This window comes from Lithobates pipiens, unplaced genomic scaffold (genome assembly GCF_037356315.1).
Source record: "Lithobates pipiens isolate NorthernLeopardFrog02 unplaced genomic scaffold, aLitPip1_a1.2 Scaffold_7, whole genome shotgun sequence".
NCBI classification, from domain to species: domain Eukaryota; kingdom Metazoa; phylum Chordata; class Amphibia; order Anura; family Ranidae; genus Lithobates; species Lithobates pipiens.
In genome coordinates this window covers 2,335,925-2,480,103 of record NW_027507892.1, presented here as the reverse complement: position 1 = coordinate 2,480,103, position 144,179 = coordinate 2,335,925, and the positions used below count along the sequence as shown (strand labels likewise).

The window sequence follows — 144,179 nt, the reverse complement described above, 5'->3', positions numbered from 1 at the left end:
CCTCTCCAATGTTTAGCGTAGGGGACAATACCCCAAAATTTTAAATGTTTGGGGTCTCTGTTATGGTGGATGGCAAAGTGTTTGGAAACGTTATGTTTATCGTATCCCTTCTGGATGTTCTGTATATGCTCCTTGAGTCTGGTCTTTAAAGGTCTTTTAGTGCGGCCCACATATTGTAGGCCGCAACTACACTCAAGGACATAGACAGCTCCTACTGTGTTACAGCAAATAAAATCTTTAATTTTGTGTGTATTGCCAGTGCTAGTGGATTGAAATTGGAAGACTTTATTCGGTGTACTGGCACGTACACACGCAACGCACCTTTTACAGGGGTAGAATCCTTTCCCCGTGAAAAACGTGAAGTTGTTCACGGGGGGGTCGGGTATGCTTTTTACTAGAGTATCTCTAAGACTGGGGGCACGTCTATAGATGAATATAGGTTTAGGTGGTAATACCTCATGGAAATCTTTATCATTCAAAAGAATGTGCCAGTGTCTTTTAATTATTTTTTCAACACTTTTATATTGATTGTTATAGTCGAGAACTAAGGCTCCTTCTTTAAACTTATTATTGACTATTCCGTTCGGCTGTATATCTTTATCCTTAAGGAGGTCTCGACGATCCATTCTTTCTACTTCAACTATTTTTTCTTGGATTAGATTCATACCATATCCTTTCTCGTGAAATCTGTCTCCTATTGAGCTTGCTTGCTCGAGAAAGGTTTCCTTTTTGCTGCAGTTTCTCCGCAGTCGCATAAATTGACCCTTAGGAATATTAAAGAGCCAGTTTTGATGATGGCAACTAGTTAGTGGGAGGTAACTATTTTTATCTACGCTCTTGAAATGTGTTTTAGTATTCAATTTTCCATCTTCTTGTATGATTACCAGATCCAGAAAGACAATCTCCTTGTCATCGGTATTCCATGTTAATGTGATGTTCTTGTCATTCACATTCAATCTCTGTTGGAACTGGTTAAGGCTAGTCCGACATCCTTTCCACAGAATTATGATATCGTCAATATATCGCCTGTACAATATTAATTCTTTGGGAGCGTCTAAAAAAACGGCTTCATCCTCCCACTTAGCCATGAATAATCCAGCAACGCTAGGAGCAAATTTGGCCCCCATTGCCACACCCGTTGTTTGGTGGTAAAAAGAACGGTTAAACCAGAAGTAATTGTTTTTTAAACAAAAATCGAGACACTTGACTAAAAATTTCCTTTGTGAACAAACTAGTTGAGAGTACTCCCTCAAACCCCACTTGACGGCCTCACACGCCTCATGATGAGGTATAATGGTATATAATGAGGTAACGTCGGCTGTTGCGAGGATAAACGGCCCTTCGAATGTAAGCTCTTCCAGAATCTGTAAAATATGTTTGGTATCTCGCAGATAAGCTTTTGTTTTCTGCACTGTCGGCTGTAAGAAATTATCTATATAGGATCCTATCCTTGAAGAGAGTGAATCTATACCGTTCACTATCGGCCTCGGAGGTGGGTTGGTTTTTTCCTTATGGATTTTTGGAAGATAATAAATAATAGGCGTCCTTACTGACTCTGGTATAAGGAATTGAGCTTCTTTTTTGTTTAGGATCGATTTCTTTAAACCTAAATGTACTATCAATTCCAATTCTTTTCTTCCTCTGAAGACCGGATTTTTTGGTAATAATCGATAGGTTTCCTTATCATTTAATAATTTACTCATATTATCGTTATATTGGGTCTTGGACAATATCACAATACCCCCTCCTTTGTCCGCTGGGCGGACCACTATATCTTTGCGCTCCTTTAGGCGCTTAATTCCACATTTCATGTAATTCGGTTCACTTTGTTTTTTAGTATCTAAATTTCTTAAATCTTCCGTAACAATTTTTTTAAAAACGTCAACAAATTTATTATTGTTAATTTGAGGATTAAAAACTGATTTGTTGCGTAAAGTGCTATGTATAATGCCATTGGGCACGGGAATGTGAGTGCTCCTGGGGTTATTCATAAAATATTTCTTCATGTTCAAACCTCTTATGTATTTCTGGATATTTACGTATGTCTGGAATTTGTCTAAATTCTTTTTGGGGGCAAACTTCAGACCTTTATCCAGTACGGCTGTTTCTTCTGTAGTAAGAGGGATGCCACTCAGGTTAAACACTCCCTCTCCTTTTATTCTCTTTTTCGCTTGTTGTCGCGCTCCCGCTCTTCTGCCTCTCTTCTTTTTGGACTTTGTTCTCTTTCTCTCTGTACATCTCTCCCCCTTGGAGGATGATGATCCTGGCCTCTTCCTAAAAAAGCTCTATTTTCATAAGGGTCAGGATAATAGGTCTGGTAATACTGTTCATCCCTTTCATCTTCTCGGTAGTCTCTAAGTGGTGCGTACTGATTATAAATAGGGACTGAATACTGGTCGTATGGGCGTTGGTAATTTTGCGGTGGTCCCCAGTCCTCTCTTTCTCTACGATTATACTCATGATACGGAGCAGGATTCCTTGCATACGGAGGATAATGGGGGCCACGTGGTTGTTCATATGGGGGATGTTGCCGATAATCCCCATGGTTCCCCTTCTTATTATGCGTTTTCTTCCAGTGTGGTTTTTTCCAGCCCTTTTTCGGTGTATGTGAATTTTGTGAGGGCCTTCTATCTGGGTATTGTGGTGTTGCTTGTTTTAGATAATTGTGTCCTCCATTCGGTTTATTTGACCTTGGGGACTCATTCCTTATTTGTCCACTCGTGGAGGGTAATATATGTGACACTGCGGCGTGGTTAGTTAAAGGTGCAGTAGTCTCCATTCGTACAGGTCTCTCAGGTGTTGAATAAGCTGAAATGGGATCTAAACGTCCCAATTGGCTCTGCCATCTGAAGACCTGCTCATTTTTAAAATCACCCATATCTCTAGTATATTTTTTACTCTTCCTAGTTTGGACTTCCTTATCTTTTTTGATTAGGTCTTTATTTAGCTGTGTAGTCAGCGTAAGAAACTCCGCAGACTCTTTGTGTATCTCCAAATCGCTTTTAATCTGTTCAATATTACGTTCTACTATTTTAATTTTCCTCTGTTTTCTTTTTATTAAAAAATTTAATAGTTCTATTCCCTTTTCATTAAAGAAACTGAACCATTCATCTAATGACTCTTGGTCCATCAGGCCATCATTTGGTGGGACATCCCACCTCAACCGTCTTGGAACTAAACCATCTTTCAGGTATTGTTCAAAGGTGGTGATGTCCCACCATAGGCTCACCCTTTTTTCCATGTTATATCTGAGTTTTTTTATAAGATGTTCTACATTGTTATTCTTATTTTTGCTCTCTATATTAGTGGCATTAAATACCTCCTCCAAATTGATTTGTCTTTTTTCTAAAAAAGAAAAAACCTCCATATTTGCAGCAGAAGTAAAATGGTTTAAAATGGGAAATGTATATTTGTAAGCTTCCGCGCTCTATGTAAAATGGGGGGAGGTAAAAACAAAAAGCAGCAGCAATCACTATGTGAGTGGACTCTCAATATGTAAAAATTTAAAAAAGGGGGGTGTGTGCGCTTGCTTATTAAACCCCAGAATAAGAGAAAAAAGGCAATCTTATAAACACAATCTTATAAAATGGCCAAGTGTAAATCAATGTGAGAATATGTGGAACATCAAAAGTGGTCAATAAAAAAGTGGGTCAACTCAAACAATTAAAAATTGCGGGTATGTGCAAGAACTAATTAAGATTACTACGTACAAAAAGAGTGCATAAAACCTGTGCATATAATACTCGAAACAAATCAGTGAATCACAGCAGTAAAAAAATAAAATAAAATGCAATATGATGTAAACCATATATGTGAAGCACAATCGTGTCAGTGCATCAAACTAAAGTGTCCCAAATAGCATACAATATAAACATGCCACTAAAGATTAAAAAATCGCAGCACAGAAAAGCATCAATCGGATTAAAGTGCAAAGTGCCAAACGTGAAACGATCCTCTGGTGGTGATCCGTGCCAGTGGTTGTGCTATCACTAGGTAATTACCTCCCTGCTGCGGGATTAGGCAGCGAAACAGACACACAGGGCAATCAGGAAACAGAGGATGATCCAGGTGATGGCTGTGCAATGGAGTCTTGGAGATGACACAAATATATCCAGTTTCCTTGTGTATGGTCACCAGGCTCAAAAGGATAAACCGAGAGATACCGCCATAGTGTAGTATTTTCAAAGACAATTTTATTAAAGATAAAAATATCTACTCACAGGGGGATGGACATATAAAGCACAGCAGACCGCCGAGCAACTAGCCCGGATGTAAACGTCACTTCCGGCTCCTACGCGTTACGTCAACAATAGGACTTCAACTGGGATAGCAAGATGGTGACAGGAAGTGATTTTTAAGAGCTCTGGGCGGAGAACTTCCGCCCATAGTTCATATGGTGTTAATGAGTATCAGGGCTGATGTGTATATGGGCGGACAAATAGGAGCGGGTGGGCGTGTCAAGACAACGTTCGCCTCACCCTATCATGTATCATGCTAAGGGAAACAGGGAAATTGCATAAGGGGACGGACCAATCAGGGTGGGTATACTCCTCACTTGGTCGAGCTCACACCGCAAATGCTGTGTACAGCATGTCAGACACTTGCATAAAGACAAAAAAGGACGAAAAAAGACGGCGGAGCAGGGGGAAAAGACAATATATGTCTGTAAAACTATATGGCCGTCAACCCGAAACAGATACTATTATGTCTGAACCGCAATACTGTAAAAATCATTTATTAGAAAGTAGTTTCACAAAAGCTAGACTAAAATTCAGCTGGGGAATATTATGTAGATGTATAGAACTGGATAAACTGCCGATGGCCATATTGTTGTAGCCTAAATTGCAAAGAGGCAGATAGATAAGCATATCCTTATAATGAGCCAGTAATATGGCACTCGGTGAACTAGTCTCTACAAATACAAATGGAATAATAGGTAAATAAAAACGGCCATAAAAAATAATCTTAAAATTGATAACCATAAAATATCCTGCACCAAGGATAAAAAATGGAAATAAAATAAACTAAAAATAGAACAGGGCAGACCATAAAGGGGGAGAGAAACAAATGTCAAATGGTATAATAAAACGTTTAAAAATATCTTAAAAAGGTTATAAAAAAACGGTTATGTTTAAAATATCATTAAAATATTTCAAACCACAGTATAAGGGGCAGGACCCAGAAATGACGTATACATTACACAAAATAGCAGATAAAATGTTACGTTGTTCACAATAAAACAATCAATTACCGAAATGTGGAAAAAGCCTAGTATGGTCAGTTCACAATAAATAATAGATACTAAAAAACGTCTACCAAAATTAAAAATCGCTAATAAAGCAGTTTAAATCAAATTCAACGTTTAATCCCCTGGGGGTGAAAGTGTCTAAAGAAAAAATCCACTTAGACTCAATTTGACTTAGAGTCCTCACTTTATGTCCCCCTCTCCAATGTTTAGCGTAGGGGACAATACCCCAAAATTTTAAATGTTTGGGGTCTCTGTTATGGTGGATGGCAAAGTGTTTGGAAACGTTATGTTTATCGTATCCCTTCTGGATGTTCTGTATATGCTCCTTGAGTCTGGTCTTTAAAGGTCTTTTAGTGCGGCCCACATATTGTAGGCCGCAACTACACTCAAGGACATAGACAGCTCCTACTGTGTTACAGCAAATAAAATCTTTAATTTTGTGTGTATTGCCAGTGCTAGTGGATTGAAATTGGAAGCTCTTAAAAATCACTTCCTGTCACCATCTTGCTATCCCAGTTGAAGTCCTATTGTTGACGTAACGCGTAGGAGCCGGAAGTGACGTTTACATCCGGGCTAGTTGCTCGGCGGTCTGCTGTGCTTTATATGTCCATCCCCCTGTGAGTAGATATTTTTATCTTTAATAAAATTGTCTTTGAAAATACTACACTATGGCGGTATCTCTCGGTTTATCCTTTTGAGCCTGGTGACCATACACAAGGAAACTGGATATATTTGTGTCATCTCCAAGACTCCATTGCACAGCCATCACCTGGATCATCCTCTGTTTCCTGATTGCCCTGTGTGTCTGTTTCGCTGCCTAATCCCGCAGCAGGGAGGTAATTACCTAGTGATAGCACAACCACTGGCACGGATCACCACCAGAGGATCGTTTCACGTTTGGCACTTTGCACTTTAATCCGATTGATGCTTTTCTGTGCTGCGATTTTTTAATCTTTAGTGGCATGTTTATATTGTATGCTATTTGGGACACTTTAGTTTGATGCACTGACACGATTGTGCTTCACATATATGGTTTACATCATATTGCATTTTATTTTATTTTTTTACTGCTGTGATTCACTGATTTGTTTCGAGTATTATATGCACAGGTTTTATGCACTCTTTTTGTACGTAGTAATCTTAATTAGTTCTTGCACATACCCGCAATTTTTAATTGTTTGAGTTGACCCACTTTTTTATTGACCACTTTTGATGTTCCACATATTCTCACATTGATTTACACTTGGCCATTTTATAAGATTGTGTTTATAAGATTGCCTTTTTTCTCTTATTCTGGGGTTTAATAAGCAAGCGCACACACCCCCCTTTTTTAAATTTTTACATATTGAGAGTCCACTCACATAGTGATTGCTGCTGCTTTTTGTTTTTACCTCCCCCCATTTTACATAGAGCGCGGAAGCTTACAAATATACATTTCCCATTTTAAACCATTTTACTTCTGCTGCAAATATGGAGGTTTTTTCTTTTTTAGAAAAAAGACAAATCAATTTGGAGGAGGTATTTAATGCCACTAATATAGAGAGCAAAAATAAGAATAACAATGTAGAACATCTTATAAAAAAACTCAGATATAACATGGAAAAAAGGGTGAGCCTATGGTGGGACATCACCACCTTTGAACAATACCTGAAAGATGGTTTAGTTCCAAGACGGTTGAGGTGGGATGTCCCACCAAATGATGGCCTGATGGACCAAGAGTCATTAGATGAATGGTTCAGTTTCTTTAATGAAAAGGGAATAGAACTATTAAATTTTTTAATAAAAAGAAAACAGAGGAAAATTAAAATAGTAGAACGTAATATTGAACAGATTAAAAGCGATTTGGAGATACACAAAGAGTCTGCGGAGTTTCTTACGCTGACTACACAGCTAAATAAAGACCTAATCAAAAAAGATAAGGAAGTCCAAACTAGGAAGAGTAAAAAATATACTAGAGATATGGGTGATTTTAAAAATGAGCAGGTCTTCAGATGGCAGAGCCAATTGGGACGTTTAGATCCCATTTCAGCTTATTCAACACCTGAGAGACCTGTACGAATGGAGACTACTGCACCTTTAACTAACCACGCCGCAGTGTCACATATATTACCCTCCACGAGTGGACAAATAAGGAATGAGTCCCCAAGGTCAAATAAACCGAATGGAGGACACAATTATCTAAAACAAGCAACACCACAATACCCAGATAGAAGGCCCTCACAAAATTCACATACACCGAAAAAGGGCTGGAAAAAACCACACTGGAAGAAAACGCATAATAAGAAGGGGAACCATGGGGATTATCGGCAACATCCCCCATATGAACAACCACGTGGCCCCCATTATCCTCCGTATGCAAGGAATCCTGCTCCGTATCATGAGTATAATCGTAGAGAAAGAGAGGACTGGGGACCACCGCAAAATTACCAACGCCCATACGACCAGTATTCAGTCCCTATTTATAATCAGTACGCACCACTTAGAGACTACCGAGAAGATGAAAGGGATGAACAGTATTACCAGACCTATTATCCTGACCCTTATGAAAATAGAGCTTTTTTAGGAAGAGGCCAGGATCATCATCCTCCAAGGGGGAGAGATGTACAGAGAGAAAGAGAACAAAGTCCAAAAAGAAGAGAGGCAGAAGAGCGGGAGCGCGACAACAAGCGAAAAAGAGAATAAAAGGAGAGGGAGTGTTTAACCTGAGTGGCATCCCTCTTACTACAGAAGAAACAGCCGTACTGGATAAAGGTCTGAAGTTTGCCCCCAAAAAGAATTTAGACAAATTCCAGACATACGTAAATATCCAGAAATACATAAGAGGTTTGAACATGAAGAAATATTTTATGAATAACCCCAGGAGCACTCACATTCCCGTGCCCAATGGCATTATACATAGCACTTTACGCAACAAATCAGTTTTTAATCCTCAAATTAACAATAATAAATTTGTTGACGTTTTTAAAAAAATTGTTACGGAAGATTTAAGAAATTTAGATACTAAAAAACAAAGTGAACCGAATTACATGAAATGTGGAATTAAGCGCCTAAAGGAGCGCAAAGATATAGTGGTCCGCCCAGCGGACAAAGGAGGGGGTATTGTGATATTGTCCAAGACCCAATATAACGATAATATGAGTAAATTATTAAATGATAAGGAAACCTATCGATTATTACCAAAAAATCCGGTCTTCAGAGGAAGAAAAGAATTGGAATTGATAGTACATTTAGGTTTAAAGAAATCGATCCTAAACAAAAAAGAAGCTCAATTCCTTATACCAGAGTCAGTAAGGACGCCTATTATTTATTATCTTCCAAAAATCCATAAGGACAAAACCAACCCACCTCCGAGGCCGATAGTGAACGGTATAGATTCACTCTCTTCAAGGATAGGATCCTATATAGATAATTTCTTACAGCCGACAGTGCAGAAAACAAAAGCTTATCTGCGAGATACCAAACATATTTTACAGATTCTGGAAGAGCTTACATTCGAAGGGCCGTTTATCCTCGCAACAGCCGACGTTACCTCATTATATACCATTATACCTCATCATGAGGCGTGTGAGGCCGTCAAGTGGGGTTTGAGGGAGTACTCTCAACTAGTTTGTTCACAAAGGAAATTTTTAGTCAAGTGTCTCGATTTTTGTTTAAAAAACAATTACTTCTGGTTTAACCGTTCTTTTTACCACCAAACAACGGGTGTGGCAATGGGGGCCAAATTTGCTCCTAGCGTTGCTGGATTATTCATGGCTAAGTGGGAGGATTAAGCCGTTTTTTTAGACGCTCCCAAAGAATTAATATTGTACAGGCGATATATTGACGATATCATAATTCTGTGGAAAGGATGTCGGACTAGCCTTAACCAGTTCCAACAGAGATTGAATGTGAATGACAAGAACATCACATTAACATGGAATACCGATGACAAGGAGATTGTCTTTCTGGATCTGGTAATCATACAAGAAGATGGAAAATTGAATACTAAAACACATTTCAAGAGCGTAGATAAAAATAGTTACCTCCCACTAACTAGTTGCCATCATCAAAACTGGCTCTTTAATATTCCTAAGGGTCAATTTATGCGACTGCGGAGAAACTGCAGCAAAAAGGAAACCTTTCTCGAGCAAGCAAGCTCAATAGGAGACAGATTTCACGAGAAAGGATATGGTATGAATCTAATCCAAGAAAAAATAGTTGAAGTAGAAAGAATGGATCGTCGAGACCTCCTTAAGGATAAAGATATACAGCCGAACGGAATAGTCAATAATAAGTTTAAAGAAGGAGCCTTAGTTCTCGACTATAACAATCAATATAAAAGTGTTGAAAAAATAATTAAAAGACACTGGCACATTCTTTTGAATGATAAAGATTTCCATGAGGTATTACCACCTAAACCTATATTCATCTATAGACGTGCCCCCAGTCTTAGAGATACTCTAGTAAAAAGCATACCCGACCCCCCCGTGAACAACTTCACGTTTTTCACGGGGAAAGGATTCTACCCCTGTAAAAGGTGCGTTGCGTGTGTACGTGCCAGTACACCGAATAAAGTCTTCCAATTTCAATCCACTAGCACTGGCAATACACACAAAATTAAAGATTTTATTTGCTGTAACACAGTAGGAGCTGTCTATGTCCTTGAGTGTAGTTGCGGCCTACAATATGTGGGCCGCACTAAAAGACCTTTAAAGACCAGACTCAAGGAGCATATACAGAACATCCAGAAGGGATACGATAAACATAACGTTTCCAAACACTTTGCCATCCACCATAACAGAGACCCCAAACATTTAAAATTTTGGGGTATTGTCCCCTACGCTAAACATTGGAGAGGGGGACATAAAGTGAGGACTCTAAGTCAAATTGAGTCTAAGTGGATTTTTTCTTTAGACACTTTCACCCCCAGGGGATTAAACGTTGAATTTGATTTAAACTGCTTTATTAGCGATTTTTAATTTTGGTAGACGTTTTTTAGTATCTATTATTTATTGTGAACTGACCATACTAGGCTTTTTCCACATTTCGGTAATTGATTGTTTTATTGTGAACAACGTAACATTTTATCTGCTATTTTGTGTAATGTATACGTCATTTCTGGGTCCTGCCCCTTATACTGTGGTTTGAAATATTTTAATGATATTTTAAACATAACCGTTTTTTTATAACCTTTTTAAGATATTTTTAAACGTTTTATTATACCATTTGACATTTGTTTCTCTCCCCCTTTATGGTCTGCCCTGTTCTATTTTTAGTTTATTTTATTTCCATTTTTTATCCTTGGTGCAGGATATTTTATGGTTATCAATTTTAAGATTATTTTTTATGGCCGTTTTTTATTTACCTATTATTCCATTTGTATTTGTAGAGACTAGTTCACCGAGTGCCATATTACTGGCTCATTATAAGGATATGCTTATCTATCTGCCTCTTTGCAATTTAGGCTACAACAATATGGCCATCGGCAGTTTATCCAGTTCTATACATCTACATAATATTCCCCAGCTGAATTTTAGTCTAGCTTTTGTGAAACTACTTTCTAATAAATGATTTTTACAGTATTGCGGTTCAGACATAATAGTATCTGTTTCGGGTTGACGGCCATATAGTTTTACAGACATATATTGTCTTTTCCCCCTGCTCCGCCGTCTTTTTTCGTCCTTTTTTGTCTTTATGCAAGTGTCTGACATGCTGTACACAGCATTTGCGGTGTGAGCTCGACCAAGTGAGGAGTATACCCACCCTGATTGGTCCGTCCCCTTATGCAATTTCCCTGTTTCCCTTAGCATGATACATGATAGGGTGAGGCGAACGTTGTCTTGACACGCCCACCCGCTCCTATTTGTCCGCCCATATACACATCAGCCCTGATACTCATTAACACCATATGAACTATGGGCGGAAGTTCTCCGCCCAGAGCTCTTAAAAATCACTTCCTGTCACCATCTTGCTATCCCAGTTGAAGTCCTATTGTTGACGTAACGCGTAGGAGCCGGAAGTGACGTTTACATCCGGGCTAGTTGCTCGGCGGTCTGCTGTGCTTTATATGTCCATCCCCCTGTGAGTAGATATTTTTATCTTTAATAAAATTGTCTTTGAAAATACTACACTATGGCGGTATCTCTCGGTTTATCCTTTTGAGCCTGGTGACCATACACAAGGAAACTGGATATATTTGTGTCATCTCCAAGACTCCATTGCACAGCCATCACCTGGATCATCCTCTGTTTCCTGATTGCCCTGTGTGTCTGTTTCGCTGCCTAATCCCGCAGCAGGGAGGTAATTACCTAGTGATAGCACAACCACTGGCACGGATCACCACCAGAGGATCGTTTCACGTTTGGCACTTTGCACTTTAATCCGATTGATGCTTTTCTGTGCTGCGATTTTTTAATCTTTAGTGGCATGTTTATATTGTATGCTATTTGGGACACTTTAGTTTGATGCACTGACACGATTGTGCTTCACATATATGGTTTACATCATATTGCATTTTATTTTATTTTTTTACTGCTGTGATTCACTGATTTGTTTCGAGTATTATATGCACAGGTTTTATGCACTCTTTTTGTACGTAGTAATCTTAATTAGTTCTTGCACATACCCGCAATTTTTAATTGTTTGAGTTGACCCACTTTTTTATTGACCACTTTTGATGTTCCACATATTCTCACATTGATTTACACTTGGCCATTTTATAAGATTGTGTTTATAAGATTGCCTTTTTTCTCTTATTCTGGGGTTTAATAAGCAAGCGCAAACACCCCCCTTTTTTAAATTTTTACATATTGAGAGTCCACTCACATAGTGATTGCTGCTGCTTTTTGTTTTTACCTCCCCCCATTTTACATAGAGCGCGGAAGCTTACAAATATACAGGTTTGCCTGACAACTTCTGTCTTTCATGAATCTATGCTGTCTGTTGCTTAAAATATTTTTTTCCTGCAAGAACTCATCTATGTGGTCTTTTATTAATCCCTCCAGTATCTTCCCAACTATAGAAGTTAAACTAACAGGTCTATAATTACTTGGTAAAGACTTTGTTCCCTTTTTAAATATAGGAACCACATTGGCCCTGTGCCAATCCAGTGGTACTATTCCGGTCATTAATGAGTCCCTAAAAATGAGATACAATGGCTTTGAAATAACAGAGCTCAATTCTTTTAGGATCCGTGGGCGGATGCCATCAGGTCCAGGTGCTTTATCCACCTTTTATTCTGTCCAAATATTTCTGGACCATATCACTTTTGAGCCATTGTGGATTTGGGGCTGCGTCACTACCACCCCCATTATGGACATGAGCTCCCCCATGCTCCTTTGTATAACACAGAGCTGAAGAAAGTATTTAATAAGTTAGCCTTCTCTTTGTCCCCAGTCACCCACTCCAGATTATTTTGCAGAGGGCCTACATGCTCAGACTTAACCTTTTTACTATTAATATATTTGAAGAATTTTTTGGGGTTTGTCCTACTATCTTTTGCAATCTGTCTTTCATTCCTTGTGATAAAGGGTATACCCTTGAATGTTTTCCAGCCAATCATGAGAGCTGTTGAACCAGGTCTCTGAAATTTCCACAAAATCCAAATCCTCCTTGTACAATAGTACCTCTAGTTCACCCATCTTGTCCGTTAATTAAAATGATTCTTGTGCCACAGACTCTACTTCCTCCATAAGGCTGGGTTCACACTGAAGCGATGCGGGAACGCCGCGAATCCGCGGCGGGTTCCTGCATCGCATGCCTCCCGCCGGCAGTTCACCTGACACCCCCAGATCAGTTCGCATATCGCAGTGCGATCTGCAAACTCGGACAGGAATCGGATAGCATGGTGTGAACACCCATGCGATCCTATTCTGCTGCGGACCAAAAAAAGGGTCCTGTGCAAGTTTGGAGCAGGTGCGATGCGAATTCAGCCATACTATCTGTATGGCTGAACTCGCATCGCACAGAGATCGGATGTGATTTGCACTGCAGTGCGGTGCAAATCACATCCGGGTCTCCTAGCCGCAGCAGTGTGAACCCAGCCTAATACCCCAATAGGGATCCCGTTAAAAATCTTTGGATTCCGTGCCCTGATCAGGAAGGAAGGCCGTCCCAGAACACCTACAAAGGCCCAAAGATGACAGCTCAATTACAACACCTTCTAGGCACCATGGATATGGGAAACAAGGGGGATGGCAGGGAGCACAATTCCTCCATGGTGGTGATGTTCCACACCACCAAAAGGGAGTCCATCTCACATGCCCTTGAGGCACAGGCCTTTGGAATATCGCGCAAATGTTACCCGACACATAGGAGAGGATTTACGACACCTGGAGCATTCAGAATCTGGTGCAGCTGTGCATGGTAGCCAATCAGCTTCTAACTTCACCTTGTTCAATTAAGCTTTGACAATAAAACCTGGAAGCCAATTCGTTTCTGTGCAGAGCTGCACCAGATTTTGAACTCTCCAGGTTCAGTAAATCAACCCTATAATCTCATTCAGAAGGTCTGGAACAAGACCAGGTACCTTCAGAAGGTGACAGGGTATACGGAATTTAGTCCCATATGGAAATAGCTAAGCTACAGCGTGACGCTAGGTGGAGGGCATACGGCGTAACGCTCCTTAAACAAATATTCCATAATGGGGTCCTCCTGACATTTGCTGCTTTGCAGGATACGTTTAATATACCACCCTTTATGAACTTTTACTATATGCAGTTGCAACATGCAGTTAAGGCACAAGGTAGATACACGGAATGGCACCAATCTCCCACTCCATTATTTGGTCTCATTAGGGAGGCCATCTCATCCAAAGGCTTTATCTCACAGAGTTATGCCATGTTTTTGCATTCTTTCCTGAAGCGTCGCCCCCTGAGAGTGATGGAACGCTGGGAACAGGATGTTACATTTTCTCTGTAATTCACCGACCGGCACAGCTCCTCCCTGTAACTACCTGGGTTGAATAGCCTGCCCTTAGGAGAAACTAGGCAAACTAGGCCCCGTGCTATCAACCCTCCTCCTGCTGCTAGCAGCTTCAGTACGTCAACAGGCAGTATAACATAGAAAAAAGGAGGGGTGGGTGTTGTGTTGGTCGGTGAATTACAGAGAAAAGGATTTTACGGTGAGTACAAAAAAAATCCTATTTTCTCTTATATTCACTGACCGACACAGCTCCTCTCTGTAACTACATGGGACGTCCCCAAGCAGTGCCAAACGAGGGGTGGGAAAAAACAGCATTAAAAACTTCATCCACCATGGCAAGTGGGAACTAGTGAAACTAAACCCACAAAACAACAGCAGTGTGGAAACTCCGCCACAAAACCGGGCATCCTCAACAGGAGTGATCCCCCCAGACCGCAACCATGCAGAAGTAATGTAACAGTGCAATAACAAAACAGTACTGTGTTTTTATCGAAAAACCAGGGAAAAAACTCAATAGCAACTACACGGCCGCCTGCAAAACTTTGCGGCCAAAACCAGCATCAGCCGATGCACTGACGTCTACCTTGTAAAACTTTGTAAACGTATGGACAGACGACCAGGTCACCGCCTTACACACCTGAGCGATAGACGCTTGGTGTCGGAAGGCCCAAGACATTCCGATTGCTCTTGTAGAGTGGGCCGTGACTGGAAAGGGAGGCACTTGCCCCTTCAAGGCGTAGGCTTGGACTACAATCTGTCTGATCCACCTGGAAATGGTGGCCGACGAGACCGCCATACCCTTCTTAGGACCAGCCACCGAAACAAACAGAGTCTGACTTCCGTAAGGAAGCTGTGACAGACAAGTACGCCTTCAGAGCCCTAACCACATCGAGAGCGCGAAGGGCCACCTCTTTGGGGTGCTTCGGCTTAGGACACAACGATGGTAATACAATGTCCTCATTGATATGAAATGCCGAGACCACTTTCGGTAGAAAGGACGGTTGCGGACGCAACACCACCTTATCCCTGTGGATGACCAGATAAGGCGACTTGCAGGACAAGGCGCCAGTTCCGAAAACCCTCCTGGCTGATGTGATGGCCACTAGAAAGACCACCTTCTGTGAAAGGGTCAACGGAGGAATCTCCCTGATATTCTCAAACGGCGGCTTCTGAAGCGCCGACAACACCAGGTTCAAATCCCACGGAGGACGCACCAGAGGGACTACATGGCGCACCCCCTGAACAAAAGTACTCACTAGTGAGTGAGACGCTAGGGGTCGCTGAAAAAAGACAGCCAAAGCTGAAATTTGCCCCTTAATGGTGCTCAACGCCAACCTCTGGTCTACACCTTGCTGTAGAAACAGCAGGATCCTGGATATAGAGAAGGAGTGCGGATGCCACCCTTTCTCCTCACACATGGAGATATAGGCCTTCCAAGTACGATGGTATATCTTCCTGGAAGAAGATTTCCGCGCTCTCAGCATAGTCGGAATCACCGAGTCCGACAGACCCCGGTTCCTCAATACCTGGCTTTCAACAGCCAGGCCGTTAAAGCCAGCGATGGTAAAGCAGGGTGAAAGATTGGACCTTGAGATAGGAGGTCCTCTCGCAACGGCAGCCGCCAGGGAGCGTCTGCCACCAGGCGCCCCATGTCTGCGTACCAGGCCCGCTGAGGCCAATCTGGGGCAATCAGGATTACCGGAATCCCCTCGGCTTCCACTCTGCGAAGCAGACGTGGAAACAGTTTGAGCGGAGGAAAGGCGTAGATCAGCTGGTACTGATCCCACGGAGCCTCTGACGCGTCTGTCCACGGATCTCTTGTCCTGGACACGAATCTCGGGACCTTCCGATTGAGCCGGGAGGCCAATAGATCCACATCTGGTGTGCCCCATTTCAGGCACAGCAACCTGAATACCTCCGGATGCAATGCCCATTCTCCTGGGTCCATCATCTGTCGACTCAGATAGTCCACCTGCCAATTTTCCACCCCCGGGATGTAAATGGCTGACTGGGCCGGAACGTGTCTCTCTGCCCACCAAAGTATGTGAGCGACCTCCCGAGTAGCGGCGGAGCTTCTTGTTCCCCCTTGGTGATTTATGTATGCCACAGCCGTGGCGTTGTCTGACTGTATCCTGGTCGGACGCCCTTGAAGACACGTCCACCACGTGTGGAGGCACAGCCTGATCACTCTCAATTCGAGCAGATTGATCGGCAACTTAGATTCTTCCATTTTCCAGAGGCCCTGGGCCGACTGAACCCCCATAACTCCACCCCAGCCGGGCAGACTGGCGTCCGTAGTGACCACCGTCCATTTTAGAGGAAGGAACGATTTTCCGGCCGGAATCACTGGGGACCTCAACCACCAGATCAGGGAGTCCCTCACTGGCTGGCTCACCTGGATCTGCCGATCCAGGGACAACGGAGATTTGTCCCATTTTGTCAAGTCCTTCTGCAGGACTCTGGTGTGGAACTGGGTATAAGGTACTGCCTCGAGAGAGGCTACCATGAGCCCCAGCACTCGCATGCAAAAGCGGAGTGATGACCACTTGCGGTTCATTAGTAGTTTATTAGTAGTTTGACCGCAGATCTGAGAGTCTGCAATTTGTCTGAGGGGAGAAAGACCCTCGCTTCCCTGGAATCCAATAGTAAACCCAGGTACTCCAGACACTGGGTCGGCACAACCACCGACTTCTTTAGGTTCAACAGCTACCCAAATTATTGCAGAGTCTGCATGGTGATCGCCACATCATCCTCTAATTCTGAGGCTGAAGAAGATCTCAGGACGAGATCAGTAACCCACGATCGCGATCCCGTGTTGTCGCAGCAACGCCAATACTGGAGCCAGTACTTTGGTAAAGACTCGGGGGGCTGATGCCAGGCTAAAGGGAACAGCCACAAACTGGTAATGGGCTTCCCGACTGCCAACCGCAGAAATTTTTGACGCCGAAAGCATATGGGTATGTGCAGGTACGCATCCTGGATGTCCAAAGACGCCAGGGAGTCCCCTTGATGGAGTGCAGCGACTACTGAGCGAACTGATTCCATTCTGAACCTCTGCACTTTTACTAAGTGATTGAGGGCTCTTATGTCCAAGATTGGACGTACCCCTTCCTTCTCGGGAACCACAAACAGATTTGAGTAGAACCCCTGGAAGCGTTCCGAGTCCGGAACTGGTACAATCACCCCGATTCAGCAAGTCCCTTACTGCCCCTAGCAGGGCCTCCTGGCGAACCGGGGATGTGGGTATGCTGGAGGGGAAGAATCTGTTTGGTGGCCAAGAGAGAAACTATCTTGTAACCTGCGGAAATCAGATCGCAGACCCATTGGTCTGATAACCGGGAGGTCCGACGGGCTGCAAACTCCCGAAGACGAGCCCCCACCCGAGACACGGGTGGGGCAAACCTTCATGCGGTAGCACTTTTCTTCTTAGGCTTGCGGTTCCAGGCACACTTCTGACCGTCTGTGGACGTCCTGTCGGGCTGGGGTCGTTTTGCCGAAGCACCGGGCAGACGAAAAAGCCGCTTGTGAGCGGCGTGGCTCCTTAGCCTTCCTGGCCTGTGAGAGTAGTGTACTATTACCACCCGTGGCGTTTTTAATAATGTCATCAGAGGCTCCAAAGAGCCGTTCGCCAAGGAAGGGAAGATCCGTCAGGGCTTTCTTGGATGGCTGGTCAGCAGACCAGCATTTCAGCCAAATAAGGTGCTTCAGCACCACGGCTGACACTGAGGCCCTGGATAGCAGAGGGAGAGTATCCAGGGCCGCGTCACAAACGTACTTAAGGCCATGCACTAGTTGGTCTGCTAGCTCCACGCAGACAGGGGAGGCATGCTGCTCTCCCAATTCGCGGTGCAAAAGTTTTGCCCACTCAGTGTCTGCAACACCAGTGCGGATGCCAGTACCGGTCGCACGGCTGACCCCACAACCGTATACAAGGAACGAGCCACTGCTTCGGCCTTCCTGTCTGTGAGATCCTTGAATGCAGGAGTCCCCTCAACCGGAATCGTGGTTACTTTATTTAACCTAGATACTGGGGAGTCCACGACAGGAGAAGCCGACCACTTTTTGAGAAGGCTTTCCTCAAAGGGGTAAAGCACCGCCAAGTTTTTGGGAACCGAAAAGGTCCGTTGCGGGCGACCCCCTTCCCTGTAGATGAATTTGTCAAGATAAGTCAAATACGGAAACACCTTAGGTGAACGTGCTGGCTTGTGGGACCCAAAAGGGACCGGTACATCAGCAGAGGAATCCGCTGGCTCCTGAATCTTCAGGGTATCACGCACAGCTGTGATAAGTGCTCCAACAAGCACCTTGTCGCGCCTGGACCCGGACGGGGAATCATCCTCACTGTCCGAACGGTCCTGGTCAGCCACGTCTGATAGATCAGAGCAGGAGTCTCCAGCCGCAGCAAGGCCCCAAGTCTGCATCAGAGCTCCCCCCAGAGGACAGGGGGGGCAGCGGCCTCTTACGTGCAACTTTCCTGCCACGTGCCGCCTCTATCTTAGCAACATAGGAGTCAAGGAACGCCATCAGGGTGTCCATGCGCACCGCACTAACAGCAGGTGACCCGGTTGCTATAGCCTGGATTTCGGGGGAAGAAACACCAGTTTCTGAAGCCATGCTGACCCTATCCTGTCTGGTGGAGGGGGGTACTTAGCGCTAGACTCACCACCCTGGGGTGTTCTGTGAATGCCCACAATAGTGCCTGTAGTCCCTAGGAGGTTCCCAGATACAGAGAGGAGAAAAAACTGTCAGCAGCAGCAGCTCTAACATCGATGCAACGATCTGCAGAACAGCTTCAGCGTTCAGCACAGAGCCATCCAGTGTCCCACACACAGTGGATACAGGAAGTAACAAGAGAAAGCACATGTCATGCTGTCACAAGAGGCCAGCGGTGAAGAAAGCATTCAAGCTTTCACAAAATGGCTGCCAATGTAATCAATAGGAATCCTAAGGAAAATGGCTGCTGAAGCTCCCCAGGGGATTCTATAGTTTTCCCAAATCCAAGATGGCCACCGGAAAGGCGCCATGCGGTGAAGAGAGCAAGAATAAAAACGAGCTGCCTGCTGGCAGACAGACAACCTCCACAAAAACAGCTTTTTTGGGACCCCCAGACCTGGACCAGGACTGAACAGCAACCACACAGAGCCCCCACAGGTGAGAAACAGTGACCCCATACACACACATACACCGCCCGCAGCGCATGCAGACATCCCCCTCAGAGGGGGAAGGGAGGGGTGATAAGGACTTGGGAGAGAAGATAAGGAGGTGAGGTGGCCCCCCGAATCAACCCCCCAGGGAATGCCCAGCTGCTCCCCCCACCGAAGCAGGAAGAGCCGTACTTACCAGTCCTGAAGAGCTGGGAGACATTCCATCACAGACCTACACCTGCGCAGTTACAGGGTAGCTGTTGGCCTCGGTATACTGTGATCCAGACATCAGTAGCCCGGTCATATGTATACCCCCGAGCATTGAAGCTCACTGACCACCTCTGGAGCATGAGGTATGTTGTGGCCTGCCGAGCCGTAGCTGTGGCCTGCTCACGCTCAATGGCCGGACTGGGGAGACTACAAAGATATCATTAACCAGCCTGTCACCCAGCCGGCAGTAGATAGAAGATCTCAGGATCTCATCTTGCGCAAAAAGCAGCAAACCTGCAGTAAAAACATGGACCAAGAGGCCCGCAGGGTTTCCTAGGTCATTTTCCTTGCTAGGCAAAATAAAAACTGAAGCTGCTAGCAGGAGGAGGGCTGATAGCACGGGGCCCGTTCCTCTGAGGCGGAATTAAAGTTATGTGTATTGTGTAACAATTTTGCATAGTTTCTCCTAATGGCAGGCTATACAACCCATGTAGTTACAGAGAGGAGCTGTGTTGGTCGGTGAATATAAGAGAAACTTGTATATCAACATAGGGGTAATTTGTGTAAGTTTGAGAGGCTGTGGGCACCGTGGTTGGAAAGGCAACTTAGGCTCAATGTGGGCTAAAGAGATTCCTCTCTGCAGGGCATTCGGATGGTATGCTGGAGATGTGACAGTCATGTTCAGGTGATTGGTGCAACTACTAAGGATGTTATTTTCATAATCGATTAGTTGGCCAATTATTGTTTTGATTAATTGGATAAAATAATAAAAAAAAAAATCATTTATTTAAAGTAATAATGAAAATTATGGGGCACTATTCCTCCCAGGAACACCAATGGCGGGGCACTATTTCTCCCGGAAACACCAACGATTGGGTAATATTCCTCCCAGGAACACAGATGGGGCACTATTCCTCCCGGGAACACCAATGATGGGACACTATTCCTCCTGAGAAAACCAACAATGAGGCACTATTCTCCCCCTCCTAGGAACCAATGATTCATCCTGGGCACACCAATAATGGGGCACTATTCCTCCCAGAAACACCAATGATGGGGCACTATTCCTCCTGGGAACACCTATAATGAGGCACTATTCCTCCCGGGAACACCAATGATGGGACACTTTTCCTACTGGGAACACTAATGATGGGACACTATTCCTCCCGGCAACACCAATGATGGGACACTATTCCTCCCGGCAACACCAATGATGGGACACTATTCCTCCCGGCAACACCAATGATGGGACACTATTCCTCCCGGCAACATCAATGATGGGACACTATTCCTCCCGGCAACATCAATGATGGGACACTATTCCTCCCGGCAACATCAATGATGGGACACTATTCCTCCCGGCAACATCAATGATGGGACACTATTCCTCCCGGCAACATCAATGATGGGACACTATTCCTCCCGGCAACATCAATGATGGGACACTATTCCTCCTGGCAACACCAATGATGGGACACTATTCCTCCCGGCAACACCAATGATGGGACACTATTCCTCCCGGCAACACCAATGATGGGACACTATTCTCCCCCTCCCAGGAACACCAATGGTTCACTATTACCCCCCCTCCCCAGTAAAACCAATGATGGGGTACTATTCCACCCCCCCCCCAGAAATACTGGGGCACTTGTCAAAGAAATTATTCATGTACTGTACTACTACTACTGATGAGTATTCTGTATAGCCATAGCTGCTACCTTATATTCACAGTGTGCAGCTCGGCTCTCACGGCTGCTCCTCGCCTCATTCCCTCGAGGCAGCAGCGGGCGGGGCTGAAAATAGCAGGGAGGAGCTGACGTCAGCGAGGAGGAGCGGCGTGGACGCGCCTGGTCGCATACAGTGGCGCCACCACCTTGTACACAGGAGGATTCTAAGGGACCGGCAAGGAGGAAGGTGCGGACCAATTAATCAATAATGAAGATCGTTGACAACGATTTTCATTATCAATTATTAGCAATAATATCGATTAATCATTTCAACCCTTATTATAGCAGAAAGTAAAAAATATTGTTTTGTTTTTTTCAAAATCGCTCTTTTTTGTTTGTAGCGCAATAAAAAAAAAAATGTAAAAACGCAGAGGTGAGCAAATACCACCAAAAGAAAGCTCTATTTGTAGGAGAAAAAAAAGGAATTTGTTGTTTTTCCCCAAACAAAAAATATTGTTTGGGTACAACGTCGCACGGCTGCACAATTGTCCATTAAAGCGACGCAGTGCCATATCGCAAAAAATGGCCTGGTCATTAACCACTTAAGCCCCAGACCATTTGGCTGCCCAAAAACCAGACCACTTTTTGCGATTCGGCACTGCGTCACTTTAGCTGACAATTGCGCGGTCGTGCGACGTGGCTCCCAAACGAAATTGACGTCCTTTTTTTCCCCACAAATAGAGCTTTCTTTTGGTGGTATTTGATCATGATCTGCGGTTTTTATTTTTTGCGCTATAAACAAAAAAAAAAAAGGAGCAACAATTCTGAAAAAAACGCATTATTTTTAACTTTTTGCTATAATAAATATCCCCCAAAAATATATAAAGAAAACATTTTTTTTCCTCAGTTTAGGCCGATACGTATTCTTCTACCTATTTTTGGTTAAAAAAAAAAAACGCAATAAGTGTATATTGATTGGTTTGCATAAAAGTTATAGCGTCTACAAAATAGGGGATAGTTTAATGTCATTTTTATAAAAAAAAAATTTTTTACTAGTAATGGCGGCGATCAGTGATTTTTATCGTGACTGTGACATTATGGCGGACACGTCGGACAATTTTGACACATTTTTGGGACCATTGGCATTAATACAGCGATCAGTGCCATTAAAATTGCATTGATTACTGTAAAAATTTCATTGGCATTGAAGGGGTTAACACTAGGGGGGCAGTGAAGGGGTTCATATGTATCCTGTTTTGTGTTCTAACTGAAGGGGGGAGGGGACTGTGCAGGGAAACTAACAGATCGCTGTCCATACTCTGTATGAACAGACGATCGGTCAGTTCCCTGCTCAGAGAACCGGAAACTGTGTGTTTACACACACAGCTGCCGGTTCTCCGTGTGTGCCCCAAGCGATTGCGGGAGCCCGGCGGCGATAGAGACCGCCAGGCATTGGCGTGGGTGGCGCACGCGTCCGGGCGGCGCGCATGCGCCCCCTAGTGTCCTTTTATGCTACCGACGTAGCATAACGGCGATTTGCGCAGCCGAACCATGCTGCTGCAGTACAACTGCGGCGGCTGGTCAGTATGCAGTTAAGGGGGGCAAATCCTTCCAGTTCTTAACGGTTTCTAGATGTGTGCTCTCCATGATGGGTGGAGAGTAAAATATGCTGATGTGTAATGTTGCCAATGTATGCTGCTGTATTTTCAAAAAATTGTTGAATATAAAAAAAAAAAAAAAAAATCAAAGGGCTAGAAAGAAAATCCTCATGGGGATCGATCAAGTAGGAGACAGAAGTATCGCTTGCTGGAACACCTGTAAAGGGGCTGTCAATGGTGATCTGAGAAGCATGCGATTTCCCTGCAGCCACGCCTTTAAAATGCAGTTTTTGGGGGTTTTTTTGCGGAAACGCAGGCACAGCAGCCCATTCATTTGAATAGGCTGCCGTGCCCACACAAACGTGGATATGTGGACCTAGGCTCAGTGTGTGCGTTTCTACTACACATGATCCCTTATTCCCCATTGTACAGTTTTAGTTCAGCCAAAATGAGAAAACAAGCAAAAGATCCCTCACGTATCAATAGATTTCCAAAACAAATACAGTAGTACTGTGAATCCAAAGCAATATCAAAGCGAGTTTCCCCATAGGGATCAATGGAAACTCAGATAATTTGTTCCAGTGTAACTGTTAGTGTATGCAGTACCCCATCTGGCCAGGGGTGGGGAGGGGGCGCCAGAGACACTCGGAGATGCTCAGGGACACCGTCTGCAAGCATCTCTGAGTGGTCTCCGGCGCCCCCCCCCCCACCTCTGGCCACATGCGGTACTGCACACCCCAGAGGCTTGAAGCCTACTCGTCTTGTGAGACAACGCTCTCAAATAGAGTTATTGCGAAACGCTCATAAACCGCGTTACTCGCAATCCGAGGTTTTCACTGTATAAGCATTCATTAATATAAAACACAACTACAGGATATAGAAAATTATTTATTCCTGTTTATTTCCGCTCTGACAACAGCAAGACCCCATACCAGGGAAGGGGGTGGGCCCTCCGGATGTTGCGGAACTACATGTCCCACGAGGCATTGCAAGACCGGTCCGTTACAATCATGACTTGCAGAGGCATTATGAGACTTGTAGTTCTGATATGATAAAGAAACGAGGCTCAGAGTTTTGCTCAGAATTATGGTTTATTTTAGTGTTTGTAATTCTTACAAATAACATTTCCCTTCACAGAAGAAAATGAACAGAGCACCACATTATTCGAGAAGCTCTTTTTTGCGCTGTAAACAATATCTTTAGAATTTGACCCCGACAACAAAGTCCACAGTCATTTGACGAGCTGTTAAGCCCATCATTTCATTGCATGCGCGGTTTCTGCTGAGCACCCATTACACACAGGCAGGGCCGCTGATAAGCCAGTAAGACTGGCCCTGTTGTACCGGGCCCAGCCACCAGGGGGGGCCCAGGCAATATAAACAGGGATGAAAGAATGCATAGTAACTAATAAAAAAAAAAAAAAAAACGAAAAAAAAAAAAGTGTAGCCCTCCCCTTCTTCAGCCTCACCTTTAACTGTAAACAATGCTGGAGTGGGGCTGAATGGGGGAGAGCCAGGAGGGAGACACAAGGACATATGACTAGAGCTATACAAGTTCTGCAGGTAACAGGATCTGGAGCACAGTTACATGTAACTGGCCGGCTGCAGTGTCTTCCAGATATCTATGTGATCAGCCAGTGTACAGGTTATCGATCAGCCTCCCCTCCCTCTTGTCTTGCTGGTTACTTTTTTTTTATCTGCCTAACCTGACCTGCACATTGTCTGATCACATTGATAAGATTTCTGGAAGACTCTGCAGCAGCTTTTAACCATTTCAGCTTATAATCAACTATTTAGCCAGAGCTCTGTGTGTGCTGCACAGATTGTTTGATATTTTAATTATTTTTTAGAGAAGGATTTACTTCTGAATCAGGCTAGAAGCTTCACAGACCCATTAACTGGTTACTGTCCTCAGTAATCCTGACCAGTTCACTGTTTGGAAGAAAATTTGTATTTTGGAAATTGGATGTGAAGCTGTCTTCTGTCACTTGGTTGTACTTTCAAAGAAAAATCACTGACTTTATTTTGCAGAGGTGGTTTAAATAGAGTGGATCAGCCCTGTGATACTATATACTTGTACACTGGGTTCAGCCATAAACGGAGTCTCTGACCATCTCCTGAATCAATCATGTCTGCGATCCCTAACCATCTCCTGTACTATGTATGCAGTCTCTGATCATCTCCTGTACTATGTATGCAGTCTCTGATCATCTCCTGTACTATGTATGCAGTCTCTGATCATCTCCTGTACTATGTATGCAGTCTCTGATCATCTCCTGTACTATGTATACAGTCTCTGATCATCTCCTGTACTATGTATGCAGTCTCTGATCATCTCCTGTACTATGTATACAGTATCTGATCATCTCCTGTACTATGTATGCAGTCTCTGATCGTCTCCTGTATTATGTCTGCAGTCTCTGATCATCTCCTGTACTATGTATACAGTCTCTGATCATCTCCTGTACTATGTATGCAGTCTCTGATCATCTCCTGTAGTATGTCTGCAGTCTCTGACCATCTCCTGTAGTATGTCTGCAGTCTCTGACCATCTCCTGTACTATGTATGCAGTCTCTGACCATCTCCTGTGGTATGTCTGCAGTCTCTGACCATCTCCTGTGGTATGTATGCAGTCTCTGACCATCTCCTGTAGTATGTCTGCAGTCTCTGATCATCTCCTGTGTTATGTCTGCAGTCTCTGACCATCTCCTGTGGTATGTCTGCAGTCTCTGACCATCTCCTGTGGTATGTCTGCAGTCTCTGACCATCTCCTGTAGTATGTCTGCAGTCTCTGACCATCTCCTGTGGTATGTCTGCAGTCTCTGACCATCTCCTGTAGTATGTCTGCAGTCTCTGATCATCTCCTGTGTTATGTCTGCAGTCTCTGACCATCTCCTGTGGTATGTCTGCAGTCTCTGATCATCTCCCGTAGTATGTCTGCAGTCTCTGACCATCTCCTGTGGAATGTCTGCAGTCCCTGACCATCTCCTGTACTATATCTGCAGTCTCTGACCATCTGGGGAGGGGCGAGGGGTGGGGCTGGAGGAGGGACCAGGGTGGAACTGAAGGGGGCCCCGTCAGGTAGGCTGTACGGGGCCCCATGATTTCTATCAGCGGCCCTGCACACAGGTATGCATGTATAATTAGAAAATAAAAAATAACAAATACTCGCCTTACAGTTTTACCAACCTATTGGAAATGTAAAGTGGTGCCAATGTTTGTCTGCAACTTTAACAAAAAAAGAATGAGAATTTCTCTGGGTTGGGAGCCCCAACAGATTGTGGTGGTTCCCAGATCCCGAGCAACAGTGGGCAGATATCTCATCTCAGCACCTTTCATTTTCCATGATATGTTTTATCAGCCCCCCCCGCACAACTGCACGGGGGGGGTTTGGGGTGGCGAGCCCGTTCAACATCAATAAAAACAATAGGAAAGTACTATCCATTACAATAGTGATTCTAACAACAAACTAATATGAATAAGTCAACAACATGTCCTTGTAAATATTTAAATGAAATAACAAAGTCCATAAAGTCCAGTGTGAGCAGCGAGCTTTAGGCTGGGTTCACACTGCTGCGATGCGGGAACGCTGCGAATCTGCGGCGGGTTCCCGCATCGCATACCTCCCGGAGGCAGTTCACACTGCCCTATGCCAACTGCTGGGGGTGTCAGTGAAACGTTAATGACACCCCCAGATCAGTTTGCATATCGCAGTGCGATCTGCAAACTCGGACAGGAATCGGATCGCATGGTGTGAACACCCATGCGATCAGATTCTGCTGTGGACCAAAAAAAAAGGGTCCTGTGCGAGTTTGTGGCGGGTGCGATGCGAATTCAGCCATACTATCTGTATACTATCTGTATGGCTGAACTCGCATCGCACAGAGATCGGATGTGATTTGCACTGCAGTGCGGTGCGAATCACATCCGGTTCTCGTAGCCGCAGCAGTGTGAATCATGCCTTACTGAAGCATTTAAAAAGTGCTCTGCAGCTCCAGTTTGAAAGTGCCGAATACAAACCCTAATGGGGGAGATGTTTTCCACTTTAACCACTTGCTTACCGGGCACTTAAACCCCCTTCCTGCCCAGGCCAACTTTCAGCTTTCAGCGCGGTCACTCTTTGAGCGACAATTGCACGGTCATACAACACTGTACCCGAGTTACTTTTTTTTCCCGAACAAATAGAGCTTTCTTTTGGTGGTGTTTGATTACCTCTGGGTTTTTTATTTTTTGTTAAAAAAAAAAAATAAATAAAAAAATACAAAACCGTTTTATATTTTGTTATTACATTTTGCAAACTGGTAATTTTTCTCCTTCATTGATGTACGCTGATGAGGCTGCACTGATGAGGTGGCACTGATGGGTGACACTGACGGGAGGCACTGAAGGGCACTAATAGGTGGCACCGATAGGTGGCAGTGATGGGCACTGATGGGTGGAAGTGATCGGCACTGGTGACACTGATAGGCAGCACTACTAGGTGGCACCACCGGTGGGCATTGATAGGTAACACTCGTGGACATTGATAGGTGGCACTGATTACTGGCACTGTTATGCACCGGTAGGCACTAATTCATGGCACTGGAAGGTGGCACTAGTGGGCACAGATGAGATGGCCATGCACCTTCCTCTTTGGGACAGATGTCCCTTGCACAGAAGCCGGTGATTGGCCTTTTTTTCTCCTCAGCAGGTTGGATCAGCTCTGAGGACGGGGGCTTGTCCCCCGAAATGAGTTAGCTTTTCAACCACAGCGTTTTAGACATCTTGACTGTGTGCTTAGGGTCGTTGTCCTGTTGGAAGATGAACCTTCACCCCAGTCTGAGGTCCATCCTGACTAGTCTCCCAGTTCCTGCCACTGAAAAACATCCCCACAGCATGATGCTGCCACCACCATGCTTCACTGTAGGGATGGTATTGGCTAGGTGATGAGCGGTGCCTGGTTTCCATTCAGGCCAAAGAGTTCAATCTTTGTTTCATTAGACCAGAGAACGTTGTTTCTCATGGACTGAGAGTCCTTCAAGTGAATTTTAGCAAACTCCAGGCAGCCCATCATGTGCCTTTTACTGAGGAGTGGCTTCCGTCTGGCCACTCTACCATACAGGCCTGATTGGTGGAGTTCTGCAGAGGTGGTTGTTCTTCTGAAAGGTTCTCCTGTCTCCAGAGAAACTCTGGATCTCTGTCAGAGTGACAGATTCTTAGTCACCTCCCTGACTAAGGCCCTTCTCCCTGCTCTAGGAAGAGTCTTGGTGGTTCCAAACTCCTTCCATTTACAGATGATGGCGGCCATTGTGCTCATTGGGACCTTTATTGCTGCCTAAATGTTTCTGTACCCTTCCTCAGATCTGTACCTCCATACAATCCTGTCTCGGAGGTCTACAGACAATTCCTTGGACTTCATGGCTTGGTTTGTGCTCTGACATGCACTGTTAACTGTGGGACCTTATATAGACAGGTGTGTGCCTTTCAGAACATGTCCAATCAACTAAATTTACCAATCAAGTTGTGGAAACATCTCAAGGATGATCAGTGGAAACAGGAGGCACCTGAGCTCAGTTTTGGGCGTCATGGCAAAGCCTAGGAATACTTATGTACATGGGATTTTTTTTATTTTTAATAAATTTGCAAAGATTTCAAACTTCTTTCACTTTGTCATTATTGGATATTGTTTGTAGAATTTTGAGGAAAAATAATGAATCCATTTTGGAATAAGGCTGTAACATAACAAAATGTGGAAATAGTGAAGCGCTGTGAATACTTTCCGAATGCTCTGTACATGGCCCTTTGCTACCCCAGCAGCTGGCGCTCTCCCCTATGCATCAGCAGTGGACTGTTCCTTGGCGTTCTCATGTCCCATGCAGGGCTATGCAGGCCCGGGGCATGCCGGGTAAGTAAGTAGGTTCCCTTCACAATGCGGGGGGTGGCCTCGCTCCAATAGGAGGGTTCTTCCCTTTCCCTGGAGTTCAACTTTAACCACTTCAGCCCCGGAGGTATTTGCCCCCTTCCTGACCAGAGCACTTTTTGTGAGTTGGCACTGAGTCGCTTTAACGGACAATTGCGCAGTCGTGCGACGCGGCACCCAAACAAAATTGGCGGTTTTTTCCCCCCACAAATAGAGCTTTCTTTTGGTGGTATTTGATCATCTCTGCGGTTTTTATTTTTTGCGCTATAAACAAAAAAAGAGCAACAATTTTGAAAAAAAAAGCGCCAGTTTTACTATAATAAATATCCAAAAAAAAAATTATATATATATATATATATATATATATATATATACACACACATACATATATATATATATATATATATATATATATATATACACACACACACACACACACACACACACACACACACACATACATATATATAAAAAAAAATATTTCTCCGTTTAGGCCGATATGTGTTTTTCTACATATTTTCTGTTAAAAAAAAAAAAAAAAATCACAATAAGCGTATATTGATTGGTTTGCGCAAAAAGTTATAGCGTCTACAAAATAGGGGATAGATTTATGGCATTTTTTTCTTTTTATTACTAGTAATGGCGGTGATCAGCGATTTTTATTGTGACTGCGACATTCTGGCGGACACACCGGACACTTTTGACACAATTTTGGGACCGTTGCCATTTATACAGCAATCGAGGTACGGCATTGAAAGGTACCACGGGACCCTTAAAAATGGAGAAACAGCTGCAAAGCATGCAGGGAATCCAGGAAGTTGTGAAAAGAGGCGGAACTCACAACATGAAAGGAGATTTGTTCAATTAATCTTTGATTGGATTGTCAATTATAACTATTATTACTATAAATCTCTAAATCTTATATCACTAATCATCTCTTAACCTCTTGCTGAGCAGCTGCCATTGTTATTCTGTGGCAGGTTGGCATGGCTGAGCAAACCGCCCTAGGTGTACGTTGGCTGCTTTAAGAGGTATAGGGAGCGCACGTGGCGAGCTGCCGATGCGCGTGGCTGGCAGCCGCAATGCCCACCGGAGACCCGCGATTGCTCTTGAGAGAGGCAGAACGGGGATCTGTCAATGTAAACAGACAAATCCCTGTTCTGTCAGGGAAGACGAGAGAGATCTGCTGTTCCTAGTGATCAGGAACAGCAATCTCTCTCTACTCCCGATCAGTCCACTCCCCCCCCCACAGTTAGAAACACCTCCCTAGGACACACTTAACGCCCTTGATCGCCCCCTAGTGTTAACCCCTTCCCTGCCAGTGACATTCATACAGTAAACAGTGGCTATTTATAGCACCGATTGCTGTAAAAGTCTCAATGGTCCCAAAATAAAAGTGTCCGATCTGTCCGCCACAATGTCGCAGTCCCACTAAAAATTACTTATTACTGCCATTACAAGTAAAAAATAAAAAATAAAAAAAAACGAATAATAAAAATGCCATAAATCTATCCACTATTTTGTAGAAGCTTTGTATAACTTTTGCGCAAACCAATCAATATATGCTTATTGCAATTTTGTTTAATCAAAAATGTGTAGAAGGATACATATCGACCTAAAGGGATGAGACTTTTTTTTTTTGGATATTCATTATAGCAAAAAATATTTTTTTTTTTTCAAAATTGTCGCTCCTTTTTTGGTTTATAACGCAAAAATCTAAAACCGCAGAGGTGATCAAATACCACCAAAAGAAGGCTCAATTGGGGGGCGGGGGACGACGACATACATTTAATTTATGTACAGCGTCGCACGACCGTGCAATTGTCAGTTAAAGCGGCACAGTGCCGCATCTCAAAAAAATGGCCTGGTCATTAAGGGGGCAAATCCTTTTGGGGCGGAAGTGGTTAAGGTGGATTTGCGCGGTTTGGTTTGGAGTATTGAAACCCTTTGGCTTTAACCCTTTAAAGGCGTTTTTCAATGCTGGGGGCAGGGCGGGGTTTTACGATTATGCGATTGCCTGTCACGTCGGTTCACAAGATCGAAAAAAGCTTTCCGTTAGCCGCCAGTAATTGCGCTGGGAGCGGGCAGGGCGTGTGCGCTCTGGTCACAGCTGTCTTTGGAATATTCCAAGGCCCACCCGCCAAGAAGCCGCACATTTAAATGCCATCGGTGCCAAGAGGTTAAAGTGCGGGGGCCAAAACCGAGATTTTAGAAAACAGAGCTGCAGAAGTTATGATTGATATTAACATTTGGACTTTTTTTCCCCCCTAAAAACCACAAAAAAAAAGAAGAAGAAGAACAGACACAACATTAAAAAAGAGAAATTACAAAAATAATACAAAAGAAGAAGATATTCTCCACATTACATACATAAAAGGAAAGCATCTGGGTAGGCGCAGCGACATCATAAGCATTGGTAGATGGATTTCATACAGCACTGTGCCAGCACATGGCAGACTGCGGGGCAAACATCTGGAGGTACTAGTACCGGATCCATACTGGAGTTCTGAATGCTGAGCAAAAAGGTAATAAATGCATGGACAGAAATATAGAAAGGATCGCTGTTGGCAAAAGAGAACCTTATACTATAGGCAGTGGAGTCATGTAATGTAATATTTAAAAAGTATAACCTAAAAAGGGAAAAAAAACTTTTATTTTAGTTTTGGAGAGGGATTTGAACCCCTGTTGGGTTTTTTTTGCTGTCTGTGCCCCCGTTATGGAGATTCACCCTCTCTATTTGTCCTGTGAAAGGAAAAGAAAAACCCAAATTTTGGGTTGTCCCCAGACAAGTAATAGAGGGGAAATCTTCCAATGGGGACACTAGTTCTGGTGACCTGGTGGGGCAATGATTTTTATTAAATTGTTTTTATTTTGGAGGTATTTCCACTATTTCGCACTTCCTATTTTGGCTCTGGGCCAGGACCCCTAATTGGATGCAGATGAGGGGAAAAAAAAAAAAAAAACACCTGACATGGGTTATAACCCCTCCCTACTCCAAAATAGGGGGGGAAAAAAACAAAACAAAACAAAAAAAAAAGTTATGTCTATAGTTCTACTTTACAGGAAAAGTTTAGGGTTTGTAAAAAGACCAAAAAAAAAAGAAAAGAAAAACCTACATCCTCACCTCTATGTTGCAGCATCAGTGTGACACTTCAGCTGGCACTTCTCTCACATTATTCTCACATTAGGTTGGGGGGGGGGGGGGGGCAGTAAAACCCTGTAGTTAAAGTGGAACTTTGCCCATAACTTGATAACAAAATGATGTTCTTTAGCAAGGGACATACATTCTACATTAATAATTATGCTACCAAAATGATTGTGTGCTGTAAATTCCCTCCAGCATCGTTCCCGTTTCTTCTTGCTGGAGGCTGCCATTTTGCTGAAGCTCAGAGCCCCTGAGCAGCAGTAAATCATAAAGCGGAACTAAACCCATCATTTTAAATGGTTTCAAACAACATTTGTATTCCTGGAATGCCAGGATTGTCAACTGTCACCTTTGCTTGTGTCCTCAATAGAGGTCGACCGATATATATCGGCCGGCCAATATATCGGCCGATATTTGGCATTTTTTAATTAATCGGCATCGGCCGATTGTGCTATTAAAAAAGCCGACGGGACTTGCAAAAGACTTCTGTAATAGAAGTCAATGTAAGTTGCCTGAAGACATCAGTGAAGGACTTTCCTCCTCTCTGGGCAGGCTGCCAAGAAAAGATCAAAGAGATACAATGTTCCTTCTTCAATGGACTGAACTCCCTGTGTAGAAGTTCTCAGTTTAACCATTTAAAGACTAAATCTTTTCTGACACTTGTTGCTTACAAGTAAAAATCCAGTATTTTCTGCTAGAAAATCACTCAGAAGCCCCAAAAATTATATATATATATTTTTTAGCAGAGACCCTAGGGAATAAAATAGCGGTTGTTGCAATATTTTATGTGACGCGGTATTTGCGCAGAGGTCTTTCAAACGCAAGTTAGCCCCTTTTTTTTTTTTCGTCCAAAAGTTTTGAGTACCTGTTTTTGTGTATTTAATAGTTTTTTTTTTTTTTTTAATCTAAATTATACATACAAGTGAACTGATTGGAGGTTTGTTTTGTTTAATAAATGTGTAAGAAATTTTCTGCATCACTTATTAAAGTGGTTGTAAACCCTTACAAACCACTTTGACCTACAGGTAAACCTAGATTAAGGCTTACCTGTAGGTCCAAGAAATATCTCCACAAACCTACACGGTTTAGGAGATATTTGCCCGAAGACGGGCACCGCTGTCTACGGCGCATGCGCCGTAGACTGCGGCGCGCAGGCGCACTGAGCGTGGCATCGTCGATGACGAAGATGCCGCGCAATGCCACGTGTCTCGGCTCCCGTGCGCATGCGCGGGAGTGGCGTCATCGCTGCTCCGGCGAATCACAGTGCCGGAGCAGCGAGACCCACGGAGACCCACCGAGAAGATGGACGCTCGGAACTACAGGGGACAGCGGTGACATCGCTGGCTCCTGTGTCAGGTAAGTGACACATAATGGACTACTATGCGATGCAATGCATAGTAGTCCATTATGCTTTACCTTTGCAGGGAATGAAAGAGGAAGTAAACCCATCAGGGTCTTCCTCTTTAAGGCCGCTTTTCACACTGGATCGGGCAGGCATTGACGGTAAAACGCTGCAAGTTTTAGCAGCAATTTACCGTCATTTTAGCCCCGCTATTCGGCTGCTAGCGGGGCAGTGAAGCACTGCTGCAAAATTGCATTGCATGTGCTTCAGCAGTGGTGACCATTCATTTCAATGGGCAGGAGTGGTGGAGGAGCGGTTTACACCGCTCCAAAGATGCTGCTTGCAGGATTTTTTTTTTTTTTTAACGTCCTGCCAGCGCATCTCCTCATTGTGAAAGCACTTGGGCTTTCACACAGACTGCATGGGTGCCGTTTTGAAGGCAATTTACAGGCGCTATTTTTAGCCCAAAATCGCCCTAAAAACACCCCAGTGTGAAAGGTGTCCAACTTAGATTTTATGAGATGAAGGGGGAAAAAAAAAAAAGGAAAAAAAAAATAAAAAAAAATCGGCCTAACATATCGGCCCAAAAAAAATCGGCATCATATATCGGCCATCGGCCGCCACGATTTCTAAATATCGGCATCGGCCAGAGAAAAAACCCATATCAGTCGACCTCTAGTCCTCAACCAAACTGTCAAACTATCAAATGGCTGGGGTCGTAACTGATCACATGTGCAGCATCATGGCAGTTGCAGATCAAACAGAAGCAGCTTCCATGGCTGCAAAGGGTAGGAGGGTTTCAATGCGCTTTAAGGCGGTCAAGTAGATCGGCCTCTACAAATTTGACAGTGCCGAAAAATAGAGAGCAACTGAGCATGTGCAGAGCAGGGTGAGACCGCATATTACTGGATTTTTGACACTTATTTTTAATGTTTTATATAACTATACCTGCAAAACGGCCAGCCCAAAGTCATTTAGCAGGACTTCATTTTCTGACTAAAGTTCCACTTTAAGCCACAACTTTTACCACTCCCCAGCCTCTACCCCCCTCTGGCTGCAGAGGCCGGGGGGATCTACACATGCCATGGCCATGAAGTTTTGCAGCCACAGCAGGAATTATACCTATTATTATACCTATTATAAATATATTCTGTTGCTTTCAGCGGATGTAGCACCCACCAAACGCAATCTATTCAAGTGAATGGGGCAGCTTTGTACGCACCCCACAGCCATGTACAGGTATCAAGGGGTTAAAGCAGGCTGTGAGGAGGCGACACAGATTACTTTTCAGAGAGCAAAGTACGAATGTGAACGAGCCCCAAGAGGGATTACATGACCGCTGATCGTTCAGTTTTTGGCCTAAATGGAATGAAGAGCAGTGACGGTCAGTCACTGCTCTCCAGTGCTCACTGGGGGCACCAGGCTAGAAAAGAGGGCACAACTGGCTCCAACGCCAGTCAGTCACTGCTCTCCAGTCCATACTGGAGTACCAGGCTAGGGAGGGCACAACTGGCTCCAACGCCAGTCAGTCACCGTTTGCCACGCCTTACTGGAGCACCAGGCTAGGGAGGGAACAACTGGCTCCAACACCAGTCACCGCTCTCCACACCTTACTGGAGCACCAGGCTAGGGAGGGCACAACTGGCTCCAACACCAGTCACCGCTCTCCACACCTTACTGGAGCACCAGGCTAGGGAGGGCACAACTGGCTCCAACACCAGTCAGTCACCGTTTGCCACGCCTTACTGGAGCACCAGGCTAGGGAGGGCACAACTGGCTCCAATGCCAGTCAGTCACCGCTCGCCACGCCTTACTGGAGCACCAGGCTAGAGAGGGAACAACTGGTTCCAACGCCAGTCAGTCACCGCTCGCCACGCCTTACTGGAGCACCAGGCTAAGAAGGAAACAACTGGCTCCAATGCCAGTCACCGCTCTCCACACCTTACTGGAGCACCAGACTAGGGAGGGAACAACTGGCTCCAACGCCAGTCAGTCACCGCTCGCCACACCTTACTGAAGCACCAGGCTAAGGAGCAAACAACTGGCTCCAATGCCAGTCACCGCTCTCCACACCTTACTGGAGCACCAGGCTAGGGAGGGCACAACTGGCTCCAACGCCAGTCATTCAGTGCTCTCACCTACTTACTGGAGCACCAGGCTAGGATGAGCACAACTGGCTCCAACGCCAGTCAGTCACCATTCTCCACTCCTTACTGGAGCACCAGGCTAGAGAGGGCACAGCTGACTCTCTGGAAAGGTGAAGCCAGCTTTCAAATCAGGCAGCTGGGTGGATCCTAACAGTATTGTCGGGGTCCTTCTCTGCTCCGGGCAATAGCAAACTATGGGCTAATTCTGGGTCATAGGAGAACAAAAAGTAAGACCCAAAAGAGACGTACAGCCAAGAAAAAGTCTGTCCATATTTCTCTTTTAATCTGATGACAAGTTTCTTGTCCAAAGAGCTTGTTGGTGGTTTTTATGCAGACACCCCTGCCCCTCTGAACAATACTGTGCTTTCTGCTCCGGGGGGGGGGGGGGGGGGCTCCCATCAGGATATAAAGTGACATGAGAAGGGGGCCGAAGAGTCCTGCATCCTGTCCTCCAGCATCCAGAGGTCCGGGCGTATCCTGTAGGGGTGTCTATCCCTCAAAATGGGTACTTGCGTTTACCTGACTCGCCGTGCCATTGGCAGAGTGAAAGGGTTTCTCTGAAGATCTTTCATAGTAGATAATATAAAATACTGGCAAAACAATCCCAATTAAAAGCATGGCTAAAACGGCGTTCCACCATCGGATACCCCAGTCTGCCCCCAGATAGGAGTCTTTCGGTCGGGGTACAGGCGTCACCTGGGGACAGTCAGAGCCATAAGATTCCCCGAGCAGTTCCTGGGTCTGTGAGGCCTCCTCGATGTTCTGGTCTATCTCCTGGAAGTACTGACTTATGTCCCTGTGGTCCTCAGAGCCATTGCCGTCATCACCCGGCGGCTCGGCGACAACGTCGTGAGAATCTGCAGACCTGGAGGTTTGTGCGTCGAGTACCTCGTTATGTTCTGTAAAAATCCCATGCACCTTCACCGGGATTTTAATCGTCTTTACAGCGTACATGTCCTGCTCTGTCAGGAAGTTGTTGACTCTCTTAATGTCTGCGACCTGAAGGAGGAAAAAAAAAAAAACGTAACATGGAAACGTGACAAAAGCATTTGAGACACACCCAGGCAAATACATTTTTTAACCACTTGTTGACCTCTGGAAAGGTTTTACCCTCCTATATGACCAGGGCATGTTTTGCTATTCAGCACTGAGCTACTTTAGGTGGCAACTGCTCTGTCATGCAACACTGAACACAAATTAAATGTATATCACACAAATAGATCTTTCTTTTGGTGGTATTTTATCAAGTTTAACATTTTTTAATAAAGGAAAAAATAGAAAAAAGATTTTATTATAAAACATATCCAATAAAATCACAATTTTTCATACATTTAGGCCAAAATGCATCTTGCTACATGTCCTTCATATAAAAACAGAAATAAAAAAACCCCAATAAGTGTATATTAACCACTTTCCAACCACCAAACTGTAAATGTTACGTCATTACATTGACGCTACATACCGGGGTTATGGCAGCAGTTAGCTACCATAACCTCTGTATTTTCTTTTGTTAGGCGGTCAGGTTTAAGATAAAAGTGATCCCAGTGACAAATTCACGACAGGGTCACTTTTATAGGCGGCGAAAGAGGTGCCCTCTCACCACTTCCCGGTGGTTTCCAAGCTTACCAGAGCCGTGAGGTAAACTCGAAACCGATCCGATGCGGCCAATGGCTAGCAGGAAGCCGAGTAAGGGCAAGATAGCCCCCACTCGGCTCTATGCCCTTGGAGGACCAGAGTGACCTCCGACATCACTTCTGGTTCCTCCTTTTGCTTTTAAAAGGTAAATGAGAGATCTGGGGTCTTTTTGACAGTGTCAGTCTGACATGCCGCATCTCCAATTGTGAAGCTTCTGTCAGAGGATTCTTACCTCGTGATCACCTGTGACCAATCACAGCCGATTACAGCATGAACCAGGAAGTGCTGGTAAACGCCATTCTTTGGTTCGCACTGACAGGGAAAGCCGATCGGAGGCTCTCCCTGGCAGAGGTGGGGTCTGTGCTGATAATCAGCACATTGATTATCAGCACAGCCCCATCAGATGTAATTAAAAGCTGCCAATCCATGCCCAGTCAGTGCTCCATCATAACCCCCTGTCAGTGCCCAATAAAGTGCCAATCAGTACGCACAACTGTGCCAGAGCCCACCACAGTGCCAATCAGTGCCCATCAGTAACACCTGTCGGTAACTAATCAGTACCTGCCCATCAGTGCTGCCTGTCAGTGCCCCTTCAATTCTACATATCAGTGCCGCCTCATCACTGCCCGTCAATGAAGGAGAAAACAAAATTTAATAACCAAAAAGAAAATTTTTTTTTTTTTTGGGCTTCAGTTTGTTTAGCAAAAAATAAAAACCCCAGTGGGGATCAAATACCACCAAAAGAAAACTCTATTTCTGGGAAGAAAATGATAAAAATTTGGTTTGGGTACAGTGTTGCATGATCGCGCAATTGTCATTCAAAACGAGTCAGCGCTGAAAGCTGAAAATTGACCTGGGCAGGAAGGAGCAAAAGTGCCCGGTACTGAAGTGGTTAAACCACCCATGTGATGTATCACTGCGATCGTTCGAGGGAGAGCAATAATTCTAGCACAAGACCTCCTCTGTAACTCTAAACAGGTAACCCGTAAAAGCCTTGCAGCTTCACAGCGCGTTCCCTACTGTGCTGCGCCTTCTGAATGGGGAAGGAGGAGTAGGGGGGGGCGGGGGCTGAACTTCTGAGTGATCTCCTGAGGCAAGATCTCTCAGAAGTGGGGAGGGGTACCTGGCAAAAATAGGTACCCGCCCCCCCCCCCCCGCAAGGCGCCAAATGAAGCACCGTTCGGGGGGGGGGGGGGGTTTAGGGGGGAACAAGACAGATAAGCGGAGCTTCCACTTTTGGGAGGAACTCGTCAGTTTGTCACCACTCCCCATGTGTGCGCAATTTTAAACCATGACATCTTAGGTATCTATTTATTCGGCAGAACATCATCTTTCCCATTATGCAAAAAAAATTGGGCAAACCGTACGTTTTTTAATTTTTTATTAACCACTTCAGCATCAGAAGATTTTACAACCTTAAAGACTAGGCCATTGTTTGCGATATGGCACTGCGTTACTTTGACAATTGCATGATTGTGTGACGCTGTACCCAAATAAAATTAATGTCTTTCATTTCCCCCACAAATAGAGGCTTCTTTTGGTGGTATTTGATCACCTCTGCGGTTTTTATTTTTTTCATTATAAACAAAAAAATGGGTGACAATTTTGAAAAAAAAAAAAAAAACACCAATTTTTTACTTTCTGCTATAATACATATCCAATAAAAACTATTTTAAAAATCAAATATCTTCATCAATTTCAGCCAACATAATGTTCTGCTACATATATTTGGTAAAAAAATCCCAATAAGCGTATATTGATTGGTTTGTGGAAAAGTTATCACATCAACAAACTATGGGATATTTTTATAGCATTTTTCTTTCTTTCTTTATTTTTTTACTAGTAATGGCTGTGATCAGCGATTTTTAGCAGGACTGCGACTGTGCCACCTGACACTTTTTTGGGAGCCAGTGACAATATTACAGTGATCAGTGCTAAAAATATGCACTGTGACTGTACTAATTACACTGGCTGGGAAGGGGATAACATCAGGGGCAATCAAAGGGTTAAATGTGTGCCTAGCTGGTGCTTGCTGTGTGGGAGAGGTTCTCTGACTGGATGAAGACAGAGATCCGTTTTCCTGCCTAGCAGGAACACAAGATCTCTATTTTCTCCCCTGGCAGAACGGCGATCTGCCTTGTTTACATAGGCAGACCGCTGTTCTGCCTCTCTCGGGAAGGATTGCGGGTGGCCGGCGGACATCGGTCCCCCAGACCCACTGATTGGACAGAGGGGGAGCCAATCAGCACGCAATTGCGCCTCTGTTGGCCCGCACGCCCTCCAATGTCTATTGCACAAAATGATGTACAGGTATATCGTTTCACGCAATAGAGCCAACCTGCCACATTACAAGTGCAGTAGGCGGTCGGCAGCTAGTTAAGGTGAAAAAAAAAGCCTCCTGAAATACTTACCCGAGACCCATCTCCAACCACCAATGTGCACAAGAGCAGAGGATCTCTCTACTTATTGGTTTAGACACAGCAATAGGAGCCACTGGTATCTGCTGTAGTCACTCAGAGGAAGTTGGGGGGGGGGGGGGGGGATTTCAGAATTTTGGAAATTCGAAATGTGAAAATTCAAAAATTCGAAATGTGAAAATTCAAAATGTGAAAATTCAAAATGTGAAAATTCAAAATGTGAAAATTCGAAATGTGAAAATTCGAAATGTGAAAATTCGAAATGTGAAAATTCGAAATGTGAAAATTCGAAATTAGGAAATTTGAAAATTCTAAATTTCATAAATGTAAAAATTCTAAAATTTGGAAATGTGAAAATCCAAGAAAAAGAATGAAAATCTGAAAATTCGAAAACCCCGAAAATAATAAACTAATATTAAATTATAGTTTTTGGAATTTCCTTTCAAATTTGGCTGTTAGTGAAGGTAAGGAGTACGAATTTATCTGAAGTTACGAATGATATGAAATATCGAATGCCATATCTAAACAAATTAAACAAAATGATTTAATAATAATAATAAATAACAATAATAATAAAACCTTTTTATTATTTGTTTAGATGCGGAATTCGTTATTTCGGATAATACGCTACTTCAGGTACATTTGTATTCGTTATGTTCACAAACAGCCAAATTTGAAAGGAAATTCCAATACCTATAAATTTAATAGTTATTATTTTGAATTTTACTGATTTTATTTCTTTTCAGATTTTTGAATTTCCAAAAAACCTGAAATTAGGAGTTCGAAAATCCAGAAATCCGAAAATTCTGCAATTTGAAAATCCGCATTTTTGGTTTTCCGAATTTCCGAAAAAAGCAATAAATAAATAAATGTAAAAAAAAAAAAAAAAAAAAAAAAAAAAAAACCGCAGGATGTGATCAAATGCCACCAAAAGAAATCTTTAGTGTGGGGAAAAGAAAAGGTATCTAGATTTTGTTTGGATACAGCGTTGCATGACTGCGCAATTATCTGGTCATAAAGGGGGTGAAACCTTCCAGAGCTCAAGTGGTTAAAACCTTATTGAATCCATCAAATCCCTGTTAATAACACCCAACAGAGTCCAGGCTAAGCCCAGTCATTACCTTGCACCCATACTGCAGCGCCAGCTTGTTCAGGCTGTCCTCCTCTGTGATGGTTCGCTCCAAGAAAACCACATCGCTGGCCTTCTCCCGCAAAGCGCTCCGGCGTTGGAGCTCTCCGCCCCTCGCTCGTAATTCCATAACATCGAGCTCCTCTTCAGACGAGCTGTCCAGATCCGCCGCTCCATTAGTAAAGGTGTAGACATGGGCTCCAAGGGAGGTATGGACTCCGGTGGGCGGGTGGAAGGAATGAGAGGGTCCCTTTAGACGCATTGTCGGAGGGGGCTCTAGGGAAGATAGAAATAAAAACAGCTCTGAATCAATCGATGGGCAATCACGATCACAAGGAAGCAATTCTTAAATATAGAACGCGGCATTCAACACTTCACTAATTGGATAATAACACGCTCCCGCCGAGTCTGCCAGATTCTGGATTAAGGCTCCATTGACTTCACTGATCTATTAGCACGGTCTATTTGCTGTAACTGTCATTATTTTCAGCCATGTGACAGTTATCTCTCCCTACAGGAAATAATGGTCATTATGGAAAATAATTGGGTATAGCGGAGGGAATGTAATCATTATCTCTGGTTTGCAGGCACACAACATTATTAGGAGCTCCCTATTCTCTACAGCGTGAAACTTCTTATCTGCTCTCATTTGTTCCGTTAAATCAACCATTGAAAGAGATTACTGGCAGTTAGAGATGTACCGATACCAGGCATCTGAGTATCAGTCCTCGCCCAAGTGCTCCCAATACGAGGGTTGTCCCAATACCACTTTTTTTGAGAACGAGTACAAGTACCGAGACTTTTTTTCCCAAGTATTCCCCAATACCAATTCTCTTTTTTTATGTCATGTGACAGTTTTCAAAGCACAATACAGATTAGGTGGCACTGATATGCAGCACTGATGGCTGGCACTAATGGATGGGCACCGACTGGTGGCTGCCACTGGCAGGTGGCTGCCACTGCTGGGCGGCACCCACAGGTGGCTGCCACTGCTGGGCGGCACCCACAGGTGGCTGCCACTGCTGGGCGGCACCCACAGGTGGCTGCCACTGCTGGGCGGCACCCACAGGTGGCTGCCACTGCTGGGCGGCACCCACAAGTGGCTGCCACTGCTGGGCGGCACCCACAAGTGGCTGCCACTGCTGGGCGGCACCCACAAGTGGCTGCCACTGCTGGGCGGCACCCACAAGTGGCTGCCACTTATGGGCATTGGGCACTAGAGCTGCAAGAGTCTGGCTAAAATGAGAATCACAATTTTTTTTGCTTAGAAGATAGATCACGATTCTCACGGCGTAACATCATCTTTCACATTAAAACAAAAGAAAAATTGGGCTAGCTTTACTGTTTCGTTTTTTTTTCATTCATTGAAGTGTATTTTTTCCCAAAAAAACTGCGTTTGAATGACCGCTGGGCAAATACAATAAAATATTGCAGCAATTGCCATTTTATTCTCTAGGGTCTCTGCTAAAATATATACAGTGCCTTGCGAAAGTATTCAGCCCCCTATTTATCACCATCAGTCATTTAGGACAACATTGGATCATTCAGAGATCCTCGCTGAACTTCTGGAGTGAGTTTGCTGCACTGAAAGTAAAGGGGGCTGAATAATTTTGCACGCACCACTTTTCAGTTTTTTATTCGTTAAAAAAGTTTCAAAAATCCAATAGATTTCGTTCCACTTCACAATTGTGTCCCACTTGTTGGTGATTCTTCACAAAAAATAAAAATTTTATATCTTTATGTTTGAAGCCTGAAATGTGGCAAAAGGTTGAAAAGTTCAAGGGGGCCGAATACTTTCGCAAGGCACTGTATATAATGTTTGGGGCTCCAAGTAATTTTCTAGCAAAAAATATTGATTTTAACTTAAGAAACAAGTGTCAGAAAAAGATTTAGACTTTAAGGCCCCTTTCACACTGAGGCGTTTTTCATTCCAGTGTGAAAGTATGAAAGCCGGAGAGCGGTGCTAAAAAGTCCTGCTAGCAGCATCTTTGGAGCGGTGAAGGAGCGGTGTATTCACCACTCCTACCCATTGAACTCAATGGGGCAGCGCAGCTATACCACCGGCAAAGCGCAGCTGCAGCGGCACTTTGCGGGGGCCCCGACCGGCACGCGAGCACGCCGCGCTCGCGATGGCAGGGCAGCAAATTTAAAGGGACGTACAGGTACACCCATTTGCCTGCCCGTGCCATTCTGCCGACGCACATCGACGTACGCCAGTCAAGGAACCGGTGTCCTGCCTTAAAGCAGAGTTCCCCCCAAAAGTGGAACTTCTGTTTATCTTATCCCCCCCCCCCCCGGCCACACTTGGCACCTATCTGGGGCGGGGGGAGGAGCGAGTACCTGTTTTTGACAGGTACCCTGTTCCCTACTTCCGTCGGACCTCGCCGCAGAAGACCGCCTTAAGCCGGCCATAGACGGTTCGAATCTCAGTCAGTTTAGCAAGGCATGAATGTACCCAGGTTTAATGATCGATCAACTTGGGTACCACGAACCTGTCAGATTTTACATGCGATTATTGCTAGTGGCTTTAATAGCTGCTAGCAGTGGAGCCGTGTGACGGCTCCACCCCCCCCCCCCCCCCCCAATCCCCCCCCGAAGCATGTAGTAGTCCTGACTGCTGTAACTGGGACTGGAAGCAGACTGACTATCTCAGCTAAGGGAATGATGCAGACAAGGAAGTCAAGCTTTGATTCAATAAGGATTTTAATAAACTTTGTTGCAGATTCCCACCTTTTCTAATTCTGAAGAAATAGCTGTGTCCATGTGGAAAGTGAATCTAATGGGAATGATTTTTTTAAATTATCAATCAGCTGCTGCACTTACAAGGTTCTAATGAAGAAAGTGACAGGGTCTACATCCCTTTAGATGTGATTTGCCTTTGGGAATAGTTAACCAAAAATAAAATTTTTGTTGCAGGGGATGCCCAAAAATCTGACTTGCATCTTAATGCAGACTTCTGGGAAAATCAGTGAGACAATCACACAAGTAGGAAATTACAATTCGGGGGTGTGGCATTCTGTACACCCTCTGTATACAGAACACCTCCAAGTTGTCATATCCCATTTTACAGAAAATTCCAGCGCTGCAGATTGAAAAGGAAAGGTACATTTAAATAACATTCAATGACTACTATAGCGTGTATAATTGTATTTGCATTTTTTTCCCCACGAAAGTGGAGTTACCCTTTAAATAATTCTGGGTGTTGGTGTACATTTCTCCCTTGTCATGACGTCTTCATGTCTGTTGATTGTTCCAGGTGAGAAAACGCAACTTTATCAGTTAGTAATCAGTGAAATGACCTCGTGTAACAGATGTGAACACGTAGTCCGCTTCCTTCAGATGCAAAGTGTTATATAAAAGCGAAGACTGCAGAATCCAGTACTGCCCGAGCCAACATAAAAATACTAGGGATCCACCGATATCAATTTTTCAGGGCCGATACGATATCGATTTTTCGACTACCTTTTCAGGCAAACAGCCAAAATGAGGTGCCGATAGTATAGTATGTACATTACATTTTTACGCAGTCCTTTTGAATATTATAAAAAGGACTGTGTAAAAAAATAAAAAATAAAATATATATATATATATATATATATATATATATATATATATATATATATATATATATATATATATATATATATATAGAATTTTTTTTTTAAATTATTATATAGATATTAATATTTTTTTTAATCACTCATTGCTGTCACAAGGGATGTAAACATCTATTCTGACAGTAATAAGCAGTGGCAGGTACTCTTTATGGAGGGATCGAGAGGGGGGGGGGGGGGGTCTATAAAATCTTCAAAACATCAAGATGCGGCCTGCACGCATCACCCTGGTAAAACCCCCTTAAAGCAATACCGATAAACCATCGCCCCTAGAAAATCCAGAGATGCCAAAAAGCACACCCCCCCCCCCCTTCCCTGCAATAAACTATTGTGCCCATGGCAGCAAAGAAAAGGACAGAACTCCTCCTACAGATCCTGCTCCTCTCTGTGCAGCCGCAGCACCCCCTTGGCACTTTCTGCTTTCCAGCTCCACCCTCAGCAGCACAAGGAAAGGGCACTGTTGTGAAAGAGGGTGGGGGACTCGACTTCTGATGGTGGTGGGGGGGGGGGAGCGCTTGACATCTGATGTAAGAGGAGGGGCACAAGGAAAGGGGGGGTGCACTGTTGTGAAGGAGGGTGGGGGACTCGACTTCTGATGGTGGTGGGGGGGTGCTTGACATCTGATGTAAGAGGAGGAGCACAAGGAAAGGGGGGTGCACTGTTGTGAAGGAGGGTGGGGGACTCGACTTCTGATGGTGGTGGGGGTGGGGGACTCTTGACATCTGATGTAAGAGGAGGAGCACAAGGAAAGGGGGGTGCACTGTTGTGAAGGAGGGTGGGGGACTCGACTTCTGAGGGGGGTGGTGGTGGGGGGGGGGGGCGCTTGACATCTGATGTAAGAGGAGGGGCACAAGGAAAGGGGGGTGCACTGTGATGTAAGGGACTCTTGACTGATGGTGGGGGGGGGGGGAGCACTTGACCTCTGAAGTGAAGGGGGGGTTTGCTCTGAACTTCTGCTTAGAATAAGAATAATGTAATTCTATGCAAGTTGAAAAGGAGGGTCGCACACCACCGGTATTATCCACAAGAAACTTTATCAGATATAATCTCAGCCAGTTCCTGGCAAAAATGTGATCAACGGGTGGCCCTTTTGGCGCCACACTGCCCAATATCCTTTGATTTAAAGATTGAAAGAGCCGGACAGAAAACTGACAACTAAACAGTGCCTGCAGCCAATCAGATGGAGGCACTGTTTGGGTATGCCGACAGGTAGCTGAACCAGCTGACAGAATACAATTACAGCAGCATGAGAGGAGTCCATCCGTGCTATTTAGTGTGGAAGGAGTAATTTTTTTTTTTTTTTTTTATTTCTTTTGTTCAGCCCACAGTCTGAACAAAATAAGTCTTATGTGGTCAACTTTGGGGTGCTAATGGGGTTTGTAGTGGCAACTTTCTGTCCCTCCAATACACCAATCATGTGGTTCATGATATATTTTCTTTACTTACAGCGGGTAAAATAAGTATTGAACACGTCACCATTTTTCTAGGTAAATATATTTCTAAAAGGTGCTATTGACATGAAGTTTCCAGCACATGTCGGTAATAACCCATGCAATCCATACATACAAAAGACACCAAAACAAATAAGTTCAGAAATAAAGTTCTGTGTAATAAAAAGCAATGACACAGGGAAAATGTATTGAACGTGTGAAGAAAGGGAGGTGCAAAAAAAAAAGGCATGGAAAGCCAAGACACCATCTGAAATCTATCAGTAATTAGAAAGCAATTCTGCCCCCCTTGTCAGTGCAAATTAATATCAGCTGGTTCAGTCTCAACTGATGGCCTATAAAAAGGCGTCTCATTACCAAGGCGTCACACAAAGAACATCTCATGATGACCTTCGCAACCGCATTGTTGCAAAACATACTGATGGCATTGTGGAAAATAAAAGGGAAAATTTAGGGCGGGGGGGGGGGAATTGGAACTGTATATGAAACACACCACTCGGGTAGGATGGGACATGCAATATAATATATAGGATATTAATTGGTGACGGCAATGTGTTAATGAACATTAATTATCTATATATTATTCATTTTAGGCTTCCCCAGTTAGCCACTCCTGATGAGTGGATACAAATCCACGAAACGCGTAGAGATTTTATATTTGATGTCATGTCACAGCAACCATGCCTTTACCCTGGGTTTTATTTGGATAAGTCAACAATTATTTAATACAATATGTTCACTGTGCCTGTGACTATTCTGGATGTACTGCTGATATTAATTTTATCACATGATACTTTGTTTACTATGTTATTAATTCTATTATGATATGATGTATTAATCATGATTTACTAATCTGTATCATATTTATTGATTTAACCACTTAAGGACGGCCTCATACCAATGTACGTTGGCAGAATGGCACAGCTGGGCACAATCACATACCTGTACGTGGCTTTTTAAGTGCCCAGCTGTGGGTCGGGAGCGTGCCGCTGGCGGCGCGCTCTCGACCCGGTCCTGTGCTCCGTGACCATGGCCGCGGGACCAGCCGACCCGACCGCCGCTGGTGTCCCTTGATCGGGTCACAGAGCTGAAAAATGAGGAGAAGTCTGTGTAAACAAACCTCTCCCTGTGCTTCCTAGTGTGGCTGTCACCAATTGTCTTTCCTTATAAAAGGGAACAGACGATCAGTGATGACACAAGCAAGGCCACGCCCCCCTTACAATAAAAAAAAAAAAAAACAACGTCATACATAACACCTACACTGCCCCCTAGTGGTCAACTCCTTCACTGCCAGTGTCATTTACAAAGGAATCAGTGCATTTAAATAGCACTGATTGCATTGTATAACATTGTATAAATGACAAGGGTTCCAAAAATGTGTCAAAAATGTCCGATGTGTCCGCATTAATGTTGCATTCACAATAAAAATCGACTTGTGGAGAGGTTTAGAAAGACCTGGAATTAGCAGGTACAAATGTTTGAAAGAAAACAATAAGTAATGCACTCAACCGCCATGTCCTATATGCATGCTCACCACATAAGACTCCATTGCTGAAGAAAAAGCATGGTGAAGCTCATTTAAAGTAGTTGTAAACCCTTACAACACACTTTGACCTACAGGTAAGCCTAGATTAAGACTTACCTGTAGGTCCAAGAAATATCTCCTAAACCTACACAGTTTAGGAGATATTTGCCGAAAGACAGGCACCGCTGTCGACAGCGGCGCGCAGGCGCACTGAGCGCGGCACCATCAACGGCGACTATGCCGCGCAGGAGTGACGTCATCACGGCTTCGCCGAATGACAGCGGCGGAGCGGCGAGACCCACTGAGAAGATGGATGCGCCGGACTACAGGGGACAGCGGTGACTTCGCTGTCTCCTGTGTCAGGTAAGTGACACATAATGGACTACTATGCGATGTGATGCGATGCATAGTAGTCCATTATGCTTTACCTTTGCAGGGAATCAAAGAGGAAGTAAACTGATCAGGGTTTACTTCCTCTTTAAAGTTTGCTGCACAACATTTAGACAACCCTGTGAAATACTGGGAGAATATAGTCTGGTCAGATGAGACCAAAATTTAACTCTTTGGATGCCATAATACACACCATGTTTGGAGGTCACATGGCACATCACCCCAAAAAAACACCCCCCATACCAGCAGTGAGGTTTGGAGGTGGGAACATCATGGTGTGGGGCTGTTTTTCACCATACGGCACCGGCAAAGTTCAGATCATTGAAGGAAGGATGAATGGAAAAATGTACCAAGATATTGATTCTTGATAAAAATCTGCTGCCATCTACCAGGATGATGAAGATGAAACGAGGGCGGACATTTCAGCAAGACAATGATCCCAAACACAAAGCCAAGGAAACTCTCAATTGGTTTCAAAGAAAGAAAATAAAGCTGCTAGAATGGCCCAGCCAATCACCTGACTTGAATCCAATAGCAAATCTATGGAAAGAACTAAAGATCAGAGTTCATAGAAGAGACCCACAGAACCTTCAAGATGTAAAGACGGGTTGTGTGGAAGAATTGGGCCAAAATCACACCTGAGCAACGCATGCGACTCGTTTCTCCATACAGGAGGCGTCTTGAGCTGTCATTACCAACAAAGGATTTCGAACTTATTTGTTCTGGTGTCTTTGTATGTATGGATTGCATGGGTCGTTAACGACATGTGGTGAAAATTCCATCTCAATAGCACCTTTAGAAATACAGTGCCTTGCAAAAGTATTCACCCCCTTGGTGTTTTACCTAATTTTGTTACATTACAGCCTTTAGATCAATTTTTTTTAATCTGAATTATATGTGATGGATGAGAACACAATAGCCTAATTTGAAGTAAAATTAGAAAAATATATACCGGTACATTAAAAACTATTTTTTAGAAATAAAAAACTGATGATTGACATGTTGTTATGAAGCCCATAAAAAGCTCTGGTGCAACCAAGTCACATAATTAGTGAAATGATGTCCACCTGTGTGCAATCCAAGTGTCACATGATCTGTCATTACATATACACACCTTTTCGAAAGGCCCCAGAGGCTGCAACACCTAAGCAAGAGGCACCATTAGCCAAACACTGCCATGAAGACCAAGGAACTCTGCAGACAAGTAAGGGACAATGTTGTTGAGAAGTACAAGTCAGGGTTAGGTTATAAAAATATCCAAATCTTTGATGATCCCTAGGAGCCCCATCAAATCTATCATAACTAAATGGAAAGAACATGGCACAACAGCAAACCTGCCAAGAGACGGCCGCACACCAAAACTCACAGACCGGGCAAGGAGGGCATTAATCAGAGAGGCAGCACAGAGACCTAAGGTATCCCTGGAGGAGCTGCAGAGTTCCACAGCAGAGACTGGAGTATCTGTACATAGGACGACAATAAGCCGTACGCTCCATAGAGTTGGGCTTTATGGCAGAGTGGCCAGAAGAAAGACATTACTTTCAGCAAAAAAACAAAACGGCAAGTTTTGAGTTTGCGAAAAGGCATGTAGGAGACTCCCAAAATGTATGGAGGAAGGTGCTCTGGTCTAATGAGACTAAAATGGAACTTTTTGGCCATCAAAGAAAACACTTTGTCTGGCACAAACCCAACACATCACTCAAAGAACACCATCCCCACTGTGAAACATGGTGGTGGCAGCATCATGCTGTGGGGATGTTTTTTAGCAGTTGGGACTGGGAAACTGGTCAGAGTTGAGGGAAAGGTGGATGGTGCTAAATACAGGGATTTTCTTGAGCAAAACCTGTACCACTCTGTGTGTGATTTGAGGCTAGGACGGAGGTTCACCTTCCAGCAGGACAATGACCCCAAACACACTGCTAAAGCAACACTTGGGTGGTTTAAGGGGAAACATGTAAATGTGTTGGAATGGCCTAGTCCATGGGTGCTCAACTGTGGCCCTCCAGCTGTTTCGAAACTACAAGACCCAATATGCCTCTGCCTTTGGGGGGTCATGCTTGTACCTGTCAACCTTGCAATGCCTCATGGGACTTGTAGTTCCGCAACAACTGGAGGGCCACAGGTTGAGCACCTATGGCCTAGTCAAAGCGCAGACCTCAATCCAATAGAAAATCTCTGGTCAGACATAAAGATTGCTGGTCACAAGCGTAAACCATCCAACTTGAAGGAGCTGGAGCAGTTTTGAAAGAAGGAATGGGCAAAAATCCCAGGGGTAAGATGTGGCAAGACTCAGAGACTTATCCAAAGTGGCTTGGAGCTGCGATAGCCGCAAAAGGCAGCTCTACAAAGTATTGACTTTAGGGGGGTGAATTGACTTTTTCTGTTATTTTGTCCTATTTGTTGTTTGCTTCACAATAAAAAAAAAAAACATCTTCAAAGTTGTGGGCATGTTCTGTAAATTGAATGATGCAAATCCTCAAATAATCCATGTTAGTTCCAGGTTGTGAGGCAACAAAACACGAAAAAAATGCCAAGGGGGTGAATACTTTTGCAAGACACTGTATGTTTTCCTAGAAAAATGGTGACATGTTCAATACATAATTTTACCTGCTGTAGAAATACATTTTGAGACAGCAAAGCACAATGTGGAACATGTATAAGGCTTCATACACACCAGACGCAGATGCAAACTCTGCTGGACACGTTTTTAAAAGCTGAAACCGGCGTTTAGAAACGCCCGTCTTGCCGCGATTTACCGCGTTTGCGTCTAGAAGCTCAAAAAACAGTATTATTAACTATTTCAGCAATTTTGTGAGACCAGAGTGAGTAGCAGCAGCAGTGTACTTGTATTTAGCGTGTCACTTGCTACGGCACCTGCCACAAGTTGTGGATTGTCCACTTGCCACAAGTTGTGGATTGTCCACTTGCCACATCACCTGCCACAAGTTGTGGATTGTCCACTTGCCACGTCACAAGCCACGTCACCTGCCACAAGTTGTGGATTGTCCACTTGCCACGTCACTTACCACGTCACCTGCCACAAGTTGTGGATTGTCCACTTGCCACGTCACTTACCACGTCACCTGCCACAAGTTGTGGATTGTCCACTTGCCACGTCACTTACCACGTCACCTGCCACAAGTTGTGGATTGTCCACTTGCCACATCACCAGCCACAAGTTGTGGATTGTCCACTTGCCACGTCACCTGCCACAAGTTGTGGATTGTCCACTTGCCGCGTCACCTGCCAGGTCACTTGCCACTTCACCTGCCACAAGTTGTGGATTGTCCACTTGCCACGTCACTTGCCACCTGCCATGTCACTTGCCACAAGTTGTGGATTGTCCACTTGCCACGTCACTTGCCATGTCAGCTGCCACAAGTTGTGGATTGTTCACTTGCCACGTCACCTGCCACAAGTTGTGGATTGTCCACTTGCCACGTCACCTGCCAGGTCACCTGCCACAAGTTGTGGATTGTGCACTTGCCACAAGTTGTGGCTTGTCCACTTGCCATGTCACTTGCCACTTCACCTGCCATGTCACTTGCCACAAGTTGTGGATTGTCCACTTGCCACGTCACTTGCCATGTCAGCTGCCACAAGTTGCGGATTGTTCACTTGCCACAAGTTGTGGATTGTCCACTTGCCAGGTCACCTGCCACAAGTTGTGGATTGTGCACTTGCCACGTCACCTGCCACAAGTTGTGGATTGTCCACTTGCCATGTCACTTGCCACTTCACCTGCCATGTCACTTGCCACAAGTTGTGGATTGTCCACTTGCCACGTCACTTGCCACCTGCCATGTCACTTGCCACAAGTTGTGGATTGTCCACTTGCAATTGCTTAAAATATTTTTAATGGTTTTTCATCATTTGCAACAATTTTTGAGATTTTTAATGTAAAAAAAAAAAGGTCACCTTTAAAAACGCTTATAAACTAAAACGTGGCAAAACGCGGTAGCGTTTTGCGTCTGAAACGTGGAAACTTTTGCGTCTGAACCCATTTTTTTGCTTCTGGAAAAATGAGGTTAAATGCAACTGCATAAAAACGGCAAAAAACGAGACTGTGTGCATGGACACCAGGGATAACATTGGATGAGTTCAGGGGCAGTTGAAAAAAGTGTCCAACTGCATCTGAACACGTATTAAACAGCGTCTCCTGTGCATGAAGCCTGAAGGCGACGTCATCATCAGACGATACAAACATTCTAAATATATTTTCTAAATAAAGCAGCATAAACTTTGAAGATTTTATTGTAGTTCTTAAAAAAACATTATTTATAAAAAAAAAAGATTTTGTATTTCCGCAACCCTATCAATAAATCTTTGCTGAATGACAACATAGAAATATATGTAAAGAAAAAAAATGTATGAAAAGAAAAGTTCTTTACTTAGTGGGTGTATCGGTTAGTGTGCTAAAGTGAACAATGGAGAGGTGTTTTTTCACATGCATAGGATGCATTAGGGTGAAAAAAAACACGGAGGGTTTATAACCCCTTTAAAGTCGTAATAAAGTTCACATCTACTTCAAGTGATACTAAAGTCTTTTTTTTTAATTTATTTTTTTATAATAATAAAATGTTATACTTACCTGCTCTATCTAACAGTTTTGCACAGAGCAGCCCAGATCCTCCTCTTCTCTGGCCCCATGGCAGCTCTCTTGTCCCCTCCCTCCTGTAAAGTGCCCCCACAGCAAGCAGCTTGCTATGGGGGCACCCGATCCGAGTCATAGCTCCCGGTATCCATTCAGAGGCCAAGCCACAGGCCGGCACACGCCCCCTTTCTCTCCTGATTGGCTGACCATCTTTGACAGCAGCGGGAGCCAATGGTGCTGCACTGCTGTCTTAGCTGATGAGGAGGGGAGTCCCAGGCAGCTGAGACATTCCTGCAAAAATTGCTGGATCTAGAGATGGACCTCAGGTAAGTATGAGGGCGGCCGCTGCACACAGGTTTTTTTTTTCTCTTACTGCGTAGAATGCATCAAGATCAAAAAAAAAAAAAAAAAAAAACAACCCTTCTGCCTTTACAATCACTTTAAGGATAAGCCTAAAATAATTCTTACCTGTAGGCAGAGTGAATATCTCCTAAATTTACACATTTGTAGTGGACGGTGACGTCACCAACGCATGTGCAGCGTGCTCCTAATACACAGCACACTTGCGTATGTCATGGATTAAGAGCGCTGTTCCGAAATTGTGACTCGCATACACATGCGCAGGAGTGACATCACAGCCTAGCCAATTAACCACTTAAGCCCCGGGGCCAACTTGCAGCCAAAGGACCAGGCCCCTTTTTGCGATTGCGTCGCTTTAACTGACAATTGCGCGGTCGTGCGGCGTGGCTCCCAAACAAAATTGGAGTCCTTTTTTTTCCCACAAATAGAGCTTTTGGTGGTATTTGATTACCTCCGCGGTTTTTATTTTTTGCGCTATAAACAAAAATAGAGCGACGATTTTGAAAAAAATTCAATATTTTTTACTTTGTGTTATAATAAATATCCCCCGAAAATCTATAAAAAAAATTTTTAGGAAATAAAAAATATATAAAAAACATTTTTTTTCCCTCAGTTTAGGCCGATACGTATTCTTCTACATATTTTTGGTAAAAAAATAAAAATAAAAATCGCAATTAGCGATTATTGATTGGTTTGCGCAAAAGTTATATAAAAATTGTTTTTTTTTACTAGTTATGGTGGCGATCAGTGATTTTTATTGTGACTGCAACATTATGGCGGACACATCGGACATTTTTGGGACCATTGCCATTTATACAGCAATCAGTGCTATTTAAATGCACTGATTTCTGTGTAAATGACACTGGCAGTGAAGGAGTTAACCACTAGGGGGCAGTGTAGGGGTTATGTATGACGTGATGTGTTTTTTTTTATTGTAGGGGTGCGTGGCCTGGCATGTGACGTCACTGATCGTCCTTCTCTATAAAAGGGAACAGACAATCGGTGACAGCCACAGTAGGAAGCACGGGGAGAGGTTTGTTTACACAGACCTCTCCTCGTTCTTCAGCTCTGTGACCTGATCGCAGGACACCAGCGGCGATCAAGTCCACTGGTCCCGCGGTCACGGAGCACAGGACTGGGTCGGGAGCGGGCCGCCGGCGGCGCGCTCCCATCCCACGGCTTGGCACTTAAAGAATCACGTGCCGGTACGTGATTGTGCCCAGCCGTGAGATTCTGCCGTATATCGGCGTGAGGCGGTCCTCAAGTGGTTAAGTGGCTGGAGGGTGCAAACCCGAAAGGAAGACCTGCAGCAGTGACAGCGCACCGCTAGGACACATCCACTTTACAGGTAAATCTGTCATAATGTGCTAGTATGCAGTAAATACTGGCACACTATCTGCGGGGGGGGGGCTTTTTTTTGTTTTTTTAAGACTTAACTAAGGGGCAACAATGAGCAGCAAGTAAAAAAGAAATACTTGGAGAGCCAAAAACACAATTTGTTTGCGGACAAGAGATTCACAGTAATTAGATGAGACACAGACACAAACAGGCAGTGCAATGAACGGAAGAGATGCGTTTTCATCACAATATCTATTCCACATTTGTGATGCAACACAGAGGAAATGGAGAGGCATGGATTAGACACAGTGGGGGGGTTATTTACTAAAACTGGTGTGTGCAAAATCTGGTGCAACTCTGCATAGAAACCAATCAGCTTTAAGGTGATACTAAAGTCTTGCTCTTCTGCTCGGGTCCCTCATCTGTGCTCCTGGTCCCTCCCTTCCACTCAGTGCCCCCAGAGCAAGTAAAATGCTCTGGGGGCACCCAAGCCGAGCCGATGCTCTGTGTGTCCATTCAGAAACGGAGCCATAGCCCGGCCCCCGCCTCCTCTCTCTCTCCTCAATGGCTCACCGACTTTGATTGAGCAATGGCGCCCACTGTGTATCTCAGCCAATCAGAAAAGAGAGTCCCGGACAGCATGGAAGCTGATCGCTTCCATGCCACACCGCATTGAGGCAGTAATTGCTGCAAAAGGGGCCCAAACCAAGTACTGAGTACATATGCAGGCCTGTACTTTTCAGAGGTCCGATATTGTTCTATGTACAATCCTTGTTTTTTTGATTGCATATAATTTTCTGAAATTGTGGATTTGGGGTTTTCATGAGCTTTAAGCCGTAATCATCACAATTATGACAAATCATGGCTTGAACTATCTTGCTTTGCATGTAATTAGTCTATCTCATATATTAATTTCATCTTTTAACCACTTACAGACCGGACCATTTTGTTGGTCAAAGACCAGACCACTTTTTGCGATTCGGCACTGCGTCGCTTTAACTGACAATTGCGCGGTCGTGCGACGTGGCTCCCAAACAAAATTGACGTCCTTTTTTTCCCACAAATAGAGCTTTCTTTTGGTGGTATTTGATCACCTCTGCGGTTTTTATTTTTTGCACTATAAACAAAAATAGAGCGACAATTTTGAAAAAAACGCATTCTTTTTTACTTTTTGTTATAATAAATATCCCCCAAAAATATATAAAAAAACATTTTTTTCCCTCAGTTTAGGCCGATACGTATTCTTCTACATATTTTTGGTAAAAAAAAAAATTAAAAAAAAAAAAAAAAAAAAAAATCGCAATAAGCGATTATTGATTGCTTTGCGCAAAAGTTATAGCGTTTACAAAATAGGGATAGTTTTATGGCATTTTTATTAATTTTTTATTAATTTTTTTACTAGTAATGGCAGCGATCAGCGATTTTTATTTTGACTGCGACATTGTGGCGGACACAACAGACATTTTTGACACATTTTTGGGACTATTGTCATTTATACAGTAATCACTGCTATATAAATGCAGTGATTCCTGTGTAAATGACACTGGCAGTGAAGGGGTTAACCAGTGGGTGGCAGTGTAGGGGTTAAGTGTTCCTAGGGGTGTGTTACTAACTGTGGGGGGGTTGGGCTTTAATTTAGTGAACACTGATCTCTGCTCCAATCACATGGAGCAGAGATCAGCGTCACTAGTTGCTAGGCAGAATGGAGAAATGCTGTTTACAACGGCATTTCTTCATTCGGCCGCTCCGTGAGACGATCGCGGGTATGCCCGCGGCGATCGAGTCCGCGGGTCCCACGACCGGACTCACAGGGGTCCCGACCAGCGCGGGAGCGCGCCGCCGCCGGCGCGCCCCCGATGGCGAGGCGGCAAATTTAAAGGGACGTACAGGTACGCCCATTTGGTTAAAGTGGTGTTCCCCACACACAAAAAAAAAAATGGTTAAAATTCCTAAAAAAAAAACATTTTGAAAAAAATTTTTTTTTTTTTAACTCACCTCTAAAAGCTAGGGGGTCCCTCGTAGTCTGCCTCTTTCAGTGCCTGGGCTCCTGACGTCACTTCCCCTCAGCACAGGAAGGACTCAGCTCTGCCCCCTCCCATCAGTCATCTGGGATACGTAACAGGTACTAGATGACTACGTGGCCAATCACGGCGCTCGTGCATGCGCAGTGGGTGCCCAGCTAGTGCCCACAGTTGCAATGCCGGTGCCGCCGAGAGGAGTGGCCAATCACGGCATTGCAACTGTGGGCACTAGCTGGGCACCCACTGCGCATGCACGAGCGCCGTGCAAGAAGCCATGTGGGGGACACAGCAAACATGTGGAAGAAGGTGCTCTGGTCAGATGAGACCAAAATTTTAATTTTGGCCTAAAAGCAAAGCACTATGTGTGGCAGAAAACTAACACTGCACATCACCCTGAACACACCATCCACACCGTGAAACATGGTGGTGGCAGCATCATGTTGTGGGGATGCTTTTCTGTCAGCAGGGACAGGGAAGCTGGTCAGAGTTGATGGGAAGATGGATGGAGCCAAATACAGGACAATCTTAAAAAAAAAAACCTGTTAAGAATATGCAAAAGACTTGAGACTGGGGAGGAGGTTCACCTACCAGCAGGACAACGACCCCAAACACACAGACAGAGCTACAATGGAATGGTTTTGATCAAAGCATATTCATGTGTTAGAATGGCCCAGTCACAGTCCAGACCTAAATCCAATTGAAAATCTGCGGCAAGACTTAAGAATTGCTGTTCACAGACGCTCTCCATCCAATCTGACAGAGCTTGAGATATTTTGCAAAGAAGAAGAATGGGGAGAAATGTCCTCTCTAGATGTGCAAAGCTGGTAGAGACAACCCCAAAAAGACTTGCAGCTGTAATTGCAGCGAAAGACAGTTCTACAAAGTATTGACTCCGGGGGGCGCCATACAAATGCCCCCCACACTTGTCACATATTTGTAACAATTGTTGAAAACCAATTATCATTTTCCTTCCACTTCACAATTATGTGTCACTCTGTGTTGGTCTATCGCATAAAATCCCAATAAAATACATTTACGTTTTTGGTTGCAACGTGACAAAATGTGGAAAATTTCAAGGGGGGGTGAATACTTTTTCAAGGCACTGTACTGAGTAAAAACAACCAAAACATTTGAACGTGAACAGTGCCTTTAAGATTTGTAGTCACCAGACCTGGACTAGAGCTGACTAGTGCTTTAAGCTCACGGGGGGGGGGGGGGGGGGAGGGGTTGAAGGTCGGCCATATTGCTTACTGAAGCTGATGCTACTTCTAGGAACATTTACAAGCAGAGATCAAACAATACTCCAGTGTTTATGTCCTAAAGCTGCTTTGTAAGAGATCTTTGAAGCTGATGGGTGGTGTAACACTTTGGCCTCACTCCAAAACAGCATCATTATCTTTGGAACGAGTGACTATAGAACCGGCACGTGAAACTGGTGATTTATGGGGCCCTCTTGACCCTTCTCTGGGGCCCGCAGTGCCCCCATTACATATAAAAGAAAAGTACTTGTGCTCTCCTTCCAAAGACGTGGCTGACAAAAACACTCCAGTAAGTGTATCACATCCAACTCTAAAACACATCAAATTCTTTTAACCCCCAACTAGTATCTTTAGAACTCGGATATTTACAGATCTCCTCCACCGTACAATTCACGGCATTTTTCTACACCCAGAGAGCCAAAGATGGCATTTACAGCTGGCCATAGAAGTGAATAGTTGTACTGTATGTGGCTGTACTCGGGTAAACAATGAGGTCTTCTTGCATGTGCAGATAGGATAATCCCCAAATGTACAGCCATCCACTTCTATGGTAGGCTGTAGAGCTGCACGATTAATCGTTAAGAATCGAGATAGCAATTCTTTCCCCCCCCCCCCCTCGCGATCTTAACAAAGCATTTTCCCGATTCTATGCTCAAGCGGACAGCTGTCAAAAAATGAATTAAATAAAACAGGTAGTCTGCCAAGTATCACAACATTCCTCAGCTGCTGAACTAACTATAAACATTGTAAGTTTGTTTTGTTCTTTAGATCAAAGGAATAAACTTCTGTCTGTAAATGAGGGAAGTTTAAAGTGGTGTTGCCACCAAAAAATACAAAATTGTTTAAAAATCTTTAAAAAAAATTAAAAGAAAATAATTGGAAAAAAAAAATAAAAAAATGTACTCGCCTCTAAATACCTGTTGCTAGGGGGTCCCTCGTAGTCTGCCTTCTTCCTTGCCCGGGCTGGTGACATCACTTCCCCTCGTGCTGCACAGTCACCTGGGACCTGTCACGTGTCCCAGGTGACTGTGTGGCGTATCACGGTGCCCTGCGCCACTCGCGCATGTGCAGTGGGTGCCCGGCTGTGAAGCCACAGACGGGTGCCCACAGTACGAATGACGGCGCCGCGAGCAGAGCGGGGAACCTGGGACAGGTAAGTGTCCAATTATTAAAAGTCAGCAGCTGCAGTATTTGTAGCTGCTGACTTAATTTTTTTTTTTTTTTTTTTTTTTTTTAGGGGGGCACCCCACTTTAACCACTTAAAGACTAAACCTTTTTCTGACACTTGTTGGTTTCAAATTAAAATCATTATTTTTTGCTAGAAAATTACTTAGAACCCCCAAACATACACACATATTTTTTTTTTTTGCAGAGACCCTAGAGCAAGGGTGTCCAAACTTTTTTTCAAAGAGGGCCAGATTTGATGAAGGGCGTGAAGGCCGACCATTTTGCTTGCTTAAGACCAGACCACTTTTTGTGATTCTGCACTGCGTCGCTTTAACTGACAATTGCGTGGTTGTGCGACATGGCTCCGAAATAAAATTGACGTTCTTTTTTTTTCCACAAATAGAGCTTTCTTTTGGTGGTATTTGATAACCCCTGCAGTTTTTATTTTTTGCACTATAAACAAAAAAAGATCGACAATTTTGGAAAAAAAAAACGCATTATTTTTTACTTTTTGCTATAATATCCCCCAAAAATATATAAAAAAACATTTTTTTTCCTCAGGTTCGGCCGATACGTATTCTTCTACATATTTTTGGTTAAAAAATAAATAAATAAATAAATCGCAATAAGTGATTATTGATTGGTTTGCGCAAAATGTATAGCGTTTACAAAATAGGGGATCGTTTTATGGCATTTTAATTAATAATTTATTTTTTACTAGTAATGGCGGCGATCAGCGATTTTTATTGTGACTGCGACATTATGGCAGACACATCGGACATTTTTGACACATTTTTGGGACCATTGTCATTTATACAGCAATCACTGCTATACAAATGCACCAATTCCTGTGTAAATGACACTGGCAGTGAAGGGGTTAACCAGGGGGTGGCAGTGTAGGGGTTAAGTGTTCCTAGGGATGTGTTACTTACTGTAAGGGGCTGGGCTTTGTGTTAGTGAACACTGATCTCTGCTCCAATCACAGGGAGCAGAGATCAATGTCACTTGTTGCTAGGCAGAATGGGGAGATGCTGTTTACAACGGCATCTCCCCGTTCTCCTTCCCCGTTCTCCTTCCCCGTGAGATGATCCCGGATATCCCTGCGGCGATCGAGTCCGTGGGACCCGCGACTGGACTGATGGGGGTCCCAACCGGCACACACGCCGCCGGCCGCGCGCACGCGATGGTAGGGCGGCAAATTCAACTGGACGTACCTGTACGCCAGTTTGCCTGCCCGTGCCATTCTGCCGACGAACATCGCCGTGCTCCGGTCGGGAAGTGGTTAAACCATTAAAATTAACTGCAAATTAATTAATAAATGCACACTGCCCAACAAGAATTCTCTTGCCCTTGTGGCTGTGTGTGGTGAAGAGCCTAAGGATGAGCCCGGGCGTGTTATTTGAATATACTGTATTTATCGGCGAATAACACGCACCTTCACTTTAAGAGGGAAGCTTCAGCAAAATAAGGGTCAGTGTCCATCTGCAGCCTCACCATTGCCCATCTGCAGCCTCGGAGGGGACAGGGAGGGGGGCGGGACGGGCGCCAACAGATTACATACAGGGGAATCTGCTGTTTACTCGGCAGCCTCTTTAATACAAAGTCCCGCCTCCTATGATAGGCAGAACAGTCATCAAATGCCAGCTCAGGAGACGTGACTTCCGGTTACAGAGGTCACCAAGTAAACAGGAGATTCTCTATTATGTTATCTGACGGCGCTTGTTCCGCCCCCTCCGAGTAACAATAAATACGGTATATATCTTCTGCGCCCCCCCCCCCAGCGAATCCCTGAGCGCTGCTTTGCCGACCGCCTCGTGACGATATACATCAGCAGAAGGGCTCGTACCGGCAAACTAACGTACCTGTACGTGGCCCTTTAAAGCGGGAGTCCTCCGGGACTCCGCGTTTTTTTTTTTTTTTTTAAAAGCCAGCAGCTACAAATACTGCAGCTGCTGACTTTTAAAATAGTGACACTTACCTGTCCAGCGCGCCCGCGATGTCGGCACCCGAAGCCGATCTGTAGATCGTTTCTCGGGTGCTGCCGCCGCCATCTTGGGTATGGGAATCAGGAAATGGAGCCTTTCGGCTTCATTTCCCGGTTCCCTACTGCGCATGCGCGAGCCGCGGTGCGCAATAAGGACGGTCCCCGCTGCCTCTGGGATCTGTGTGTTTTCCCAGCAGGCAGCGGGGCACTTGCAGAAAGGGGCGGGCACTTGCGGAAAGGGGCGTAATCTACGCCCCTTTCCGCAGAGAGCTATCCCGGAAGTGGGTGCATTTACCTGGATTATCCAGGTAACTGCACCCCCCTCCCCCCTGAAAGGTGCCAATTGTGGCGCCGGAGGGGGGGAGGGTTCCGATGAGCGGAAGGTCCATTTTAGGGTGGACCTCCGCTTTAAGAGGCAGCCAGCAGGCACGTGCCCACAGCAAGCTTCGTAAGTCGGGTCGCAGGTCCTGCGGACTCGATCATCGCGGGGATACCCGCGCTCGTCTAACGGAGAGGAAGAACGAGGAGATGCTAAGGTAAACAAGCATCTCCCTAGTGACAGTGTCACTGATCTCTGCTCCCTGTGATTGGGAGCAAAGTTCAGTGACGTGTCACACGTAGCCACGCCCCCCTCCAGTTAGAAGTACTCCCAAGAACACACTTAACCCTTACACTGCCCCCTAGTGGTTAACCCCTTCAATGCCATTTACACAGGAATCGGTGCATTTGTATAGCACTGATTGCTGTATAAATGCCAACGGTCCCAAAAATGTGTCAAAAATGTTCGATGTGTCCGCCATAATGTCACAGTCATGATAAAAAATACAAAAAATACAAAAAAAAAAAAAAATAATACAAAAAAAAAAAAATGATCTCCAATATTGTAAACACTATAACTTTTGCGCAAACGAAACGCTTATTGCGATTTTTTTTTTTAACAAAAATATGTAGAAGAATACGTATCGGCCTAAACTGACATCCTTTTTCTATTACAAGGGATGATTACATTCCTTGTAATAGGAATAAAAGTGAATAAAAAGTGATAAAAAAAAGGACCAGTGTTAAAAAAAAAAAAAAAAAAAAGTAGGAAAGAAAAAAGATAAAATGTAACCACTTGAAGCCCACGCTATAGCAAAAAGACAGCCACAGCGTGGGCTTAAATTGCCGGGAGGGCTTCCACAGACATCCTCCCGTGCACGGTGACGCACTGAGATCACCGATCCCAGCCCTTTTATCACGTGATCAACTGTCAGCCAATGACAGCTTATCATGTGATGTAAACAGAAGCTGGTAATCTGCCTTTTTTTTTTGCACGCTGAAAGCGTGAAGAGAAAAAAAACACATACCAGTGCCCATCAGTACTGCTAAGCAGTGCCCATCAGTGCCACCTACCAGTGCCCATCAGAACTGCTAAGCAGTGTCCATCAGTGGCACCTATCAGTGCCCATCAGTACTGCTAAGCAGTGCCCTTCAGTACCACCTATCAGTGCCCTTCAGTACTGCTAAGCAGTGCCACCTATCAGTGTCCATCAGTGCCCCTCAGTAATGCTAAGTGCCCAGTGCTACCTATCAGTGCCCCAATCAGTGCCGCCAATTAGTGCTGCTTATTAGTGCCACCCATCAGTGTTGCCTAGCAGTGCCACCTACCAGTACCCATCATTGCTGCCTATCCTTCAGTGCCACCTATCAGTGCCCTTCAGTGCTGCTAAGCAGTGCCCACCAGTGCCACCTATTAGTTCCCATCAGTGCTGCCAATCAGTGCTGCCTAGCAGTGCCACTTACCAGTCCCCCATCAGTGCTGCCTAGCAGTGCCACCTATCAGTGCCACCTAGCAGTGCCGCCTAGCAGTGCCACCTATCAGTGCTGCCTAGCAGTGCCACCTATCAGTGCTGCCTAGCAGTGCCACCTATCAGTGCTGCCTAGCAGTGCCACCTATCAGTGCTGCCTAGCAGTGCCACCTATCAGTGCTGCCTAGCAGTGCCACCTATCAGTGCTGCCTAGCAGTGTCACCTACCAGTGGCCAGTGCTGCCTAACAATGCCCTTCAGTGCCACCTATCAGTGCCCTTCAGTACTGCTAAGTAGTGCCCACCAGTGCCACCTATCAGCTCCCATCAGTGCTGCCTAGCAGTGCCACCTACCAGTGCCCTTCAGGGCTGCCTATCAATGCCCTTCAGTGCCACCTATCACTGCTCTTCAGTATGTCTAAGCAGTGCCCACCAGTGCCACATATCAGTGCTGCCTAACAGTGTCACCTATCAGTGCTGCCTATCAATGTCCTTCAGTACTGCTAAGCAGTGCCCACCAGTGCAGCCTATCAGTTCCCATCAGTGCTGCCAATCAGTGCTGCCTAGCAGTGCCACCTACCAGTGCCATCAGGGCTGCCTATCAAAGCCCTTGAGTGCCACCTCATCAGCGAACATCAATGAAGGAAAAAAATTACCTGTTTGCAAAATTTTAGAAACAAACTATGAAAATGTTTTTTCCTTTTTTTCTACATTTTTGGTCTTTTTGTTTGTTAAGCAAAAAATAAACCCCCCTCAGTGGTGATTAAATACCACCAAAAGAAAGCTCTAAATTGTATGAAAAAAAGGATACAAAATGTCACATGGGTAAAGTGTAGCATGACCGCGCAATTGTCATTAAAAGTGTAGAGGGGTGAAAGCTGAGAATTGGCCTGGGCAGGAAGGGGGGGGTACAAGAGCCCGGTACCCTCGTGCTCACACGCAGAAGTGAATGCGTACATAGGTCGCACCCGCATATGTAAACGGCATTCGCACCACACACACGAGGCATCACCGCGAATGTTAAAGCGGGAGCAGCAATCCTAGTGCCAGACCTCCTCTAACTCTTAACTGGCAACCAGTAAACATTCTGAAAACGTCACATATGGAACATTTTTAAGTATCATATACTTAAACTTATAAGTTTGGCGTCATTCCTCGAGTGTGCGCAATTTTATAGCGTGATGTGTTGGGTATCCTTTTACTCGGCGCAACATCATCTTTTATATTATACAAAAAAAATTTGGGTAAATATTGTGTTTTGTTTTTTTAATTCGTGTTTTTCCCCCCAAATTGCGTTCGAAAAACTGCTACACAAATACCGTGTGACAAAAATTGCAACGATCGCCATTTTATTCTCTAGGGTCTCTACTAATAAAAATTCCAGAGTGACTCACACTAAACAAAGCCCGACAGTTACAAGGATAAAAGCAGCCTCAGCCCTGCTCATTGCAGGCGACGCCACTCCCCGATGCGTTTCGTACCATCCAAGGGGCTGAATGTGCTCCCTGACTAGGTCCCATGGGTGGGGCAAAATGCGTCTCGGGGCTTTCCTACTTCAGAAACGCACCTGAATGCATGGCCACGCCACTCAAACGCGTTTCAACCCGCCTACAGGGCTTAGTTATGGAGGTCCTCCATGTCTATGTCCTATAGGTGGTGTGAAATGCGTCTGGTGGCTTCCCTTCTTCAGAAATGCACATGTTCACGCCAACCCAATGCGTTTCACCCCACCTACATGGCTTAGTCATTGAGGTCCTCCATGTCCCATGGGTGGTGTGAAACGCGTCTCGTGGCTTCCCTACTTCAGAAATGCAAATGTTCACGCCACCCCAATGTATTTCATCCTGCCTACAGGGCTTAGTCATGGAGGTCCTCCACGACTACGTCCCATGAATGGGGCAAAACACATCTCGAGGCTTCCCTACATTAGAAACACACATGCCACTCCAATGCGTTTCACCCACCTACAGGGCTTAGTAGGTCCTCCATGTCTGTGTCCCAAGGGTGGTGTGAAACACGTCTCGTGGCTTCCTTACTTCAGAAAACACACATGTCCACGCTACCCCAATGCGTTTCACCCCACCTACAGGGCTTAGTCATGGGAGGTCCTCCATGTCTATGTTGCATGGGTGGTGTAAAACGCATCATGTGGCTTCCCTACTTCAGAAACGCACCTGAATGCACATGTCCACTCCATCCCAATGCATTTCACCCCACCTACAGGGCTTAGTCATGGGAGGTAATCCATGTCTATGTCCCACGGGTGGTGTAAAACGCGTCTTGTGGCTTGCCTACTTCAGAAACACACTTGAATGTACATGTCCAGGCCACCCCAACGTGTTTCAACCCACCTACAGGGCTTAGTTATGGAGGTCCACCATTTCTATGTCCCATGGGAGGTGTGAAACTCGTCTCGTGGCTGCCCTACTTCAGAAACGCACAAGTCCACACTACCCCAACGTGTTTCACCCCACCTACAGGGCTTAGTTACGGGAGGTCCATCCATGTCCCATGGGTGGTGTGAAACGTATCATGTGGATTCCCTACTTCAGAAACGCACCTGAATGCACATGTCCATGCCACCTCAACACGTTTCATCCCGCCTACAGGGCTTAGTTATGGAGGTCCTCCAAGTTTATGTCCCATGGGTGGTGTGAAACACGTTTTGTGGCTTCACTACTTCAGAAAAGCACATGTCCACACTACCCAACGCGTTTCACCCCACCTACAAGGCTTAGTCATAGGAGGTCCCCAATGTTTGTGTCCCATGGGTGGTGTGAAACACGTCTTGTCGCTTCCTTACTTCAGAAAAGCACATGTCCACGCTATCCCAATGCGTTTCACCCCACCTACAGGGCTAAGTTAGGAAGGTCGTCTATTTTTATGTCCCATGGGAGGTGTGAAACTCGTCTCGTGGCTTCCCTACTTCAGAAACGCACCTCTAATATTTGCAGCCCTATGTCCACTTGGATGGCGGGGCTAGCACCTCCACTCACGGCGCAGGCGCTGTTCATCTTCAGAGATTTTCCAAATCTCCTTCCGCTCCGTACTGCGCCTGCGCAGTACGGGGCGGACACTATCCGATGGAGGGATGATATATGGCAGAACACCAGCTCTGGTGTGGTCAGCCCAGTGCCGTGTGGTCAGCCCAGTGCTGGCTCTGGTGTGGTCAGCCCAGTGCTGGCTCTGGTGTGGTCAGACCACACTGATGATGGTAGTTATGGGGGATCTCCATGTACATCCATCTCCTGGTCTTTCCAACCCCCACATTACAGGTGAAGGGTGTACTTACCTCTATCATCCTTCCATAGCCGAGCTCTTCCCTCCTGGTGGTGACACACTCGCCTTCACACACTGACTCTCTGCCTCTCTTCCGTCAGAATTGGTAACGGAAGTGACGTTCTGTCGCTGCCATCTTGCTACTCCCAACACTCCTCCACAGTAACGATACACCGAGAAGGGGGCAAGAGGACATCTTGTTACACCCACCGGATTTTTGCATTTCACTGTTATTTTTAACAGGAAACGCCTCGTATAAGGTGAAATACAGTATATAGAAATCCGATGGACTGTTTAGATGTTGACTTTTAAAAGCAGCGGCAAACCCGCTGATCTCACAGATTTGCTAATGTGACAGAACAGCACCGCTTTTATAATTCAACATGTAGAAAGTCCGATAGATTTCTAAATACTGTATTTCCCCTTATAAGCTCTGTTTCCTGTTAAAAATAACGGTACAATGCAAAACTCAGGTGGGTGTAACAAGATGTCCGCTTGCCCCCTTCTCGGTGTAGCGTTACTGTGGAGGAGTGCGGGTGTAGCAAGAGGGCGGCAACAGAACGTCACTTCCGTTACCAAGTCTGACAGGTCGCCATATCTGATGAAACACCCGCCCTCTACTGCTGTCTAGCGGAAGCGCCTGAGCGACCTCCCGGCACTTCCGCGTTCCTGGCCTCGCTCTCACTACGGTTGTTTCCCAGGTAACACAGGGGTTTAGACTGTAAGAGTTATACAGTGTATATAGTAACAGTCTGTGTAGATGCTAAAGAAGTTAAACCTTTGTGTTAAAGTATAACTGAAGGCAAAACTGTTTCCTCTCTTTTTTGGAAAGAGTAAGGGACGGGTATAACCCCTGTCAGCTTTTTATTTATTATTATTTTTTTTTATTTTTTACAATCTGTGCCCCATAGGGAAGATTTCCATTCACTTCCTGTACCATAGCCAAAACAGGAAGTGAGAGGAAATCCCTCCAAAAATGAGAGCAATGCCTGGTTAAAGTAGCGTCTCCTTTGTAAGATTTCGCCTGTACTCCTCTTCCGGTGACACCCCAAAATTTGTGATTTTCTTTTACTTTCAGAGATAACGGTAAACAGGACAAACAGAGAGGGAGCGAATTTCCCTAACGGGAACACGGGCAACAATGAAAGCTGACGGGTCCTAATCCCTCTCCGCTCCATCCAAAAATACAAATAAAAAGTTTTGCCTTTGGTTAAACTTTAAGCACTTAAAGTGTACGTTCACCTTTAGACCCCTTTTCACACTGGGGGCCATGCTAGTGCTAAAGTGCCGCTCTTTTTAGCAGTGCTTTACCGCTCATTAAGCTGCTGTTCAGCCGATAGCAGGGCGCTTTTATCCCCAAAAGAGGAGTCAAAAACTCCCGCTCTGCGGCGCATTGAAAGAGCTTTTAACCACTTAAGGACCGAGACTCTTTTTTTAGATGTGTTGTTTACAAGTTAAAAACTTTTTTTTTTGCTAGAAAATTACTTAGAACCCCAAAACATTATACATTTTCGTTTTCTAACACCCTAGAGAATAAAATGGCGGTTGTTGCAATACTTTCTGTCACACCGTATTTGCGCAGCGGTCTCACAAGTGCACTTTTTTTTTTTTGGGAAAAAATACACATTTTAAATTAAAAAATAAGACAACAGTAAAGTTAGCCCATTTTTTTGTTTTTAAATTGTGAAAGATAATGTTACGCCGAGTAAATTGATACCCAACATGTCACGCTTCAAAATTGCGCCCGCTCGTGGAATGGCGACAAACTTTTACCCTTAAAAATCTCCATAGGTGACGTTTAAAAAAATTCTACAGGTTGCATGTTTTCAGTTACAGAGGAGGTCTAGGGCTAGAATTATTGCTCTCTCTCTACCGATCGCGGGGATACCTCACATGTGTGGTTTGAACACCGTTTTTGTATGCGGGCTCTACTCACGTATGCGTTCGCTTCTGCACGCAAGCTCGTCGGAATGGGGAGCATTTAAAATTTTTTTTTATTTTACCTTTTTATTTTTTTTTTTTATTTTTTTTTTTTTTTTAGAGAAGTGTAAAAACTGGTGTCACTTTTATTACTATTGCAAGGAATGTAAACATCTCTTGCAATAGAAAAAAGCATGACAGGACCAGATCTCATATTTACACTAAAATGCAATAAAAAATAAAAAAAATTGTCATATAAAAATAATACAAAAAAAAAATGTTCCTTGAAGAGCTATGGGCGGAAATCATATTTAGCGCCGCTACAACAACGGTAAAGCGGCGCTAAATGTAGCGCCGCTTCACAGTCGGCGCCCACAACGCCCCAATCTGAAAGTAGCCTTACACTGGACCCTGTCCCCATCCCCCGCCCTGATCCCGCTGTACCTGGAGTCCGGAAATCATTTGTTTCTGACACATTGGATAGCCGCTTTACCAGTCAGGGGATTTGAAATCCCCCCCCCCCCCCCCCGCGGGGGGGGGGGGGGGGGGTCCATATGATACTCCCTAAAGCTCTATTCACACTAGTGTGACTCCAAAGTCGCATGATTCTGAGTGCAACTTTACAATCTCCGGCACTCAAGAACTTTGCATCATAGTAATGCAGGAACTGTTTCAAAGTTGCTGCAACTTTACACTGGTTATTAAAGGTGTTTTTTTTTTTTTAAATAAACGTTATACATACCTGCTCTGTGTAAGGGTCTTGCACAGAGCAACCCTGATCCTCTTCTTGGGTCCCCCACCTGTGCTTCTGGCCTATTCCCCCCCCCCCTCCCGTTGAGTGCTCCCAGAACAAGCAGCTCATGTATGTGTAGCACTTACCCCCGAAGAAGCTGCTGAATTTTTCTGGGCTTACAGATTACCTCCTCCAGCTCGTACTCATTGTCCTTTTCTAGGGGTTCCCAGCAATGGTGGATGAAGCCGAAACACTAGGCCCCACAGCCAGAGCATAGACGATAGTCTCCTCGGTTGCCACGCCCGTTGCCCAGTCCATATGGTAGGCCCGAGATGATTCAGTAGGCTGCTCCACTTTAAAAGCATAGTCCCCGCACCTCCGACAGCAAGCAAATGGCCGAGCACTAGCAATCAGGCCGTCACATCCTCCACAAAGTATACAGAGGGCCTCAACATCCCTGGCAGTATAAAGTAAGAACCGCCCCTGCGGCAGCAGGTGGATTCTCATGTCCGTCAATACGATGCCGGGCATCCATATACTGGTAGGACCTCTAACAGACGGCATCCTAGGTCCTGGAACAGACGGCACACCAGGGACACGAAACATAATTGCAGTTCAGCAAGCGTGACCAAATCCACTCTCTTCCTGCGACACACTCACGCGGTGCCTCGTGCTGGAAGACGAAACAGGCGTAGACTCCTCCCACTGGTTCCTCCGGTTGCGCAATTTCGGTTTCTGTAGAGCTCCTTCCACCTTGCGCACCACAGTGAAAGTCTTTGCCTTAGTAAAGATGGCGTAGTTCAAAAACGTCACCCTCTGTTCCATTAAAGCAGTGTTTCTCAATTCCAGTCTTCATGGCCCACTAACAGGTCATGTTTTCAGGCTTTCCATTATTTTGCACAGGTGATTTGATCAGTTTCACTGCCTTAGTAATTACCCCAGCTGTTTCATCTGAGGGAAATCCTGAAAACATGACCTGTTAGTGGGCCATGAGGACTGGAATTGAGAAACACTGCATTAAAGTCACATGTAACAAACTCACTTGTATGTCTTTCTCCGTTGCGAGAGGTCCTGGGTTCAAATCCCGGACAAGCCCCCACATGTAGCACTTACCCCCCGAAGGAGCGGCTGAATTTTTCTGGGCTTACCGATTACCTCCTCCAGAAACCGACACTTGAATTCCTTGTTACGATTTTTATTTTGTATAAAACAGTTGAACAAACTCAGTCTCTAAGTTGGGAATATAGGGTATCGGGGTAGAGTTTAGCCCAGGTGCTTGGAACTGTTGACTTCAATAAAAGTCTCTCTCTATGTACACAATCCAGGGAACAGCCGCTTACAACTGGACTCTTTAACTGATGGATAAATCCTTAAGTTTTGGATTTAGCAGCCAACAGGTAATTCTAGCTTTTCAAAGTCTCTCACACAGACTTGGTTGGAAACTTGGAAACTTAGTTACAACTGGAAGGGTAGAAGTAGGAACTTTTCTTACTGTACCAGAATCTTTCAGCCGGTCCAGCGATACCGTAAGAATTGTGGATTCAATCAATGTCTATGGCAGCTCAGCTTCCAGGCTCTTACCAAGCACCCAGTCTTGTGCGTGGCTCTCTTACCGAAGAGTCCTTCCCCTGGTCGCATGTAGAGTTGCTGGGCCTCTCCAAAACCCCTAATGCCCCGTACACACGAGCGGACTTTTCGACATCCAAACTCCGACGGACTGAGTCCGGCGGACTATCCGATCGTGTGTGGGCTGCAACGGACTTTAGCGAAGCTAAAGTCTGACGGACTTTAGAAATGAAGCATGCTTTAAATTTTCCCGACGGAACTCCGCCGGACCCGGTCCCCTTTGAAAAATCCGCTCGTGTGTGTGCTACTCCGACGGACTAAAACCAACGCTAGGGCAGCTATTGGCTACTGTCTATGAACTTCCTACGTCGAATCCAGTCGTACGTCATCACGTTCGACTCCGTCGGAGTTTGGTGTGATGGTGTGTGGTCAAGTCCGTTCGGTCGAAAAGTCCGCCAGAACTCCGTCGGAACTCCAGCGGAACTCCGGCGGAACTCCTTTGGAGGTCTGTCAGACTTAATTCCTCTCGTGTGTACGGGGCATTAGAATCCTCCTTCGAGTTACTGCGCCTTAAACTAGCCAGGTCTGAGGCTCGGAAACGGATGGCTCCGCACCCCAGGCCATGAGGGCCCCTGGGGGCTGGTCAGGAGGACCAGGACTACGGAGTCAGCAACAACTTCTGGACTGGAACCCCGAACCATGTGACTTCGGCACCTTAACCACTTCAGTTCCGGACCAATAAATACCTTAAGGACCAGAGGTCTTTTTGCAATTTCGCACTGCGCTGCTTTAACTGGTAATTGCGCGGTCATGCAATATTGCACCCAAACGAAATTTGCGTCCTTTTCTTCCCACAAATAGAGCTTTCTTTTGATGGTATTTGATTGCCTCTGCGATTTTTTTTTTTTTGCGATATAAATGGAAAAAGAGCGAAAATTTTGAAAAAAAAAGATATTTTCTTCTTTTTGTTATAAGAAAAATCGAATAAACTAAATTTTAGTCATACATTGAGGGCAAAATGTATTCAGCCACATGTCTTTAGTAAAAAAAATGTCAATAAGCATATATTTTTTGGTTTGCGCAAAAGTTATAGCGTCTACAAACTAGAGTACATTTTCTGGAATTTACACAGCTTTTAATTTATGACTGCCGATCTCATTTCTTGAGGTGCTAAAATGGCAGGGCAGTACAAATCCCCCCCCAAATGACCCCATTTTGGAAAGTAGACACCCCAAGGAAATTGCTGATGGGTATGTTGAGCCCATTGAATATTTATTTTTTTTGTCCTAAGGGATTGAATAATGACAAAAAAAAAAAAAAAATTTTTTTTTACAAAAAGTTGTCACTAAATGATATATTGCTCACACATGCCATGGTTATATGTGGAATTGCACCCCAAAATATATTCCGCTACTTCTCCCGAGTATGGGGATACCACATGTGTGGGACTTTTTGGGAGTCTAGTCGCGCACGGCACCCCGAAAACCAATCACCACCTTCAAGATTTCTAAGGGTGCAAATTTTTGATTTAACTCCTCACTACCTATCACAGTTTCGAAGGCCATAAAATGCCAAAATAGCACAAAACCCCCCAAAATGACCCCATTTTGGAAAGTAGACACCCCAAGCTATTTACTGAGAGGCATGTTGAGTCCATGGAATATTTTATATTTTGCCACAAGTTGCGGGAATATTACAAACTTTTTTTTTTTTGCACCAAGTTGTCACTAAATGATATATTGCTCACACATGCTATGGGCATATGTGAAATGACACCCCAAAATACATTCTGCTGCTTCTCCTGAGTACGGGGATACCACATGTGTGGGACTTTTTGGGAGTCTAGTCGCGCACGGCACCCCGAAAACCAATCACCACCTTCAGGATTTCTAAGGGTGCAAATTTTTGATTTAACTCCTCACTACCTATCACAGTTTCGAAGTCCATAAAATGCCAAAATAGCACAAAACCCCCCCAAATGACCCCATTTTGGAAAGTAGACACCCCAAGCTATTTACTGAGCGGCATGTTGAGTCCATGGAATATTTTATATTTTGCCAAAAGTTGCGGGAATATTACAAACTTTTTTTTTTTTGCACAAAGTTGTCACTAAATGATATATTGCTCACACATGCTATGGGCAGAAGTCAAATTACACCCCAAAATAAATTCTGCTGCTTCTCCCGAGTACGGGGATACCACATGTGGGGGACTTTTTGGGAGCCTAGCCACGTACGGGACCCCGAAAACCAAGCACTGCCTTCCGGATTTGAATATAAAATGCTACCAAAAAACCTGTTAGCGATGGCAGGGATCAGGCCTGACTCTGCGATCGCTGCAGTTATGTGTTTAGTGTTTTGTAAGTGACAGTGATCGATCGATACTGCACTTGGGTGGGCTGGGCAGAGGGGCAAAACGCAGGTGCCAGCAGGTATTTGGGCTGATCCCGCTAACAATGCGTTTTTTTGGAACCCTAAACTGCTGGGGACGCTAGTATAGATCTGATCAGATCAGATATTGATCTGTTCAGATTCTATACCACTACGGGAGGTGTATGCTTTGCGTGTGGGTGTTAGCGGTACTGGCACTAACCTAGCGCTGCCTGGGGCGACGCAGACCCTGACCCTAAAACCTAATTGATATCACCCGCCGGGTGATCAGGGGGTTAAACCTTTATTGGGTAATAAATGGTGGGTGCCCTGATGCTATAAAAAACAAACTAACCAGAGTCACCCGTAACACTTATACGGTGATCAGTGGTGAAAGGGTTAACTAGGAGCAATCAGGGGGTTCAAATTTTTATTAGGTAGTATATGGGGGTCCCTGGCGCTATATAAAAACCTGACGGGGAACCTAAATAACTAACTGGCTAACCAGCGTCACCAGTGACACTTATACTGTGATCGCTGGTGAAAGGGGGTGAAAGGGTTAACTAGCAGCAATCAGGGGGTTAAAACCATTATTGGGTAGTATATCGGGGTACCTAGCGCTATAAAAACCTGGCGGTGAACCTAAAAAAATAACTAGCTACCTAGCGACACTAGCGACACTGATGCAGCGTTCAGAAAAATTATCGCTTAGTGACACTGGCAAAAGGGGGTGAAAGGGTTAACTAGCGGAAATCAGGGGGTTAAAACCATTATTGGGTAGTATATCGGGGTACCTAGCGCTATAAAAACCTGGCGGTGAACCTAAAAAAATAACTAGCTACCTAGCGACACATGCAGCGATCAGAAAAATGATCGCTTAGTGACACTGGCAAAAGGGGGTGAAAGGGTTAACTCTAGGGGCAATCAGGGGGTTAAATCTTTATTGGGGGGTGATAGGGGGCTACCCTGGACCTAACACTAACTGTCCTGACAGTTTTTACTGTCACAACTGACACTGAATGCATTGATCAGTAAAGAAATGATCAATGCAATCAGTGACACTGTGACTGGGGGGGGAGGGGGGGCGGGGGGGGATCGGGGGGGGGATCGGGGGGGGGTTTGTGTGCCTGTGTGTACCTACATGTCAGTGTAGTGTTGGTGCACACTTACTTTTACTCTTCTCCTTGTAGTCCGGTCAAAAAGACCGCCCCGAGGAGAATGACATCACTTCCTCCTTCCTGTGTAAACAATACACAGGGGAGGAAGCTTCTCATTGGCCAGGAGCGATCCAGAGGGGGTGGCCGAAAACCAACGGCCATCCCCTCATCACGGAGCGCTCCTGGACCGAATCGGACCGCCGTAACCAGCGGGAGGGGGTCCGATCGGACCCCCCACCCGCTGGAAGGCAATCACGTAGATGTACGTGATTGTGCCTGCCTGTGCCATTGTGCTGACGTACATTGGCAATACGGCGGTCCTCAAGTGGTTAAGTACCCCTTCCTGAATTATGCAGTGAGACATACTCCCACTGATTGGTTCCGAGACAGAGAATGGTACCCAATGTGTCCAACCAGACTGTGTTCTATAGCCTCCCACTGGTGTACAACCCCACCTATGACCAGGCAGAACTTCTATACAGCCCAGCCAAACTGATGCCAAAGTACAATTTAGCACAATTAGCCCCAAAACTCATTACAGTTTTGGGCAAAAAACTAAATTTAACATATAGCGCATACTCGTTGGGAGTACCTGCGCTATATATGCTCCCTCCCAAGCCGCCTGTGTGGGTCTATGGGACATGCAGAGCGTGGCTCGGTCCCACTCCTCCCTCCCTGGCTGTGATTGACAACATATACACACTTATCGACCATTTTATTAGGTACACCTTGCTAGTACCATGTTGGACCCCCTTTTGCCTTCAGAACTGCCTCCATGCTGCGTCGCATAGATCCAACAAGGTGTTGGAAACATTCCTCAGAGATTTTGGTCCATAGTGACATGATAGCATCATGCTACATCCCAAAGGTCCTCTATTGGATTGAGATCTGGTGAGTGTGGAGGCCTCTGGAGTACAGTGACCTCATTGTCCAGTGGTGAGATGATCGGAGCTTTGTGACATGGGGCATTATCCTGCTGGAAGGGGCCATCAGAATATGGGGACACTGTAGTCCTAAAGGGATGGACATGGTCAGCAGCAATACTCAGGTAGGCCGAGGTGTTTAAACGATGCACAATTGGTAATAAAATAGAAAAAATAGAAATAATTACCGCACTAAGTGAGCAATACAAATAAAAAAACAAAAACAGCAGCAGCTCACTATGGGATACACATATAGACAAGTAAAGATAGAAATGGAGCTGCGCTAAAAAATAATAATAAATATATTTACCATAGATTGATAAAACACACGAAAAATGAAAATGCTGTGCATATATGTTGAACTTGCTCCCAACACCACAAAAGATGATCTTAAACATGTGAAATCTTGATATAACTTGTGACAACACCACAAACTCGTGCTCCTCCACCACATAGATTGCGTGTTTACCAGAGGCAAGCTAAAAAGAGCTTGCGGCTATTAACCCCGCCAGGGCCTTGTTCCAAAGAAGTAGCGATGACGGCTCTTATATGCTTGATGTAATGAAGCAGGAACACACAGCAAACAGCCAAGGGGACTCAATTATTCAGTGGTCTCGATGGAGGACCAGAGTCCGGAGGACCAGTGTAAATCGCATTAAAACACTTATTAAAAATAAAAGATTGCACTTACACATAGTAAACTTGCAAAAATTAAAAGAAAGCTGGCCGGCAAACGAACACCCGTCTACTAGGGTACAAAGCGCGATGACGTCAGCACGCCACTCCTCCCAACGCGCGTTTCGTCACACTCTGACATCATCCTGGGGAACGGATCTGATGTATGTTGATAAAGGAGTGCGGCTTGCCAGTACACCGCAGCGCACCTACTCAAGAAACAAGTCCACTACTGGTGACGTCATCCCCTGCAGCCTGCTGTTCCCTGCGCCTCACCTCGAGTTTGTCTTCCGGAGCCAGCATAACCATCTTAACGGCGGACACCTCTCTGACCAGACTGTTTTGACAGAGGAACTACAAGGCCCAGGACTCAGGATCGCCACCGTGACATAACCATGTCTTTTCTTTTATGCCTATCACTTTCTTCTGAAATGTGACTTTGACTAATTTATGTATATTAAAGCTTGTTAAAAACGTCTGCACCCAGAGGCGCCTCTCTCCTTGTTTTTTTTGCAGCTCCCTGGAACATGGTTTCTGTTCTAATATAATGGCAGCCCTGCTTGCGCTGGACATTTAACCCCTTCTCACCATCCGTACATAGACTTAGCCCTTGTACACACGGTCGGAGAATCCGTCGGAATGTGTCCTATCGGACCGCGTGGTCGGATAATCCGACTGTGTGTGGTATGCATCAGACTGATTCCGTCGGACCCAATTTTCCAACATGTTGGAAATGTTTCCCGACCAACTGGGCCGGTCGGACATACTCTGATCATGTGTAGCGAATTTTGATCGGACCAAGTGCCACGCATGCTTAGATCAAATTCCTACATCAAAGCTATTGGCTACTAGTCTGAATGTAGTCCCATCTACGTCATCACGTTCTGAAAGATCGGATTTTTCGACAACTTAGTCCGACCGTGTGTATGCAACAGTTTCGGCCAAAATCCAACTGAGAAAATCCGACGAATTTGGTTGTTGAAATCTCCGACCGTGTGTACAGGGGCTTAGAGTTATATAGACTGTGTATATAAAACAAAATGGATTGACCACAGATCTACGATTGATCGTTTTACAGTTTTATTGCAGATTTTTATTTGTTTTTTTTAATGGTTTTAGTTGTTGCTCCTCCACTTGTTTTATTTGTTTGTTTATATAAGTTACAGCCTGGTGGAGTATGGGGTGTGCCACAGAGTAGTTGTTCATGCATGTCTTCTGTGTCAACAGCTAACCATATGGGGGGGGGGGGGGGGCAACGTGTACCCGTTATTACTTGGACATAGGATGGTTCCTTTGATCAGTGTTTCTCAACTCCAGTCCTCAAGGTGCCCCAACAGGTCATGTTTTCAGGCTCTCCATTATTTTGCACAGGTAATTTGCTCAGTTTCACTGCCTTAGTAATTACCACAGCTGGTTCATTTGAGGGAAATCCTGAAAACATGACCTGTTGGGGCGCCTTGTGGACTGGAGTTGAGAAACACTGCCCTAGGTGATAATAAGTCTAATGCCCTGTACACACGGTCTGACATTCCGACCACAAAATCCGTCTGATTTTTTTCAGACGGATTTTGTCTGAAACTTGTGTTGCCTACACACAGTCGCACAAAGTTGTCGGGAAAATCCGACCATTCTTAACGAGGTGACGTCAAACACGTACGTCGGGACTATAAACGGGCCAGTAGCCAATAGCTTTTGTCTCCTAGTTTATTCTGAGCATGTGTGGCACTTTGTCCGTTGGAATTGTCTACACACGATCGGAATTTATGCGATTGGATTTTGTTGTCGGAAAATTTTAGATCCTGCTCTCAAACTTTGTGCGTCGGAAAATCCGACAGAAAAAGTCCGATAGAGCCCACACACTATCGGATTTTTCGACAACATAATCTGATCGGACCTTTTCCGTCGGAATTTCCGACCGTGTGTACAGGGCATTAGACCTGAAGAATTTCTTCACAATTGGAAGACTGCAGGACCACATCACATGTTTATGCTGCTGCATCCTTTAGGATATCGGTGACTGTTTTTTACCAATGTTTTATCCTGATGGCTAATTGTTTATTTTTCACTTTCAGTGTATATGCAAGACAAATGGGGGATCTGATGAGGTGTAATGTGTGCTTTCTGCAGCCCAGAAGACAAACATCCAGGATTGCTATTACAAACTGTGGCCATGTACTGTGCGACGCCTGCCTACAGAAAGGTAATATAAATGGGAATGGTAAACATAACATAATATACATATGAACATACTGTAATGTAGCACTACCCCCTAGAGGGCCACTAGGTTTTGGGTCCCACTAATCCTGCACAGCCAGGCAACACGTATTTTACAACGTGCATTCATAGGCAGAAAACCAGTGCTTGGGCTTGTTTTTATAATTCATTGGGGGAATATAAACTTGGATGGGGTTAAGGGATGCCCAAACTGAGTTCAGCAACAACTTGGAGGACAACTTCTCTATGTACACTTGCAGAAAAATTGATCCTAGATTGTACTCCCTCCGGAATGTCGGTCCCTGATGGATCAGTAGCAAATATCTTCTTACAGGAGCTCTGTCATGGACCCCCTGTCCTCAACAGGACTATGTCCGCCGTATACGCTTCCTTTGGTACCAGCATGATCCAATACCCCTTAGCCTACCCAGTCACTAGCCGTAACTCAATGTAGGGTGAAAGAAAACATGTACCAACAGATATACACTCAGGGACAATCGCCCCTCTTTGCGTAATGACACAGGGTGGGGTAAACTACATTCAGTAATAAGAGACACGCACAGGTGTATTCAAACTCTCCTGAGTAGACTGTCTTATCAACAGGAAGGGCTGTTGGAGGAATTCCCCACTCCCTCTTCCCTGCCCCCGGTCTACATGCTAGGAACACAAATACATCCCATAATAGGTTGCCCCCAAGACAGACACAAACAATAGAACAATGGGATACAGCCACTTAGCAAACACATAACAACCCCCACCCCACCTCAAAACAATGTAGTAATCTGAAAACTGAAACCTGTCATTTTAGCCAATCAGGTGATGAGTCACAGACCCGAGAACCTGATTGGCGGAGAGGCGGTTCAGTGTTAGGAAAGTGAATATTCATTCGCTTTTCTAACACACCTTGGTGGACTGTGAGCTCCAAGCATGGTGCTCGCAGTTCACCTATTTTGAAGCCTATTAGAGCCAATGGCTCTAATCAGGTGCTTCAAAAACACCCCCCGCTGCTGTAATTCAGGCGTCCGGTGCCTGAATTGGGGGTTGGCAGCGGCGGTTATGGATAGATTCATACAATGCATGAATCTATCCATTGGTCATAGAGGGGGTGGCTGGAGCGAGGGGGCGGTGCCCATGCGCCCTTATGGACGCACCGCTACTGGTCTGAAAGGTGAAACTGTCCATCTTCATACATTTCTTGAAGGATATTGCTCACAAACATTAATGTCCCAAGTGAATGAACCCCTTCCTTTCAACTCAAACCACACAGTGGCTGAGTCCCGTGTGGTTGTACAGTGAATCTGGTTAGGACAGACTCGCCTAGAGTTCTCGGCCACCCTGTGTCCCTAATAGACACAGGGTAACTTACACATAGAAGGGGCTGGGGAAGCTGGACATGGAGTTTCCAGAGCTCCCCAAGGTAAGCTGGGTTACACAAGCCCCCCACTCAAACTCCCGTCACAAGCTCTATGTCCCCCTTAGTAGATAACTATATGCAGGAGCTGTATGTCCCCTTAGTAGATAATAACAAAGTCTTAACTGTATGTAGGAGCTCTATGTCCCCTTAGTAGAGAATAGAAAAGTCTCAACTGTATGTAGGAGCTCTATGTCCCCTAAGTAGAGAATAGAAAAGTCTCAACTGTATGTAGGAGCTCTACGTCCCCTTAGTGAAAAATAGCCAAGTCTCAACTGTATGTAGGAGCTCTATGTCCCCTTAGTGGAAAATGCCAGCGCACTTGGCTTTTATGAGTAAATCCCAGAGCAGGGGGATAAAGGTAAGTTGTGACACTGTCCCTTTTTTGAGGCTAGATAAATATTGCATCCAGCTGTTTTCTCCCTTTGTTGGCTCTGGTAGGTAGAGGTACTCACACTGTTCCTTGAAATCCTGCTGCTTAGCAAAGACTGCTGTTCAGGCCACCCTTCCTCAGCTACTGCCCAGAGGCAGAGCCACCAGCCCCGGGGTCCCTTCCAGGCCTCACAATCCTCAACTCAGAACTCAAACCAGCAACCACCCTGGACTGGCCAGGCTCTTCAATATTTATGGGCACATCTTACCACCATGTCAGGCCTACTGCTTGGGGATTGGTCAAATATCAATATACAGATCCCTGCTTCTGTACCTCCGCCCATTAGCTTCTTAAACTTTCTGGAAACTTCCAGAACCAGGGGGAGGCAACAGAGGCCTGACCTGAGCTTGAACCCTACAGACATGCTCACTTTAGCTTCTTGTGAGACAAACTAAATTTGCTTAAAACCCAAAAATGGAACTTCCTCTTTAAGCACTCCTCGTCCACTTACATGCCACATTTGGCATGTATTTTTTTGGGGGGGAGTGGGGGCTTCATTAGGAGGGGAATTTCCTGTCCCACTTCATCCTTCCACCCAGGGACCGACAAGGCGACTCCTCCTTTCGCCTTAGGTGGCCCCTCCCTCTAGGCGATCTCCTGGGACACGTGACAGGTCCCAGGAGATCGCCTGTCCACTCCGGAGCCGCTAAATGATGGAGTGATCACTTGTAAACAAACCGGCATCACGTCATGACGCCGGTTCCTCCCTCCCCTCTCTGTACCGATCGGTACAGTGAGAGGGGAGAGGGGAAGAGATGGCGGCAGCACTGTGGGCTGGATGTGAAGTGCCCACAGCGCTGCTCAGTGCCAATAGTCTGCAATACTCTGCCCATACTGTGCAATAATCTGCCAATACTCTGCAACACTCTGCCAATACTCGCCAATACTCTGCAATAAATTTTAAAAGAAACAAAGATTTTTTTTTATTTTTTTACCGAATTTTCATTTTTTTATTGATTAATAGCGCAAAAAATGAAAACTCCAGCGGTGATTAACCACTTCCCACCCGGCCAATGCATATATACGGCCGGGTGGGAGCCGTCTACTCCTGATAGGACGTTCAGGAACGTCCTTCGGGAGTAGCGGGATCGCGCGCGCGCGTGCCCGCGCAGCGGCGCAATCCCGATGTGCTCGTGTCACCCGGACACGGCACATCTCAGATCGGCAGGAGGGCTCTGTGATTGGCCCTCCTGATCACATGACGGCCGTGTCCAATCACGGCCGTCATGTGATGTAAACAAACAGCCGGTTGCTAGGCAATCGGCTCTCCTCTCCTCACACGGAAGTCACCGCTGAGGAGAGGAGAGCAGAACGCTGCAGCCGGCTGATGATCAGTGAGTATGGGCTGCTTTTTACAGCTTTTTACTCACTGATCATCAGTGTAGTGTAAACACACAACACGCCACACAGTACAAACACAGTCCCCACATATGTCCCCAAAACATACATGTCCCCAAATAATAAAAACACATGTCCCTAATAATAAAAACATGTCCCCCACATATGTCCCACTAAAATCACATGTCCCAATGATTATCTGCACACATATGTACGTGATCACCTGCACACATATGTACATGATCATTTGCGTACATATGTCCGTGATCACACAAACCAATTATTATACACTTAACGGAATTTTTTTTACCAAAAACATGTAGCAGAATACATTTTGGCTTAAATTTATGACAAAATTTGATTTTATTGGATTTCTTTTCAAATAGAAAAAAGAAAATATTGTTTTTTTTCCAAATTTCCGCTTTTTTTGCGCTTATATCGCAAAAAAAAAAAACGGAGTCGTGAATAAATAACACCAAAATAAAGCTCTATTTGTGCGAACAAAATGATAACAATTTCATTTGGGTACAGTGTAGCATGACCGCGCAATTGTCACTGAAAGCGCTAGAGCGCTAAAAGCTGAAAATTGGGCTGGGAAGGAAGGGGGTGAAAGTGCCCCGTATTGAAGTGGTTAAATACCACCAAAAGAAAGCTCTATTTGTGTGAAAAAAAGGACAAAAATGTAATTTGGGTACAGTGTTGCATGACTGAGTAATTGTCATTCAAAGTGTGAGAGCACCAAAAACTGAAAATTGGTCTGGTTAGGAAGTGTTTAAGTGCCCAGTGGTCAAGTAAGCTACTTACATTTAACCTATTTACACCATGTACACCAAGGGGGTGCTAAAGTAAAATAAACTGTTAGCCCTTGTACACACGGTCGGAGATTCCAACGGAATGTGTCCTATCGGACCGTTTTGTTGGATATTCCGACTGTGTGTGGTCTCCATCGGACTGTTTCCGTCGGAATATCCGACGGACCAACTTTTCCAACATGCCGGTAAAATTTTCCGACATACACCGATCATGTGTAGCCTACTCCGACGGACAAAGTGCCACGCATGCTCAGATCAAATTCCTACACCAAAGCTATTGGCTACTAGCCTGAACGTAGTCCCGTAGTAATGAAATAACATCATCACGTTATGTACAATCGGATTTTCCGACAACTTTTTCCGACCGTGTGTATGCAACAGTTTCGGACAAAATCCGTCGGACAAAATCCAACGGATTTGGTTGTCAGAATGTCCGACCGTGTGTACAGGGGCTTAAAGCATAGGATTCTAAGCTACCATTGGCTAAATAGAAATCAATCCATTCTGTTGATTTCTCTAATTCATGAATGTGCTAAATAAATAACTCAAACACCAATGAACTTGTCAATGTCCCCCCAGTGCCTTTTATTGCTTAGCCACACAAACACTGGGTTTATATCTGTGTTTAAAGATTTCTTTATGAATATACGTGTAATAATAATTTTTTTTATTAACATGTAGGTAAAAAAGAAGAATGTGGTGTGTGCAGATCACATTGCCAAACGATATTTCTATCTAATGAGGTATATCATCATGTGGAATTGTTGTTTTCGGTATATATGGTATGATGGTATTAATACATCACATCTATTACATTTCCCCCCTCTGCATCTGGAGGCACTCAGCATGTATGCTATGTTTTTTTTGTTTTTTTAAAGCGGGAGTCCGCGTTTTTTTTTTTTTTAAAAGCCAGCAGCTACAAATACTGCAGCTGCTGACTTTTAAAATAGTGACACTTACCTGTCCAGCGCGCCCGCGATGTCGGCACCCGAAGCCGATCTCTCGATCGTCTCTCGGGTGCTGCCGCCGCCATCTTGGGTATGGGAATCAGGAAGTGGAGCCTTTCGGCTTCATTTCCCGGTTCCCTACTGCGCATGCGCGAGTCGCGCTGCGCAATTAGAATGGACCCGCTGCTTCTGGGATCTGTGTGTTTCCCAGCAGGCAGCGGGCGACTTTCGGAAAGGGGTGTAATGTACGCAAGTGATGGGAAGTCCGGATCTTTAAAGTGAATCGGTTCATTTCGAACTACTCACTGAAATGAACCGATTCAATGAATCGATTCTTCGGTTCTTCGGTTCACTTGGTGAGTCTACTAACAAGCAAGTGAACCGAAGCTCTGATTCAACCTTCTTAAATGATTAGAATCAGAAGACTGATTCACACAGAAGGTTGGCAGGTCCTGGGGACGTTTACTTTGATTTTGTTCATCGGCGCAGAGCACAATTGTTGTCAATTGACAATTGTTCTATTGTCAGTTTAGCGCAGTGTCATGAATTTTGGTGACACACAAACAGCTGTGTTAGGCTGGGTTCACACTTGTGCGATGCGGGAACCCTGCGATTCCACTACGGATTCCTGCATCGCACCCGACTCGCACGACAGTTCACAACGACATATGCGAACTGCTGGGGAGTGTCATACAATGTTAATGACACCCCCATTTCAGCTCGCATGTCGCACTGCAAAGTGTAAGTTTGGACATGAATCGGATCGCATGGGTGCCATGCAATCTGATTCTGGTGCGGACCAAAAAAAGGGTCCTGTTGCGAGTTTAGTCCGAATGCGATATAATTTCAGCCATACTATCTGTATGGCTGAAATCGCATTGCACTGACATCGCCTGTGATTTGCACTGCAGTGCAAATCGCATGCGATTTTGCACTATGCAGCAGTGTGAACTGGCCCTGAGCCTAGGTTTCCGCAAATTTGATGGATAGCAATGTTAACTGTGAAGTTGCCCCAGAATGCAGTTCACATGCACACAAACCCTGCTTTTCATTTAGGCTCTGTTTCCACTTGTGCAACTTGTCCTGCGACTTGGGACTGCAAAGTTGCATGACAAGAAGTACCCGATTTCCAATGAGTACCATTCATATCTGTGCGACTTCAAGTCACAGCGACTTCAAAGTAGTCCCTGCACTACTTTGGTCCCATTGTAATGTGACTTGAGGTCCATAAACCTCCAGAATACACAGGCATGGCTTCAAGTCGTGGCAGAATCGTGCAACTTTCAGGCTTTTCAGGCTAACGCAGCCTGAAAGTTGCACAATTCTGCCGCAATTTTGATGCAACTTTAAACCAATGCCTGTGTATTCCGGAGGTCTATGGATCTCAAGTTGCATCAAAGTGGGACCAAAGTAGTGCAGGGGCTACTTTGAAGTCGCACAGATACGAATAATACTCATTGGAAATCATAGAGTACAAAGTCGCAGGACAAGTTGCACAAGTGGAAATGGAGCCTAAATGAAAAGTGGGTTTTTGTGCATGTGAACTGCATTCTGATGGGCCAATACATTGCTAGCCATCAGATTTTCCCATAGTCTTTACAGCGCATGCGCAGGAATGATGATCAGATTTTACTACCACTACCATGGGCGAAGTACCCCTGGTAGTAAAATTCAATCATTAAGGCTATTTTCACACTTGTGCGACTTGAAAGTCAAGTGCTTTTGCCATGATTTTTGCCACGACTTGAAGCAATGTCTGTGTAATCTTGAGGTCTCTGCCACAAGTCGCATCAAAGTCGGACAAAAGTAGTACAAAAACTACTTTGAAGTCACACAGATATGAACTGAACTCGTTGGAAATCATGGGGTGTGACTTGTCATGGGACTTTGAAGTCTCAAGTCGCAGGACAAGTCGCACAAGTGTGAAAGGGCCTTAGGCTGTCCGTACCACCTGATCACTGCTGCTACCTCATTGGTTTAGTGTATTGTTTTACTGGTGGTGACTTATGGTTCTTTCAGTGTACTGTGTTCTAAAAACTGATCTGATTCTTTAAGGCCTCTTTCACATGGGACGGATCAGTAATGATCCGCCCCGTGATGATCCGCTCACTCAGCAGGGATCGCTCCGTTGTCCCCGCTGAGCTGGCTGCGGACAGGGCGGTCTCTGCACACTGTGCGGGGACCGCCCTGTCAGCTCTCCGCTCTCCTCTATGGGGATCGGATGAGTACGGACCGTGTGTCCATGTTCATCCGATCCGCTCTGCAGACGGATAGAAAAATAGGATTTTCCTCCGTCTGCAGAATCGGACAGTAGCGGAGGCGGACGAAATTGGGTGTCTGCGGATGTTCATCCGCAGACACCCGCTATCCCATAGGGATGAATGTATACCCGTATTTCATCCGCAAACGGATGGATGAAATACGGACATATCGTCCGCATGTGTGAAAGGGGCCTAACTCGGTAACTTGTACGATTCTTTAACTCGGTAACTTGTACGATTCTTTAACTCGGTGTACTGTGTACTCCTGGCTCTTGTTTTAAGTTTGTATCCAGTTCCTGAGTGTCACTGTGCTTTGAGTCAGCTGATTGGTTGCAGGGAGGGGCGGAGCTCTCTCACTCTAGGATCATATTACCACTGCCAGCTCTGCTGCTCTGCTATCTACTGAGTGCAGAGTGAAATGTTTCAAACGAATCAGTTCACTGAAAAGAATCGATTCAAAAGAACGATTCGTTCATGAACTGGACATCACTAATCTACGCCCCTTTCCGCAGAGAGCTATCCCGGAAGTGGGTGCAGATACCTGTACTGTACAGGTACCTGCACCCCCCTCCCCCCTGAAAGGTGCCAATTGTGGCGCCGGAGGGGGGGAGGGTTCCGATGAGCGGAAGGTCCACTTTAGGGTGGACCTCCGCTTTAATTACTTCTCTTTTGGAGCTTACAAAAAAAGCTAAGTATGGCCAAAGCTTTTTTTGGCCATACTCTTCTTGTGGGTACCAAAAATAGAATTGCGAGGGAGACGTGACTTGCAGTGCATGGAGTAGGACGTGCTGAGGGCTATCTCCGCCAGAACTCCTGCATATTACCCTGAAATCCTCCTGTAGTTACTGCGTATCCACCACTGCACACCGGATTTGCACTCCCCACCTCTTCAGCTGTCCTCCGGTGTCTCTCCTACCTCTCGGAGCCATGGCTAAGCGGGGAAAAGACCTTCTTACAGGGCCCCGACCATGCGGCCCAAGATGGCGTCCGGCTGCGCTGCTCGGCTAAAGAAGAAGCTCAAAACCTATTTTTTAAAGACACTGGGTAAAGATACTCCAGCTCAGCAGATGATCACTCCCACAGGGGTTTCCCAAGACCCTCCCACGGAGCTGGAACATGATCCTGCATGGCTGGGTGACCCTGCTGAGCTCCTCTGGGACACAGTGAGTACCCCTGCTATCCTGGCCTCTGATAGTGATCACAGTGCCCAGGACCCTGAGCCTACATTTAGAGAGATCTTTGCTGCAATCACCTCCTGAAACACTAGTTTATCTAATCGCACTGCTGAGTTTAAAGGAGTGAAAATAGAAGTTGCATTGATCAGGCAAGATATGCAGATGTTAAAGCGGGGTTCCACCCTAAAGTGGAACCTCCGCTGATCGGATCCCTCCCCCCCTCCGGTGTCACAATTGGCACCTTTCAGGGGGGAGGGGGGTGGAGATACCTGTCAAAGACAGGTATTTACACCCACTTCTGGGCATAGACTCCCGTGGGAGTCTACGCCATTTCCTGTCCTGCCGCGCTGTCTGCTGGGACACACACGGGTCCCAGTGACAGCGCGGAGAATTCCTATTGCGCTGCGCTACTCGCGCATGCGCAGTAGGGAACCGGGAAGTGAAGCCGATTCACTTCACTTCCTGATTCCCTCAACTAGAATGGTGGCGGCAGCAGCCGAGAGCCGAGCGATCGATCGGCCTCGGCTGCCGGCATCGCTGGAACCCGGGACAGGTGAGTGTCCATTTATTAAAAGTCAGCAGCTGTAGTATTTATAGCTGCTGGCTTTTAATATATTTTTTTTTTTTTGGTGGAATCCCTCTTTAAGGGATCGCAGGCTTGTGGATACTTTTGGCCGGGAAGTGTTTTCTCCCATGTTTGCAGTTGAGAGGGCACATCGTGTTCCTGGGAGACCTCCGCGCTCCGGGGAACCTCCTTGGCCTTTTCTGTTTAAGCTCCTGAATTTCAAGGATCGTGATGTTATCCTATACCAGGCCAGAATCAAGGGTGAGGCGATGAAAATGGATAATGTCCGGATTTCTTTTTATCCAGATCTCTCTGCTGACCTGTAACGCAGTAGGGCTACATTTACGTATGTCAAGAAAAGATTACGCCGTTACTATGTTTCTTATACAATGCTCTAGCCTGCAAAATTGAGGTTGCTCTATTACTTGTACCCCTTTAAGGCGATAAGTATACCTACAGTTGGTGTATTTAGTACTTCTCCCTACCACATGCAACTGGCAAGACCCTTCGGATCTACAGGATAAAGTGACATAGGGCTCCCCCCCCCCCAACTGCCTGTTCCCATGTAGACATACATGGAGACATGACCCCATCTGTTTTTGTGGACTATGTCAATTTTGTGTTATTTGGCTCCCTGCCCCCTGCTGGGAATTATGTTGGTCTACTTTGGACCCTTGCAAAGTTTTCTGACATGTGTGCCTACTGCATCGTTGAAGTGACTGCCTTCCAATCAGCTACTCTGACTATGTGCTTCCCTAATTCTGCGACTTGCAGAATCCCAAACTTCTTCCCCCTTTCTTTGGAATGCTTACCGATTGCCTGGCCCTCCTTCCTGTACCGTAATGGGGCCTATGACTGGCTCAGAGCAGTATTTTTATTTTATTTTATGCCACTCACTATGGGGCTGCTATGTCTACTGTTTTGTTAAGATATCCCTATGGTGGTTGACTGTAATCTTATCTCGTGGAATTTTTCGTGGCTTGGGTGATGTGGTAAAAACGTCAGGCACTTTTTCCTACACTTAAATCGTATCATGCGGTGGTGTGCCTGCACGAAACGCACCCACTACCTACTCTACACTGAAAAGCTCTGCTTATCAAGTGCATTTTCACTCACACCACATTTTCCAGAGGGTTTAGTATCTTAATCTCTAATGATGTCTCTTTTGATCTAATATATTCTTGGGTGGATGATCAAGGCAGATACATTTTTCTAGTATGTAAGTTAGCTGGCATGCTGAGTATTATAGGCAATCTTTATGTCCCTCCGCCCTTCTCCGCAGATAGCCTCACCTGCTTAGCACAATTTATGGCTCCGTATACTAATATACCCATTTGGGTTTTGGGGGACTTTAATAATTTCCTAGACAAGTTCTCACCACCTGGCAGACCCCACAGAGGTCCTCATTTGCAAAGGTGATTGGTGAGCTTGGCTTGGGAGATGCGTGGGGGACAGATATCCACATAGGAGGTGTTATTCCTGTTATTCTGCCTCACATAGAGCATTGTCACGTATTTACTTTTGTTTATGCAACCCTTTGGCCATGTCTAAAGTTACTCTGATCGAATATGCCCCTTGAAGCATCTCTGACCATTCTCCCCTGCGGGCAACGATTTCCGTCCCGGGTGTCCCTGGGGAGAGATTGTGGAAAGTCAAACCCTTCTGGCTCCAACTGTTCCCTGCCAATGATCCCTAGCCTAGGGCTCTTGCCACCTTTATTAGATGCAATAGGGATACTGCAGCTCCGGGTGTTATTTGGGATGCCCTAAAGGTGCATCTCTGAGGCCTTCTCATAAAACAAATATCAGGTATTAAGTCTAATACTAGGGAATGGGAGACTCTGGTGTCTGCTGAAGCTCGGAAAGCTGAGGAGCACTACATTGCTCAGCCCTCACCAGAATCTGAACGAAGCTGGTTGGCTGCCCAGGCTATATATCAACAAGCTGTTTCCGCTGCTGCAGATAAAAAAACTATTTTTTTCTGCAACAGCGGTACTTCAAGGAGGGTGAAAATACAGGACATCTGCTGGCGATGATAGCTCAGGCACAACGGGCAAAATGCCAGACTCCTACAGGGGCAATTGTACATGGTTTGGATCGGTTGGCATCGGTTTTTGGAGACTATTTTGAAGATATGTACACATCTAAGGTCTCTCCCATGGAGATGGAATTGGCGGACTTTTTAGACCGGTGCCCTCTTCCAGCTCTGTCTGTGAGTGGTCGTAAGACATTAAACGCATCCATTACACTTGTGGAACTCACTGAAGCAGTGGCTTCTATGGCTAACAGTAAATCCCAGGGTGCAGATGGTCTCCTATAGGGATGAGCTTCGTGTTCGAGTCGAACGTACGTTCGACTCGAACATTGGCTGTTCGTGCGTTCGGCGAATTCCGAACGTTTTGGCCGTTCGCGTCAAAATTCGAGTGACGCGCGCGCGGACCACAATGCACTGCGTTGGCGCAGTGCATTGCTGTCCGATGATTGGCCAAGCATGCACTGTGACCCCGCATGCTTGGCCAATCGCAGCGCCGGCAGCGAGGAGAGCCATGATTGGCCACAGGCATCCTGCCTGTGGCCAATCATAGCTCAGACTGTGTAGTGCACGCCCCACACTATATAAGGCCGCCTTTAAGGCGGCCTCCTGTAGTGTGTTACTTTGCATCTGAAGCAGTGGGTGTTCTGTGTACCTTCAACACAGTACACACCAATCGTTTTTGGCTGATTTCCTATCTTGCTGCTGTGTAGTGGTTGTTGTCTGTGCCCTGACTGCAGTATACACCACTATATTCACCTCACCTATATAGCTAGTGATCTAGCTTTAACCACTTAACAACTGCCCATTGCCGATTAACGGCTTCAGGGCGGTTGTTTAACTCAGAGAGGCCGTTAATTAACGGCCTCCCAGAATTCTGCTCTCGCGTGCCCCGAGGTGTGCGCACTCGAGAGCATCCGTGACCGCCGGGTCCTATGGACCCGGCGCATCACGGTAAACGGCCGCTCATAGCAGCCGTTTACCACGTGATTACTCCGTCAAATGACGGAGTGATCACTTGGAAACAAACCGGCGTCATGTTATGACGCCTGTTCCTCCCTCCCCTTTCTGTACCGATCGGTACAGCAGAGGGGAAAGAGATCGGTGTCAGCAGCGATGTGGGCTGCATCTGCAGTGCCCACATCGCTGCTCACCGAATTTAACCCCTCAATTCCCTGCCAATACTCTGCAATACCAGTGCATACTCTGCAGTACCCCGCCATTACTCTGCAGTACCCCGCCATTACTCTGCAGTACCCCGCCATTACTCTGCAGTACCCCGCCATTACTCTGCAGTGCAGTACCCCGCCATTACTCTGCAGTGCAGTACCCCGCCATTACTCTGCAGTGCAGTACCCTGCCATTACTCTGCAGTACCCCGCCATTACTCTGCAGTACCCCGCCATTACTCTGCAGTGCAGTACCCCGCCATTACTCTGCAGTGCAGTACCCCGCCATTACTCTGCAGTGCAGTACCCTGCCATTACTCTGCAGTACCCCGCCATTACTCTGCAGTGCAGTACCCCGCCATTACTCTGCAGTACCCCGCCATTACTCTGCAGTGCAGTACCCCGCCATTACTCTGCAGTGCAGTACCCCGCCATTACTCTGCAGTGCAGTACCCTGCCATTACTCTGCAGTGCAGTACCCTGCCATTACTCTGCAGTGCAGTACCCTGCCATTACTCTGCAGTGCAGTACCCTGCCATTACTCTGCAGTGCAGTACCCTGCCATTACTCTGCAGTGCAGTACCCTGCCATTACTCTGCAGTGCAGTACCCTGCCATTACTCTGCAGTACCCTGCCATTACTCTTCAGTACCCCCCATTACTCTGCAGTAACCCCCATTACTCTGCAGTACCCTGCCATTACTCTGCAGTACCCTGCCATTACTCTGCAGTACCCCCCATTACTCTGCAGTACCCCCCATTACTCTGCAGTACCCCCCATTACTCTGCAGTAACCCCCATTACTCTGCAGTACCCCGCCATTACTCTGCAGTACCCCGCCATTACTCTGCAGTACCCCCCCATTACTCTGCAGTACCCCCCCATTACTCTGCAGTACCCCCCATTACTCTGCAGTACCCCGCATTACTCTGCAGTACCCCCAATACTCTGCAGTACCCTGCTATTACTCTGTAGTACCCCGCCAATACTCTGTAATACCCTGCCATAAATTGCCATACCCAGCCATACTCAGAGATACCCAGCCATACTCGGTGATACCCTGAAGTACCCAGCCATAGACGCCCCCCACCCCTCACCGCCCTCCGGTGCTTCTACCAACTCGCCAGTACGATCAAAGCCAGAATCTTTTTTTTTATTTTTTATTTCAGGCTTCCCAGCCTAGAGGTGAGATGTGGGGTCATATTGACCCCCCAGATTTCACTGTAAAGAGGACCTGTCATCCCATATTCCTATTACAAGGGATGTTTACATTTCTTGTAATAGGAATAAAAGTGATCAAAAATATATTTTTGGGAAAAAAAATGTCAAACTAAAATAAAGTAAAATGAACAATAAAAAAATAAAATAAAAATTAAAGCGCCCATGTCCCCATGTGCTCGCATGTACCACACATGTGAGGTATCGCTGAGAATGTTAGAGCGAGAGCAATAATTCTAGTCCTAGACCTCCTCTGCAACTCAAAACATGTAACCAGTAAAAAAATATTTAAAGCGTCGCCTATGGGGATTTTTTAAGTAGCGACGTTTGGCGCCATTCCACGGGCATGTGCAATTTTGAAGAGTGACATGTTTGATATCTATTTACTCAGCATAACTTCATCTTTCACTTTATGCAAACATTGGGCTAACAAGTGGTTAATAATAGAGCTTGCAGTCAGTAGTGTTAGGAGATAGTGCGTGCTGTCTGCGTGCTCTGTACCCAGTACATACCGCTATAATATAGGGCAGGCCCCTACTTTCAAACATCCAACTTACAAACATCTCCTACTTGCAAACGCAAGGAGACAGCAGCAAGTGAGATGAAAAAAGATGGACGACAAAACAAAATTATACAGGGGTGATAACCCTTCCCTGTTTTCCAAAAAGCTTAAAGATATTTTTTTTGACTGGAGCTACACTTTAAAAATGTACCGGTTGAAAATGACAAACAGATTCAACTTAACACAACAAACCTACACAGTCCCTGTCTTGTTTGCACCGCCTGTATACTGCTGTTCTGAGTATATAGGGCCTGGGGGCCACACGCATTTCCTTTTTTTAATATGGGTACGGGGTTCCCCTTAATATGTGTACAAGACCCAAATAGGCTGGTAATGGGCAGGGAGGGCTACCCATGCCATTTTTCTGAATGATTTTCAACCATATTGCAGGAACCAGATATAACATTAAAACCGCAAGCAGTTTTAAATGGTGTTATTTCCGTTTAATGTCATTTTGTGCAGGGACTGTTCTAAACACGGGAAACACGTGGCATTTCACAGGCATACTACAGACACCCCCCAGGCACCATATTTAAAGGAATATTTCACTTTTTTTTTTTTTCACTTTAATCGTCATTAACCACTTCAGCTCCGGACCAATAAACACCTTAAGGACCAGAGGTCTTTTTGCAATTTCGCACTGCGCTGCTTTAACTGGTAATTGCGCGGTCATGCAATATTGCACCCAAACGAAATTTGCGTCCTTTTCTTCCCACAAATAGAGCTTTCTTTTGATGGTATTTGATTGCCTCTGCGATTTTTTTTTTTTTTTGCGATATAAATGGAAAAATAGCGAAAATTTTGAAAAAAAAAGATATTTTCTTCTTTTTGTTATAAGAAAAATCGAATAAACTAAATTTTAGTCATACATTGAGGGCAAAATTTATTCAGCCACATGTCTTTAGTAAAAAAAATGTCAATAAGCGTATATTTTTTGGTTTGCGCAAAAGTTATAGCGTCTACAAACTAGAGTACATTTTCTGGAATTTACACAGCTTTTAATTTATGACTGCCGATCTCATTTCTTGAGGTGCTAAAATGGCAGGGCAGTACAAATCCCCCCCCAAATGACCCCATTTTGGAAAGTAGACACCCCAAGGAAATTGCTGATGGGTATGTTGAGCCCATTGAATATTTATTTTTTTTGTCCTAAGGGATTGAATAATGACAAAAAAAAAATAAAAAAATTTTTTTTACAAAAAGTTGTCACTAAATGATATATTGCTCACACATGCCATGGTTATATGTGGAATTGCACCCCAAAATATATTCCGCTACTTCTCCCGAGTATGGGGATACCACGTGTGTGGGACTTTTTGGGAGTCTAGTCGCGCACGGCACCCCGAAAACCAGTCACCACCTTCAGGATTTCTAAGGGTGCAAATTTTTGATTTAACTCCTCACTACCTATCACAGTTTCGAAGGCCATAAAATACCAAAATAGCACAAAACCCCCCAAAATGACCCCATTTTGGAAAGTAGACACCCCAAGCTATTTACTGAGAGGCATGTTGAGTCCATGGAATATTTTATATTTTGCCACAAGTTACGGGAATATTACAAACTTTTTTTTTTTTGCACCAAGTTGTCACTAAATGATATATTGCTCACACATGCTATGGGCATATGTGAAATGACACCCCAAAATACATTCTGCTGCTTCTCCCGAGTACGGGGATACCACATGTGTGGGACTTTTTGGGAGTCTAGTCGCGCACGGCACCCCGAAAACCAATCACCACCTTCAGGATTTCTAAGGGTGCAAATTTTTGATTTAACTCCTCACTACCTATCACAGTTTCGAAGGCCATAAAATGCCAAAATAGCACAAAACCCCCCCAAATGACCCCATTTTGGAAAGTAGACACCCCAAGCTATTTACTGAGAGGCATGTTGAGTCCATGGAATATTTTATATTTTGCCAAAAGTTGCGGGAATATTACAAACTTTTTTTTTTTTTGCACAAAGTTGTCACTAAATGATATATTGCTCACACATGCTATGGGCAGAAGTCAAATTACACCCCAAAATAAATTCTGCTGCTTCTCCCGAGTACGGGGATACCACATGTGGGGGACTTTTTGGGAGCCTAGCCACGTACGGGACCCCGAAAACCAAGCACTGCCTTCCGGATTTGAATATAAAATGCTATAAAAAACAAACTAACCAGAGTCACCCGTAACACTTATACGGTGATCAGTGGTGAAAGGGTTAACTAGGGGCAATCAGGGGGTTCAAATTTTTATTAGGTAGTATATGGGGGTCCCTGGCGCTATATAAAAACCTGACGGGGAACCTAAATAACTAACTGGCTAACCAGCGTCACCAGTGACACTTATACTGTGATCGCTGGTGAAAGGGGGTGAAAGGGTTAACTAGCAGCAATCAGGGGGTTAAAACCATTATTGGGTAGTATATCGGGGTACCTAGCGCTATAAAAACCTGGCGGTGAACCTAAAAAAATAACTAGCTACCTAGCGACACTAGCGACACTGATGCAGCGTTCAGAAAAATTATCGCTTAGTGACACTGGCAAAAGGGGGTGAAAGGGTTAACTAGCGGAAATCAGGGGGTTAAACCCATTATTGGGTAGTATATCGGGGTACCTAGCGCTATAAAAACCTGGCGGTGAACCTAAAAAAATAACTAGCTACCTAGCGACTGTAGCGACACTAATGCAGCGATCAGAAAAACGATCGCTTAGTGACACTGGCAAAAAGGGGGTGAAAGGGTTAACTAGCGGCAATCTGGGGGTTAAAACCATTATTGGGTAGTATATCGGGGTACCTAGCGATATAAAAACCTGGCGGTGAACCTAAAAAAATAACTAGCTACCTAGCGACACATGCAGCGATCAGAAAAATGATCGCTTAGTGACACTGGCAAAAGGGGGTGAAAGGGTTAACTAGCGGCAATCAGGGGGTTAAAACCATTATTGGGTAGTATATCGGGGTACCTAGCGCTATAAAAACCTGGCGGTGAACCTAAAAAAATAACTAGCTACCTAGCGACTGTAGCGACACTAATGCAGCGATCAGAAAAACGATCGCTTAGTGACACTGGAAAAAGGGGGTGGAAGGGTTAACTAGCGGCAATCTGGGGGTTAAAACCATTATTGGGTACTATATCGGGGTACCTAGCGATATAAAAACCTGGCGGTGAACCTAAAAAAATAACTAGCTACCTAGCGACACATGCAGCGATCAGAAAAATGATCGCTTAGTGACACTGGCAAAAGGGGGTGAAAGGGTTAACTCTAGGGGCAATCAGGGGGTTAAATCTTTATTGGGGGGTGATAGGGGGCTACCCTGGACCTAACACTAACTGTCCTGACAGTTTTTACTGTCACAACTGACACTGAATGCATTGATCAGTAAAGAAATGATCAATGCAATCAGTGACACTGTGACTGGGGGGGGAGGGGGGGCGGGGGGGGATCGGGGGGCGATCGGGGGGGGGGATCGGGGGGGGTTTGTGTGCCTGTGTGTACCTACATGTCAGTGTAGTGTTGGTGCACACTTACTTTTACTCTTCTCCTCGTAGTCCGGTCAAAAAGACCGCCCCGAGGAGAATGACATCACTTCCTCCTTCCTGTGTAAACAATACACAGGGGAGGAAGCTTCTCATTGGCCAGGAGCGATCCAGAGGGGGTGGCCGAAAACCAACGGCCATCCCCTCATCACGGAGCGCTCCTGGACCGAATCGGACCGCCGTAAACAGCGGGAGGGGGTCCGATCGGACCCCCCACCCGCTGGAAGGCAATCACGTAGATGTACGTGATTGTGCCTGCCTGTGCCATTGTGCTGACGTACAATGGCAATACGGCGGTCCTTAAGTGGTTAAAATCACTGCTCCCGCCAAAACGGTAGTTTTTAAAACTTTTTTTTGCAGTGACCCATGTCCCTTGAGGCAGGAGGCAGGTCGCCAAACCCTTTTTAGCACACTATCTTGCATATTAGCCGTTAAAATTAGCACTTTCCAATTCGAACGTTCGAGTCCCATAGACTTCAATGGGGTTCTAACGTTCGTACCGAACGCGGGGGTCGTTCGCAAGTTCTGGTGCGAACCGAACCGGGGGGTGTTCGGCTCATCCCTAGTCTCCTAAATGAAACTTATAAAAGATATAGTGAACCACTTCTCCCCCTCCTATTAGATACCCTGAATGTTGCAGTTGGATCTGGCAATCTTCCCCAATCCATGCACGAGGCAGTCATAGTGGTCATAGCCAAGCCTGGCAAGGACCCATTGCTGCCCGACTCAAATAGGCCCATTTCACTTATAAATTCAGACATTTAACTATCGACTAGGGGTCTGGCCACCAGACTGGCAGGGGTTGTATCAGGTCTGGTAGCTTTGGACCAGTCTGTTTTTTTTCCCGGCTCGGTCTACTGCCCTCAACATGCGTTGTTTGTTCCTGAATCTCCAGTTACCTGTGGATAACCCTGGAAATAGGGCGGTGTTCTCCCTTGATGCTGCCAAGGCCTTTCACAGTGTTGAGTGGAAATACCTTTGGGCAGTACTGAGAAAATTCAGGGTTGGAAAGACCTTTCTGGCTTGGGTGCAGCTCCTGTATGCAGCTCCCTGTGCTAGAATATGAATTAATGGGATCTTGCCTGGGGGGGTTTCCATTGCACAAAGGCACTAGGCAGGGGTGTCCACTTTTGCCCCTCCTTTTTGCCTTGGCATTGGAACCACTAGCGGCTATGTTCAGAACCTCATCGGACATTGTGGGGTTTCGTCGGGGGGAGAGGGAGGATAAAATCTCCCTCTACACAGATGACACTTTGATATATCTGGGGGATACAGTTGGTTCCTTGGAGGCTGTTATGCTTCTCATAGAGAGATTTGTGCAGTACTCTGGATTTACTATTAATTGGCATTAATTCTCCCTCCTATTGCTAGACCCCTAGATTCTCTCATACCGGACTGGGCGGCTCAGGTGGAAGTAGTTCACTCCTTTCGATATCTGGGTATTGAGGTGACTGGGAACCCTAGAGACTATATCTCATTAAACATGAAACCTATTCTACAAACATTCAAACATAAATGTGCTAGCTGGTGCAAGCTTCCTCTATCAGTTTCAGGAAGGGCAAATCTTATCAAAATGGTGTGGGCGCCGCAGCTATTTTATGTCCTTCATAACGCACCCATTTGGATATCTGGCTATTGGTTTGCTCGTATAGAGTCCCAATATAGAGCATTAATATGGAAGAATGGAGTGGCCTGCATTAAATTAGCTACCTTACAATACCCTAAAGATCAGGGAGGAATGGCTGTCCCGCATTCTTTCACCTATTTCTTGGCTGCACAACTGCAGCACTTTGCAGGGTGGGATTTATCAGTGGTAGCAGACCCCTCCTGGACCTTCTTTATTCACTCCCTTGTGTCCCAGATGGAGATGGGCCTCCCAGGGGGCTCCTCCAGCGTGTCCGACTGTCCACTTGCTCTGGAGACTCTGGAAGGAGTTGAAGAAGCACCTGGGCATTGAGGGCTTCCTGGACTGCACACCCATTTGGGGTAATAGGTCCTACACTGAATTCGAGAAACTGCTAGACCATTCCATCTGAAAAACTGTTGGGACCAAGTAGATGTTGCAGTTGTTTGATGGTGCGGTGGTGAAGTCCTTTCTTCAGTTGAACGGAGTTCCCCTCATTACCATATTTCTATTTTATTAATATTATTTATTATTATTTATTTTATGTATTTATTTATTTATTATTTATTTATTTTATTTACAACTGTGGCATGCCATGAGAATTCAAGGTAGATGCTCTGTCGTGCGCCTTGACAACTTTGACTTTCTTCCCTCTATCTTTGTTACTGTGAGTAAGAAGGGGATTATCTCTCGTATTTATACTTGCCTACTAGCCCATATTAAAGCTCCAGACCTGCTGCCCTGTAGGGAAAAGTGGGAAACTTTGATGTTGACCCTAAAGATGGGGATAGATGGGAACAGATTCTGGCGACTGATCCCCTAGTTTTCTGTCTCTGCGGCTCACAAGCTATCCCACTTGTTTATTCTCCATAGGGTGTATAGGACTCCAATACAATTGTACAAATGGGGAAGGGCAGACCCGCCCCCCCCTTCTTGTGTCTGAGGTTTCGGCTGCATCAGGGTACTCTGATTCCACTTTCTTTTGGAAATTCCCTAAATTAGTACGCTACTGTAATGAGGTCACCGAGACCATTAATAAAGTTTACCACTTACAGTTGCCAGTGGATCCGATTACTTGTCTGTTGGGTGGTCTTGAGGAGGAGCTCTATCCTCCTACCTATGTTGTCTTGATTCGATTGTTTTATCTTGCTAGAAAGTTGATTGCGAGGTTCTGGCTCTCTGCTGGAGTACCCACGTCTGCCCAATGGATACAACAGGTGAATACAATACTTGCTAGGAAAAAAAAATGCATACCAGCACAGAAATGTGGCTGGCAAATTTACCAGAATATGTCAGGAATGGCTGGAGAACCCGTTCAATTAGTTGTCACCAGACTGCTCCAGGTCTAGGTATGAAAGCAAGAGTACGTGGCTCTTGAATTTCCGGTCAGGTATGGAGATACAGATTGGCACTTTACCTAATGTGGATGCTGCTTTGGGAGTCACTTTCCTGTTTGGGACGCCATTCTCTCCTTGCACATTTACGGATGGTACACATGTCAAGGGATGTCTGTTCTCAGATATCCGAGTTATTGTTTGTTCGTTTGTTTAAACATTAGTTACTATATATGATATTACATTTGTTGTGCAACTGGTTTTATTCTACCTCAATGTATCACATTGTACATAATACTTTTAGTACACTATGCCCTTTTATAATTGTATGTACCTTGGCTAACTTTATGCACAGTAAAATATTTCTTTCTGATTAAAAAAAAAAAAAAAAAAAAATAGAATTACTTTTTTACTCCTGTGACCCACAGTCAGCTGATGGGGCAGAGCTGAACCAGGCTCTTAAAGGATCTTGACAATATTGTTGGGGTCTACCCCGTTGCCCGATTGACAGCTGGCTCCACCTTTCAGCACCTGGGCAAGAGCCAGTGCCAGCTGTGCCTGGCCCCTCCCTGGCACTCCAGTGAGCACAGGAGGAGCAAAGCGGAGAGCGGTAACTGACAGTCACTGCTCTCTGATCTGAGAAGACAGAGTACTGAGTAGTCATGTGAACGCTCAGGTCTTAAAGTCGGTGAGGGACAGCTGTAGTATCATATAAATGCTGCAGCATGAAGGTGAGCATGGGTGTTTTTTTTTTTTTTTTTTTTAAAGCCCATATGTCTCCTGTTACTTGACTTTCTGGGTCATCTTTGTCTGTGGTCTTCTCCTGGTGGTGGGTAGTCCTCAATAATGCAAAGAACATAAGGATTTCAGGGGTTCCCCATGCATTATTATACTGTGAACAACGATGGGTGTCTTTCAACTCGGAAGACGAGGGACATCTTGTTATGAAGAAGAGTTACAGCTTTGGACAGATCTGGATTAAGGGCTAATTCATACCACCATCCCTACATTCAGCGTGCTTTTCCACATGCATGCTTACATGTGCTTTGCATTTGAAATGCATTCCATTATATATATATATAAATTTTTTTTTTTTTTTTTTTTTACTTAAAAAGTTTTTTTTAAACCCTTCACCCTGTTTTTTTTTTTTTTTATGTTGCTCTCCCCTGCCTCCTCCCCCTTTCCTATAACAGAATTGCAAACAATATTTTTTCCCCTTAAAGTCTAAGTCCTTGGATTTCGACATCACTCTTCCCAGGAGGAAGCTTGTGGGCTCTCATGCATGCACAGAAACTGCATGGATGTCTGCCAGTGGTGTATCTACACATGCGGGGTCCATCACATGTGCAGACACACCACAGGAGTCTACCAGGTCCCGTTGACCTGGCACAGATCCCTGTGGTGTGTCTGCTACACATGCGCTGGAAAAGTGGAAACTAATTCAAGGTGGCAGCGCCAGAGATGAGGCGCATAGGGAGAACTTTCCCTACAAGCAAGACAATGCTGGATTCCATTGTCTAGTATGTATGTTTTTTTTCGCCTTTACACAGGGACCATTTTTAGCATTTAAAAATATTATTTTTGATAGTAAGAGTAGAGTTTTTCTTTAACCACTTGCCAACCAGCATTGTACCAGTACATTACTGGATTGGAAGGGTGATATCTTGGTCACCGCTGCAACTGCAAGAAGCCACTGGATTACTTTTACAAGTTGCAGAAAGGGGTCCCACCCCCTCCCGCTGCTTTTGTCAGGCTCTCCTATGCAATCAGGGAGTCCGGTAAGAATGCAACCAGCGGCATCCTGTTCCTGGGACACAGTGAGAGGAACTGATGTTGTTCCTCCCAACCAGAAGCAATGAGATTTCATCTATTATTATTATTATTATACAGGATTTATATAGCGCCAACAGTTTGCGCAGAGCTTTACAATGTTAGGGCAGACAGTACAGTTACAATACAGTTCAACACAGGAGGGATCAGAGGGCCCTGCTTTTTAGAGCTTACAATCTAGGAGGGAGGGTCGAGTAAAACAAAAGGGTGAAAACTGAGGGGGATGATCTAATGAAGAAAATTTAAAGTACAGTTGTTAGGTGGAGGCAGGGTAGGCTTCTCTGAAGAGAAACATTTTCAAGGTTCGCCTAAAAGTGGACAGATTTGGAGATAGTCTGACAGATTGCGGTAGGGAATTCCAGAGGATGGGAGAGGCTCGGGAGAAGTCCTGGAGGCGAGCATGGGAGGTGGTGACGAGGGAGCTAGAGAGCAGGAGGTCTTGGGAGGAACAAAGAATCCAAGTAGGTTGGTATTTTGAGATTAGGCTAGGGATGTAGCTGGGGGCAGAGTTGTGGATGGCTTTGTAAGTTATTGTTAGTATTTTGAATTTAAGTTGTTGGGTGAATGGCAGCCAATGGAGGGATCGGCAGAGAGGGGTAGCAGACACTGAGCGGTTTGTAAGGTGGATGAGTCTGGCAGCAGCATTCATGATGGACTGAAGGCTATTTAAAGGTAAGCCAATGAGGAGGAAATTGCAGTATTCGAGGCGAGAGATAACCAGGGAGTGAATCAAGAGCTTTGTGGTTTCATTGGTTAGGAAGGGACGTAGTTTGGAGATGTTGCTGAGGTTGAGGGGGCAAGCTTTGGAAAGGGATTTGATGTGTGGCCAAAAGGAGAGTTCAGAATCCAGGATAACACCTAGCACCCTGGCATGTGGGGATGGGTAGATGGTTGTGCCATTGCAAGAGGGATGTCCCAAAGCTTTTGATAATGCTGCACTTTGATGATAAAACGCGTCAAGCCTGAAGTCACATCCAGCACGGACGTTAAAAACGCGCTGGTCTGCAGACCACGTTATTCAACAGATACCGATAGCTGCATGGGGACATTTTTTTACCAAAGATTTTTATTAAAGCTGTACACACCTTTTAAAGGAGCTATTACTATAAGATGCCTTAGCCGAATAAAGGTTTTTAAAGGATCTTACACTATGAGGAGACCTCTGTTTGTATATTCCATTCCCGCACACCCCGGATTTTGAATGCCACCATAGGAGGCCAACCCATACAGTGGAAGGGTCCAGAGATAATCGTAGAGGGATAGGTTCCCCCCTCAAGAAACCTAAAGCACAGATGACTCTTCTTGCCATACGGCAGAGGAGTCCAACCATCTGGTGGAATTACAATCACCTTTGGAGCACGGAGCACCAAGCACTTTGTCTTGCTATGTTTGCACATATCATCACGAGTCACTTTACCATTTAAATGAAGTCACTATTATTAGATAATAAAGTAACATTAGAGTTATTAATTCATAGCTTGCTACTCAGTCACGATTGTCATTTTGGATATTCACCAGTGTATTTATTGAATAAGTACATAGCTTTCATTAGGTAGATGTGGGGTGGGGTAAGCGCTGTTTAGTTCATGTTAGATATCTATTCACTCGGCATAACATCATCTTTTATATTTTGCCAATCCAGTGGGTGTTATATTGTGTTTTTGTGCATTAAAATTTCACGAAAGTGTATTTGTTCCAAAAAAATTGCATTTGAAGAACCTCTGAGCAACAACCGTGTAACGTAAAAAAAATTGCAACTGTGGTGCACGCGACTTCTCAGTTTCCTGAGCCATTGTAATGGTGCAGGAAGTTTAGGTAATTCTCTTGCAAAGGGCATTTTATTTAGTATTGTATTATCCTTTATTGATAAACCATTAGATATTATCGGAGAGCAGGCTGACATTGTTTAGCTTTTTCTGCATGTATAAATATGTAGAATGGCAATCACTCATTTGGTGTCTAGAGCAGTATTTCTCAAATGGTCTAAAATGGGGTCCCCTCCTTCGCATCAGAGTCCCCAATCAATCTAGGAGCCACCTCATTATCCCCCCCCCTTCACATCAGAGTACTTAGCCCACTCCCTTTCACATTAGAGTTCTCAGTCCCCAACCTTTCACATTCGAGCTCTCAGTCCTCCACCTTTCACATTCGAGCTCTCAGTCCTCCACCTTTCACATTCGAGCTCTCAGTCCTCCACCTTTCACATTCGAGCTCTCAGTCCTCCACCTTTCACATTCGAGCTCTCAGTCCTCCACTTTTCACATTCGAGTTCTCAGTCCTCCACCTTTCACATTCGAGCTCAGAGTTCCCCCACCTTTCACATTCGAGCTCTCAGTCCTCCACCTTTCACATTCAAGCTCTCAGTCCTCCACCTTTCACATTCAAGCTCTCAGTCCTCCACCTTTCACATTCGAGTTTTCAGTCCTCCACCTTTCACATTAACATTCTGAGTCCCCCCTCCCCTTACCCCTTCACATGAATGTTGCCAGTCTGTTCCCCCCCTCCCCCACCTCTTTCACATTAAAGTTCTCAGTCCCCCCTTTAAAATCAGAGTCCTCAGAACCCACTCCCCCCATCATTCACATGTCTCCTACCTTCCAGTCTTCACCACATCACGGGTGTGTCAGCCTGGCAGTGGGTGAAAGGCAAAGGTCTAGACAGAGACAGACTTCCATTCCCCTCTGACAGCTGGGACTGCTTTGAATACCCCCCGGATTAGCGCCTGCACCATCCAAAGGCACGACGCTGTGCAAAATTAGGTTTGAGAAAAACTGGCCTAGGATTTAGTTTTGTAAGCTTGGTTAATGTGCTGCTGCATCCTCTATAAAAATATAACAGAATGGGCATGATGCCTGTTTCCACCTTCACAGACAAACCCGGATATCAAAATGCTTTTTATGGACATTAAGGTGCTTTGCAGCAACTACTCTAAGGAGTTCACACAGGTAAGTTGGATTTCACAAATCTGTTCATATCAGTTATTTAAATATACATAATCTTGGTATCTGAAATCACTGGAATGCATGCCTAAAACGTATCTATAGTCAAAACCTTTTCAGTTTTTATTTTAGTTTTGGATAGATTGGGGAAAGGTTAGAACCCCTGTCTGGATTTACTACTATCCGATGCTCTGTTAATGAGATTTCCCCTCACTTTCTGTTCTTTCTTTTACCAGATGGGAAGTAAAGGAAAATCTGCAACAAGGAAACAGACAATTAGAAGCTGGAAGGGGCTCTAGAATTCCCTTTCTTAAAGCAGAGTTCCGCCTTGGGGAACAAAAAAATTTAAAGTCAGCAGCTACAAATACTGCAGCTGCTGACTTTTACTATATGGACACTTTCCTGTCCAAGAAGCCCGCGATGTCAGCACCCCAGCCGATCTTCGGATCGAATGTCGTGTGCAGCCGCCGCCATTCCATGTAAGGGAACCCGGAAGTGAAGCCTTTTCGGCTTCATGGACGGTTCCCTTCGGCGCTTTCTGATTGGCCCGGCAGCGGAAGAAGAGGGAGGGGGCATTCCGGCAGATTGGGCCACGGCCCGGTTTCCCGGAAGTGGGGAAGGGGACCTGTCAAAAACGGATCCCCATTCCCCCCTCCCCCCTGAAAGGTGCCAAATGTGACACCGGAGGGGGGGGGGATGACAATTAAGCAGAAGTTCCACTTTTGGGTGGAACTCAGTTTTAACATAAAGCCCAACTCCAGGCAAATAAAAAAGTATTGCTGGCAGTGGAGCTGTGCCCGCGCTGCAGAGTTTAATTGCTTGTTAATGCTTAGGGAAACAATGCGGCCCTTTTCAAATGGGTAGACCGATTAGGTCCCCCTGTCAGTTTTTTTAGGCTGACCTGATCAGACCATCCATTGTACCCAATGTAGCGGCGGACACCTGCCAAAAAGCCGATCCTATCTGCTAAAAACAGACAGTTGGGATCCGTTCCCCATCCGTCTAGCACAGGGGTCTCCAAACTATGTCCCCACAGTTGTTCAGGAACTACAATTCCCATCATGCCTAGTCATGTCTGTGAATGTCAGAGTTTTACAATCCCTCATGGGACGTGTAGTTCAGCAACAGCTGGAGGGCCGTGGTTTTGAGATCCCTGCTCTAGCGGATTGGAGCAGATGGCCATTGGGTAAAAACGCACAGGCGGTCCATTTACATCCCAGCAGCCCATAGAAGACAGTGGGCTGTGTCCACTCTGCATAAGCTCATAGTTACGTACTTAGTCTGGTTAAAAAAAAAAGACACAAGCCAATCTAGTTCAACCAATAAAAGGGAAAATAAATATATATATATATATATATATATATATATATATATATATATAATCTCATACAATGCTATATACACAATCCTATACCCACAGTTGATCCAGAGGAAGGCGAAAACCCCAGCAAAGCATGATCCAATTTGCTCCAGCAGGGGAAGAATTCCTTCCTGATCCCCCAAAAGGCAATCGGATAATCCCTGAATCGACTTTACCTATAAATGTCAGTACACAGTTTTATGAAAGAATCCAGGCTTTTTAAAAGCAATCTACTGAGCTGGCCTGAACCACCTCAGAAGGCTCTTACTGTGAAAATGTGGAACAGACTCCCACAAGAGCTGCATAATCTGTCCACTGATCCCATGTGAAAGGGGTCTAAAAGGAGATATACTTAACCGATCCTCCTGGTCCCCGCAGCATCTGCACTCCCGCACTCCACCTGTTTAGGATCCTAATGTCATCAAGACCAGTGCAGGGTCCAAAGCCCTGCACTGTATATGAGGATGCTGAAGTCCCCCGATGGATCATGGGGGTGTGCTGCATGCTGGAGGAGCAGAGGGTCAGGTCGTTATTAACTATTACAGGTTAAAGTGGTTGTAAACCCTTACAAACCACTTTGACCTACAGGTAAGCCTAGATTAAGGCTTACCTGTAGGTCCAAGAAATATCTCCCAAACCTATACGGTTTAGGAGATATTTGCCCGAAGACAGCCACCGCTGTCTACGGCACATGCGCCGTAGACAGCGGCGCGCAGGCACACTGAGCGTGGCATCGTCGATCACGAAGATGCCGCGCAATGCCACGCGTCTCGGCTCCCGTGCGCATGCGCGGGAGTGACGTCATCGCTGCTCCAACGAATCACAGCGCCGGAGCAGCGAGACCCACGGAGACCCACCAAAAAGATGGACGCTCGGAACTACAGTGGACAGCGGTGACTTCGCTGGCTCCTGTGTCAGGTAAGTGACACATAATGGGCTACTATGCGATGCATAGTAGTCCATTATGCTTTGCCTTTGCAGGGATTGAAAGAGGAAGTAAACTCATCAGGGTTTACTTCCTCTTTAATTAGGATACTATTAACCCTTGCAGTGTGAGCACAGCCCCACATAAAAGGATATTATTTTATTTGCTCGGAGTTGGGCTTTAAAAAAAACATTCTGTATTGCTGTTCCAGAACTTCCTTTACTCCCTCTCTGGTAAAAGGTTGTCCCCAGGACAGTGAGTAGGAGAAAATCTGTCGAAGGGCCAGTTCACACCATGTGTCTGCAATAACACACGTAATACTGCAATGCGCATTAAGTGTGCTGGTAAGATGCGTGTGTCAGAAACCATGAATCAGACTGAGACAGAAGTACAGTTAAATCACACTTGATTTATAATAATAATAATAAAAGGTAAACAGAGTAAACTTAGTCAAAACATAGCCAGAGTTCAGGAACCAGAACGGATAGTCAGACAAGCCAAAACGTCAGAGAGCCAGAAGGAATGTCAGCCAAGCAAGTCTTTAACAGGAACACAGGTGAGAATACTGCAGCTGCTGACTTTTATAATAAGGACTCTTACCTGTCCAGGGCACCCACGATGTCGGCACCCGAGGCCGAACCGTCCCTCGTTCCTTGGATGCTATGACTAAGCACCGTGTTTGGTGTGAAACATGTCAACGGCTGTGCAGTTAGTCTGTACATTAGCCTGGATGCTATGATTTTAATCATATTTTTATGCAATAAAGTTGAATACTTTGGAGTGCGGCTATCCAGCTACATTTTTTCATTTTGATTCCTGTTGCAAACAGAGCCGGCACCCTGTGGATTGTTGAGACAGCTGCTTTGGGAAAGGTCATTACTTTGGAGTGGTAATCTTTTTGTATCCTTGGATGCTGCCGCCGCCATCTTCGGTAAGGGAATCAAGAAATGAAGCGTTGCAGCTTCACTTCCCGGGTTCCCTACTGCGCATGTGCGAGTCGCGCTGCTCAATCCGAATGGTCCCTGCTGTCTCTGGGACCTGTGTGTGTCCCAGCGGACAGCGCAGTGGGGCGGGAAGAGGCGTAGACTCCCGTGGGAGTCTATGCCTGGAAGTGGGTGCAAATACCTTTCTTAGACAGGTATCTGCAACCCCCCTCCCCCCTGAAAGGTGCCAAATGTGAGGAGGGGAGGGTTCCAAAAAGCTTTAAGTAGGTAGGACCGATGAGCAGAATCATCACTAGGTGAGTCACTGTGGAGAGATAGGAGCTAGCAATTAGCCGACAGCTGAGCGGCCAGCTCAGAGAAAGAAGGGCTGGGCGCAGCCCTGACAGTGTGTCATGCATTCTAAATGGCACACAATGGATGGCTTGCTCTCAGCTGATGTCACAGAGGCTCCGGGCTATTGAAGAATCCCAACCATATTGTCGGGATCCACCCATCTGTCTGATTGAAAGCTGCCTCTGCCCCCTTGCCCTGGTGGAGCCAGCTGTGCCCACCCCCTCTTCTGCATGGCCTGCTAGTGAGCACTAATCTCCAGTCTGAGCAGACCAGTCACATGATCACTGACTTGAGTATGTATGTTTATTTATTTTTTAATAGCCCCAAACTTCTCCTTTTAAATCTATGAAAAATAATTAAAAAAAAGTATGACATGGGGGTGCTGGAATTTTATCTCTGTATGACAGGGCCTTGGCTAGAAGAATCCTTGCAATATTTGTTTCAGTTTGTAACATAAATATTAATTTGCAGGTATTAGAGTTTCAGGATAGCCATAGACGCAGGTTGCTAGCACATTACAAAGGAAAGGTAAGTCCCAGCACAGGCTGTGTAACAGACAATGTTTACGGTGCTTACTGTCTCTAGCAATGAAATATTAAGCAAACTTAATTATATTTTAGGCTTCTGTAAAGGCAATTTTTCAAGTAACTACTCATTCGCTAAATGCTAAAAATACCAGTCAGTGGGGGTGCTTATAAAGGACAGCTGTTATGAAAAGTTTATTTAGATGTCTGCCTATTGCCCACCATTTTGCTTTGTAACATGCAGAGTGCAGAATTCAGGAGCACTCTACGTACAGAGTGCAGAGTTCAGGAGTGTGCTACATACAAAGTGCAGAGTTCAAATGTGCACTATGTACATAGTGGAGAGTTCAGGGGTATGTTATATACAGAGTGTAGGGTTCAAGTGTGCACTATGTACATAGTGCAGAGTTCAGGGGTGTGTTACATACAGAGTGCAGGGTTCAAGGGTGCATTATATACAGATTGTAGAGTTTAGCTCTCTTCCACCACTCCTTCCCTCTACATCCACATCTCCCATCCACCTCTCCTCAGCTCTGACCTCTGTACACACTCCTTCCCCCACTGCCCTCATTTTCTCCCCCCTCCCATTAAAAGCTCCACCATCCTTCACATATCTTACCATTGCTAGTGTATTAATCTGTACCACCCGGCCAGCTCTATAAACTCCTCGCAAACTGTAGGCGGCACTCTGCAGCAAGATCATCCCGTCTGTGATGGTACTGTACCCAGAGCATCTCCATTTTCCTCGTCACCACCCTCCACTCAGTGGGAGCTGCTGGGAGACAAGCTGTCACTGGTAAATATAAAGGCAACGTTTGTGTTTACAAGTGACAGTGGTGAGCGAGGAGCAGAAGGCCAGAGAGGGGGGTAGCGGAACGGCGCTCCGCCAAGTTTCAGCTAAAAAAAAAAGGCCTGAGAACATGAAAATGTAAATGTATTGGGCCCACCTGTATGCCATTGCCCTTTTTGTTATATGCTTCTAGATTAAAAATGTTGTAATCCTTTTTTTTTTTTCTCCTTTTTGTATCAATATTTTTGGAGAAATTGGGTAAAGTTTTCTGTGTTGTAGAAACAAAGAGCAAAGGAAATGACCAAAGTACATTTAGGTCCATTATAATGTGCCTCATAATGATTTTCTAGTTAATTGACTAGTGATTTTCTTTAGTAAAGCTGACCCTCACCCAGCAAAAGCTCATCCTCTTTCTTCCCCCAGGCTCAAACACATTTTCAGCTTATTTTTCTTTCCAGGGAGCTGGTAACTTTTTTTGACAGGTACCTGCTCCTACTTCCTCAATCCTTGCCTAGGCGAGGACAATGTCCGTTTGACAGGACCACTCTTACTGCACTATCGTGCCTCACATATGTGCAATGGGGAACCAGCTGTGGGACATCAGAAAGCGACAGCCGGCTCCCATATTCAAGCTGGTAGTGCCGAATTACCAATGCCCATCAAAGAATCAACTGGAGTGAAGGACATGGCTGGACTCTCCATGGTGTCATGGTCTGGGATCAGGCTTGGAGGGCAGTGGCTATAGCAGTAAAGGTTCACTCAGTAATCAGCTGGATAAATGCAGAAGCAGATCACCCAAGGCACGGTGTTAACGCACTCCTTGCTCTTCATCAGAGCTCCTGATGGTGGAGATGGGTTTTGCTGCATGCTAACACCAGATCGCTGTCCTCTGGATAGCCTCACCAGGTAGATAGCAAGCAAAGGTCAGGTAGCAGGTAGAGAACAAGCAAGAAGCATAGTCGATGTACAAACCAAAAGGCCTGTAGTGAGTAGTAGCTGGCTGGGAACAGGCGGAAGCATAGTCGATGAATAAGCCAAAGTCAGTAACGAGTAGTAGCTGGCTTAAATGGGGTGGAAGCGTAGTTGATGAACAAGCCAAGGTTGGTAATGAGTAGTAGCTGGCTTGGATAGGGTGGAAGTGTAGCTGTTCAACAAGCCAAGGCCAGTAACAAGTAGTAGCTGACTTGGATTAGGTGGAAGCCTAGTCATCTTAGAAGCCAAAAGTTTGGTAACGAGTAGTAGCTGGCTTGGAACAGGTGGAAATATAGTTGATGAATGAGCAAGGCTGGAAACGAGTAGTAGCTGGCTGGAATCGGGCAGAAGAGTATTCAATGAAAAAGCCAAGGATTGGTATGGAAAGATAAGGACAACAGTAAGCCCTTGTACACACGGTCAGATATTCCGATGGGAAATGTCCGATCGGACCCTGTTGTCGGATAATCCGACAGTGTGTGGGCTCCATCGGACTGTTTCCGTCGGAATATCCGACGGACCAAGTTTTAGAGCTGGGCTATAAAACTTTCCAACAACATGATCCGATCAGACTTTGTCCAATCGTTTGTAGAGAATTCCGATCGGACAAAGTGCCACGCATGCTCAGATCAAATTCCTAGACGAAAGCTATTGGCTACTAGCCTGAACGTAGTCCCGTCGTAACAAAATAACGTCATCACATTCTGAGCGATCAGATTCTCCGACAACTTTGTCCGACCGTGTGTATGCAACACAAGTTTCGGACAAAATCCATCAGACAAAATCCGACGGATTTTGTTGTCGGAATGTCCGACCGTGTGTATGGGGGCTAAGATATAGGTTGGAGAGAGCACGATGGTCTTGCAAATAAGATGTGCAAAGACATTGCCTAAACAGGAAATGGGAGAAGCAAAAAGCTCAAGGTTCAACAGAGTCAAGGTAGAAAGCAGGAATCGCCAAGGCATCAGACTGGGAGGTGGCACAGTAAATAGAGCCACAGCCAGACAACCACATCCCAGGTTTCAGATCTAGATCCTGACCTATGGGCTGATATCTGTTTCCTAAAAGTTGGCAGCTACCATATTTGTAGCTGTTGACCTATTTTTTTATGTATTTTTTACAAACAAGCTGAAGTTTCTAAGTACAGACATACATACAGTAATGCAGACAAATTCCACATACAGATAGGACAATATAGGATTAGCATTGTAGCAAGAGTGTGGAGTCATTTTGAGAAATCCTTGAGGTTTTCAAAGTGGACACAACAGTTAATACTCTACCATAACCCACCATCCGCTGCATGCAACCTGGGCCAGCCTGTTCATGAGGAATTACTGTCTTCCTTTTTCATTGCAAAACATCTAGCCAGCTATTCCCTGGTGATTTACATAAATAGACTTTTTAAAGCATTGTGTGATGCAAACTTTCCTTAATTGAGAGGTAAACTTTGATTTACCAATGGAATTTACCAAAGATTTGGAGCAATGTCCCTCTGTCCCTCATTCCTCCTCATTTGTCTAGGGTTGCCACCTTTTTTTTACGTCAAACCCGAACACTTTAGCTGCGCACGGCAATTTTTTTTTTTTTATAGTATAAACTATACATCTATTTTGCTACTAAATAACATTTCTAATCATATGAAGTTAAGAACAAGAGTCCCCCTTTACATCAGAGTCCACAGAGTTCCCCTTTTACATCTGAACTCACAGAGTTCCCTTTCACTGTAAGGGAGAACTCTGCAGGCTCTGATGTAAGGAGAACTCTGGGGCCTCTGATGTAAGGGAGAACTCTGGGGCCTCTGATGTAAGGGAGAACTCTGCAGGCTCTGCTGTAAGGGAGAACTCTGCAGGCTCTGCTGTAAGGGAGAACTCTGCAGGCTCTGCTGTAAGGGAGAACTCTGCGGACTCTGCTGTAAGGGAGAACTCTGCGGACTCTGATGTAAGGGAGAACTCTGCGGACTCTGATGTAAGGGAGAACTCTGCGGACTCTGCTGTAAGGGAGAACTCTGCGGACTCTGCTGTAAGGGAGAACTCTGCGGACTCTGCTGTAAGGGAGAACTCTGGGGACTCTGCTGTAAGGGAGAACTCTGGGGACTCTGCTGTAAGGGAGAACTCTGGGGACTCTGCTGTAAGGGAGAACTCTGGGGACTCTGCTGTAAGGGAGAACTCTGGGGACTCTGCTGTAAGGGAGAACTCTGGGGACTCTGCTGTAAGGGAGAACTCTGGGGACTCTGCTGTAAGGGAGAACTCTGGGGACTCTGCTGTAAGGGAGAACTCTGGGGACTCTGCTGTAAGGGAGAACTCTGGGGACTCTGCTGTAAGGGAGAACTCTGGGGACTCTGCTGTAAGGGAGAACTCTGGGGACTCTGCTGTAAGGGAGAACTCTGGGGACTCTGCTGTAAGGGAGAACTCTGGGGACTCTGCTGTAAGGGAGAACTCTGGGGACTCTGCTGTAAGGGAGAACTCTGGGGACTCTGCTGTAAGGGAGAACTCTGGGGACTCTGCTGTAAGGGAGAACTCTGGGGACTCTGCTGTAAGGGAGAACTCTGGGGACTCTGCTGTAAGGGAGAACTCTGGGGACTCTGCTGTAAGGGAGAACTCTGGGGACTCTGCTGTAAGGGAGAACTCTGGGGACTCTGCTGTAAGGGAGAACTCTGGGGACTCTGATGTAAGGGAGAACTCTGGGGACTCTGATGTAAGGGAGAACTCTGGGGACTCTGCTGTAAGGGAGAACTCTGGGGACTCTGCTGTAAGGGAGAACTCTGGGGACTCTGCTGTAAGGGAGAACTCTGGGGACTCTGATGTAAGGGAGAACTTTGTGGACTCTGCTGTAAGGGAGAACTCTGGGGACTCTGCTGCAAGGGAGAACTCTGGGGACTCTGCTGTAAGGGAGAACTCTGGGGACTCTGCTGCAAGGGAGAACTCTGGGGACTCTAATGTAAGGGAGGACTCTGACATAAGGGCTGCTCTGGGAACCCTGATTTAAGTGGGAACACTGAGAACTCTGATGTACGGAGAGGACTCTGATATAAGGGGAAAAACTGTGGCATCTGGTGTAAAGGGGAACTGTGATGTTAGGGGTGCTCTGAGAACCCTAATTTACCTTAGTGTACTGGCAGTAAAGAGAAGGGGGGAGACTTCAGTCACAGACAGGGATGGATGGTGAGCTCACTCACCCCTTGGCAGTCAGCACCTCTCATCCAGATGTATCTGAGACTGCTAGACTTCAAATTCCCACCCCCAACTTACTTTCCTTTTCTGAGGCACATCACCGGGGATTGGAGTGTGGGCAGACACAGAGGGGTAGGGGTGGGGGGAAGAGGTGCAGATCGAGCCCTCTCTCCTCTCCCGTCTGCGTGTTTGGAGAGGGGTTGTTAGTGTTGGCTTTGGGCAGTGTGAAAGAGTGTAACAGACACTCTCAGCTTAGACAACTGCAGCCAGCAACCCTGCTGGGAAGCCATAGTCCAGTCTAAATAATGTGTCCGGGTTTCAAGCAGTCTGAAACCCGGACACATGATTCCAAACCTGAACTGTCCGGGTGAATCCTGGACAGGTGGCAACCCTACATTTGTCCCTCATTTTGGTCTGATCTATATAGATGTATATTAAATGCATGTTTTCTCTTTCAAAAAGTGTTTCCGAGTGCTAAACCTTTCATCAAAATTCTAAATTGTTGCATTTTTGTAAATCTTAAAAGCCAATATAAAGGAATAATAGTGGTAAAAAAAAAGCCCTTGTGGTTTTGATCTTTTTTTCAGTTAATTCTCCTTTAAGGGGGTGTGGCAGGGGGCAGGTCCTATGCCTACATACATTTTATTAGTAGGTGTCCCTCATTCCCATCTCACAATGTTGGGAGGTATGTACTGCTGATGAGAAAAGTATTAGCAGTGCTAAAATAATAGCATTTTCCATGTTCTGTGTACTGTGGGTGACCAGATATAGTGAAGACAGGGGCCTGTGTTTAGTAACACTTTAAAGCCTAAAGCCCTGTACACACCATACGAACATGGGAAGTAAAATTTCCTCCGAACGATCTGACGATTTTCGGATCGTTAGTATGGTGCTTTTGAAACCCAATTCAGATTTTTTTTTCGTACGCTAAAAGTTGAATGTGCAAACTATAAAATTTTTGTCGGATGTGAACACAACGTCTGATTTTCGTTGAATTAGTACGGTTTTCGTCCGAAAGAAAGCGTAAGGGCAAGACTACGCATGCCCAGAAACTTAAAAATACATACAAAACTGTTCAACACATTATGTCACTTCTGAAGTTGTATTCTGTCATACGAGGATTTTCGTATGGTGGGTAACCTCTTCACTTTCAGCGTGAGACTAGCATGCAACAAAAAACGGACCACGGTCGTCTGAAAATCTGACTGTGTGTACGAGGCTTAAGTTTAGCCAAAAAATGTTGGCTGCAAATTTAGTTGAATTATTCCATCCATTCCCCCCCCCCCTACCCCCACTGCTGTAATCATCCAGTGCCCAGGGGCGGACTGACCATTCGGCCACTCGGGCACTGCCCGAGGGCCCCGTGCCACTAGGGGGCCCCATTAGGGTTGCCAGCTTCAGTAAAACCAGGGAAAGTATGTAAAAAAGTAGGGACATCTGTCTCTGAAATGTCCCTTACCGACATCCTTTTGATCTAAAAATCCAAAGATTATAGCTTCCCCACCTCTCCAGTACCTTCTCAGCCAATAGAAACATGGCTGTGTATAATGTGTGATTGTATACTGTGTGTGTGTGTTTGTGTATACTGTGTGGCCCCATAATGTCTGATTGCCCAGGGTCCCCATGAGTTGTCAGTCTGCCCCTGTCAATGCCATAGGGGTTAAAGCGGAGGTCCACCCTAAAGTGGACCTTCCGCTCATCGGAACCCTCCCCCCCCCCTCCGGCGCCACAATTTGCACCTTTCAGGGGGGGAGGGGGCTGCAGATACCTGTACAGTACAGGTATCTGCACCCACTTCCGGGATAGCTCTCTGCGGAAAGGGGCGTTTCCGCAAGTGCCCGCCCCTTTCCGCAAGTGCCCCGCTGCCTGCTGGGAAACACACAGATCCCAGAGGCAGCGGGGACCGTCCTTATTGCTCAGCGCGACTCGCGCATGCGCAGTAGGGAACCGGGAAATGAAGCCGAAAGGCTCCATTTCCTGATTCCCATACCCAAGATGGCGGCGGCAGCGCCCGAGAGACAATCTAGAGATCGGCTTCGGGTGCCGACATCGCGGGCGCGCTGGACAGGTAAGTGTCACTATTTTAAAAGTCAGCAGCTGCAGTATTTGTAGCTGCTGGCTTTTAAAAAAAAAAAAAAAAAACGCGGAGTCCCGGCGGACTCCCGCTTTAATAGAGCCTAAGGACTTGTCATGTATACTCATCAAGAGTGCCAACCCTTTACGTCTATTTCCTCTATTTGTAGAAGCTGTACTATAGTTTCCATGAATGAAATGTGATCTGTGAATGGAGGAATTTCTCAATACAACAATAATTCCTTTGTAGGACAAAGCAGCACGCCCAATGTAATGTACAATGTATATTCAGTTTAATGTGTAAATCTGTAAATATTTTTAGAAAGCAAAGTTGGAAGAGACAGTGAAAGAATTGACCCAACAATTACAAAGGTAATTATTTTAACCTGCTCCTCTCAAGAACTAAGCTTAATTTAAAGTTCTGTGCATGGTTACATTAAATTTTTAATTTTTTTAAAGTGATGTTAAAATAAAATTCAAGTATGTGTTCCTGAATTATTATTAAACCCAAAAACATAAAATGTAACTGCTTATCAATCCTAAGATGTGGTGGCTGCTTTTATTTATTTTTTTGGATTTTTTCCACTTAATTTTCACCTGGTGAACCGGCCATTAACACTTTGGTGTCTCCACTCTGGATGGAGGGGTAACAGAGACACCTTTGGACAGCAGCATTGTCAGTCTGGGAGGAGGAGAGTGTTAGATGGACTTGGCTAACAAATTAAAGCTGAACTCCAGCTAACACTTTTTAACCTGTTAAGGACCACCCGGCGCATATATACTGCGTCAGGGCGACCCTCCTATGTGAAATCACACACCTGTACGTGATTTTGTGCATAGGGCCTGGAGTGCGTGCGAGCGCGCCAACCAGCGACACGCTCGTGAGCCAACCAGCGGGTCCAGTGGACGCAATGTCCGCAGGGATTGGCCGATTGTTCTCAGGAGAGGCAAACTGATCTGGGGGTGTCATTAACTTTGTATTGACACCAGCAGCGGTTCGCAGAGGGCAGTGTAAACCACCGGCGATTCAGGTGCCATGCGGGAACCCATACTGGATTCAGAGGGTTTCCCGCATCGCACCAGTGTGAGCCTGAAAGAATGCTGTGGTATCTGCCTCCACCGGCTTGTCTTCTTCCCGTAGTTCATCTTGGTGCCATCTCTTCCCCAGGTAAGCGACGCACGCGAATCCAACCATCCACATGATGTAAAAGAAAACGTAATTCATCAGACCACCTTCTTCCATTGCTCTATATTCCATTTCTGATGCTCACATGCCCATTGTAGGCAATTTTGGCTGTAGACATGGGTCAGCATGTGCACCCTGATGGGTCTGCAACTACACAGCCCCATACACAACAACCTGTAATGCTCTGTGTGTTCTGACCAGGGGCGTTGCTAGGTCTACAAAAGATCTGGAGCTAGAGCCCATAGCAGTGTAGTAAAGAAAGTCATACACTTGGGCGGGCATACACATGTATATAATATACGTACGTAAGTGTGTGTGTATATATATCCCCATAGAGCCCCCACACTTACATCAGGGTCCCCGGAGAGCCCCCCTCCCCTTGGGGACCCCTGCAGAGACTCAAGGCTATCAGCCCCAAATTTGGGGCTATAGCCCCAAAAGCCACCCCCTAGCAACGCCACAGGTTCTCACACCCTTCTATCAGAACCAGCATTAATTTTTTCAGCAATTTGAGCTCCAGTAGTTCTCCTATTGGAAAGGAATACACAGGCCAGCCTCCCCCCCCCCCCCCCCCCCCACTTGCCTCAATGTGCCTTGGTCGCCCATGACCCTGTCACCAGTTCACCGGTTTTCCTTCCTTGGACCACTTTTGCTCAGTCCTGACCACTGCAGACTGGGAATATCCCTCAAGAGCTGCATTTGTAGCGTTGCTCTGACCCTTTTTTATTCTCTAGGGTGTCTGAAAAAAAAAATATATATAGTGTATGGGGGTTCTAAGTAATTTTCTTGCAAAAAATAATTATTTTAACTTGTAAACAACAAGTGTCACAAAGAGGCTTGGTCCTTAAGTAGTTAAATACTTACACTTGCCCATGATTTCAGCTTTCAATACAACAACTTCAGGGACAACATGTTCGCTTGCTGCCTAATATATCCCACACACTTTCAGGTGCTATTGTCACGAGATAATGAGTATAATTCATGTTACCGTTCTGTGGTCATAATGTTATGACTGATGTATTTGTTCCACATTGTCAGCTGCTTCCTTCCTCACCTCCCTATGCTTTACCATCTCCAGTATTTATGAGTACTATGCGTTTAACTTTTATGAGTCCTGTGTCCATTGATTGTAGCTTTTATGTGTAGCGTAATAAAGATGTGAGTAAAGGAACAGCAGCCCCATCTGTATTATGAAAGAATGCAATATATCGGATGTTAGCACCATTGATTGAAATTGCCAGGGGAGATTGGGAATGTCAGGTTTACTAGTACAATTCCAAGTTTTCTACTTTGCAATGCCATAGTACCCTGTGATGACTATACCTTTGATTTCTGATTTAGAATAAATAAATGGTTTTCTTTTTTTTAAATTATAGCATAAGATCTTCTCAGTCATATAATCAGTTGCCACCTTCAAGTGCATTACTGGATTTTGGTACTGGTAAGTAAATTTGACCAAACAGAACAATGTGCAGCTTACTAACATTGTACAGAGGGGCAGTATGTCCTGCGGAAATGAACACGGTACTATGGGAGAAAAAAAAAAGTCCACAATATGGAAATTATAGCAATATCAGTCAACTAAGATGTACCCAACAAATCTGCATGCACTGCATTTATTCTTGGGACAATGAGACAGAACAATGCAGGATTGGATGAAAATTTTCAGTCCTAACTAATCATGGGGCCCTTTAAGGGAGATGCCATAGAGATATCTGCTGTAGTCATTCCTGCATAAGGTTACAGTCAGATGAGTGATTAGCACACCCGGAGATTTCCAGCGTCAGGAATGACAGGTGTGTCTGTGGCCGCTAAGCCCATATAAAACAATCACAGGCTGGAGGCAGCCGCAGCTATTCATTTTCCGAGGGGAAGAGTATTCTATTTTCCAGGGGAAAAGATGATTTCAATTCCCAGGCAAAGAGCTGTCCATTTTCCAGGTGAAAAAGTATTCAATTTCCCAAGCGAAGAGTGTTCTATGTTTCAGGGGAAGTGTATTCCATTTTTAAGGAGGGAAGTATTCCATTTTCTGATGGAAGAGTGTTCCATTTTCCAGGGAAAGAGCCGTCCATTTTCCAGGTGAAAAAGTATTTGATTTCCCAAGCAAAATGTGTTCTATGTTCAAGGGGAAGAGTATTCCATTTTACAAGTAAAGAGTATTCCATTTTACAGGGAAAGAATTCACTGATTCCATTTTACAGGGAAAGAGTATTCAATTTTTGGGGGGGAAAGTATTCCATTTTCCGGTGAACGAGTTTTCCATTTTCCAAGGGCAGAGTATTCCATACTTCAGGGAAAGAGCATTCTGTTTTTTGGGGCAAGAGTATTCCATTTTCCAAGGGAAGAGCATGGCCTTTTCCTGGGGATAAATATTCAATTTTTGAAGGAAAGAATATTTAATTCTATTAATAAGGAAAGAATTTAAATATTTAATAAGGAAAAGAATATTTAATTCTCTGGGGGAAAAGTAAGTATTAAAAAAAGTAAGATAAGTATTCCATTTTCCAAGGGAAGAATATTTAATTCTCTGGGGGAAAAGTATTCCATTTTCTAGGGGAAAAGTATTCCATTTTCTAGGGGAAAAGTATTCCATTTTCTAGGGGAAGAGTATTCCATTTTCCAGGGAAAGAATATTCATTTTTTGGGGGGAAAAGTGTTCCATTTTCCGGTTTAAGAGTTTTCCATTTTCCAAGGGAAGAGTATTCTATTTTCTGGGGCAAGAGTATTCCATTTTCCAAGGGAAGAGCTTTTTATTTTCCTGGGGATAAGTATTCAATTTTTTAAGGAAAGAGTATTCCATTTTCCAGGGGAAGAATATTTCATTTTCTGGGGAAAGAGCATTGTATTTTCCGGGGGAATAGTATTCAATTTCCCAAGGGAAGAGCATTCCATTTTTCAGGGGAAGAGCATTGCTTGTTCTGTGGGAAAAGTATTCAATTTTCCAATGGAAGAGTATTCCATTAAGAGTATTCCATTTTCCAGGGAAAGAGTATTCCATTTTCCAGGGGAAGAGTATTCCATTTTCCAAAGGAAGAGCATTGCGTGTTTCGTGGGAAAAGTGTTCAATTTTCTGGGGCAAGAGTATTCCATTTTCCAGGGGAAGAGTATTCCATTTTCCAGGGGAAGAGTATTTCATTTTCTAATGAAAAAGTGAAGAACTTTTAAAATGTAGGAATCATGGCGTAAGCCCACTCCTCCCCCTCTCTCCCTGTGGAAAAAATTGGTGAACGACAGCCTGCCTCTCTACAAGGACTGCTATGTTAATAGAGGTTGCCCGCAAAAATATGACAAGGTCTGGTCCAGCTGGCTGGCGGATGCCTCCACGGCCTCAGACCCATAGCCTACTTAACGCATTTTCGTTTGTAAATGAATAGGAATATGCACTAGTGGAAATGTTGTATGTCTGAGTAGCATGGTTTAGTCCTGAGTCATCCTACTGCACATGGAGTCGGCTCTTTGTGGCCGGTGAGATGCCTTGAATTCTCCGACATGTTTTTTTATGTAATGCACTGTCTTATATTGCAACTCTTTACACGTCACGCCTGTAACACTAATCGTGACCAATGTATGTGTTTTTGTTTTTGTTTTTGTCTGTCTTGTTTTGCTTTTGGTTACTTGTTCACTGTCTGAAATTCCAATAAACAGATTTGCAAAAAAAAAAAAAAAATGTAGGAATCATATCATTTTTAGTATTTCCTATAAAGGCGTGTAAGAGGTGTTTTCTGTTATGCCGCGTACACACGACCGGACTTTTCAACATCAAAAGTCTGACGGAATGATTCCGGCAGACCATTCGATCGTGTGTGGGCTGCAGCGGACTTTTGATTTGCAAAAGTCTGACAGACTTTAGAAATGGAACATGTTTCAAATTTTTCCGAAAGAACTCCGCCGGACCCAGTTCCTACCGAGAAATCCGCTTGTGTGTGTGCTAGTCCGACGGACAAGAACCGATGCGAGGGCAGCTATTGGCTACTGGCTATGAACTTCCTTATTCTAGTCCAGTTGTACGTCATCACATTCGAATCCGTCGGACTTTGGTGTGATTGTGTGTGGCCAAGTCCGTTCGTTCGGAAAGTCCGTCAGAACTCTGTCAGAACTCCGTCGAAAGTCTGTCGGACCTAAGTCTGGTCGTGTGTACGCGGCATTAGTCATTACTCTTCTTTTTCCCTTCTTCACTTTCAGAAAACCATCGCGCATTTTCTCCTTATTCTCATCCTGTATCATCACAACGACCAAATGTCAGACCGTAAGTACAGTGCATTGATTGATTTGGGGAAACACTGCAGGGTCCTTTAATGCTAGTAGATCACAATAAAATTACTTTTTATGCAAAAAAAATTCTTAGCCACAGTGTGAATGCCCACTCTTAGGCCATGCAAATAAAAAGCACTAGGAGCCATCTCATACTCCTCTAAGCTTCCACATTTACCATCTACTGTATATTGGACCTAAAGGGCAAAAGTGTTTGTAAAAAAAAGTCTCCCGGCTGCCAGATCCTAGCAGGTTGCATGTCGGGCACTGCTAAATATTTTCTCCCCTTACATGCAAGCCCAAGATTACTTTGTTAGCTCAAGTGATGGTCAGCAATCCCAGATCTTATTGGATGCAATGTTCTCTCCTTCCCCTGAACTAGCTTCCTTCTATCACAATGTCCAAGGGGAACTAACCGCCCCATAGTCATGATTAAAGTGTTCACCTTTTCTGAAAAAAGGTAAACTAACACTGACCTTACAACCTCCTCCACTCCCCTTGTCCTGTTGTACTTACCTCCAGGAAAGCTGAGCTGTCATTACCCATGCAGCAGGTCTACCGGTCCATAGATTTGAAATCCCTTGTACTCTAAGCAGTGCTTCTGGGATGCAGCAGAGCGATTCACTGTGCAGGAGCTGACCAATCAGAATCACTCTGGTCCATCCGGGAGGCACTGCACATGGAAGACAGAAAAGAGTTGAGATAGAGAGGACTAGGAGTGGACCAACAACCCTGTGTACAATATACAGAGAGCAAGGTTCCCCCTTGTGGGATTTTAAAGGCTCTGGTGGTGATATATCACCAACAAACAGTATGCGTGATATGTATAAAAATATAAATTTATTATAGTATATACAATTCAAAAATAAATGACGAACAATAGATAATTGATAAGAAAAGCGTGGCTAATACAATTACACACGAACATGACACAGTGGCTAAATGCTGTAAGCGGTCCTAGGACACCACATGGTAGAGATGGAGTCAGGGCTGGACTGGGACAGAAATTTGGCCCTGGACTTCACTCAGACTGGCCCACTTACATTTTGAGTGTCCCATCAGCACCCCCTTACAACATAGTGTCCCATCACCAGTCCCCTTACAACATAGTGTCCCATCAGCACCCCTTACAACAGAGTGTCCCATTACCAGCCCCCTTACGTCAGAGTGTCCCATGAGCAGCCCCCTTACGTCAGAGTGTCCCATGAGCAGCCCCCTTACATCAGAGTGTCCCATCACCAGCCCCCTTACATCAGGGTGTCCCATCACCAGCCCCCTTACATCAGGGTGTCCCATCACCAGCCCCCTTACATCAGAGTGGCCCACTGAGCCATCGGCCCACCGGGAAACTCCCGGTAGTCCCAATGGCCAGTACATGCCTGGATGGAGTGCAGGCTCCACATCCAACGTGTTTCAGAATTTGCTTCCTCCTTCAGGGGTCTGTCAATGGATGAAAGCATTCGTACTAAAAATGCAAATGGATAAAGTTTAAACAAATGCAGCATATCAAGACATGAACAGTATGGCCTTTGTCTATTATGGAACCAAGCCCAAAAACAGACATGTTGACGATAGAAAATCGCATATTAGCCACATAGGGTATGCAAATTTAAAAACAACCAGATCCAGCCAGGGGTAACCTATGCGCCAAAACCACTCACCATCACTGGAGATCAACAAAAGGACGGCCAGCGAGGCCAGAACGACGGAACAAGCCCAGCAGGGCTGATATGCAGCAGAGAGGTCCTTAGATTCTGAGTGGCGTGGCTGATAAACAAAAAAAGCAGGTATATGTATAAGTGATATGAAACAACATATTTAAGCTGTAGAAACATAACAAGAACAAGAATACTGCTTGCAAAGATATCAAAATATCAACAGGGGGAAAGTTTTAAACTGGCCTAGGCAGGTATAAATCTTAATGTTCAGAAAGCCATAATAGTGAAACATATGTGAAACATGATTTCTATGGTAAGCAAGGCATGGCTGTATATATAAATGTATCCATGAAAATCATAATGCATATATGGGCTCGGTAATTGAAGACAAAAACACATGGAAGAGGGAGAAGAGTGGGGATTTCAAATCCCTGGCCCACTTGAACGGTGTTCTGGCAGATAGTGTCCTGCCATCATATAGTGTCCGCCCGCAGTACGGAGCAGACGAAGCTTCGGAAAATCTCCGAAGCTGAACGGCGCCTGCGCCGTGAGTGGAGGTGGTAGCCCCACCATCCAAGCGGACGTAGGGTTGTGAATATTAGAGGGCCCCTCGCGGGCGAGCTTCGCTCGCCACGCTTCGGGCTCGGCCTCGCTGTACTCGGCTCTTTTATATTCCTACTCTATGTCCACTTGGATGGTGGGGATAGAACCTGGACTCACGGCGCAGGCGCCGTTTATCCTCGGCAATTTTTGGAATCTGTGTTGCTGTGTACTGCGCATGCGCAGTACACAGCGGACACTATCGGATGGGGGACCTTACATGATGGGACACTGGCTGCATGGGAACTGACAGCTCAGCATGTAGCCAGGTTGCCTACAAGTTGGGATTTGTTGAAAATTAGTCATTTATTCTGCCCAGGTGGGGAAGGGGTTATTATTTTAGGTTGCCTTTCACTAAGGGGTGTATGGTAGATTTTGACGTATCAAAAGAACAGGGCCTTTAAAGCACTATGCGGTATGAAGCAAGAAGCTACTACAAAAGGTTAACTTGGCAAGACAAGTCGGCGAAGGAAAGCGGTTGCTTTGGGTAACTGTAAACTAGTGCAAACGTACATGGCAGCCAGTTAAAAGAGGTTGTAAACCTTGGAAAAAACAAAAAACAAACCCTGCAAGAAAAAGGCATAATGAACTAGTATGCATTGCATACTAGCTCATTATGAAATACTTACCTCAAAACGATGCCCTGAATCGGCACTCCGAGTACACGGCCGACATCTTCCACCGGAGTTACTTCTGGTTTCGTGGCTCCGCCGCTTTGCTTGGCCTGAGACGCAATGACGTCACAGGCACGGCTACTGAAGAAATGGCACCAGCGGGCCTTTTTCTAAGTGCGCCAATGATGTCGGCAGCAACGCATATATACTGAATATCTCCTAAACTGTGCAAGTTTAGGAGATATAACAAGGCTTACCTGTAGGTACCGTGACTATGTGGTGTAACAGAGTTTACAACCACTTTAATAAATGTGGTATCTGGCTTGGGTGAGGTGTCCTTCAGTAACGAGGGGGTCAGTGCGTTGCTTCCCTTACCAGCAGTCAGTATCCCAAGTTCAGAACCGTACCCACATTAGAGACCCACGGCCTAGCGGCATTGTGCTGGAGAGTAAAAGAGCTAGCTGAGAGCACACACGAGGTCTGCACAGGTGCTCGTGGGACCTCATTCTGTCAGGAGTGTAGGAGTGAGGTATCAGTGGTATGCTGGAATGGCATTCCCAAACAAAAAGTCCATCGGCGCACAGGCTCTAGAGGTGGTCAAAACCCACTTGTGGTTTTCAAACAACTTCTCTGCAGATTAGGAATAACAGTTGGCTGTTAAAAACATGTTTTGGCTGATGACATTGGAAGCACATGTTCCCTGGCCTTCTCATATTTGTCTTCTGGCTCCTATAGTAGAATGACCGGTTCCTAAATACTGCCAGTGGAATTTAATAAAAAGAGTGTCTTAGACACTCTACAATTCCATCACTCCTTTGCACAACAAATGTTAGTAGGGGTGACAGATTCATGTACATGTCGGGAACAGGTATATGAATCTCTTGCATGGGGGGGGGGGGGGTGTCATTGAGGCTGGAGCATCCATACCACAGAAATTCCTTCTTTGGTGCATGTTCAGGCCCTTGCTAGCTAGGGTGCTGTTCCCTGTGCCACCCTTGGTGTCTTAACAACAGATGATTCATCCCCAGCCCCATTCAGCTTCTGGTGTTCTATCAGAAAGCCACTACCCATCAGAAAATGTAACCTTAGTGACGTTCTATTGCGGCCATCGTGGTACACCCCACACTCACCCCCAAAGTAAGCCTACAGTCTGAAGTCGCCAACCAGACATATTTTTACACCCACCGGAGTCTTGCATTTCACATTTCTTTTTACCAGTAAACTGAGCTTATTTAGTGTATTTATACAGTGTTTTGAAATCCGTGACACTGTTTTGATGTTGAATTTTAAAAACAGCGGCAAGTCTGCTGATCTCACAGGTTTGCTAATCTGACAGAACTAATTTTAAAATTCAACATCAAAACAGCTTGACGGATTTCTAAATACTTTATTTAAAGTGGAGGGCCACCCTGAAAAAAAAAACACATTAAGGCCGGGTTCACACCGCTGCGATGCGGGAACGCCGCGAATCCGCTGCGTTTTCCCGCATCGCATTACTCCCGCCGGCAGTTCACACTGCCCTATGCGAACGGCTGGGAGTGTCAATGATATGTTAATGACACCCCCAGAGCCGTCCGCATATCGCAGTGCGATCTGCCGACTCGCACAGGAATCGGATCGCATGGTGTTTCTGTTGCGGACCAAAAAAAGGGTCCCGTGCGAGTTTGCTGCGGGAGCGATGCGAATTCAGCCATACTATCTGTATGGCTGAACTCGCATCGCTACGGAGATCGGATGTGATTTGCGGTGCGAATCACATCCGGATCTCCCCCCGCAGCAGTGTGAACCCGGCCTCAAAATGAAAAAAAAAGAAAAATTTTTTTTTAACTTACCAGAAATGCCTGTTGCTAGGCACATCATCCTAATCTGCCTCTTCCTCCTCCGCGGAGATCTTCTTTCTTCTCTCCTCTTCTTCTGGGTAATGGGTCGCGCTGTGTTCTGGGAGCTGTGTGTCCCAGAACACAGCGCGTCCCATTCACAAAGCGCTGCGTGACTCACGCATGCGCAGTAGGAAACGGGCAGTGAAGCCGCAGGGCTCCACTGCCTGTTTCCCTTAGCCAAAATGGCGGCACCGGGACCCGAGGGACGGGTCAGCCTCGGGCGGCCGACATCAAGGGCACCCTGGACAGGTAAGTGTGCTTATTAAAAGTCAGCAGCTACAGTGTTTGCAGCTGCTGACTTTAAATTATTATTATTTTTTTTAACTGGCCCTCCTCTTTAAGTATATAAGCTCGGTTTACTTCTAAAAATAAGTGTGAAATGCAAGACTTCGGTGGATGTAAAAAGATGCGGGTGTACCAAGATGGCCATGACTTTAGTTGCACTTTCTGATGGGTAGCGGCTTTCTGATAGAACACCTGCACTGAGATTTCCCGGCCAGAGATTGAAGTAAACAAATGGGTGCAGATGCGGGGCCCCAGGTGCATGGGGGTTCCATGATTATCTTACCTTGCATCATACTGTTCCGGATTTTCTGGGACAGTAACACTTTTTACTAAGATGTCTCTGGATGGCTGTGTCCTGCGCAGCATCCCAAAACCTGTACTGTGCCCTCCTGATCCCAGGATTGCACCCTCCTGACCCCCCCATGTACTGTGCATTTCTGCCTTGGTCTTTATATGCCTTCGAAGGTCATGCGGCACCCTCTCTCCATTTTTTAAAGCTGGCGGCCAGGTGGGAGCTTTCTGGTGATTGCTTGGTCCATTAACTATTAGTGTCTTTCAAAGTCCCCTGAGGAAGCCACCACTGCCGAAACATGTCAGGAGGAGACGCTACAGTACCAGCTTTTGCCTAATGTATTTAAGTTGACCATACTATGGACATGTGTATTTTATTATTATCAAGTTTTTATTATGTATCAATCAAAGTTTGTAAATGTTACACTCTTGATGGATTTTGCCTTTTGGCACCGCTATAATCCCACTAGTAATTCATTTACTTTTAGCAGGTAAATATAACCTATTTTTTATTGGGGGGGGGGGGGGGGGGATAACAATATATCATCACCTTATATTGCAAAGGCAGTGAAGGGGATGTGTGTATGCCACTGCCATGATGCTTCATATTGCATGACAGCAAAAAGTAAACCAATTGAAAAGGGATGTCCTACAACCACCCTGCATCTGCGTGCAATTCAGCAGCATGCTAGTGTGCAGCTTAAGGGGTTTACACAGACCATGAGTAGGCGCGATAACTCATGGAAAGACTTTTCCTATATACTGCACTTAGTTGGCGCCCTCTGCTGTTTCATTTATATATTAAAGTCTCTTCCTATATATTGCACTTAGTTGGCGCCCTCTGCTGCCTCCTTTTATAAATGCTTCCTGAAGAGCGATCTGAACGCAGATCATTCTTAAGAGTGCAGAGTGTATAAGACGCCTAATTCTTTCAGAATAAATCACAACCATAGCAACAGGTTCTAAAAATGGTAATGACAAAAACTTGCTTCAATATGGTGCTCGTGTCAGAAAACGTTGCAAAACTGTTGCAAGGCTTCCTTGAACTAGACCCAGGCTGTTTTAAAAGGGACCATACCGCCAGCAAAAAGGTGTTGGTACATATTTATTGAATTCCCTGTATGTTTTCCCCTCTCTTTCTCTATTTTCCTCCGATTCTACACTGAAAGGTGAGATACAGGTGACTTTCCATGTTGAGCGTTTACATTTCTGAAAGGTAAATGGATGAATTTTACTACTAGTATCATATATACTTATCATATTCTATATTTATTTTTTCATAGTGCTGAATCAGTGGATTTTGCTTCAAGCACACCTCAGAAGAAAACAAATGTAAGTCAGGCTAATATTTGCTGTAGGCCCTGTTCACACTTCAGTGCATCGGAAATTGCGCTAAAATCGCAGCAAAACGCGCAATATACGCTTGGGTGCTATTCATCCTAATGGCTCCGCAAAGGCGCCAAGAACGTGGGTGTTTTGTCAGGCCCAAAATCATGCTGTTTGAAAAAAGTCTGCTCCAAAAAAAAAAAGGTACAGGAGGTAGTTTGGCGCATTTTTGGAGCGGTGTCGCTGCAAATACAAAAAAAAAAAGCTAGAAAAACATGATCGCTAGACGTGAACGAGGCCTTAAAGCGGTATTATACCCAATAGCAAATATTTGTTATCTTCTTGCAGCTTACCAATCCTTAGATGTGGTGGCTGCATTTGTTTTCTTTTCTAGGCTTTCGTTCCCTTATTTTCACCTGGTGATCTGGGCAGTAAGTCTGTTGGCCAGAAAAAGCCATTAAGGAGAGCCATTTACCACTGGCAGCGGTTTTCATAATAATAAACTTTCATTCTTGTAAAACCTTTATCCCAAAAGGGACAGGACAGTTTGCTGTAACTAATAGTGGCGGCCAGTGATATTATTATTTTTTTTGGGGGGGGGGGGGGGGTGGCAAACAGTGAAAAGCCACCCTTCCCCTCCCAGTAGGGTCACCCGCACATCCCCCAATTCAGTCAATTAGTCATATGCAACACTTACCCCAGGCAGTGCTTCCCTACTCGCCGCACATCTCCTCCTCTGTCTCACTGTGGTTTCCTCGCCGTGCGTCTCCTCCTCGGCATCATGGTGGTGTCCTCGTTGTGTGTTTCCTCAGCATTATGGCGGTGTCCTTGCGGTGCATCTCCGCCCTTGGCCAGTAGGGTAGTTTCTTCTTTTGGCCAATCAGGAAATCAGGACCTGCTTCCCGATTGGCTGGGAGGCAGAATATTCACTCGTTATTGTCACATAACTGGGTGGGCTTGGGGCGCAGTGCACTGTGCCCCGAGCCCACTCTTTTTTGAAACCTATTAGAGCTCCAGGCTTTGCTCATGTGCTTAAAAAAAAAAAAAATCCCCCATTGGAATCCATGCGCCCGGCGCCGAGCATGTAGATTAGGGGGCCGGATGCATTAATGGGGGGGCAGCGCCCCTGTACCCCCTATGGATGGGCCACCACTGCTGATTATAAAGTGTAAGTTGGAGTTTGGCAGTTTGTTAGTGTATCCTCTTCAAGACCGCAATATTTATGTATACGTTGCAGCTTTTAAGTGGTTTACTGGAGTTATGGTTGAAGCTATCAGCCATAAACCCGGTATGTTTTTTTTTTTCAGCCGGCGGCTGACTTTCTAATGAAAGCAATCCAAGTGGCTCATGAGCTGCTGGAACGCTTTCAGAAGCAGCGCGGGGGGGGGGGGGGCGACAACCCCCCTCCCTCCGTTTGCCAGCATTGCTCAAGCTTACACTTTTTACTGACACGCCCAAAAAACGGCGGTGTGGCCGGCTGGTCACAGAGGCGTTAAAAGACCAGGTTATCTTTGATGAAAGTGGGGTATACATGGGCAGGGCAAATGGGGTGGAGCCAAGGGGGGGGGGGGCGTCAGAATGAGGTTTAGCCTAGGCCAGTGATGGCAAAACTTGGCACCCCAGATGTTTTGGAACTACATTTCCCATGATGATCATGCACTCTGCAATGTAGTTGAGAATGATGGGAAATGTAGTTCCAAAACATCTTGGGGTGCCAAGGTTCACCGTCACTGGCCTAGGGTGTCAAAAATCCTTGCACCAGCCCTCTAAGGGGCAGTACCTAGAGGGATCCTTGATCTTTGTTCCCAGAAGCGAACACATACATCAGTCGCAAACGCATATGTAAACGGCGTTCATAGCACACATGTGAGGTATCGCCGCGAACATTAGAGGGAGGATAAAAATAATAATTGTAGCTCTAGACCTCCTCTGTAACTCTAAACCTGGTAACCTGTAAAAAAATTGGAAGCATCGCCTATGGAGATTTTACCGTAGTTTGTCGCCATTCCACGAGTGTGCGCAATTTTAAAGCATGACTGGTATCTATTTATTTGGCGTAATATCATCTTTCATGTTTTACAAAAAAATTGGGGTATATATTGGGTTTTGTGGTTTTAAATTGACTAAAGTGTATTTTTCCCCCAAAAATTGTGTTGTGGGTCTCTGCTAAAAAATAAGTAATTTTTCGAACAAAAAAATACAGATTTAAACTAGTAAATAAAAAGGGCCAGAAAAGTCCTGGTCAGCAAGCGGGCGTCTAAATCTTCTAGTACATCTAATGCCGCGTACACGCGATCAAATTGTCTGGCGTACTTAGTCCGACATACAATCCCGCGGATAGTCCGGCAGACTTTCTACCGAACGGACTTGGTCACACACAGAAAGTCCGGCGTTTGCTAGCGCGATGACGTACAGCACGTACGACGGGACTAGAAAAAGGAAGTTCAATAGCCAGTAGCCAATAGCTTCCTTTTTCGTACTTGCTTCAGAGCATGCGTCATTCATAGTCCGCCGGACTAGCATACTGACGAACGTATTGTCCACTGAAACCCAAGTCTGACGGGAAGATTGGAGTTCAAAAATACTTTCTTAGTCCGCCGGACTTCACGCTGGAAAAGTCCGCTGAAGCCCACACACGATCGAATTGTCCGCTGAAATGCGTTTCGGCGGACTAAGTACGCCGGACAATCTGATCGTGTGTACGTGGCATAACACTCTCCTTACCCCAGACTGACAATTCTGCTGTCCAAATTCGCCCCCTGTGCTCCTTCCTCCAGAGTGGGAGCGCTCTAAGGCTGGATTCACACCTATGGCAATTTTAGTGCTTTTTGCATTTTGCAGATTTGCACTACAAAACGTGTTCCATAGGAAACCATGTTAAATGGACTGTAGTGCAAATCTGCAAAATGCAAAAAGCACTAAAACTGCATAGGTGTGAATCCAGCCTAATGCAGGAGGTGTGTTACTGGTCAGATCACCAGGGGAAAACAGAGGGCGAAAAATGCCTAAAATATGAAAACGAATGCACCCCCCACATTTAATTGGTAAACTGCAATATAGTACATTTTTGGTTTAGTACCACTTTTATGTACACAGTGTACTTCTATTGATTTATAATATTATATTTTCCTAGTTTACTATTGCTGCACCAACCAGACTGTCACTGATAAGCTCACCCCGTGAGAGATGCCAAGGTGAGTTCATACAGTTTCTATGTTGTAATTTGATGGTGGAGAATAGACAAATCAAATGATTTTTACACTTCTTTATTACATTTTGACATTTTTTGAGAGATTTATATTGAAAGCTGATAAAAGGAACTTCAATTCTGTTCTGTTTATATTGGTTATGTTAATTTACCTGGTAACTTCAATTACTGTACGTGATATTATTATTATTATCGATTTTATATAGCGCCAACAGTTTACGCAGCGCTTTACAATGTATAGGGGGGACAACACAATTACAGTACAATACAAAAGGTACAGGAGGGCCCGGCTCGTAGAGCTTACATTCTAAAGGGAGGGGGTGGGGGTACAAAAGGAAATAGCTGCAGAGAATGATTTGATGGGGGGTGGCTCGGGGACAGTTAAGTGAGTGTGGGATAGACTTCCCTGAATAAATGAGTTTTCAGGGAACTCTTAAAGGTGGACAGGGTAGGGGCTGAGCGGACAGACAGGGGCAGGGAGTTCCAGAGGATGGGAAAGGCTCTGGAGAAGTCTTGAAGGCGAGCATGAGAGGAGGTAACAAAGGAGCTACAAAGCAGGAGGACCTCAGAGGAGCGGATATACAGTATATAGATAGCTACAGCCACTTTAATTATCAGTAGGGGTAGCGGGCCACCATTTTTGGGCAGAACAAGTTTTTTTACCTTTTTAGATCCTGGCTAATGTAGATTAGGGTTGCCACCTGTCCAGGATTCACCCTGGGTAATGTAGATTAGGGCTGCCACCTGTCCAGGATTCACCCTGGGTAATGTAGATTAGGGTTGCCATCTGTCCAGGATTCACCCTGGGTAATGTAGATTAGGGTTGCCACCTGTCCAGGATTCACCCTGGGCAATTTAGGTTAGGGTTGCCAACTGTCCAGGATTCACCCTGGGTAACGTAGATTACGGCTGCCACCTGTCCAGGATTCACCCTGGGTAATGTAGATTAGGGTTGCCACCTGTCCAGGATTCACCCTGGGTAATGTAGATTAGGGTTGCCATCTGTCCAGGATTCACCCTGGGTAATGTAGATTATGGCTGCCACCTGTCCAGGATTCACCCTGGGTAACGTAGATTAGGGTTGCCACCTGTCCAGGATTCACCCTGGGTAATGTAGATTAGGGTTGCCACCTGTCCAGGATTCACCCTGGGTAATGTAGATTAGGGTTGCCACCTGTCCAGAATTCACCCTGAGTAATGTAGATTATGGCTGCCACCTGTCCAGGATTCACCCTGGGTAATTTAGATTATGGCTGCCACCTGTCCAGGATTCACCCTGGGTAATTTAGATTAGGGTTGCCACCTGTCCAGGATTCACCCTGGGTAATGTAGATTAGGGTTGCCACCTGTCCAGAATTCACCCTGGGTAATGTAGATTATGGCTGCCACCTGTCCAGGATTCACCCTGGGTAATTTAGATTAGGGCTGCCACCTGTCCAGGATTCACCCTGGGTAATTTAGATTAGGGTTGCCACCTGTCCAGGATTCACCCTGGGTAATGTAGATTATGGTTGCCACCTGTCCAGGATTCACCCTGGGTAATGTAGATTATGGCTGCCACCTGTCCAGGATTCACCCTGGGTAATTTAGATTATGGTTGCCACCTGTCCAGAATTCACCCTGGGTAATTTAGATTAGGGTTGCCACCTGTCCAGGATTCACCCTGGGTAATATAGATTAGGGTTGCCACCTGTCCAAGAATCACCCAGACAGTCTAGGTTTTGAATCATGTGTCCAGGTTTCAGTCCGCCTGAAACCCAGACACATTATTCTGACCGGCAGGTTCCACATCACTGAAGGGTGAGGTGATGTCAGCCAGAGCAATTTGGCTACACCCACTGTTCACTGTGACACAATATGAGCGCCACATTACTACTCTCCTTGGGGCACTCAAAGGTGTCCCAGGTATTTTATAATCCTATAATGTTCACTACGGGGAAAAAAAAAATTGCCCTGTGCCGCTAAAGTGTTCAGGTTTGGTGTGAAGCCGTGGAAACCCTAATGTAGATCAACAATTAAATGTGTGAATTGCGGCCCCTGGTGCAGACTATTGATTACATAAGCAATGTACAGTATACATTGTTTCAGGCATAGTTTTACCTTCCCTATGAGATCTTAGGCTCCGCTCACATCTATGCAGGTGTAGCAGTGCATGTGCTTGTTGTGTTTAGGGCAGCCCATTCATTTCAGTGAGCTTCACTACTCGCTAAAATCACACAAAAGTGCACAACTGTAGGAGGGGATTGGGATTGGCGCCAAGAACACAAGTCTCTGCCCCACTCCTCTCCTTGCTAGAACAGTGACCCTCCTGCTGAGGCTGTACCCTCTGCCATCTTGTGCCCACTCCATGCCAGAGGACATTCCCCATGACTATGCTCCAGGAGGCGGAGTGTAATATGTTGGGGGCGTGGCCCGGTGGGAGAACAGGCTGCCATAACCCCAGTATCCCCGTTTTTTCGGCCAACGGTCCGTTACAAGATGTAAGTGGTCTCTGCAGCGAATTCGCAGAAGATCACTTTTACCCCCCGCTCCTGCCGCGATCCGGTGCCCTCTCCCGCTTACTGGAGCCGCCGGTAGCGTCGGAGCCGATCGCGCCTGTCTTCTGGGCTGACATGGAGACAAGTGAGAGGAAGATGGCCCCCACCCATCTCCAAGACACTGCAGGGCAAAAGCAACGTCATAACGTCACTTCTGCCCATAGCTCTTAAAGGGCCATTTTTTTTTTTTTTAAATTACAATTTATTTTTTTTATTGCATTTTAGTGTAAATATGAGATCTGAGGTCTTTTTGACCCCCCAGATCTCATATTTAGAGGTCCTGCCCTGCTTTTCTTCTATTACAAGGGATGTTTACATTCCTTGTAATAGGAATAAAAGTGACAGTTTTTTTTTAGTTTTTTTTTTTTTAAAACAGTGTAAAAATAAAAAGTAAAAGGTAAAATAAATAAGGAAAAAATATATTTTTTAAACGCGCCCCATCCCGTCGAGCTTGCATGCAGAAGTGAACGCATACGTGAGTAGAGCCCGCATATGAAAACTGTGTTAAAATCACACATGAGAGGTATCAACGCGATCGGTAGAGCGAGAGCAATAATTCTCGCCCTAGACCTCCTCTGTAACTCAAAACATGCAACCTGTCGAATTTTTTAAATGTCGCCTATGGAGATTTTTAAGGGTAAAAGTTTGTCACCATTCCACGAGTGGGCGCAATTTTGAAGCATGACATGTTGGGTATCAATTTACTCAGCATAACATTATCTTTCACAATATAATTTTTTTTTAAATCAGGCTAACTTTACTGTCTTATTTTTTAATACAAAAAAGTGTATTTAAAAAAAAAAAAGTGTGCTTGTAAGACCGCTGTGCAAATACGGTGTGACAGAAAGTATTGCAACGACCGCCATTTTATTCTCTAGGGTGTTAGAAAAAAAATGTAGAATGTTTGGGGGTTCTAAGTAATTTTCTAGCAAAAAAAAAAAAAAAAACCTGTTTTTAACTTGTAAACACCACATCTAAAAAAGAGGCCCGGTCTTAAAGTGGTTAAGAATCAATGTGAACATATATAGGCACTGTGCGGCGCTACACATTAGCGCTGCACATTGGGTATATATGTTCACATTGTCACATTTTGAGGAAGTGGTGAGTGCTGGCAGCTATTTTCTAGTATTTTGTTATTTTTATTTTTTGCGTTTTTGAGGTTTTATTCAAAAAAAGTAGTTTTTTTGAGTTTTTAGTTTTGGCAGTTCACAAGGTTTATACATATATTACGAATCAATGGCACCATTTGTGCTTGCAAAAGGGATGCACCTTTTTTTTTTGTGCATTGTGTGAACATGCATGATTTTGCACTTGTCCCCACAGCAAAGCATATTTTCTAAAGTTTACTTGTTTATGTGTAGTAAGCAATCTGTCATTTTACAGGTCACAATCCCCACAAAATGAATACTACAGGCTCATTAAGGTAAACAATTATCAATTAAGGTAAATAAGTGGATGTTGGTTTAAGCCAGGGATCCTCAAACTACGGCCCTCCAGCTGTTGCAAAACTACACATCCCATGAGGCATTGTGCAGCTCTGACATTCACAGACATGACTAGGCATGATGGGAATTGTAGTTCCTGAACAACTGGAGGGCCGTAGTTTGAAGACCCATGGTTTAATAGATGTAGCTATCTTAAAACTGAACTGCAGGACTTCAGCCACTTTATAAAATGTGGTGGCATACCTTGAGTTAAGTCCAGTTTACATTGACCAGTTTTTACAGAGCTCCGGGAGTACAGCTACCACTATACTCCCGGGGCTCTGACAGAAGAGACGGTGCATTTTCACACACAGCATCTCTCCCCTCTGCTGTTTATTGACATAATATGTACCGTATATACTCGAGTATAAGCCGAGATTTTCAGCCTCTTTTTTGAGGCTGAAAGTGCCCCCTCGGCTTATACTCGAGTCACCGCTGTCTGACTGCTCGATCAGCGTATCGAGCAGACAGACAGCGGACATTCTAAAATTCAAAAGCCGCGCCTCCGCCTCCGCCTTCGCCTGTGATAGGCGGAACACTGAATTTCCCAGCAGTCAGTGTTCCGCCTATCACGGACATCCGCTCATCCTCGTACTACGGACGAGGATGAGACGATGTCCGTGATAGGCGGAACACAGGCTTCTGGGAAATTCAGTGTTCCGCCTATCACAGGCGAAGGCGGAGGCGCGGCTTTTGAATTTTAGAATGGCCGCCGAGAAGAGCGGCGATCTTGGAAGGACGGAGGAGGCTCGGGACGACGGCTCGGGACGGCGGCTCGGGACGGCGGCTCGGGACGGCGGCTCGGGACGGCGGCTCGGGACGGAGGCTCGGGACGGAGGCTCGGGACGGAGGCTCGGGACGGAGGCTCGGGACGGAGGCTCGGGACACAGGCTCGGGACACAGGTAGGCTGGACACACACACAAGGCTGCACGGACACACACACACAGGGATGGATGGATGGACACACACACACAGGGATGGATGGATGGATGGACACACACACAGGGATGGATGGATGGATGGACACACACACAGGGATGGATGGATGGATGGATGGATGGACACACACACAGGGATGGATGGATGGACACACACACAGGGATGGATGGATGGACGGACACACACACAGGGATGGACGGACACACACACAGGGATGGACGGACACACACACAGGGATGGACGGACACACAGGGATGGACAGCCATGTCTCACCCTCGGCTTATACACGAGTCAATAAGTTTTCCAGTTTTTTGGGGGTAAATTGGGGGCCTCGGCTTATATTCGGGTCGGCCTATACTCGAGTATATACGGTATGTGAAATTAAACCAGGCTAGTGGTGAAAAACAATCATTAATAAATAGAGATAAGAGCTGCCAGCACGCCATGGGATATTTTTTACAGCAACAAATAGACAATAAATAATGTGCTGTGCTGCAATCCAAATGAAACATTATAGTATGTGACAAAATAATATACAACAAAAAATCAAATACATAAAATAAATAAAATGTCTCACATAGTCCAAAAAAAGATGTGATGAAATGATCCTCCAAAAATACCTCTCATAGAATGCTCCATGACCACCACACAGACTCAATCCCGCTTACCGGAATGACATGACTAATAATATAAAGAGTTATATCTCGCTTGTATAGGTTATTTCAGCAAGACGTCAGTTGTGACGAAACGTGTAGGGTAGAGCCTATGATGTAATCACGTTTTTGTCAGAAACCATGAAATCAGACCAAGACAGAGGTACACAGTTAAATCACGCTTGTTTAATAATAAAAAGTGAATAGAACAAACGTAGTAAAAACAGAGCCAGAGTTCAGGAACGGATAGTAAGACAAGCCAAACGTCATGGAGTCGGAGATGAGCATAGTAAAAGAGCAAGCAGGATCTGGAGCCAGAAGGGATGTCAGCCAAGCAAGTCTTTTAACAGGAATGCAGGAGAGCGTCTCTGTGATGTTGACCAAGGTGAAGGCAGAGATCCTCTGGGCTGGACGGCTTAAGTGGCAGGACTGACGAGCAGGATATCATCAACAGGTGAGTCACTGTGGAGAGATAATAGCTGGCAATTAGCCGACAGCTGAGGGGCCAGCTCAGAGAGGGAAGGGCTGAGCCCAGCCCTGACGGTTATTTTTTACAGAAGGAAGGCGATATTGTGAGCTCTATTCAGTCTTGGAATTTTTTTTATACAGCCTTTATTAAAGTCATTTTAGTTGGATCTCCTAATATGTGGAGATTTTTCTTCTCCTTTCGGGGACATTCGTGGTGATAATGGTCGGAGAGCTGATGCACATTGTGGCGTTCTTGCAGGAGGTAAATGGAAACATTTTGTGAAGGAATAACCAATACAAGTGAGATATGACTCATAATATTCGTCATATTGTTCCAGTAAGCGGGATCAAGTCTCTGAGAAATGTTTTTGGAGGATCATCATTTCATCACATCTTTTTTTGGACTACAGTATTTGGGACATTTTAGGTATTTGATTTTTTGTTATATGTTATGTTGTCACATACCATATTGGTTCATTTGGATTGCAGTGCAGCAAATTATTTGTCAGTTCAATCACAGAAGTGAATGAGTTCACTTAATACAAAGTGCTCTGTGATTGGGCAGAAGGAGGGGGGGGGTGGGCGGAGCAGCTCTATACAACACTGCAGCGGCAGGATCTGGGGTCAGAGTGCCGGAAGTATAGCAACAGTTCTGTTCCTAGCACTAAGTAAAATTACATATTGATAAACCGATAAGTCCACGAGGTGGCATGCACCTCGTTGGACTTAACTCCTAATAATGCAGAACAGTATAGAAAGTGACTGAATTCCTGGAGTCCAGCTTTAACATGTGTTACGCCCTTTCTTTTGAGTAAATTAGATCTTATTATAGTTCACATTAAAGAAACTCGGTTAACGACTTCAGCCCCGGAAGGTTTTTACCCCCTAAACGACCAGGCCACTTTTTGCGATACGGCACTGCCTTACTATTTTCCCCACAAATAGAGCTTTCTTTTGGTGGTATTTGATCACCTCTGCGGTTTTTATTTTTTGTGCTATAAACAAAAAAAGAGCGACAATTTTGAAAAAAAAACAAAAACAATATTTTTTTTACTTTGTGCTATACTACATATCTAATAAAAAATGTAAAAAAATAAAAATCGAACTTCTTCATTAATTTAAGCCAATATGTATTCTGCTACATATTTTTGGTAATTAAATTCCTAATAAGTGTAAATTGATTGTATAACTTTCAAGCAAACCAAACTATGGGATATTTTTATGGGATTTTTAGCAATTTTTTTTCTACTAGTAATGGTGGCGATCAGCGATTTTTAGTGGGACATTGCAGCGGACAAATAGGACACTTTTGACACTTTTTTTGGGAACCAGTGACATTATTACAGTGATCAGTGCAAAAACTGTTACTGTAAAAATGACACTGGCAGGGAAGGGGTTAACACCAGGGGCAATCACAATGTTAAGCCCTGGCAATACTCTGCAATACCCTGCAATACTCGGTGATACCCAGCCATGCTCAGCCAATTGGGGAGATGACGTGGATATTACAGTGGGGGAGATGTACCGTATATACTCGAGTATAAGCCGAGATTTTCAGCCCCTTTTTTTAGGCTGAAAGTGCCCCCCTCGGCTTATACTCGAGTCACGGAGATCAGGTAGACAGACGGCGGCCATTCCACTATTCAAAAGCCGCGCCTCCCTGTCTGTGATAGGCGGAACACTCAATTTCCCAGCAGTCAGTGTTCCGCCTATCACGGACATCCGCTCATTCTCATACTATGGACGAGGATGAGAGGATGTCCGTGATAGGCGGAACACTGACTGCTGGGAAATTGAGTGTTCCGCCTATCACAGACAGGGAGGCGCGGCTTTTGAACAGTTGAATGGCCGCCGTCTGTCAGACGAGAAGGAGAGGTGCGGCATGGCACACAGAGGCTGCAGATTGGCACAGGTAGGCAGGGATGGACACAGCGATGGACGGGACACAGCGATGGACAGGACACAGGGATGGACACAGGGATGTCTCACCCTCGGCTTATACACGAGTCAATAAGTTTTCCCAGTTTTTTTGTGGTAAATTAGGGGCCTCGGCTTATACTCGGATCGACCTATACTCGAGAATATACGGTATATTACAGTGGGGGAGATTGTGGATATTACAGGTGGATATCACAGGTTTTTTCAAATTCAATTATTATTTGCTGATCCGAAAAATGATCCGATCCGTGACTCTGATCCGAGGAACGATCCGATCCGTGAGTTTTTTGATCCGTTGCACCCCTAGCTAGTATGCATAGCATACTAGCTCATTATGTATTACTTACCTTAGATCAAAGCCCTCACAGCGATCCTTGTTCACCGCTCCCAGAGTTACTTTCGGATATTGAGGGCTCCGGCGCTGTGATTGGCCCGAAGCCGCGATCACTCCCCCGCGTGGGAGCCGCCATTAACGGCACAGTCTAACTGAGGCGACGGCACATACTGCCATTGCTTCAGTGCGCATGTGCCGATGATGTCGGCACATGCAGATACAGGGGATATCTCCTAAACCGTGGTTTAGGAGATACCCAGGGTAGCTACAGGTAAGCCTTATTATAGGCTTACCTGTAGTAAAAAGTGGTTGTAAAGGGTTTACAACCACTTTAACACTTGTTAGGTACACACTTAACACTTTGATTACCCAAGGATGTAAACCACTTGTCGACCAGCCATAGGTGTACGTCGGGCTCATACATGGCGATCTGTGGGCACTGATTGGCCAGCAGGGGAGCCAATCAGCACAGAGACAGAACAGGGATCTTCCATAGTAAACAAGGCAGATCTCCGTTCTGTCAGGCAATGACACACATCCTGTCTTTCTGCTATGCAGGAAGACGGATCTGTGCGTTATCCCAGGCAGCCCATCCCCCATACAGTTAGAAACACACTGAGGGGACACATCTAACTCCTTGATCGCCCCTATTAACCCCTTCCCTGTCAATGGCATTAGTACAATGTCAGTGCATTTTTTTTAGCACTGATTACTGTAATAATGTAAAAGACATATGGAGCTGCGCCAATATCAACAATTGATTATTAGCAGAAAAATGAAAACCATAAATAAATAATATAAATATAAATCGTACATTTACATTAGTTAAAGAGGAAATAAACCCTGATGGGTTTACTTGCTCTTTGTCTCCCTGTAAAGGTAAAGCATAATGGGCTACTATGCATCGCATAGTAGCCCATTATGTGTCACTTACCTGACACAGGAGCCAGCGAAGTCACCGCTGTCCCCTGTAGTCTGGAGCGTCCATCTTCTTCCGGGTATCGCTGCTCTGGCCACTCACAGCGCCGGAGCAGCGATGATGTCACTCCTGCGCATGCGCACGGGAGCCGCCACTAACGGCATATCGCCATTAGCAGCGGCATGCTGCTAACGGCGATCGTGCCCCTGCACGCCGCTGTCTACAGCACATGCGCCGTAGACAGCTGTGACTGTCTTTTAGTAAATATCTCCTAAACCGTATAGGTTTAGGAGATATTTCTTGGACCTACAGGTAAGCCTTAATCTAGGCTTACCTGCATGTCAAAGTGGTTTGTAAGGGTTTACAACCACTTTAATCCTCCATTAACACCTCGGTGACTCCACACAGAAACAAAGTGCCCGACCACCAGAATATGAATCTGCTTACCAGATGGCAAAGCATGAGCAGCGTTCGGCTACAACCCAGCCGTGGCCTTTAGCTTACACTGAAGACACTTTGAATCATACAGGACTGGACCACCATAACAGGAAAACCCACTCTGATGTTTCATAGGATCATACCGTATGTGGGTGGTGTAGCACCAAACTCAAAAGAAAGAAAAACTGCCCATAGTGTGATACCGCTCATAAGTTTAATAAAAAAATGGTATTGCACTTACATATTAAATGAGATCATTTGCATTAAAAACAAAAGCCGGCTGGCAAAGTACGGAGCCCGTCCTCCTCTCGAGTAGCGTGGTGGCGTCACTGCGTGCCCTTCCAGATTCGTTTCATTATAGATGACGTTTCCAATGGGGAACTGAGCAAGCAGCTTGCAATGGGGGCACCCGAGCCATGGCTCTGCATGCCCATTCACACACAGAGCCGCAGCTCGGCTCCCACCCCCCCTGTCTCCTCTCATCGGCTCAGTGGCTGTGATTGACAGCAGCAGGACACAATAGCTCCCGCTGCTGTCTCAACCAATGAGGGAGAGTCCCTGGAGAGCAAAGGCTCTCATGCACATCGCTAGATCGAGATGGGGCTCAGGTGAGTATTAGGGGCCTGCTGCACAGTTTTTTTTTTTTACCTTCATGCATGAAGGTAAAAAACCTTGAGCCTTTAGAACCACTTTAACCCCTTCCCAGTCAATGTCATTAGTACAGTGCCAGTGTATAGGATTAGCACTGTAGTAGTGGCACTGGTGATGTCAATGTCGGTCTACTACCCACCCAGTGTCAGTTAGTGTCAAATTTACCACCACACTATCTCCGCCATTATTCGCTTAAAAAAATAGCTAAACATTCTAGTATATAAACCATAGTTTGTAGACACTATAACTTTCACTCAAACCAATCAATATACGCTTACTGGGATTTTCTTTTTTTGTTTACCAAAGACATGTAGCAGAATATATTTTGACCTAAATTTAAAAAGAAATTAGATTTTTTTATTTTTTTTGGATATGTGTTATGGCAGAAAGTAAAAAATACCGTATTTTCCGGCGTATAAGACGACCTTTTACATGTAAAAAAATTGGCCAAAAAGCAGGGGTCGTCTTACATGCCGGGTCAGCCCCTCGGATGGCTGCTTGGTGTTCGGTAATACTGTATGTAGCTTCGGCTAGATACAGTATATACCGCTGAGCCAATCCTGGTGAGCGATGTATTCAAATGAATACAAAGCCTGCTCGGATTGGAGTAACGACCTCTGCCAATCCGAGCAGGCTACTCTGTAGCCTGCTCGGATTGGCTTGGAGAGTCAGAGAGGCGCGGGCTGATGTTACAGCCTCTGCCAATCCAAGCAGGCTTTGTATTCATTAATAGAATACATCGCTCGCCGTGATTGGCTCCAGCAAATGCAGGAAGAAGGAAGAAATATGAAGCCTCGGAAGCCTCGAAAGCCGGGTCGTCTTATACGGTAAGTACAGTTTTAAAAGCGTTTTTGTCCTGTAAGATTAGGGGGTCGTCTTATATGCAGGGTCGCCTTATACACCGGCAAATACGGTGTTTTTTTTCCCACACTTTTCAGTCTTTTTCCGTTATATAAAATAAAACAAAAAAAACAGTGGTGATCAAATACCACCAAAAGAAAGCACAATTTTGTGTGAATTTTTTTTTATCAATTTTATTTGGGTACAGCGTTGCATGACCGAGCAATTGCCAGTTAAATTATCACAGTGCCAAATAGCAAAAAAAATAGCCTGATCTTGAAGGGGGTAAAACCCGTGGTTAAGATCTGCTTATTATTTTAACCAGGTATTATTGTTTTTTTTTTGTATGTTAGTATTAATATTCTCAGACTCTCACGTTGCTTTGAGCATTGTAGTAGGTGCACATTATTATTATTTTTTTTATTATAATGTAAACCGTTCCATTTGAACGCCATGCTCCGTGTTAGAAACAAATGAATCCTTATTGTGCTCTATACAGGTCTACTGGTGGCTCCTTGCAGCCAAACATCTATCACCAGCTGTCACAGTCGGCATCACAGATGGACCGTAGAGGTTCCTGGAACTTCTCAAGCCCAGGATTATCTCAGCTGCTTTCTCAGACATCAGCCTCTTCCCAATCCTCAAAGGTGCGCCAGCCAATTACCCTTACCAACATCCTGCAGCGCCGGCATTAAGAATGTTCTCCATATGTAGATTAGATGGATGAACTGAAAGTTCAGCAAAGTTCTCTCTTGATGGTCCTTCTTGTCCTATGACTTTTTCCCCCAAGCTTAAAGGATAGCTCGACCCAGGAAGAAATATGAAATATATTGCAGTTTAGTGTCCTTAAATGTGCCGGGTGCCTATTTTTTAAGCTAAGAACATTTTTAGGAAATACTTATTGGACCTGCCAAAAGCGCTGTGTTCTTTTCACTTCCTTTGAGCTGCACCAAAGAATATCTTCCTTCCTGGCTATCTTCTGTAACCTACCAATTGCACTGTCCCTCCCCCCCATGTAGTGGGGATGGTTTGTAGTCCATATCAGGAGAGCAGCTTAGGATAGCAAACATGGCTTCCTCCATAGATACAGTGGAGAAGTGATGTAGTCACCCAGGGACAGGAAGTGTTTTCTTTTCAGGATTACCAGGTGAAGATAAAGCAAATTTAAAGAGGAAGTAAAGGCAAAATTTAAAAAACAAAAAAAAAATACACCCTGTAAGGCAAAGGCATAATGAGCTAGTATGCATAGCATACTAGCTCATTATGAATAACTTAGCTGAGAACGAAGCCGCCGAAGCAGTCCACCATCTTCCTCTTCGCCACTGCCATGTATCCCGGAGCGACTTCCGGGTCTCGCTGCTCCGGCGCTGTGATTCGCCAGAGCCGCGATGACGTCACTCCGGCGCATTCGCACGGGAGCCGACACTCGCGACATATCGCAGCGGCCTGCCCAGTGCGCCTGTGCGCCGTAGACAGCGGTGGCTGTCTTCGGGTAAATATCTCCTAAACCGTATAGGTTTAGGAGATATTTCTTGGACCTACAGGTAAGCCTTAATCTAGGCTTACCTGTAGGTCAAAGTTGGTTGTAAGGGTTTACAACCACTTTAAGCATAACAAAAAAATAAATAAAAATGAAAGAAAACAAATGCATCCACCACACCAAGGACTCTTAAGTTGCAATATATTTTTTGGGTTTAAGAGCTTATTTACACCACAAAATCCTGCAATGCACAATAAAGCAATAACAAAAAAATAAAGTTTTTTGATTCCTGCCGTTAAAAAAATAAAAATACACTGCAACAAGTTAAAACTCCATTTACTGCTCATAAACGCGCTAATTGCAACATGCGTGGTGTGTGAATTCAGCCTCAGAAATTCCAACAGATGCCCAAGTTTTTAGACAAAGATGAGGTTTGTTTTTGTTTAATGTAATGCAATTAAAATGTACTGTCACTTCATTTCTGATTTAATTCTGGTTTCAAAATGTTGTTCTTGGTTAAATAAAAGAGCACGTAATGCTTCCTTTTAGAGTCATGGTCTTCACATGCAGTCTGATGGATTAGGTCGCTTTCACACAAAGGGTCATATCAGTTTTTCAAGTGAAACTCATCAGACGGTCCATTCCCCCCCATGTATAGATTCAGTCCATTAAAAAAGGAAAAAATAAATAAAAAAACCCAGAAGAGGATCCATCCTCCTCCATCCAGGTGAATTCGACTGGAGGGCAATCAGGTGTAAAAAGATACCCAAGTCCATTTACACCCAGCTGCCCATTGAGCAGAGCGGGCTCTGCCCGTGTCTGCTCTGCATAAACTGAACAGACACAGACCTGTCATCCACCTGCTTTGCTCCGATCAGCAGGGGATCGGTGAGCGGAAGTAGGGAAGATGTGATGATGGCCAGTATGTGCAGGAGAGGCATATAAAGAAAAGGAGTGCAGAAAGAAATGATGGTGTGCAGGAGAGGAGTGTGGAGGGTATGACGATGGACGATATATGCAGGAGAGGAGGTTGGAGGGTATGAAAATAGACAATATGTGCAGGAGAGGAGCGTGGAGGGTATGAAAATGGACAGTATGTGCAGGAGAGGAACGTGGAGGGTATGACAGTGGAAAATATGTGCAGGAGAGGAGCGTGGAGGGTATGACAGTGGAAAATATGTGCAGGAAAGGAGCGTGGAGGGTATGACAATAGACATTATGTGCAGGAGAGGAGCGTGGAGGGTATGAAAATGGACAATATGTGCAGGAGAGAGGTGTGGAGAGTTTGATGGAGGCAGTATGTGCAGGAGAGGAGCGTTGAGGGTATGAGAGTGGAAAACAGGTGCAGGAGAGGAGTGTGGAGGGTATGACAATAGACATTACGTGCAGGAGAGGCGCATGGAAAGTATGAAAATAGACAACATGTGCAGGAGAGGAGTGTGGAGGGTATGACAATAGACAATATGTGCAGGAGAGGAGAGTGGAGGGTATGGCAATACGTGTATGAGCAGTAAGAGAGTGCTAAAGGGATAGGGTAAGTATGTCAAGGAAAGGGGCGCAGAGGGTGTGACAGTGGGTAGTATGAGTCTTTTTCTGACAGGTACTCTTTTTAGAAACATTATAGGTTTGAGTCCCCCGATGCCTTGTCTATGCCCATCAGATGTAGACTGGAGACAAAAAGTTGCTTAGGGCACTAGCACAGTACAGCTCTGAACCTGGAAGTGTTCAGCACCGAGCACCTCCGGGTCCACATTATGTGCAGAGGAGATTGGTGAATGGAAGTTCACTGACCTCCTCCTGCTAAACATCCTGGCTTCTGCTAGGTGCTATATACACCTAAAACGGCAGCATGATGCAATTGTACAACACTTTCTGTTAAATGTTCCCTTTTTATAATTTTTTAGCGTTCAATTTCTTCCAAAAGCAAAAGAAACAAGGACCTGTTGAGTTCCACCACATTAAAAACGTGGCTCAGCCACGTGTTTTTAAAGCCAGTTTCACACGGTTTCTCTAAGCCTTTAAATTGGTAGTAAACACTCATATTTGATTTTTACCTCCCGGTATTTCCTTTAATAAAGCTTACCTGTAGGTAAAATGAATATCTCCTAAATGTGCACCGTCTAGGAGATATTATCGCAAACAGCATCCGGTGACGTCACTGGTACATGCGCTCTGACAGAACGGCAGACCCGTGCCATTCCTTCAGAGCTGTGCCCCACAGTAGAGACTCCCACGCGCACGTGCAGGAGTGATGTCATCGCGGCTCGGCCAATCAAGTGTCCGCAGTCTGCGAACACGGAAGGAAGACGGTGAAGATGGTGCAGCACACCACTGGGGGGGATTCATTTTAGGGTAAGTCTCTCATAATGTCTAGTGTGAAAATTTACTACTGCTTTAGGGCTCTTTCACACGGGGCAGATCAGTGCTGATCCACCCCGTGGATATCTGCTTGCTCAGTGGGGGTTCGCTCCGTCGATCCCCGCTGAGCAGGAAGATGACAGGTCTGTCTCTGCACACTGCGTAGGGACGGACCTGTCAGAGCGCCGCTCTTCCCTATGGGAGATCGGATGAGGACGCACCGCAGAGTCATCATCACCTGATCCGATCCGCAGACGGATGGAAAAGTAGGTTTTTCCTCCGTCACACTTTTTTGGATCGGAGCGGGTCAGATGTCAGCGGACATGTCACCGCTGACATCCGACGCTCCATAGAGGTCTATGGAGCATCCGTTCGGGTCCGCCTGAAAAACCGACAGGCGGACCTGAACGGATCGGCCGTGAGAAAGAGCCCTTAAAGCAGCCTTCAGCTCAGGTTTGGAAATATTATAAACAGAATAGGAGTGGCGATTGCCATTTTTACAGTTTTACTAAACCCACAACAGTAAAATTGGTGTGTATAGTCAGTAAAGAATGCTCGTTATACTCACTGTGGAACTTAAGAAGTTAATGCCGTGCATTGTGTAAAAAAGGCTGTTTGATCCTGTATGGTGGATAAAAAAAATAAATAAAAAATCAATGATTTACATAAAATGTCCAAAAAAAAAAAAAAACGGGTTATTTTGATTTAAATCTGATTTTTTTTTTTTTATTATTTTTTATAAAATGCTTTTGAAGTAAAGCTCTAAG

At 45.1% G+C, this 144,179-nt stretch overlaps 2 protein-coding genes across 3 annotated transcripts; one reads left to right on the top strand and one right to left on the bottom strand.

Moving 5' to 3' along the window:
- Positions 1-35,562: 35,562 nt before the first annotated feature.
- Positions 35,563-65,413, bottom strand: LOC143959301 (lysM and putative peptidoglycan-binding domain-containing protein 4-like). Its single transcript, XM_077467984.1, has 3 exons — positions 65,260-65,413; positions 40,475-40,758; positions 35,563-36,300 (listed from the first exon to the last, which is right to left on the bottom strand). Exons 2-3 carry the CDS (start codon positions 40,742-40,744, stop codon positions 35,791-35,793), a joined length of 780 nt encoding a protein of 259 aa, XP_077324110.1. The 5' UTR covers positions 40,745-40,758; positions 65,260-65,413; the 3' UTR covers positions 35,563-35,790.
- A 363-nt stretch (positions 65,414-65,776) lies between these two features.
- Positions 65,777-141,608, top strand: LOC143959300 (putative E3 SUMO-protein ligase RNF212). Of its 2 annotated transcripts, XM_077467982.1 has the most exons (12): positions 65,777-65,947; positions 76,662-76,789; positions 81,479-81,540; positions 101,914-101,988; positions 106,016-106,072; positions 113,396-113,445; positions 115,636-115,700; positions 118,442-118,505; positions 125,122-125,170; positions 128,298-128,358; positions 132,293-132,332; positions 140,074-141,608. In XM_077467982.1, exons 2-12 carry the CDS (start codon positions 76,678-76,680, stop codon positions 140,267-140,269), a joined length of 831 nt encoding a protein of 276 aa, XP_077324108.1. In that variant the 5' UTR covers positions 65,777-65,947; positions 76,662-76,677; the 3' UTR covers positions 140,270-141,608. The 2 variants fall into 2 exon arrangements, with proteins under 2 accessions (XP_077324108.1, XP_077324109.1); XM_077467983.1 differs by lacking the exon at positions 81,479-81,540.
- Positions 141,609-144,179: the final 2,571 nt, after the last annotated feature.

What these genes read in the sequence shown, in the direction of transcription:
- LOC143959301 (XM_077467984.1), bottom strand. Translation starts at nt 40,744, where the DNA reads ATGCGTCTAAAGGGACCCTCTCATTCCTTCCACCCGCCCACCGGAGTC. An exon ending in CGCTGCAGTATGGGTGCAAG is followed by an intron (nt 36,301 to 40,474) that starts GTAATGACTGGG and finishes TTCCTCCTTCAG; the next exon opens with GTCGCAGACATTAAGAGAGT.
- LOC143959300 (XM_077467982.1), top strand. Translation starts at nt 76,678, where the DNA reads ATGGGGGATCTGATGAGGTGTAATGTGTGCTTTCTGCAGCCCAGAAGA. An exon ending in CAACGACCAAATGTCAGACC is followed by an intron (nt 118,506 to 125,121) that starts GTAAGTACAGTG and finishes ATTTTTTCATAG; the next exon opens with TGCTGAATCAGTGGATTTTG. An exon ending in ACCCCGTGAGAGATGCCAAG is followed by an intron (nt 128,359 to 132,292) that starts GTGAGTTCATAC and finishes GTCATTTTACAG; the next exon opens with GTCACAATCCCCACAAAATG.